This window comes from Talpa europaea (genome assembly GCF_964194135.1).
Source record: "Talpa europaea genome assembly, chromosome: 12".
NCBI classification, from domain to species: Eukaryota; Metazoa; Chordata; class Mammalia; order Eulipotyphla; family Talpidae; genus Talpa; species Talpa europaea.
The window spans coordinates 86,287,274-86,424,239 of NC_140079.1; the positions used below are offsets into that span (position 1 = coordinate 86,287,274).

General features: G+C 51.5%; 13 protein-coding genes across 23 annotated transcripts in view; 6 read left to right on the forward strand and 7 right to left on the reverse strand.

Moving 5' to 3' along the window:
- Positions 1-5,432, forward strand: part of TMEM219 (transmembrane protein 219) — a gene marked incomplete at its 5' end in the record, with an annotated part of 7,262 nt that extends 1,830 nt beyond the window's left edge. Inside the window, 2 exons of one of the 2 annotated variants that reach the window (XM_084250897.1) lie at positions 3,719-3,948; positions 5,287-5,432. In XM_084250897.1, coding sequence (XP_084107023.1) covers positions 3,719-3,948; positions 5,287-5,424 — 368 coding nt within the window. In that variant the 3' untranslated portion in view covers positions 5,425-5,432. The remainder of the gene's footprint in view (positions 1-3,718; positions 3,949-5,286) is intronic. The other variant, XM_084250898.1, reaches the window with a different exon arrangement.
- Positions 5,433-11,311: 5,879 nt separating this feature from the next.
- On the forward strand, positions 11,312-25,375 carry TAOK2 (TAO kinase 2; the record flags this gene model as incomplete). 5 transcript variants are annotated; one of them, XM_084251173.1, is made up of 18 exons in its annotated part: positions 11,312-11,443; positions 11,609-11,680; positions 11,769-11,870; positions 12,370-12,415; positions 12,535-12,631; positions 12,777-12,890; positions 12,996-13,087; positions 15,162-15,255; positions 15,356-15,437; positions 16,534-16,701; positions 16,831-17,109; positions 17,296-17,460; positions 19,066-19,431; positions 19,517-19,720; positions 20,061-20,300; positions 23,443-23,655; positions 24,585-24,767; positions 24,854-25,375. In XM_084251173.1, the coding sequence occupies 18 exons, from the start codon at positions 11,312-11,314 to the stop codon at positions 25,373-25,375; spliced, it is 3,171 nt and encodes a 1,056-aa protein (XP_084107299.1). The 5 variants fall into 5 exon arrangements, with proteins under 5 accessions (XP_084107299.1, XP_084107300.1, XP_084107298.1 ...); XM_084251174.1 differs by having other exon boundaries at positions 16,849-17,109; XM_084251172.1 differs by lacking the exons at positions 23,443-23,655; positions 24,585-24,767; positions 24,854-25,375 and adding an exon at positions 20,643-21,779 and having other exon boundaries at positions 16,849-17,109.
- A 1,645-nt stretch (positions 25,376-27,020) lies between these two features.
- Positions 27,021-29,410, reverse strand: HIRIP3 (HIRA interacting protein 3; the record flags this gene model as incomplete). Its single annotated transcript, XM_084251327.1, has 7 exons — positions 27,021-27,184; positions 27,269-27,367; positions 27,451-27,619; positions 27,716-28,710; positions 28,943-29,054; positions 29,153-29,273; positions 29,346-29,410. The coding sequence occupies 7 exons, from the start codon at positions 29,408-29,410 to the stop codon at positions 27,021-27,023; spliced, it is 1,725 nt and encodes a 574-aa protein (XP_084107453.1).
- A 715-nt stretch (positions 29,411-30,125) lies between these two features.
- On the forward strand, positions 30,126-38,804 carry INO80E (INO80 complex subunit E; the record flags this gene model as incomplete). Of its 2 annotated transcripts, XM_084248907.1 has the most annotated exons (7): positions 30,126-30,206; positions 30,362-30,432; positions 30,624-30,676; positions 33,641-33,719; positions 33,816-33,927; positions 34,310-34,426; positions 37,973-38,804. In XM_084248907.1, 7 exons carry the CDS (start codon positions 30,126-30,128, stop codon positions 38,192-38,194), a joined length of 735 nt encoding a protein of 244 aa, XP_084105033.1. In that variant the 3' UTR covers positions 38,195-38,804. The 2 variants fall into 2 exon arrangements, with proteins under 2 accessions (XP_084105033.1, XP_084105034.1); XM_084248908.1 differs by lacking the exon at positions 34,310-34,426.
- A 156-nt stretch (positions 38,805-38,960) lies between these two features.
- DOC2A (double C2 domain alpha) lies at positions 38,961-42,638 on the reverse strand (the record flags this gene model as incomplete). Its single annotated transcript, XM_084249145.1, has 10 exons — positions 38,961-39,106; positions 39,198-39,294; positions 39,384-39,465; positions 39,585-39,748; positions 39,825-39,884; positions 39,966-40,092; positions 41,477-41,586; positions 41,677-41,751; positions 41,936-42,015; positions 42,374-42,638. The coding sequence occupies 10 exons, from the start codon at positions 42,636-42,638 to the stop codon at positions 38,961-38,963; spliced, it is 1,206 nt and encodes a 401-aa protein (XP_084105271.1).
- Positions 42,639-50,518: 7,880 nt separating this feature from the next.
- On the reverse strand, positions 50,519-58,865 carry TLCD3B (TLC domain containing 3B; the record flags this gene model as incomplete). 2 transcript variants are annotated; one of them, XM_084250648.1, is made up of 5 exons in its annotated part: positions 50,519-50,806; positions 51,034-51,129; positions 51,542-51,776; positions 54,693-54,776; positions 58,741-58,865. In XM_084250648.1, the coding sequence occupies 5 exons, from the start codon at positions 58,863-58,865 to the stop codon at positions 50,519-50,521; spliced, it is 828 nt and encodes a 275-aa protein (XP_084106774.1). The 2 variants fall into 2 exon arrangements, with proteins under 2 accessions (XP_084106774.1, XP_084106773.1); XM_084250647.1 differs by lacking the exon at positions 58,741-58,865 and adding an exon at positions 55,634-55,758.
- Positions 58,866-68,722: 9,857 nt separating this feature from the next.
- On the forward strand, positions 68,723-73,790 carry LOC311181770 (uncharacterized protein; the record flags this gene model as incomplete). Its single annotated transcript, XM_084250205.1, has 4 exons — positions 68,723-68,728; positions 69,506-69,649; positions 69,881-70,036; positions 73,677-73,790. 4 exons carry the CDS (start codon positions 68,723-68,725, stop codon positions 73,788-73,790), a joined length of 420 nt encoding a protein of 139 aa, XP_084106331.1.
- Positions 73,791-76,927: 3,137 nt separating this feature from the next.
- On the forward strand, positions 76,928-79,750 carry ALDOA (aldolase, fructose-bisphosphate A; the record flags this gene model as incomplete). The annotated part of the gene is made up of 8 exons (XM_084249619.1): positions 76,928-77,039; positions 77,130-77,341; positions 77,804-77,858; positions 77,995-78,155; positions 78,504-78,587; positions 78,699-78,873; positions 79,178-79,377; positions 79,464-79,750. The coding sequence occupies 8 exons, from the start codon at positions 76,928-76,930 to the stop codon at positions 79,557-79,559; spliced, it is 1,095 nt and encodes a 364-aa protein (XP_084105745.1). The 3' UTR covers positions 79,560-79,750.
- Positions 79,751-81,995: 2,245 nt separating this feature from the next.
- Positions 81,996-89,405, forward strand: PPP4C (protein phosphatase 4 catalytic subunit; the record flags this gene model as incomplete). 2 transcript variants are annotated; one of them, XM_084250374.1, is made up of 8 exons in its annotated part: positions 81,996-82,093; positions 86,100-86,151; positions 86,669-86,719; positions 86,927-87,028; positions 87,616-87,789; positions 87,882-88,008; positions 88,786-88,975; positions 89,062-89,405. In XM_084250374.1, the coding sequence occupies 8 exons, from the start codon at positions 81,996-81,998 to the stop codon at positions 89,189-89,191; spliced, it is 924 nt and encodes a 307-aa protein (XP_084106500.1). In that variant the 3' UTR covers positions 89,192-89,405. The 2 variants fall into 2 exon arrangements, with proteins under 2 accessions (XP_084106500.1, XP_084106501.1); XM_084250375.1 differs by lacking the exon at positions 86,927-87,028.
- A 926-nt stretch (positions 89,406-90,331) lies between these two features.
- TBX6 (T-box transcription factor 6) lies at positions 90,332-93,958 on the reverse strand (the record flags this gene model as incomplete). The annotated part of the gene is made up of 8 exons (XM_084250900.1): positions 93,826-93,958; positions 93,509-93,743; positions 92,387-92,654; positions 92,159-92,305; positions 92,006-92,076; positions 90,889-90,962; positions 90,630-90,813; positions 90,332-90,545 (listed from the first exon to the last, which is right to left on the reverse strand). The coding sequence occupies exons 1-8, from the start codon at positions 93,941-93,943 to the stop codon at positions 90,332-90,334; spliced, it is 1,311 nt and encodes a 436-aa protein (XP_084107026.1). The 5' UTR covers positions 93,944-93,958.
- A 1,944-nt stretch (positions 93,959-95,902) lies between these two features.
- On the reverse strand, positions 95,903-98,005 carry YPEL3 (yippee like 3; the record flags this gene model as incomplete). Of its 2 annotated transcripts, XM_084251328.1 has the most annotated exons (4): positions 95,903-95,992; positions 97,313-97,421; positions 97,634-97,677; positions 97,778-98,005. In XM_084251328.1, 4 exons carry the CDS (start codon positions 98,003-98,005, stop codon positions 95,903-95,905), a joined length of 471 nt encoding a protein of 156 aa, XP_084107454.1. The 2 variants fall into 2 exon arrangements, with proteins under 2 accessions (XP_084107454.1, XP_084107455.1); XM_084251329.1 differs by lacking the exon at positions 97,634-97,677 and having other exon boundaries at positions 97,778-97,851.
- Positions 98,006-100,012: 2,007 nt separating this feature from the next.
- GDPD3 (glycerophosphodiester phosphodiesterase domain containing 3) lies at positions 100,013-105,421 on the reverse strand (the record flags this gene model as incomplete). Its single annotated transcript, XM_084248909.1, has 10 exons — positions 100,013-100,209; positions 101,747-101,798; positions 101,919-101,978; positions 103,269-103,402; positions 103,740-103,829; positions 103,906-104,024; positions 104,483-104,528; positions 104,609-104,744; positions 104,962-105,004; positions 105,283-105,421. 10 exons carry the CDS (start codon positions 105,419-105,421, stop codon positions 100,072-100,074), a joined length of 957 nt encoding a protein of 318 aa, XP_084105035.1. The 3' UTR covers positions 100,013-100,071.
- Positions 105,422-107,492: 2,071 nt separating this feature from the next.
- Positions 107,493-112,544, reverse strand: MAPK3 (mitogen-activated protein kinase 3; the record flags this gene model as incomplete). Of its 2 annotated transcripts, XM_084249366.1 has the most annotated exons (8): positions 107,493-107,642; positions 107,739-107,848; positions 108,014-108,145; positions 108,512-108,626; positions 108,895-109,011; positions 109,183-109,372; positions 111,175-111,357; positions 112,375-112,544. In XM_084249366.1, the coding sequence occupies 8 exons, from the start codon at positions 112,542-112,544 to the stop codon at positions 107,520-107,522; spliced, it is 1,140 nt and encodes a 379-aa protein (XP_084105492.1). In that variant the 3' UTR covers positions 107,493-107,519. The 2 variants fall into 2 exon arrangements, with proteins under 2 accessions (XP_084105492.1, XP_084105493.1); XM_084249367.1 differs by lacking the exon at positions 108,014-108,145.
- Positions 112,545-136,966: the final 24,422 nt, after the last annotated feature.

Genomic DNA, 136,966 nt, shown 5'->3' on the forward strand with positions numbered 1-136,966 from the left:
CCAGTTTCTATACATCCTCACCAACATTTGCTAGATGTTTTTCTGATTACAGCAATCGTAGTCAGTGTGAAGTACTATCTCACTGTGGTTCTGATGGCTAGTGAGTATTTTGTGTGTGTGTGTGTACTTATTGTCCATTGTATATCTTCTTTGAAGAAATATAAATGCAGAGTCTTTACCCATTTTTAAAATTGGGTAATTTGCCTTTTAATTATTGAGTTGTGAGGGTTGTTTATATTTTCTCAGTAAAATTCTCTTATCTAATGTATGATTTGCAAGTATTTCCTCCTATTCTCTGGGCTGTCTTTTCACTTTGTTGATGGTGTTCTTTGAATTACAAAATTTTTAGTTTGGGTGAAGTCCATTTTATCTGCTTTTTCTTCTGTTACTTGTGCTTTTAGTATCATATCTATGAAGACTTTCCTAAACCAATGTTGGTAAGATTTTTTCCTCTATTTGCCCCTAGGAATTTTATAGTTTTAGCTCTTATGTTTAGTTCTATAATCCATTTTGAGTTAGTTTTTCTGTATGGTGTATCAGGTCCAACTTTATTCTTTTGCAGGTGGCTATTCATTTGCCTCAGCACATTTTGTTGAAAAACTTGCTTTTTCCCCGTTGAATAATTCTGACATCCTTATTGAAGTTCAATTGACAATTAGATGTATGGATTTATTTACAAACTGTCAGTTCTAGTCCATTAATCTATATGTCTAATCTTACGCCAGTACCACATTGTTTTGATTACTATAACTTGTAGTAAGTTCAGAAATCAGAAAATGTGAATCCTCCAGCTTTGTTCCTCTTTTTAAAAAATATTTTAGCTATTCTAGAACTTTTGAATTTCCATATGAAATTTAGGATTAGCTCATCCATTTCTGCTTCTGCAAAGACGCCCTATTCTTCTTACAATGGTTACAGAGAAATAACATCAAAATAAAATCACTTATGATTGCATCATCTAAACAGTAATTTTTGAAAGCCTCCTAGGTATCAAGCATGGGGAATACAGAGATCTGCAAAACATGGGCAGTCGTAGCCTAAAAATGCTTGCAATCTAGCAAAGCTGCACATGTGAACAGAAGTAAATGCTTTTCAGCATGTTAAGTAGAACATGTTTAGAGTGGCCCTACTCAGAAGTCTGTTGAACAGAGTTGATAAAGACAGGAATTTCCAAGGATACAGTACTTAAATTGAGTGTTGAGGGGAGGAGACAGAAGGAGTGCTTGAACTGAGTGCTTGAACTGAGACAGAAGGAGGAGCATATGCAAAGGAATGCAGAGGAGAACCATGACAGCATTCATGGGTCCACTGGTGCAAGGTAAGGAGTGGCAAATGAGTGACAGATGCCTCTGAAGAAGCAGATAGAATCCCATGGAGAACCTATGTGCCAAGCCAACGACTTGGGCAAACTCAAAAGATTTTCATCGGGAAAGTAGTAGGATTTTTGTTGTTGCTCTTTTCAAAAGATGACACTATGTCAGCTGACTGCCTGGAAGGAATGTATCCAGTGGCAGGAAGACTTCTTAAGAGTTGGGTAATAAAGAGATGAGATAAAACTGAGCTAAGACAGTGATGTGAAAGGAGGTGACTGATTTGAGAGAGACATTAGAAGTGTGGGATTGACAGTGCTTGGTGGTTGATTCAATATGGGGAACCTAGAAGAAATGGGAAAACTTCGCACAAAATTTAAGGTGTATATTTCTCTATTGTAATTATGAAGTGTATTTTGGTTTGTCATTCTCTTTTTTTTTTTTTTTTTTTTTAATAGAGGCATGCTTTATTTATTTGTTTGCTGGTTTGTTTGTTTGTTTTGTTTATACAAGCACTGGGTACAGTCAGAAGTGCGGGAGGGTGAGAGAATTCACCAGAGCCAGAGCGGGGAGCAGAGCAGGCAGAAGGACCGAAGTACACTGCTGAGGGGAGCAGCGGGCGGCAGGAGAGGTCTGCGCGCCATGTGGGACCCTCCTCTGGTGGCCGGGGAGCAGCCGGGGATCGAACCGGCGCTGCAGAGGCCGCGGGCAGTTTCGCAACCCAGCGCTCAACTGCTGCGCCACCGGGGAGGCCCTGTCATTCTCTTTTTTTACTTAGACCATTATGTTTTTCCATATTAGTGTGTGGTCTGAACATTTTTATTTGGATATAATGGATGTAAATCAATCCATTAAGTGATGAGACATCACTTACTAGTGCTTTCTGTTGTAAACATCTCTATCGTGTCCTATTTTTTGGTATATTTAATAAAATCACAGTGAACAGCTGCAAATACTTTGCATTTTTCTTTTGAATCCTTTCCTTAGAATTAATTTCTGCAAGTGGTATTACTGAGTCAAAGGGTATGGACATTTTTTTCAATATACATACAAAGGTAAAAAATCCTCCTTCCCTTCCAGTTTGGTGGGCATCCTCTCATTTCCCATTTGACACATACAGTCAAATTGTCTTCTAAAAACTGTCACCAGTTGAGATACCTATTTTCCCACCTCTTCCAAAACTCTTGCTATTATCAGACTTTTAAATTTTTACCAATTTAATAGACAAAGGAATTACCTGATAGTTTTAATTTACTTTGTCTTTATTGCAGGTGAGGGGGAACATCTTCTTATAGGTTTATTGACCATACTCATGTCTCCTGTGAATTTTCTGTTCTGATCCTTTGCTCGTTTCTCTTATTTATCTTCTTGATTTTAGAAGATCTTAATACATTGTGGATCGAAAACCTTTTTGACTATTAACTATATTATGGGTATTTTCAACCAATCTGTGACTTTTTTTTTAACTTACCCTTCATTGTATAAAAGTCTTTAATTTTTTTTAAGATTTATTTTATTTATTTATGCACACAAGAGCTGGGGTGTGGGCCAGGACGGGGGGCCAGCCTACCCAGGATTCACCAGAGACAGAGTGGGGAACAGAACAGGCAGATTGTCTGAAATACATTGCTGAGGGGAGCAGTAAGCGAGATAGGAGAGGTCTGCTGCGCCATGTGGGTTAGATCCCTGGCCAGGGATCGAACTCATGCTTCATACCGACAGCTTCATACTGCTGATACTTAACCCCTTGCATCACCAGGGAGGTCCTGAAACCTTTAATTCTTTTGAGGCTAAGATGATTGCTTTTGTCCTTTAAATAAGCCTTTAGGTTACGTGTCTTTTTTAGGAAGGCATTCTCCACTTTAAAATTGAAAAATATTCTTTATTTTCTCTGATTTTTTGTTCTGTGTCATTTTAGTTTGTTTGTGTAGTTCTTTAATACATCGCGATTTTATTTTATAGTTGGGATAGGAGTCTGACTTTTTTTCCCTGAATGGAAATTGTCGCACAGCCACTGACTGAATATGCTCTCTATTTCCCAGTAATTTGAAATGAAGTGTGAACTTTTAAATTGATCTTGGTATCTAGTGAAAACTGTTATCTTAAAAAGGATGATCTAGTTCATAGAAACTGACATCAGCAATGTGTACCTACCTTAGTTTTACTGCAACCTTTTGAGTATTGGTATGATTGTTTTATTGATTGTAAGCCAATTTAACTTTGTTTATATTAATTCATAGCTATTTTGTTTCTCAATGAAAATGATGTTATATAGAGCATTTTATTGAGTAAAATCAATGACAAAACACTTGGCACTGTAGGAAGCCTTAGGAATGAACTGAAGTTTGAAATGATGACTCCCACCTCCCACCCACTTTATTTTCTTCCATCTCTTCTCCCTCTCATAGGGTCTTATGCTAAAGAGGTGGTCCTCATTACAGCCAGAGTGACCTCAGAAAGGACTCCAGGAACCTGCCTATATTTTAGTGCTGCTCCAGGAATCCTGCCCTCCAGCCAGCCACCCATTTCCTGTTCAGAGGAGGGAGCAGGAAATGCCACCTTGAGCCCTAGGATGACTACAGAGTGTGTCCCGGTCTGGAGCCACGAAGGCCTTGTGCTCACCAAGCTTCTCACCTCGGTAAAAGCTTCATGTCATCATGTTTTCATAGACTACCATCCTGAATGCTGGGTCTTGAGGGCTTCTAGAAGCAATTTCACCTAGTAGAAAAAGCACAGGCTTTATAATCCTGCCTGGGATGCTCTATGACCTTGAGCAAGCATCTGAGCTTCTCTGAATCTCAATTTCCTCATCTGTAAATTGGAAAACATGATACGATCTCCTAATTCAACAAACAAGAGTAAATGAGAACGCATGTAAAGTGCCCAGTACAATGCTTGGTACATAATGGAGATTTGATAAATGACAGCTATTACTATTAATTGTTGTCTTTAAATACAATAAAACATGATCTCTACCTCACAGGAATTGAGAAGCTGTAATAAGAGCCAGAATGAGCTAATTGCTATCATAGAGATGTGAGCAGAGTGTTAAACAAATACAAAATAAGGAGCAATTAACCCTAACTTGAACATTTATGGAGAGTGCTTCACAGAGAAGGTGGCATTTAAGAAAGGGAATTGTGTACAGTCGTTTATATAGTACAAAGTGCTTTCAGGTTCATTATCTCATTTGATCTTAAAATAGTCTTTTTGATGTAGCTATTATCCCATTTTACAGATGAGGAAACAGACTTAAAGAGAGGGAGTGAATTGCCCAAGGCCACACAACTGGTTAAGTGGCAGAGGCAGCACTGCAGCCTACCCAGGCTTAGTCTGTCCTGTCAGTATGGTCCCTGGTGGATGAGAAAGAAATGGGCAAAATGCAGCAGAGGGGATTCAGAGAGGAGAGATGGCTTAGAGATTGAAGTGTTCAACCTTCCAGTGTGTTCCATGATGAGGGCTTAGGAGTCACCTAGGTGAAGAGGTCAGAGAGCTGCATGGGCCCAATCACAAGGCACCAGGATGACATGTTAAGATGCTGCAACTTGACACTGAAGGCCATGTGGGCACTGGTACTGGGTGGAGGAGACTGGCTAAATGGAAGAGGGAGACAGGAGGCTGCTGCAGATTCTTGCTTCACATTTAAAAAGACCTTAGTGAGGAGCATGACCTGGGAACTTGGACTCAGAGAAGATCCTGGTTTCCAGACCTGGCCCTGCTTAGATAATGGGGACTTTCCCTCTCAATGGGGATACAATGCAATGACTGGACAAGAAAGCACTGGAGACATTGAGACAAATGTTAACTTGTATGGAAATAACCTCTTTCTTTCGGTTGGTCCATGAAGGAGAACCTTCTCCCTCATAGAGGTTCCTCTCTATAGTCCTTGGGCTATGGGGAATGTGTCTTCCCAAGAGAAGATTCTCTCTTATCCCTCCCTACATCATTTCTACTCCTTCCCTGTACCCGTCCCTAGGAGGAGCTGGCTCTGTGTGGCTCCAGGCTGCTGGTCTTGGGCTCCTTCCTGCTTCTCTTTTGTGGCCTTCTCTGCTGTCTCACTGCTGTGTGCTTCCACCCACGCCGAGAATCCCATTGGTCTAGAACCCGACTCTGAGGGCACTTGCTGAGTTTCCATATTGTTCTCAGGTAAGGTTTTTTGCCCCAGCACTGTGGGAGTAGGGGCTGGGGTGGCAATTGTAACTGAGGTAGAGTCATTTCTAAACAGTGTGGCTTGATTTTACTTTTTGTATAGGTGGAATATTTTAAAAAGATTGGACTCATACGTATTATTTTGTGGCTGACTTATTTCAGTTAACATTTTGATTTTAAGAGTTATCCATAGCCGTAGTTTACATCTAAGCTTTTGGGCCACAGTGGTGAGTTAAGAGGGTTAAAATTTGATAGTACATCTTGGATGTGAATCATGTGTCTTGATTTTGTACTGAAATTAGTAAAATATATCTTGAGCAGCTCAAAAGAATGTAATTGACGGTACCTACTTTCTAAGCATGTACTATGTGTCTTGGCACCTCATTATGTGCACCTTCTCTTTTCCATTAACCATCACTGCACTTAGAAAAAGTTGGTTCTAACAGGATTGTTGGAGGGACACAGCCTCATAAAGGTAGTAGTAGGTAGGGAACATATTGGCTAATTAGTTTGTGTGTCAACTCATTAGGGGAAAAATTTTCTTTAAATGTGTCACCCTCTCAGCTGGGCCTCAATAATTGGATCCACATATTGTCCATCCAGCTCTTAAACTGCTTTCAGCCTCAGCTGTGTGCCCTATGACAAATTGGAAGAAGTTGGAGAAGCCCAGGGCCAGGGGATGGGCTCTGGCCAGAGGAACTGGATAGTCAAGATCACCTTTGCTCAGGGCTAGATTGACTGCTCCAGTCACCTGCTTGGTCAGTCTTTCTTAGATCTAAGTAGACTAGGAAGGGAAGACTTTCAGGTCTTCAGCATATCCTGGGGTCCAGAGGTCATGCTCACAGGGATGGGTGCCTGTACCTAGCTCTAGTTCTCACTTCCTGGGCTGCTTCCTCAATTTCTACAGCCATGCCAGAGCTCCCACCAGGGTTCTTTGACCTGCCTTGATTTTTAAAATTTTCTCTCTCCAGGTGTGAATCAACTTGTTGGACCTTGGTTCTGCATTGGAAGAGATGTTACAAAAAATGGAAAGCTGTAATGTGGGGGGAAATAAAAGGCTTTTTTGTCCACTGTTTCCCAGGGTGTTATTGGGGGTTGGATTGAGATAGGAATTTCAGGGTTGACAGGTTTAGGATGTGTGGGGGAAATTTTCCTTGTTGACTCTAGTTTGGGATACAGGTTGGCTAAGGGCATAGGTTACTTCAACTCTTGTGACTGTTTTGAAAAACCCGCTTTTGGTCTCAGCTCTGTCACTTTGTTTTGTTTTCTTCTTTGAAATAAAATTGATAATTATAGCTAATTGGGAAAGGTGGCTGTGGCCATGGGAATGCTTTGACATAAATGCATTGTGACCTTGGTCAGGTCATACAACTCTCCAGAGCCCCTCGGTTTCCTGAAGGGATTTGACAGGTTGACTTTTCCCAGCAAAGATTCCTCGAGCGTGGGAGCCATGTCTGGGCTGGAAGGCGACTCATCAGTGCAGACCATTTTCCCGCCTTTTCCGCGCGGAGCAACAGCCTTCCCTTACCCCTCCCAACCTCTAGCCTGCACGCAGGCGCAGATCACGGCTGCTCTTCTCCTTCCACCCGCGCCCCCTCAAAGCTTCCCCTAGCAACAAGCTCGGGCTCGGGCCAAGGCGGGGCGAGCGCATGCGCCGCAGTCCTCTCAACCACCAGTTGTCGGACAGCGCGCTGGCTCCTCCCGCTCCAAGCCTAGCCCTTCTCCGGGTCTCCTCCCACCTAGGGTCCGCGTGGCGCGGCGCGCGCGCACTCTGGCTCGGCGGTTGCCCATCTTCCCGGTCCCGGCAGCGGGAGAGGGGCGGGGCTGCTTCCCTTCGGCCCCGCCCCCTTTGGCCAGCTTCCTTACCGCGCCTGCGCGCTCCCGCCCGGTCTCCATCTTGGAATTGGGAGGAAGAGGGAGAGGGAGACCGGGACGAGACCAGGGCTGTGGTGCGGAGAGGCTGAGACTGAGAAGAGGAGAGGGAGAGAGGGCGCGGGACCACCTTTCACTACAGTCTTTCAGCTGCCCTCAGGAGAGAGAAGGGGAGAGGGAGGAGGCCGGGGCGGGAGTGGGGGCTGTCACCCTCGGACCCCGGCGTGAAGGAGCCGTGCGGCCGGACGTCCTCGGGGTGGGCCCCCTGTTGGTGGCCGGAGACCTGGGACTCAGGCCTTTGGTCCCAAATTTCCGGGGTTGGCCCCTCGCTTCTCAAATATCCGGGTATCAGCCCCTCGGGTCCCAGATATCCGGGACTCGGGTCCCAGCCTCCCTAAACCTGGGGTTCTGTTTCATAGGATTTCAAAATCTGGGGTTCGGGCCCCTGCGTGCACCAGTATCTGGGGTTCATTCCCCACGCGTTCAAATACCAGATTCAGCCTCTCCCCGTTCAGATATCCGGGGTTCACGCCCCGCAAACAAATCCGGGATTCAGCAAGTGTCGCCCTCGAGGAGGTGGAGGACTGGACCGCGAGGTCAGATCAGGTTGTCACCCCCTCCTCTCCAGGGGAGGTTTCCCGGGCCCGCCCCTCAGGAAGGGCGAAAGCCGCAGAAGAGGTGGCAAGGGGGAACGTCTCCTTGCCCCTCTCCCTGCTTGGCAGAACCGCTGGAGGACCCGAGGAGGAGGCGCTGGGGCACCATAGTGACCCCTACCAGGTGAGACACGGGGTGCAGGGGCGCGGGAACCTGTGTCTAGCATTGAAAAGAAAGGGTGCTCCTTTCTGAGGAGCTGAGCCTGGATAGACCCTATTGCTCAGGATGGGGAAGTCCAGCTGGGCCAGTGGTCAGCCTCTGGCTATCCTTGCCATCCCTTTCATTATGTCTGAATGTTGATGGGGGACTTTAGGTGACAGGGTGTCTGATGTCATGAGAGGGGGTCACACCCTAGGATCAGACGGGATTGTGTCCTCTGGTCTCCCCTGTTCACTTTGCCTCTGACAGCTACTTCTTCACGGTTATACCCCTTTTCCTTGATTGCTCTCGGGTGTTGATTCCCATGCCTCTGATCCGCACGATGGGTCTGCTTATCTGCTTTTTAGGCATGGTGTGATCAGGTTTCTTGTCCTTTCAGGGAAGTGTGTGTGTGCATTTGTGTTTGGGGATGCCTGACAGTATTTTCCCCCAGCTGTAGTTACCTTCCAGCCTCTTGCTGTGATGGTATAAATGATCTCATACATTTGTCAAAAGATCTATCATTTACAAATGCATTACATCCATTCTCTTATGTGACCTCTCCCCTCCCCCCCCTTCACCCTGTGGGGCCTTTTCTGTTGCTGTCTTCCCATCTTACAGTTGAGAATATTGAGACTTAGAGAGGTTGCCCAAGGTCACACAGTGGCAGAATCAGGGTTTGAACTCAAGTTGTCAGGTTTTGCCCTGGCTATATACCTGTCTCTTATTATCTCTTGTGTGTCTGGGCTTGACCAGAGAGGTACAGAGAACAAGTGGGGGAGTGAGATTTAAGAATGGGGCGAAGAAGAGCTTTTTTAGGAAGCTGTACTCAGAAGCTTTTCCTGATGAGAGACTCTGGCTTCTGCCTTATGGATTTTTCTCTCCACCATGACCTTCATCTTTACCCTGATCCCAGCCTTTTGCCTGGGTTCCTGAGAGACTCTCTTTTCAGCCATAGTGGTGTCTCTCAATAGTTAAAGCGAAGCTGTGGGGATAGGGTAATCACCAAAGTATTAAGCTTATGCTGAGTGTCTGCATAGTGTTCCTAAGTATGAGATGATGTTAAAAATCTCTCAACAGCCCCATGCTATAATCCATTTTACCCAAAAGAAGACTAAGGAACTTACTCAAAGCCCTGTTGCTGTATCGTGCAGATGAGATGTTCTGGTATTGTGGCTTTGGGACAGACAGTATTGAGTTTCCTCATCTGCAGAATGGAGATAATATTGTCTGTTTTAGAAGAGGGTAATGATTTAGCACAGACCTTGGTGATCACTCATACATCTTAGTTGAGAAAGAGGCCCCTTGTAATGTTTTATTTACATGTGGCCTAGGGTCCTGGGTTGGCATTCTTGGCTGAGTGCTGATAAAGGGGTTAAGATTCCTTTGGCAAGTTGTGAGCACCTGCCTTTGTGTGTGGGTGTGTGGTGGGAGTGAGGGGTGCTTGGCAGGAGAAAGGGGGCCTTTGAACAGCCTGGGAGCTGCTGAGGTTGGTACTCAAGGCAATCAATCAATCTCCCTGGCTATTCTGAGCCCTCTACACCCTGGGGGCCCACAGAAGAGTCAGGCTCACTCCATGCCCTCCAACTTCCAGTTGGGCTGAGGAGACAAAATTAACAACACAACAGGAAACAATGTCCCACAGAATATAATTACATGCTAAATTGTTAGGTGCTTTTAAGGAGTAGAACTCTGCTCTGAGAATCTTGCTCTGCTGAAGGTGCCTTTGTGCCTAAACTCCAACAAATGCTTAGCCAAGAGCCAGGCTTGAAAACCCCTCAAGGGGGTCTTGACTCCTATGTACTGCAGGAACTATCTCTGGGTAATTGGGTATTCTAGGCGCTCTCCCCAAGGGCTGGTATAGTCAGGGAAGACTTCCTGCAGGAGAGGACTGAGCTATGAGTAAGTTGCTATGAGCATAATGAACACACAGGCCTGACTGGAGAGAAGGTCCTGTTCTCAGACTTTAGAGAAGTTCTTCCTTTCTATGCCCTGGTAATAGATATGGTGATCCTATCCTGCCCTGCTTATTGCATATTGCTGTTGTGAAAGCATAGTAATGGAGGACCAATTTTGGGCAAGTCACTTAACCTTTCTGAGCCTGTAAAATTGGGGTAATAGTAATATTTATTTCATAAGGTTGTGAGGATTGAATGAGAAATAATATGCAGTGCATATGCAGTCAATGTTATTTGTACACTGTCAGTGTCCTATATACCTCTGTGCTCTTTGTAGCTGGATTTGACAAGGGAGCCCAGATCACAGAGAGGCCCCCAGAGCCAGACACCATTATGTCCCTGTCTTTCCCATTCTAGATCTCCCTATCACAATGTCGCTGGACACTTTTGAGAGCAAGTCTCCTGGCTGCTCTGGGTCAGTACCCACTTCTAACAATGGCCGGATTTCCACTGCCTCCGGCCTGGCCATTTCCTGCTCTCTTCCAGGGTGTGAGAGGTAGAGGGAGGAGGAGGCCTCAATACCAAGGGGTACAGGAAGATGCTGGGAAATGTTTGGAGTATAGAACTTCTGGGACAGAACACTGGCTGAGAGACAGAATCTTTTATTCCTAAGGGGAGAACTAGAGATTGTAGGGAAATGGAACTTCTGAAGGGTCTGATGGCGGTGGTGAGGATACTTAGCTCCCAGTCTTTCTAGCAGCTTTAGGGACTCCAGGGACCCTGCCCCTGTGCTCAAGTTGCCAGAGCAACTTTTTGGTTTTGGGTTTTTTGTTTTTTTTTTAGCTTTGATGTCCTTACTCTCCTCTTTTTTTTTAAAGATTTATTTATTTATACAAGTAGTAGGCACAGTCAGAAGCGCGGGAGGGTGAGAGAATTCACCAGAGCCAGAGCGGGAGCAGAACAGGCAGACTGATGAAACACACTGCTAAGGAGAGCAGCGGGCGCGGCAGGAGAGGTCTGTGCACCATGTGGGACCCTTGCTGGTGGCCAGGGATCGAACCGGCACTGCAGAGGCTGTGAGCAGCCTCGCAGCCTAGCACTCAGCCGCTGTGCCACCAGGGGAGGCCCTCCTCTTGCTCCTCTTTAACAGTGCCTCATTAATGATCTAGGGGAGGAAAAGGCAGAACTTGAGGGACCCCATTCCTTTCTTAAAGGGCCCCATCCTTGCTCTGAGGATTCCATCTCCATTCTCTAGGGCAGGCCCCTTTCTCAGGGCCCCCAGGGGCCACCATGCCAGCTGGGGGCCGGGCCGGGAGCCTGAAGGACCCCGATGTGGCTGAGCTCTTCTTCAAGGATGACCCCGAAAAGCTCTTCTCTGATCTCCGAGAAATTGGCCATGGCAGCTTTGGAGCCGTGTACTTTGTGAGTTGGGGCTTAAGAGGGTGAAGGAGGGATGGGGCCTGTATCTTTGTCCCCATGAAACTCCAAACAGCCCCTGTATCCCACTCGTGTTTCCTGCCTTCTACAAGTCTCCTGCTGCCCAGTTCTCGCTGGGAACCATCACTACTTTCTGGTCTGGTCCTCTAGGCCCGGGATGTCCGTAATAGTGAGGTTGTGGCCATCAAGAAGATGTCCTACAGTGGGAAGCAGTCAAATGAGGTAGGTCAGCCTTGACATGACTAGGTGGGGCAGTAAGTGACCCTAGTCTCAAAATGCAGCTTTAATAAACCTCTCCTGATCTCCTCAGAAATGGCAGGACATCATTAAAGAGGTGCGGTTCCTACAGAAGCTCCGACATCCCAATACCATTCAGTACCGGGGCTGTTACCTGAGGGAGCATACGGCTTGGGTGAGCTGGCCCCCTGACTCTGGGCTCATCTTTTTCCCAACTTTGGCCCATCCTTATACTGGTCTATTCTCTTAGGTAGACCCTGTTCAGGTTGTCGCCATGAGAATCTTGGGAAGGAGAAAGTCTCCTGATCACTTTAGTCCTCAGACAAAACCATAAACAGCAGTGTCCCTCCAGAGGGAGAGGCTGGTTTGAAAAATGACACAGACTAGCAGCAGTTGGAAAGAAACATCTGGGCTGGAAAAGATGGAGATTGAATGGGGCTTTGAAGGGATGCAGATGGGCGTAATGGTGATATCTTGGGTTTTTTCTAGGGGAGACCCTCACACTGGGGATAGTCCTTACCATTCCCTCATTTTCTCAGTTGTCCTTCTTCCCTGTCATTCCCCTGGGGGGCATTGCCTGAGTGGAGGATAGGCAAGGAAGCACTCTCTTTTGGAGATCTACCTAAGGGAGATGGGCCAGATCTGCTGATCTCTGACCCTTGACCCTTCCTTAGCTGGTGATGGAGTATTGCCTGGGCTCAGCTTCTGATCTTCTAGAAGGTAAGTGACTCTTTGACTAATAAGTGGGAAAAGAAAAAAGAGTAGGGAAGGGTTAGGGGAGCTTGTTTCAGTCCCACCCTTAGGCTTCCTCCCTTTGATGTTTTTCCCTTATTCCACAGTACACAAGAAGCCCCTGCAGGAAGTGGAGATCGCAGCTGTGACCCACGGGGCCCTTCAGGGCTTGGCTTATCTGCACTCCCACAACATGATTCATAGGTACAGCAGCACTGATGATGGCTGGGAGTGGGTGCTCTCTACACTGCTCCTTATTCTGCTGGGTTATGGTCTTAGAAACTTGGTACTAAAGCCCCTGTCAAGCCTTTCTGAGCCATGTATCTTATTCCTATGCTTTGCCTCACAGGGATGTGAAGGCTGGAAACATCCTACTATCAGAGCCAGGCTTGGTGAAGCTGGGTGACTTTGGCTCTGCATCCATCATGGCACCTGCCAACTCCTTTGTGGGCACCCCATACTGGTGAGTGGGAGTGGTGATGAGGAAAAGTGCTCCCAAGATGATGGGAGCAAGAGTTGTCAGGGTCTGGGCAGGTGATTAGCTTCTTTTTCCAAACCATTCTCCCAGGATGGCTCCAGAGGTGATTCTGGCAATGGATGAGGGGCAGTACGATGGTAAAGTGGATGTCTGGTCCTTGGGGATAACCTGCATTGAGCTAGGTAAGGAGTTCTCTCTGCTTCCTCATCTACTTTTCTCTACTCTTTTTGTTGTTATTGCTGTACCATCCTATTCTCAGACCTGTAAGCTGTTACCTATTTTCACTCTATCCTTAATCCCCAATATAGGCAGCTGTCAAATCCTGCCAGTTCTGAGACCACAAGATTTCATACCATCTATTTCTTACCTGTTCTCTATACTAGTTCCACATCTTTTTTGCGTGCCCAATTTGTACCATACACACTACTAGTAGATCCTAGGGTTACAGAGGTGAGTGAAACTTTTGTAAACCTCATGAAATTTACATCCAAGTTGGAGAAATAGCTTTCTTTCAATGTGATGACAGCTGAATGGAGAAGTTACAGGAGCAGCACAACCACAAAACAAGGAACTTGATCTAGTTTAAGGACTATCCAGAGGGTTTCCCTGTAGCAGAGATGTGTCTAAACTAAACCACATGACAAATAATATTTAAAATAGTTAGCTGTTTGAAGACTGTGGGGAAGAGCATTCCAGACAGACACCTGGAATCCTGAGGTAAGAGCAGGCATGGGGAGCTGAGTCTAGCTTCAGTTGTTTGGAATATAGCATGTGAGTGGTGAGGCCAAAGAGATAGCTCAAGTGAACTCATGAGGCCTTGAAATCATGTCAGGGTTCTAATCACTGCCAGCCTACACTGTTCAAACAACTATCTAGTGAGGGCAGTGTTTCTAAAGTTCCCAGCGTGGTACCAGACACAAAATAGTTGCCCCAGATGGTGATGCCTTTGGTTATTCTTACCACCTTCTTGCAGGGATCTTTTCTACTCCCAATCTCTTCATTCCAGTCTCTCTCATGTCAGAGAGATCTGTTTCAGCTCAGTGCTGCTGTTTCACTCTTGTCATCTGAGCTATCACTGCTTACCCATTGCCTTCTAGACCTTAAATCACCCCCGTTATTCCTTCACCAAGCTAAAGATACTACTTGCTAAAGGCTGGCTCTCCCCGTCATGAGCTCCACCCCTGAATGTGCCACCAAATTTTCCATTTTCCTCCCCTGGTTTGTATTGTGTCCTGCCCCAGTTCAGACATTTAAGCATACCCTTTTCCTCCATCTCTGTGTGTCTGCATTTACTCTTCCCCACAGCTAGGCAGGAAATGGAAATATGTCAAGCAAGCCAGGTATAAGAAAAAAATCTAGATCTATCCATTTTTTCCCCCTAATTTTTTGTAGAGACATGGATACAGAAAATATCTCCCTACTATTAAAAAAAATCTATCCTCATTATAAATGGCAACTGATGCTCTGAGTCTGTGTCAGAGAAGCAAAGTGTATGATGGAGAAAACTTGCAAACTGGAGATTGCTATTCCCATGTGAAGAGGGCAGCTGTTGCCTCACTGCAGTTGATTGTTACACAGGAGAGGAGGTGCTGTTTCACCAGATCCTGTTTTTTATTTAATAGGACTAGAAATTCAGAGTAATTTGGTCTAAAGTTACTGTTTAAACCAAAAACATAAATGACATAAATCATTTGACTGGGCCACAAGGGCCTTCTGGTTTGTAACTTAAGACCTAGCTCCAATATCCCTGTTTTCAAAAACCTTCCCTTGTATCTGTACAGAGGTATCATCTTGAAGGTCCACCAACACATCAAGTTTCCCAGCTTTTCTTGTCTCCCTTTTGTGCCAGTTAACAGTATGAACTTGATATTACTTTGTTCAGTGCTATTTAATCTTCCCTGTTAGAGTAAAATTCCTTGAGGAAAAAGCCTGTCTCTTGTCTTTCCTTAACTTCTCTGTAACACTTCGGAAAGTTTTTGCTCTCATTTGGCACTTAATCTATATTAGTTGGAGCAATACCTGAATGTACTTTCTTCTGCTGCCTTCTTTGGTGCTTTTGCATTCATTATTTTCTTTGATTTCTGTTCTACCCATGTGCAAGGGAGAGCATGGATGTTTTCTTGAGGGAATTTGTTGAGATTATGGGACTTGCTCAGAGTCATGCAGCACAGAGGTCAGGGAGCTGGGCTGTGAACTTTTGATTTCCATTCAACTTTTCTCTGCCCACCTGCCACCTCTCACCTTCTTCCCCTATAGCGGAACGGAAACCACCGCTGTTTAACATGAATGCGATGAGTGCCTTATACCACATTGCACAGAATGAGTCCCCCGTGCTACAGTCAGGACACTGGTGAGGACTGGTATACCTGGGCCCAGTGGTTACATCATAGGTTAAAGTTAACCTGACTCATGTCTTCCTCACCCGTTCTTCACTCTCCTGTGACTTCTAGGTCTGAGTACTTCCGGAATTTTGTTGACTCCTGTCTTCAGAAAATCCCTCAAGATAGACCAACCTCAGAGGTTCTATTGAAGGTGAGGGCTCACTGGCCTGGCATTCTCCTAGAACTGTAGCTTATTGAGTCACAAGAAACCCTTTAGTGAAATTAGTAGTTCCCAGTTCTTCCTCCATCAAGAACTTCCTTTATGAATTCCCACTTTCATCCCCAGTGCCCAGTGGACTCTGTTTCGCAAGACTGTGTCTTACCAGGCTACCTTTATTTATTAAGTAATAATTTGTTTCCCATCTTTTATTAATCAAAGATGTATATAGTTGCCAGCCACAGCTTCTGGTCAGCGTGAGATAACCAGGGTTACCACACTGATCTGATGTAATTCAAGCTAAAAGCCTGTGTGGCCTTATCATGGGTAAATGTATAATTTCCCTTAGGGTTTTTTTTTTTTTTTAAGATTTATTTATTTATGCATACAAGAACTGGGGCACAGGCCAGATGTGCGGGCGGGTGAGAGGATTCACCAGAGACAGAGTGGGGAACAGAACAGGCAGATTGACTGAAATACACTGCTGAGGGGAGCAGCGGGCAAGACAGGAGAGGTCTGCTGCACCATGTGGGTATCTTTCCGCCTGGCCGGTATTGAACCTGTGCTGCAGGGGCTGCGGACAGCTTCACAGCGCTGCACTCAACTGCCTGAGCTACCAGGGGAGACCCTCCCTTAGGTGTTTTTTGATTTATCAAAAGTAGAGGGACCCCATTCCCTTCCTAAATACATGGGGACCTAGGGAGCCCTGGTTCGGAACTGACTCAGATTATCTTGTGTGACCTATTTTATAATTACGGGATATTTTATGAGGCCCAGAGAGACTTTGTGACATGTCCAGGGTCACACAGCACTTTGATAGAGGACCTGGACTAGAATCCAGATCTCCTGACTCTTCCTGCTTCTCAACCATGCCTGAAGGAACAAGAAAACATGTGGGGAGTAGAGATTGTATGGTGAAAATTATTGTGGGAATGGGGGTTGGAATGAGACCAGCAACAATCCATGGTGGACATGGGCATGGACTCAGGGATGTTGCTGAGCCTGGAGGAAATGCTGAGACCTGTGGATTATTGGGATGCAGTGGGTTCTTGGCAGCAGGCCTCACTGTTTCACTGTTCTCTTTTCCTAGCACCGCTTTGTGCTCCGGGAACGGCCACCCACCGTCATCATGGACCTAATCCAGAGGACCAAAGATGCTGTGCGTGAGCTGGACAACCTGCAATACCGCAAAATGAAGAAGATACTGTTCCAAGAGGCACCCAATGGACCTGGTGCTGATGCTCCAGAGGAAGAGGAGGTGACCCAGCTTGCCCTGCCGCCCTGCTTTACCATTATGTTGTGCTCTCCTGCCTCCTCCTAACACCCTCTATCTCCTTGTACTACCTTCATGTACACACCCTTGTCCTTCCCCTTCCCTGCCCAACAGCCTACGCCCTGTCCGCAGGAGACGGAACCCTACATGCACCGGGCTGGGACCCTGACCAGCCTAGAGAGTAGCCACTCAGTACCCAGCATGTCCATCAGCGCTTCCAGCCAGAGCAGCTCAGTCAACAGCCTAGCAGATGCCTCAGACAATGAGGAGGAAGAGGAGGAAGAAGAGGAGGAGGAGGAGGAAGAGGAGGGCCCTGAAGCCCGAGAGATGGCCATGATGCAGGAGGGAGAGCACACAGTCACCTCCCACAGCTCCATCATCCACCGGCTGCCGGTACGCAGCTCGCCCTGGGTAGCCGTGACAGTGGCAAGGCTAAGCTCCAGCTCCTGCTCAGGAATCATCTGGGTTCTCTCTCAAATGTGACCTCTCTTTCTAAGTCTCGCTGGATCTCCTGGAAATTCCCTTTGGGCCCAAAGGCCTCTGGGCCTTGGGCATCCCATCCACCTTTCTTTCCTCTAGGGCTCTGACAATCTGTACGATGATCCCTACCAGCCAGAGATGACCCCAGGCCCTATCCAGCCACCTGCAGCCCCAGCTCCCTCCTCTACCACCTCTTCTTCAGCCCGCCGCCGGGCCTACTGCCGCAACCGGGACCACTTTGCTACCATCCGTACTGCTTCCCTGGTAGGTGCAGCCAGCCTCCTTTGGCCTGCATGCTCCCAAATTGTGTCTTTAAGTTCAGAAAAGATTTTTCTCCCTGTGGCCTCAGATTCTACCCTCACTTTCTGTTGCTGTCTCTGACCTTCTCCTTACCTTGACCTTCCCCCCTCCCACTTCCCAAAAGAGTGTTCTGGTCACATTGCCCAGCGTGAGCCTCCCCAGGCTCCTGGCCCGTCAAGTGTGTCATATCCCTATGGTGCTGCTCAGTGGCATTGTGACAGGTTTGCTGGACCCTGTGAACCTGGAGAGCAGGGAGAGTGTTTAGGTGTCTGCTTCCACTGGTGACTGGCTCTTAGACCCACATCGATGCCTGTGTTTAATCCTCCTATCTCCTCTGGGAGGGAGAGAATGTGATCCCATTTGAGAGATGGGGCAGCTGTGATTCAAGCTACTTGCCCAAGCGCCTGTGGTCATTTAGAAATTCTGCAAATAAGATCTTGGTCCTTTTCTAAAATCAGGTCATGGCAAAATTTTACTTAGTTTACAGGAAAAAGTTGTTAGACTTTTCACAAGACAGATTTTCCACCTATACTTCTTTTTTTTTTTTTTAAAGAATTATTTATACAAGCACTGGGTACAGTCAGAAGCGTGGGAGGGTGAGATAATTCACCAGAGCCAGAGCAGGGAGCAGAGCAGGCAGACTCAAGAAACACTGCTGAGGAGAGCAGCGGGCACAGCAGGAGAGGTCTGCGCGTGGGACCCTTGCTGGTGGCTGGGGTTCTAACCGGCGCTGCAGAGGCTGCGGGCAGCTTCGCAGCCCACTGCTGTACCACTGCGCCACCAGGGGAGGCCCTTCCACCTATACTTCTAATAAGTCTCTATATTTCTGCTTAGCTCTCAGCACCAGCAGTTCCATTGGAGGCCTTTTATTGGTTTAGCCTGTTCTTGTGGCCGGTTGCTCTGCTGGCACAACTCTGTAGATCCTATCATGTTTGGTACTTTGTGGTGCTGTGCAGAGAGGTATGTGACTCCCAGGAGCTTGATAACCACGTGGACTTGTTTGGGGTTCACAGATAAAGCCTCTTGACAGTCGGTCTGAGTTCAAATCATGGATAAGGACATGCAGGTCCAGTTTTCTTATTTTAACATCTAATGACCTTGTCCCAGGTCCATACTTGGGCTATAGTGAGTCTTCAGTATTTGCTGAAAGGGAAAGAAGCCAACACTTCCTGGTTCTGAGAATATTCTGTGTATTGAACTTAATCTCCCCAGCCCCCTAAGATGAAATGTTTCATGCATAAGGAAACTTAGCTGTGTTGACTTGTTTGAGGTTACATAGTAAGTGACAGAACTGGGACTTGGATCCAGTTCTGTCTCATTCCTCTACTCTTTTGAATTAACCTGAGCTGTTCACACTTTTATACCGTACTTGTACCTTTTATCTCATTCCGTCAAGCCAGCCTGTAAAGTTAGTGACAGTCTCCACTATCTAGCTGAGGAAGGACCCAAATGAGATTTAAACCCATGAGTCTAAAACCCATGTGTCTCCCTGTGCAGCACCAAGACTCTTTGTGTTAATGAAAGGGGGGGCCAAGGCTGAACCCCATTTCTCATCCTGTCCTGCCTCAGGTCAGCCGTCAGATCCAGGAGCATGAACAAGACTCAGCCCTGCGGGAGCAGCTGAGCGGCTATAAGCGGATGCGACGGCAGCACCAGAAACAGCTGCTGGCCTTGGAGTCAAGGCTGAGGGGTGAGCGTGAGGAGCACAGTGCACGACTGCAGCGGGAACTTGAGGCACAGCGGGCTGGCTTTGGGGCTGAGGCAGAAAAACTGTCACGACGGCACCAGGCCATCGGTGAGAAGGAGGCTCGAGCTGCCCAGGCCGAGGAGCGTAAGTTTCAGCAGCACATCCTTGGGCAGCAGAAGAAGGAGCTGGCTGCTTTGCTGGAGGCACAGAAGCGAACCTACAAACTTCGGAAGGAGCAGCTAAAGGAGGTAGGACAGGGTTATAGCTGTGGACGGGGCCAGAGTTGGCGAGTCAGCTCCTGACTTCCCTCCTCTCCCCACTATCCTTGCCCAGGAGCTCCAGGAGAACCCCAGTACCCCCAAGCGGGAGAAGGCTGAGTGGCTTTTGCGGCAGAAGGAGCAGCTACAGCAGTGCCAGGCAGAGGAAGAGGCAGGGCTACTGCGGCGGCAGCGCCAATACTTTGAACTGCAGTGTCGCCAGTACAAGCGCAAGATGCTGCTGGCTCGACATAGTCTGGACCAGGACCTGCTGCGAGAGGTCAGCCACCTTCCCCACCCACTTCCCTGATCCCAGAGACCCATCCTGTTCCATTTGCCTCACTTGTTGTCTTTCCCTCTACCCTCATTTGTGTTATGCCCTGGCTTCTCTTCAGCACCCCTTTTGCTTTTCATCCCCATCAGACCTCACTAGGTGGAGTTCCCCTTATACTTCAGTCCCCAAGCCAGCCAGGAGTTTGACTCCCTTACATCCCCCATCTACACCCTTCATCTCCCCACCGCCCTCAGTGCCCTCTGCCAGGAGTCCTGGGTCTCTTGCTTTCTTGACACCAACAAGGCTTCCTGACTGGGCTCTGGGCCCTACTTCCCTTCTACCTCAGGACTTGAACAAGAAACAGACACAGAAGGACTTGGAGTGTGCATTGCTGCTGCGGCAGCATGAAGCCACACGGGAGCTGGAACTACGGCAGCTCCAGGCTGTACAGCGCACACGGGCTGAGCTCACCCGCCTGCAGCACCAGACGGAGCTGGGCAATCAGCTGGAGTACAACAAGCGCCGTGAGCAAGAGTTACGACAGAAGCATGCAGCCCAGGTTCGCCAGCAGCCCAAGAGCCTCAAAGTACGTTCAAGCCAGCGTCCCCCGGGCCTCCTGCTCCCCGTTCCCGGGGTTCTGGGACCACCCAGCACAGGCATCCCTAGAGAAGAGCAGCCCTGCTCATCTGGCCAGGAGGCAATCCTGGACCAAAGAATTCTGGGAGAGGAGGAGGAAGCAGTTCCAGAGAGAAGGATTCTGGGAAAGGAAGGGGCTGCTTTGGAGCCCGAGGAGCATAGGATATTGGAGGAAGAATCAGGAACCCCTAGGCCCAGTCCACAAAATCAAAGGAGTTTGACTGATGAGGAAGTTTGGGGTCTACCTGCAGAGGTGCTAGAGGAGCTTAGCATCCCATCCCTGGCACCCCAAGAAAGAAGCATCATGGGCCATGAGGCAAATGGGGATTGGAGGTTGTGGGGGAAAGAGGATGGGAGCTTCCTGGATGAGGAGTTTGAGCTTGACTGGATGCAGGGCCCAACACTCACCCCAGTCCCTGAGGAAGAGGAGGAAGAGGAAGAAGGGGCTCCAGCTAGGAGCCCGAGGGATCCTGGCGATGGTTGTCCCTCACCAGACATCCCACCTGAACCCCCTCCAACACATTTGAGACCTGGCCCTACTAGCCAGTTACCTGGACTCCTGTCCCATGGACTCCTGGCTGGCCTCTCCTTTGCAGTAGGGTCTTCCTCTGGCCTCCTACCCCTGCTACTTATGCTGCTGCTCCCACTGCTGGCAGCCCGGGGTGGAGGTGGTCTGCAGGCAGCCCTGCTGGCCCTTGAGGTAGGGCTGGTAGGCCTTGGAGCCTCCTACCTACTTCTTTGTACAGCTCTGCACCTGCCCCCCAATTTGTTCCTACTCTTGGCCCAGGTTACTGCACTGGGAATTGTTTTGGGTCTTAGTTGGCGCCAAGGTCTTATGGGTGTGCCTCTGGGCCTTGGGGCCGCCTGGCTCCTAACTTGGCCAGGCCTGGCTCTGTCTTTGGCAGCTGTGGCAGCTGGTGGCGAATGGGTGAGACAGCAGGGCCCCCGGATGCGTCGGGGTCTCTCTCGACTCTGGTTGCGGACTCTGCTGTGCTTGTCACCCATGGCTTTTCGGGCCCTACAGAGTTGTGGAGCTGTGGGGGACCGGGGCCTGTTTGCGCTCTACCCCAAGACCAACAAGAATGGCTTCCGTAGCCGTCTTCCTGTGCCTGGGCCCCGGAGGAATAGTCCCCGCACTGCCAAACACCCACTAGCCTTACTGGCAAGGTTTTGGGCCCTGTGCAAGGGCTGGAATTGGCGTCTGGCCCGGGCCAGCCAGGGGTTAGCCTCCCACTTGCCTCCCTGGGCTATTCACACACTGGCCAGCTGGGGCCTGCTTCGTGGTGAGCGGCCCAGCCGTATCCCCAGGCTGCTGCCACGCAGTCAGCGCCGGCTAGGGCCCTCTGCCTCGCGCCAGCCCCCACTAGGGACTCTTGCTGGGCGGAGATCCCGAACTCGCCAGTCTCGGGCCCTGCCTCCCTGGAGGTGACCACTACCTCTAGCCCTTCCTCAGTCCAAATCTAGAGCATTGAGCACTTTATCTCCCACCACTCAGTGAAGTTTCTCCAGTTCCGGTCCTCTCCTCCCTTTCGCTCCTCCTTCCTCAGTATGCTTCCCACCTCACTCCCAGACCACCGGACCTCTAGACAGGCAGCCTCCGCTACCCTGGAGCCAGAAGTTACACTGTGTGTTCTGACGCTCCCCCACTCTAAGTTATTGCTGTTTTCCCGCTGTGTGTGTGCTCATCCTCACCCTCATCAACTCAGGCCAGGGGCCAGGGGGTGGTGGTGGGTGGGAAGAGTCATGTTTTTTTTTTCTCTCTTTGATTTTGTTTTTCTGTCTCCCTTCCAACCTGTCCCCTCTCCCCCACCAAAAAAGAAAAAGATAAACACAAATAAAATATCTGAGCGGAACTGTACCTTTGGCCCAGGCTGCCTCTGTCTGCTTTGTCCTGCCGCCTAGCCTCCCCGGTATGCCCCCAATCTGGTCCCTTGGCCCCCAGTTCCATGACCTCTTCACCCCCATCTACGTTATCTCAACCCCTTTCACTCCTCAGCCTTATCCTGTCTGCCTTCATAGCTTCGTTGCACCATGACCACAGCAGCTCAGGGGTCTCGACCCCTTTTGAGCTTCTACAGAACCTCTTGGTCCCACGGTGGGTTCCTTTCAGAGAGTATTTAGGTTCCAGGTCCTCTGTCCTCACCACTTGCCTTTTCTCCCAGCCCATCCCTATGTGGTTCCCTTTTGTCTGGGAGCTGAATTTCTCTCCTGGCATCAGGCATAACCCTCGGGTTGGGGGCTGGGACTATAAACCCTTCACAATAGGAAGTGGTGAATTGGGGGGGCCGTGCAGAGATTGTGGGAGACGTGGAAATGGGATTGGTTGTGAACTTGGGGTTGGGAACTGAGTGTGTCAAAGGGGCCGACTGGAATGTGGAGATTGGTCAGGGTGGCAGCTGCTGGCCCCTTGAACTTGTGAGGACCTTTCTGGCTACCTCCTCTGCCCCTTTCCCTTACATAGCCCAAGACGGGGCAATCCTTTCTTTTCCATTTCTCAGCTCAGTGCTTTTCCTCCTTCCCTCCCTCCCTTCCTGAGGTGCTAAACCTGGGACGTCCTCTCTCTTTCCTTAGCTGTGTTGCTCTTTTCCATGGGTGTGTTGTGTGACTTGGTTTTCTCACTCAATCTTGTGCATATTCTGAGTCTGCGTACATGCTTCTACCTCCAGGTCCTATCTTCGCCCTCTTTGCATGGTCGGAGCTTCTTGTGTGTACTCAGTACTCTGTAAAGATTGTTAGTTCCCTGTCCATGAGTTCTGCTGCTCTTTCTTGTGAAGTTTTCCAACCAGCTCTCCGAACGTGCTCTTGTAATCTATCATCCTTTGCATCTCTTGCCCATCAAGAACCTTCCTGATCTCTCAACACAATCCCATCTCTCCATGTCTGTCCATATACAGCTCCCCCCGCCCCCTCTGTCTAACATGTTTTCTGTTTCTCTCCCTCTCCCTGTCTGCTGCTGTGTCTTCTCTTCCTCTCTTTCCCCCCCTTTCCCCTGGTTGTTCTCCTCCTCCTCCTCTTCCTCCTCTCCCTCTTCCTCTTCCTCTTCCTCTTTCTCTCTCCCGCCCCCATCTCCCCTTGGTCCGTCCACTGCATAGTCTAAGGAGCTGCAGATCAAGAAGCAGTTCCAGGAGACGTGTAAGATCCAGACTCGGCAGTACAAGGCTCTGCGCGCACACTTGCTGGAGACCACACCCAAAGCTCAGCACAAGAGCCTCCTTAAACGGCTCAAGGAAGAACAGACGCGCAAGCTGGCGATCCTAGCCGAGCAGTATGACCAGTCCATCTCAGAGATGCTCAGCTCACAGGCGGTGAGGCCTGGGGTCCAGGGAGGGAGCATGGTGGATATTTTTCCACCTTAGTTATGGGCACTGGAAAAATGGGGGTATTCTTGAGAAACTCAGCTATTCTCCCACTGTTAGTATCCTCGGCTATAGTTTTATCCTCTCAAGTATTTTCTTAAGGTCTTGACAAAGCCAGCCTGCCTTACTTAAGAACCACCAAGGAAGAGTGGCTATTGCATTTTTCCTGGGCCTGAATTAGTTTAATGTATGATGAATAGGGAGTACATCAAAATGATTGTATCTCTTATACCGATTTACTCAGACATCTGGAGGGTTTTGAAGGTGGCTGATCTAAAATGATCACACGAAACACTGCAATGGGCCACTTGAAATACACATAATAGCAAGAAAATACAAGTGCCCATATTGGTTGCCATCCTTTCACCCAAGCCTGCCTCTCAGAGGTAGTTCCTGTTAATAATTTCTAGATTATTTTTATGTACATATATGGAAAATTATATAAAACTTTAAACAAAGATGCAATCATACCAAACATATTGTTCTCTAACTTCCTTTTTCCACGTAATATTTCTTGGACATCTTTCCATGTCAGTACACGTAGCTCTTTTTTATTTTTTAGCAGCATAGAATTTTCCACGGCATGGATGTAACGTAATTTATTTAACCCATCCCTTATTGGTGGACATTTAGGTTGTTTCCAGTATTTTGCTATTACAACGCTTCAGTGAACACCTTCGAGCACTTGTGCAAGTATACCTGGGGGATAAATGCCTGGAAGTGTAATTGCTGTGTCACAGGGTATGACGACCTTTCATTTTGATAGATGTTGAGACTGGCTGCTTCTTGAAACCTTAGGGCCCAGGCCTACCGGGGGCAGGGGAGGACTGTGGGGGCAGGGGAGGAGGTCACTAAAGCTAGTTCTTCCTATTCTCCAGCTACGACTTGATGAGACCCAGGAGGCCGAGTTCCAGGCCCTTCGGCAGCAGCTTCAACAGGAACTAGAGCTGCTCAATGCTTACCAGAGCAAGATCAAGATACGCACAGAAAGTCAGCACGAGAGAGAGCTACGGGAGCTGGAACAGAGAGTAGCTCTGAGGCGGGCACTGCTAGAACAGAGGGTAAGACAGTTCTGTCTCCAGGATGTGGTGGGGAGGGCATGTCTCCCCCTCCCTGGAATCTCTAACCTCTCTTCTGGGTGCTCCAGGTGGAAGAGGAGCTGCTGGCCCTGCAGACAGGGCGCTCCGAGCGAATCCGGAGTTTGCTTGAGCGGCAGGCCCGTGAGATTGAGGCCTTCGATGCTGAAAGCATGAGGCTGGGATTCTCCAGTATGGCTCTGGGGGGCATCCCAGCTGAGGCTGCTGCCCAGGGCTATCCTGCTCCACCCCCTGCCCCTGCCTGGCCCTCCCGTCCTGTTCCCCGTTCAGGGGCACACTGGAGCCATGGCCCTCCTCCACCAGGCATGCCCCCCCCAGCCTGGCGTCAACCCTCTTTGCTGGCACCTCCCGGCCCCCCAAACTGGCTGGGGCCCCCAGCACAGAGTGGAACACCCCGTGGTGGAGCCCTGCTGCTGCTAAGAAACAGTCCCCAGCCCCTGCGGCGTGCAGCCTCTGGAGGCAGTGGCAGTGACAACGTGGGCCCACCTGCTGCCGCGGTGCCCGGGCCTCTGAGCCGCAGCACCAGTGTTGCTTCCCACATCCTTAATGGCTCCTCCCACTTCTATTCCTGAAGTGCAAGGTGGATAAGCAGATGAATGGGGTAGGGGCAAGGGTGGGTGGAGCCTGATCCTGGAGGGCAGTAAGCTGTGGCTCACCCATGGGTGGGGGGACAGGATGTTGACTCCAGCTCCCCTCAAACTTCCTCATCTCATGAGCTTCTTGGGCTGGCCAGTGGCCCAGGACCGGCTTGGGCATAGGTGCCTCAAGGCTGATCAGGAGCCCTTGCCTCCCACCATGGTGCCAGGTCTCTCTCCATCATGGCCTTGGAAAAGGAGGGAGATGTGCGTGTCAAATATTCATCTAGTCCCCCGGGGGAGGGCAAGGGCGGGTCTAGATATATTATATTCAGAGAACTATACTATCCCCTGCAATGGGGTCATGGATTGGGGATGCCAACCCCCCTAGACCTGGGTGGTGGCAGAACAGGTCTGGGGCCTGGAGTGGGGAGAATGGGAGGAAAGGCCTTCCTAAGAAAGAAGGATCAGGATGGGGTCTTGGGGTCAGGATGCCTGGGTCTCTCCATTCCCCCATTGCTGTTGACGTCCTGTGCCGTCTTGTCCTTTATCTTTTTTTTTTAATTGAGATCAGAGCTGGCGTAGGGGAACAGGGAAGGACCTTGGAAGGGACTGCTCCTGGGCTTGGGGGCAGTCATGGGAGCCCCTCCCAGCTACGGGGCTGGCACAGAGCCCCATGGCAAGCTTTTAATAAACTGTTGGTTATTCTAACAGACCCTGGGACTCACCTTTTCTGTCTTAAGGTGTGCATTAAGGACTACAGTGGCAGGTGGTAGTTAACCTGTTTTTTTAAAGAGAATTTATTGGGCTGTGTAACTGAACATTTCAGTGATTTTAATGATTTCAGGCATGCCTGGATCCAGCCTCAGAGACCCACCAGTCTCTTCACCTTGTGCTTCCCTTTGTTTGGACTTATAGTGCTTTCAGAAGGTTCCCCTCACACACAGACCCCTGGCTGCCCAAGTGCACCAACCACCTCAGCAGGAATTCCAGCAAAGCCTTGAAGTGACCTTACTGGCTTTCTCTGTAGCCAGAGACCCTGATTTGCCAGCTCTAGGTCCTATACCCATCCCTTTAAGGCTGAAAAAGTCTGGCTGTTTGCAGAAGGGGCAAGGACACATACATAAACACCAGCTATTCCTAAGTCATTTCATTTTGTGCTTCTCATTCTTCAGGCCAGTTACTTCTTCCAACTAGGTGTTAGGTTTTCAGACATAGCTAAAAGTATGGTGAACAGAGAGGCCCACTGCTCAGGCTGAAGGAAAGATAGGAGCCATATTCTCTGATCTTATGGTGGCAGACTAGATGGCAGGCTCTGAAAGCTGGGATTTCTTTGGAGAACTTTGGGAGAAATGAAAGGAACCAGACCAGGGGTGGCAGTGGCTTTTCTGCAGTTTCCAGGCCCAAAGTACAAGAGGTGAGAGTGGGGGACCAGTTTTGAAGAGGTGATTCAAACACTACTTTATTAAGTCTTGGAAAATAACTTCCTGGAAACACCTTGAACTGGAAATGTGAAGTAGGATCCCAACAACTTGCGTTCCGGGGGGCTGCAAGTCTCTGAAGAAGTCCACTCTGCTTTGTGCAGGCACAGGGTGGGGGTGGGGGTGCTATGAACACTTTCTACAAGTGCAAAGTGGGCAACTCAGTTACTCTCGCCGTCACTGCTGATGATGCCCCGCATGTGTGACCAATCTGGGGGTGGGGGGCGGTTTCGCTCTTCGTCTGAGTCCAAGGTCCGGCGGTATAGCTCCCCTGGGGGACCTGCTTCTCCTGAAGGGTTCCAAGCTGTGCGTCTGCGTGGTCGACCTATGGGGAAGAAGTGAGGGGTTAATTGGCTAAGAAAGTCCAAGCCCCATCTGCTCCTGAGGAATTGACAGGAAAGCGCCTCACCTGAACAGTTGATGATATTAGTAATGTCCAAGGAGGCGACCTCCGCTGCCTCCTCCCGTTTCTCCTTCAGAGCCCGACATTTCTCTAAGGAAGGGTTACCTGGGACAGAAAAAGCTCCTGATCCTCTCTTCCCCAGCAGCCAAGGCCCTCCCCCACAGCCCCTAGGACATACCCAGCCTCACCCTTCATGCCCAGGGCTTCCAGCTCGGCCCGGAGGACACTCAGACGCTCCTTGTGGGAGCGGCAGGAGCCCAGCAGCTTCTTGTAGTTGCGATGGGCGCCACAGGCCCGAATGTATCGCTTGAGCCTCATTACAGCTGGGTGGTCCTCACCACTGCGATTAGAGCCAGCCTGGCAAGGAGACAGCAACAGAAGGCCAAACCTCCTGGGCTTGAGTCAGTCTTGCTTTTCCCTAATAGTGGCCTCCCACCCTGTTGTCACCCTTACCTTACCACCTTTGGGTTCTGGACTGTCATCTGAGGAGGAGGAGGAGGAGGAGCTTCGTGCCCTGCCTTTCTTGGAACTCTTCTTGGAAGAGCGGTGGTTCTTCTCTCCTTTGGGTCTTCCCTCTGACTCGCTGTCACTCACCTCCCTCTCTGAGTCACTCTCCTCACCATTGAGCCTGCCCACTTGGGTTGTCTTTCCAGTGCCTTTAGCATTTGTTTCTACTGTTCTACAGCTGTCTTCATCCTCCTCGCTGCTTCCACTGTGCTTTCTCCCATCTTTCCACTGGCTCCTGACCTTCCTCTTTCTCTGCACTGAGGGTTTTTCATCACCCCTGCTGTTATCCTCACTGCTGACTGCTACTTTTTCCTTCTGTTCCTCTCTGTCTCCCCAGTCTCCTAGCAGGTTCACTGCCCTGCTTTTCTGTTTACAGCTCCTCTCCTCCCGAGCTGGCCTCTTCCCTCCATTACTCTGGGCTCTGGGATTCCAATCCTTCTCTTCCTCACTGTCTTCTTCCTTCTCGGCTAGGGTCTCTTCTTCTTCACTCTCCTTTTTACTTTCCTTGTGGCTTTTAGCTTCTCGCTTTCTCTCTGCCTTCTTTCCCATCTGGACAGGTTCCTCCTCCTCACTGTCCTCACTTTCCTTCCTGGCCTGCTTCATCCTGACTGAGGTATTGCCTGATGCTTGCTTGTTATTTGTCACAGTTTTCTTCCTAGTCCTGCCTTTAGGCGCCTTTTCCTCCTCCTCTTCCTCACTGTTCTCTTCCTTCCAGACCTTACTTGTTTTGGCAGGGCCATCCTCCTCCTCACTGCTCTCCACTTCTTTCTCCAATCTGGCATTTGTCATCAGGCTCTTCTGTTCTTCCTCATCACTGCTCTCAACTGTTTTCTTTGAGGCTCTTCTTGGATTCTCCTTGGCCACACCGACTTCTGCTGCTGCCATCTTTTTCTTTGCTGGGGGGCTGAAGCACTCTGGACTAGAGGCTGCAGAGCTGTGTTCTAGATTATGAAGAGAAGAGGTTAAGCCAGTTTCCTCCTGTCCCTTCTTCCTTTGTAACAAGTTGCCTGTTTTGACAGGTGAATGGAGGAAGAGCATCAGGAAACACAGCTATCGGTTCACCTGTTCCTGGCTTCTGATTCAGTGGCCTCGGCCCTTCATCTGATACCTTGAGTCATAATTCATGCACACTAAAAACTTCCTGAATGAACCAACCATGCAGAAGCCACTAACCTGACTCCGAATTGGAGCGGAACCTTTTTCTCTCTGGGTCACTGCAGGGGGTGGGAGGCCTCTTCACCTTGGCAAGGTCTAGCTTCTCTTCCCTGGCGCTAGCTTCATCCCCCTGTGTGAGCATCAAGAGAGCCAAAGGGGTACCCAGGTGGCGTTCGCCCCGCCTCCCGGGCAAGCCCCGCCTCCCGGGGCCCAGGCTCCGGCCCACACCTGCATCTTCAGAAGCTCCTCCTCCACTAGGCGCTTCAGCGCCTGCTTCTCCGCGGGTTCCAGGCGGTCGCGGCCCGCGTGAGCCAAGAACCGCCGCCGCACGATGGAGTGTGTGAGCGTGCTGCGGAGACACGGTGTCAAAACGGAGTCCCCAGCCCGCCCCTGCCCGTTCCAACCCCAACTCCCAGTGCACCTGAGGTCCGGGCGGCCTCGGAAGAGGCTACGGGTGAACTCCTGCATCTCCTTCTCCCGCGCCATTTTGCCCCCCCCCCCCCCCCACGAAATCGGCGGCTCCCGCCTTTTTTTCTTCTCGGCCTCCGTCCGCGTGTGTGACGGGAGTTTGCGCACGCGCGGTGTGGTGGCGCCGGGAGGCGAGCGACCGTTGGGTCTCGGTCGCTGGCCTTATTGGGTCGAGAACTTTGACAGACAAAATTTGCTTTTCTCGGGCAGTTGGAGGTCTCGCGGCTTTTTCCTTTTCTTAACGAATCGTTTTTAAGTTTCTCGTTAGAAACCGACTCGGTGCCGGCAACCTCTGAGTGAACGTAGGCAGCTCGCGACGCTCTCTCCGTCCGTGGCCACGGGCACTGGCTATGCCGCTGTTATTTGGGAAAGCAGTGGAACAGGCATCCTCGTCTGGAGACTAGGAATCCCTGAGGGAAAATCTTGTGGCTTTCAAATCGCTAAGCACTCTTAGTGAAGGACGTCCTCCCGCGTCCTCCATCTTTATGACGTCATCGCGTCGCTGCGACGCCATCTTCAAAGCAGCCCCTGAAAGCAACGCTTGTTACCCGGTCTTCCCCAAGAGGCCGTGCTTGTGGGTACGAGCCCCGGGCGAGGGGTACGCCGGGAGTTGTAGTCCTAGCGTGCACAGTCTTGCCGAGTCTCCGGAAGTGGAGGCTTGAGAGGCCGGGCTCAGCCGGCTTAGGGTAGCGGGACTCCGGCTAGTGCTGGGGTGCTGCCCCCAGGGCCGGTCATGAATGGGCCGGCGGACGGCGAAGTGGACTACAAGAAGAAATACCGGAACCTGAAGCGAAAGCTCAAGTTCCTCATCTACGTGAGTGTGGGCTGGAGAGGTGGGGGGGGGGCAAGGCCTGGTGCTGGTAGAACCTCAGTTTACCCACTTGCGAAGGAAGTCAGGTGATGTGACCTCGGGTTCTGGGCCGCTTTACGAACGGCCGTTGGCTCAGCGCCCACATGCCTGTGATGCAGGAACACGAGTGCTTCCAGGAGGAACTGAGGAAGGCGCAGAGGAAATTGCTGAAGGTGTCCCGGGACAAGAGGTGAGACATGTTAGGCGGGAGAGTGGTAGGGCTCCTGTATTTATACCCGGACCCCATCTTGGAATGGGCCACAAATGCATGGTGCTTGCCTTGGCGCTGTTTTAAGGATCAGCCTGTCCGCGGGAAGGATGGGATCCCTGAAGAACATTGCTGGTGGGAATAAAAGCTGTTTTCCCTGCCTTTCTCCCCAGTTTTCTCCTAGACCGACTTCTTCAGTACGAGAACGTGGATGAAGACTCTTCTGGTGAGCAAGGTCATGAAAAATTGGTGGAGGATATGACTTCTGGCACTTCAGCAAGCTTCCTGGCTGTGGAGATTGATGGGACCTTCAGTGGTTTTTAAGCCTAGTTGCTTGCCCTCCACCTCTACCATTTTTTCAAGTATTTATTGAGCATCTATCTATATCTACTGTTTCAAGCATTGTGCTTTGCACCAGAGAGACATGGTAACCAAAATGGACAAAGCCTTTTGGAGTGTTGTATTCTAGTTGGCAGTATTAGGTATACAAAGAAACTAGATAGCAATAAGGACTAGAGAGAAATAAAACTTGGGTTTGGTGGTAGTGATTGGAGTAAAGCAGAGGTAGATAAATCTTCCCCGTAGAGTTCCAACCAATAAATGTTTTAGGCTTTGCAAGACAATCTTTATTCTAACCCCATATCTCTGCTATTGTAGTACAAAAGCAGCCATAGGTGCTAGATCAATAAATGAGCTTGGCTACGTTTCAATAAAACTTGATTCATGGACACTGAAATTACAATTTCATATAATTTTCACATGTAGTGAAGTATTTTTCTTTTAATTTTGTCCCCAAAACTTAAAACATAAAAGCCAGTCTCAGTTTGCAGGCTAAGCAAAAGTGGGCAGCAGGCAAAGTCTCAGTAGAATCCTTAAGAAAGGTGTATTTCAGAAAGTAATGTTTGAGCTGGGACCTAGATGAGAAGAAACCAATCTTGTGCAGGTTCCAGTGAGAGGGAGACAGGGTATAACACATGCAGGTGCTTTGAGGTAAAAAGGCTTTTTTGAAGAGCAGAAAGTCTGAAACACATTGGGCAGTGTTTTCAAACCGTCTCTTTGGTATCGTCTACCACCAATAATGTATCTTAACATCACAACTGGTTTCAGCATACCTACTTATAAAACAAAAGTTGAAGCAATATTAAGATCACTGTATATTACTTTTTCTGATACTGTTTTAGGCTGTTACTTTTTCTTTTTTTCGTTTTTGTTTTTTGTGTGTGTGTGTGTGTGGGAACCTCGCTGGTGGCCAGGGAACGAACCGGTGCTGCAGAGGCTGCGGGCAGCCTCGCAGTCCAGCGCTCAACTGCTGCGCCACCAGGGGAGGCCCTGTTACTTTTTCTTTTTTTTTTTTTTTTATTTTTTTATTTTTTATTTTTTATTTTTTTTTTTAATAGAGGCATGCTTATTTATTTATTTATTTGTTTGTTTGTTTGTTTTTGTTTATACATGCACTGGGTACAGTCAAAAGCGCGGGAGGGTGAGAGAATGAGCCAGAGCAGGGAGCAGAGCAGGCAGAAGGACCGAAGTACACTGCTGAGGGGAGCAGCGGGCGGTAGGAGAGGTCTGCGCGCCATGTGGGACCCTCCTCTGGTGGCCGGGGAGCAGCCGGGGATCGAACCGGCGCCGCAGACGCTGCGGGCAGCTTCGCAACCCAGCGCTCAACCGCTGCGCCACCGGGGAGGCCCTACTTTTTCTTTTAATGCTGGTAACAAACCAATGAATTCATGACCGACTAATGTGGGTTGAGGCCCACAGTTTGGAAAAACCCTAAGATGGGCATTTGTCCCTATTCTGGGGTGGGGCCCCATGAACGGTCACCTCTCTCCATGGTACCTTTAAACATTGGTTTAGAGCTGGGGGTCAGCGGGCAGCAGCCAACGAGGCTGCTTGTTTTTATAGTGTTTTATTGGAACATGCACCACCCAGTCATACACGTTACAGGAGGATAGTAGGTGAGGTCAAAGAAGTAGGTAGGAGCCCGCTCATGTAGACATGGCAACAATCAACTCTTATTCTAGCCTCTCAGTGCTTGCCTGCCCCTTCCCTAAGGTCTTCAGTGAACTTACTGTTTGAGGGGACTTTAGCATGCGAGGCATGAAATAATCATGTGCGTAGAGTCGGCTAAATCTGAGGAGCAAGAGCCAGAGAGTTGAACCATCACTCATCCCCGGAGAAGCCTACGGTCTAGCCAGGGAGACATCTCACCTATGTCTTAACACAGCATGAGAAGAGCCATGATGAGAGAGGAGAGAGTTCTAAGAGCCAGCTGGGTGTGAGGGATTCTGGAAGATTTCTCAAGAGGTGCCATTTGAGCTATGTACTAAGGGAGCTCTCTGAGGAGGGAAACTGGGAGTGGTGTGTCATGAGTAGTGGTTGGTTGTTAAGTAAATGATGGGCCTTCTAAGTAAAGGGGAAGATTTGGGAAATTAAATTCGTCGTTAAGGAAATAGATTGGCATTTTCCTATAGAGGACAGTTTGCTTGGGAGACCAGAAAAGTAACTTGAAGCCAGACAAAGAAACTTTGTAATGCTGTTGGGCAGTGGGGGGCATCATGAGGAAAGAGGTGACCATGTTTACATTTTAAGATATTGTGTGGTTGGAATGGACAGCGGGTGGCAGGTGGTTTTGCCGAGGTGGTGGCCTGACCTTGCAGCAGTTGGGATGGAGTGGATGGAGGTAGATAATAGAGGTGGGGGAGGTTCTAGGGGTGGAGGAAGAGGACCCTAGGAGGGGAGTAGAGCCAAGACAGGAGCTGAAGGCAGTTTAGAGGTGACTAAGTAGAGGATGGCATAAGATGGTCAAGGAGTCGCAGACCTAGGCTCAAGTTCTCAAGCCCCAAATCCTGTTTTCTGAGCCTCAGTGACTTCTGAAAAGTAGAAATGAGTTGTCCTACTTCCTCCTTGAATGGTTATGTAGACCAGATGGTAAATGTGAAGTGCCCATTTAGAGCCTGGCACATAGTAAATTCTTGACAGATGTGTTATCATAGAGGAGCCCAGACAGAAAGTAGGTTGTAAATGATGTTTTAAGAAGGTGGGAAAACTAGGGGCTCCCCAAAATAGGACATGAACCAACCTGTGGAGTCAGATTCCCCTGAAACCCGTCCATAGAACTGAGATTACACCCTTCTGAGGTAGACGGGAACCCCTCATCTCCCACACACTGACCAGCCCTCCCCCCTCACAGACTCAGATGCCACTGCATCCTCAGATAACAGCGAGACAGAAGGGACACCCAAGTTGTCGGACACGCCAGCCCCCAAGAGGTGAGAAGAAGCCATCATTCTTCTTGGGAGGGGCGGGGGTGGGAGGCACCTAGGCTTCCTAGCTGCCTCTGACTCCCTCCCCTGTCCTTTCTCCAGGAAGAGAAGCCCTCCACTGGGGGGTGTCCCCTCCCCCTCCAGCCTCTCCCTGCCTCCTTCAACAGGGTTTCCCCTTCAGGCCTCTGGGGCCCCCTCCCCATACCTGAGCTCGGTGAGTTGGGGTCAAGGGTGGTAAGTGGTAACTAAGATGCCTGGGAATAAAGAGGGCATCATTTGGGCAGAGGAGCCAGGCCTCAGGATGAAGCTGGCCCAGCTGTGGGGACATATGTCTGGGTGTGCCCAGCGAGTGTCCCTTGGAGGGGTGTGAGTCGGGGCTGCCCATTTCTCTTGGTGTAGGAATGGGGGCGTACATGACTGAGGAGAGCAGACCCCAGGACACAGTCCTGCTGCTGCCCCCTCCCCTTCTGTTCTCAGGAGCCGCACTCATCGCCATCTCTTGTTTTTCCATTCTTCTCCTGTTTGCGTTTCTTCCCTTCACCACTTCCCCCCCCATCCACTCCATTCCCATCTCCATCCCCCACTCCCACCTGCAGCTGGCTTCCCCCCCCTACCCCCCATTCCCTTCTGACTACCTGGCCCTGCAGCTGCCCGAGCCCAGCCCCATGAGGCCCAAGCGGGAGAAACGACCCCGCCTGCCCCGGAAACTCAAGGTACCCTTGTCTGGGGATGTTAGGGAGGGGCCAGAATGGCAGGAGGACAGCTCACTGAGGGAGGCACAGAATGGGCTGGGGGCCCAGCCCAGGGGTGGATCAGAGAAGTGCCCACTCGCAGGCACTTGAGACAAATCAGGGGCAAACCAGCCTTGAGGGACTCACAGTGAAGATGCCTGGGGTCCTGCCCTCACACCGCTGCGTGGGGCCGGGGCCAGGCTTGTTATTAGCATAGGTCCTGGGTATCCTGTGCTGCTAGGCAGAGCTGCATCTAGACTTTAGTCAAGGCTGTACCCACTGAGAGCCATGCTACTTCAAGGGGCCTCGCTCCTCTGTGCCCATCTAGGTCTAGATTCTAGGTCTATAAATGAGTGATCGAACCAATGTAATCGATTGTTTCTGGAGCACCTGCAGTGTACCAGACGCCGTCCCTATCTTTTGGTAAGATAGGCAGAATGAAGACGAGAGAAATAGGATCAAGGCAGAAAAATGGAGTCAAAGAGATTGGAAAGCACCAGAGCAGACGGGAACTGATGGTTTTGCTTGTGTGTTGTGGGTGTAACTTGGTCTGAGACTCAGGAGAGGTGAGAACAAACCATGTGGCTTTCTGGGAAAGTGTGTGCGTCAGGGGATAGTTTGCAAAGACCCTGAGGAGGGAACATGTCTGCATTGTTGAAGGACAGGAAGGAGGCCAGTGTGAGGGAGGAAAGTGATGGGAGAGCAGGTTAGAGAATCCCATGATGGTATCCAGCCTTTTAAGTATTGTGGCGACTCTGGCTTATGCTCTGGAATGGGAACCTCCAGGGGAGATGGGCACAGTGCCAATCTAATTTTCATGTTACAGAATTGCTGGCAGTGCTGTGTGGTGAATAGATGGGGGGTTGGGAAGGGAAGTCGGTGAAAGTGCTACCTGCAGTAAACCCAGGTAGCAATAGAGAAGGTGAAAGAGGCTGAAAGAGAGGAGGACCAAACACCAGAGTGGACTGAGAGAAGGAAGTCAAGAATGACTCGGCTTTGGGGCCTGGACCAATGCAGGAGTGAAGTACCCTTTTTCTGAGATGGGGAGGGAAGATGAAGAGTTTGGTTTCGAACATGTTGAGATGCTGCTGGAAATCCCTGTGAGATAACCAGCTGGGACTGGGACTTAGGGGGCACATATTTGGAAGACATCAGCATGGAGGTGGGTGTGATTATCAGCAGGAGAACATGGGTGAGGTCTGGAAAAGATGAGGAAACAGAGAAGGCACAGTGCCCTACCAGCTCAGAAATCAAAGTGGAATTGAACCAGGCTGGGCAGCTCTCAAGTTGCATGTACTACAAACACAAGACTCTGGAGCAGGCAGTAAATGGGGGAGGCCATGTTTGTGGTGGTTAGGAGTTCAAATCCCAGCTCTGCCACTTCCTCGGTGTGACCTTGACCCTTGAGCCTAAAAAAGGGGATGCTATTACAGCCCTTTGCTCTACTGAGTAGGGTTTTTGCTCCTGACCTGCAGGGCAGCGTGGTGGAAGAGAACAGGGGTGGGGTCGGGTGCAGAAGGGTAGAGGTGTGGCGTGGAACATGGCCAAGGCTTTCTGGTTGATACTGGATCCTGAGCTAGAGAGCTATCAGGAAACTTAAGTTCTCAACATAACAGGAGAGAAAATGTTCAAAGAGGGCCCTCATAATTGTTGTGTATGAGGGAGGGAGTAAATCAGAGAAGGCCCCAAAGAAGAGGTAACATTTGTGCCCAGCATACATGAGATTTGGACCGTCCAGGCTGAGGCAGCAGCAGAAAGGACAGAGACACAGACATGGCAGAAGGATCATTTAGGCTGGAGCATGAGTGATAAGAAAGCATTGGGTATTGGAGAGGGGTGGGACTGTAGAAGGCCTGAGTGCCCAGTCAGAATGTTGCTGTAAAGAAGGTTGGCGTCACTGAAATTCTTGCGTGACTTGGGCTGAGGAGACAGGTAGCAAGTCAGGGGAAGTGGGGCGGTTCAGAGCCCGGTTTGAATCCTAGCTTCTTCACGTGCTCATGTGACCTCAGGCATGTTGTTACCTTCTCTGAGACTCAGCTTTCATTGTCCAGCAGGGTCACTAGTGAGGATTAAATGAGTTACAGGACAGAAAATAGTCTGGTCCCAAGAAAGCCACAGATAAGCATTGCCTGCTCTTGGTCACACTGAGGAGGCCATTGGGTAGGTCCAGGCAGGGAGCCAGGGTGGGGACAGAGAGGTGGTAGCCAGAGGAGGGGACAGCCCTCATGCAGCTGTCTGTTTCAGTCATACACATGCATCTGCTCCCATGTGCACACCTGGGTGGCTGGTACTGGGTGCAAGGGTGCTGTTGAGATGTTGAGAGCTGGGCTCCTGCTTGTCATTAGTCCTGACACCCTGAGGTGAAAACCCACCTGGTCCCCCAGGCACAACGGAGAGGGTGGGGGCTCCTTAAGAAGCAGAAAGATCATGAGGGTTTAATGCCTTAAGCAATCTGCTACAAAGGCAACCTGTGGGCCTTTACTGCCACCCCCATGGCCACATTGGATACTGCCCACTGGGACCTGGCAGGTTGGTTCTCAAAAACCCCCATTTCCAAGTCACAGTTTCCTCCTCTGCCTGATGACTGTGGATGGTCAGAGATCATTAATGTAAATTGCCTGGCACATGGTAGGCATTTGGCTTGTGCCCACTGACAGAGTAGGAGGCCTGCAGAGCCCTCCATGGGGACCTGGCAGGGGTGAGGCTGGAGGGTTGGGCAGGACAGAGGCCTCCAAAGACAAAGCAGCACTCTTGACAAAGAGAAAAGGACACTCTAGGTGTCCTGAGGGACCCGCCTACTCTCAAGCACCCCAACTCCCTGTCCCAGAACAGTGAGGAGCCTGAGGCCCTTGAGTGGAGCAATGACACATGTAGGTTTGTTTTAGCAAGCTCACTGTGGCTGCAGTGTGGAGGAGGAGCTGCATCTGGCAGAGGCTGAAGGCAGGGAGTCCAGTGAGGAGGCTGGTTTCGTAGCCCAGGTGAGCTGAGAGGAGGGCCTGCTCGAGGCCATTGGCCGCGGGGATCCCGAAGAGGGGCCATCCAAGATAAAAGAGGTAGAAGCCTCAACAGTGGGGGTAAAAACCTGGAAAACCCTCCACTGGCCCAGGAGGAGGGAGAGGAGGCCAGCGGTGGCAGGTGGTGTCTGAGGTCCCCAGAGGCAGGCAGGCAGGCAGTCCAGGTTGACTCTGACTCTGGCACCAATTGCTATTAGGGGGGCAGCCAAGGTGCCTCCTTGGCGAGGGCAGGGCCTGGTCTTTCCCTTCTGGTTTCCTGTAAGACACCCCACCCCACCCTCATCCCCACCTCCATCACCACCCCTCACCCCCAGATACTGGAGACTTTAAAGGGGCTGAGGTGGGGCAGGCCCCCAGGTGCCAGCGCATGCTGGCCTGGCCTCGCCCCCTATCCTTTGAATGAGCCTGGGTCCCCCTCCCGCCCCCAGCACTGCTTGGAGGTACAGTGCCCACCTCCAGAGAGTCCCAGCGCCTCCCTGACGAGCCTTCCCTGTGTTTCTTCCCCCCACTGCAGATGGCGGTGGGACCCCCCGACTGCCCTGTGGGAGGGCCGCTGGCCTTCCCCAGCCGGGGTTCGGGGGCTGGGGTAGGCGCAGCCCTAGCCCCCCTGCCCCCTCCCAAGCTGCCGCCACCCACGATCCTGAGCTCCGTCCCTCGGCAGATGTTCAGCGATGCGGGCAGCGGGGACGATGCCCTGGATGGGGATGATGACCTGGTGATCGACATCCCGGAGTGACCGCCCTTCCGCCCATGCTCCCGCCCAGCACCCTCTGCCAGCACACACGAGCCCCTGGCTTCCGCAGAGACGTTTATTGACACTCAGTTGCCATGCTGCGGCCACTGACACAATCAGAAAAGGCGTAAACATGCATGAATGTCCCCCAGGAAACGGGCCTGGGCCTCTCACCAGGGGACGGGGGCCCTGCCCTCACATCCCGGCCCCTTCCAGGGAGCAGTTACTTCGTGAGTGACCGGGAGCATCTGCCGCCTCCCAGAGCGGCGGCGACCCTGCGGTGGCCCCCCTTGAGTAGGGCAGCTGTACAGGGCTAGGTTTTTTTTTTTTCAGTCAAGATTCTGTATTAAAGGAGTGGCTCTTTTTTGCTTTTTGTCCTTTTGTGGAAACACTCTCCTCCAAACCCCCCCTAATCCATCCTCCTCCCTGCTGGGGAGGGGAGACGGGCAGCCTGGAGAGGCAGGAGAGAGGAGCAGCGGCTGGGGCCTGGGGTGGGGACACTGCAGGACCCCTGCAGGTGTACACAGGGCGGGTGATTTGCATATTTTGCGTGTAGTAGCAAGTCAGGCAGGAGGAAGTTTGCATATGTGAATATAGATCTCCACGGTCCCTCACAAGAAGACAGACCCACGGTCACAGAGACTCTCACAAAATAAGACAGGTAGTGCAGGGCGGGGCATCCACCCCGTGTAAACGTGCAACACACTCGTGCGAAGGTTGGGTACTGGACCCGGCCCTGAGGGGCCTGTGCTGGGCAGCCATCGGCTGCTCAGGCTGAGGAAAGCGCCCCGGCTGCAGGGGGCAGCTCATTGGTCAAGGTGTGCCAGCGCTCCAGGGCTGTGTCCAGCTGCTGCAGACACTCATTCCAGTGCTTCCGGGCCTCTCCCTGGGCGCCTGGCCCCAGAGACACGCCACCTGAGGAGAATGTAGAAGCCAGCAAAATGAGGGCCCACCTCACAGCAGGCCTGCCCGCCCTCGGGGACCACCCAACAGGCTGCTGCCTCACCAATGAAGTCATTGGATTTGCCTATGTCATAGTCCCAGACTGTGACTTCCAGAGTCTTCGTGGCTAGGGCAGAGAGCTCCATCTCGTAGAAGAACTCCTGCAATAGGGTAAGCCACGCCTTCCATGAGGTGCTGCCTTTCCTTCTCTCCCCTCAGTGTACCTCAAATTTTGGTCCCTCTCCTTTACCTCATTAAATTCTGGGTTCAGAGTCTTCTTCTTCACACATGTTTTATGCTTGGATTTTTTATCCACGTCTGGCCTCAGGTACCTGTCAAGGAAAGGGTGGGGAGTGCTATGGTCAGAGTCAGGCCAGGCCCAGGGGATGAAGAAGGGGGTCAAGCTCCCTGTGGAGGGGAAGGTGGGCCTTGGGACAGGACAAGGGCTCACGTCTTGACGTAGGGATCGGAGTAGCCGTTGACGTCCATGGCAGCCAGGTGAGCACAGCGCAAGATGCCCACCAGGAGCCCCCGGCGCTGAGAGCTGTAGCTGAGGCTCAGCAGGATGCGCCCACGCTCTTCAAGCAGCCCCGGCCCCTGCTCCACCTGTTCTAGCTACAGGGCAGACACACGGGTCAGCCCTCATCCCCACCACCTCCCGCCCAGATGTGGTCCTTGTGAGCTACCTCACCTCCTTCAGGTAACAGGAGATGCCCCTCAGTGCCGCCGACATGGAAGAGGGTGAAGCCAGCTGAGAGGGCAAAGAGAAGGTTCTAGAAATCTGACCTCTCTGGTGCCCCCCTCACCCTGGTGTCCCGAGCCCCACACTGACCGGGACCTGGCGCTCCAGGCAGATGTTAAAATGCTTCTTCTGTGAAGGCTTGAGGCGGCGGAGGGGTACGCGGATCTCCCCGATAAACTCATTGTGGCTTAGCTTGTCCTCGTCACAGACAGAGATCCTGGCAGGGAACTGCAGGGTCAGGGCCTCCTGGGATACCTGAGCTCCGCTCCAGGGTGGGAAAAAGGTCCTCCGACGGAGCTCTGAGCACCTGAGGCTGGTCTGCCCTAAGCTGCATCTATAAATTGGGCTGTCGCCTGGGGGCTGTGTGGTGAGCACCAGGCCTGGAGCTGGAGGAGGATGCTTTGACTTGCCCCATTCCTCTGTCCCCACCCCTTCCCATCTACCTGGTCTGTCCCTGGTCCTTCAGCTACTACAGGGGACCCTTACAAGTATTGGGGACCACCACATCCCGCATAGCTCTGTTCAAGGCCTGGAGAAACAGGGTCTCACTGAATATGCACAGCTGGGTATGGGTCACCGGTTCAGGTTGTATGAGCTGGACGGGCCTTGGGCCTTGGGCAGGGAGCACAGGGTTGAGAAATGATGGCTTTTACTTTATCTCCTTTGGTTCTCTGTGCTTCCTTCTGTTGTCATTCCCGAGTCCTGTGTCATGTGTCACACAGGGGTGTTCAAATCCTAGGTCAGACATGTACTAGCTACCCGTGTGACCTTGGGCAAGGTCACCTGACTTCCCTAAGCTTCAGTCTCCATCTGCAGAATCTACCCATGTGTCAAGAGTACCCACCTCCAAAGCTACTAGGAGGATCAAGTCAAAGAAATGTGCAAATGAGTACTCAAGTTATTTAGTTCTCATTCTCTCACATCTGAGGGATGTGGGGCCTGTCTTTCTGGCTTCAGCCTCTGTCCTCCCATCCAGCCCACCCCACATCCAACATCAAGACGATCTGCCTAAAACAACCCTGACCACGCCCCTACCCTGATGCGAACCTGCTATGGCTCCCTGTTACCTATGAACAAGTGAAAAGGTCTTTCACAAGCCTTTACTTCCTCCAGGGACTGCTGCCCACAAAGCTCCGCCTCCTGGGATAAAGAGCAGGTAACCTGTCCCTGAAGGACAGAAAGGATCCCTCCTTGGAGATGGGGGAGGGGACAGAATGGGCAGACCTCTGCTGCCAAGGTCTGCATCAGGGGCTCTAAGGAGTCTCAGTGACCAGGGAAAGCTTTCAGGAGGCACAGCCTCAATGAGTGGGATTTGGGCAAAAGCAGGGACTGTGTTCCAGGTGGAAGAGACACAACAAAGGTCAGGAGTAATGTACCTGTCTGGTTTGAAGAGAGCAATCCTGTGCAGAGCAGGGAGATGTGTGGGGTAGGGAAACATTTTGGCTGTTGCCAAAGGGAATGGGGAGCCACTGATTGTTCTTGAGCATTTCAGAAGGGCTGAGTGGGCGGGAGATCAACCAACCAAAGAAGGGTGCAATGATAGCTGTCCAGGAGGAGAGGCCAAGCTGGAATCCTTGGTACAGGGAGGATGGAGCCCTCACCTGAGCACCTTGTGAGTGATGTCGTCATCCGTAATTCCACTGTATGTCAGGTCCTCGTTCCACACGGGATTCAGCGTGTTCCTCTGAGTCTTAGTTTTCAGCTTATTGGCCTGAAGTGTAGAGACAAAGATTGGGGGGATTTAGGACAGACATTCCACCCCCCCAAACTGGGTCAAGCTCGGGAGGGAGGAGGCTAGTACCTTGCAGGCTCCAGGCAGCAAGTGCAGCTTGACATAGGGGTCGGCCAGGCCATTGAAATCCATGGGCTTGAGGCCCTGGGGAGGAGGGGTGGAGGGAGGGCTGGGTCCTTGAAGTTGGAGAGCCAAGAAGAGAGGTGCTGGAGTGGGGGGGGGGGCATGGGGCCTGGCCTGGGGAAGGGAGGGTGAATGGAAACCCACCCCTCTCACCCCTAGCGTGGGAGGCAAACCGGGCCAAGGCTGGGAGGCAGGGCGTGCCCACCTTGGCCCTGAGGATACTACAGTGCAGCGTGCAGGAGGCCTGGTCGTAGAGAAGATCAAACTCCAGCGTGCCCAGGGCGGCTGGTGAGGAGGAGAAAGATGGCATGAGTTGGTGTGTTAAGCCAGGTGTGGATGAGACTGGCGGGCAGGCTGGCTGTGTGTCGGCTGTGGAAGTGAGTTGCGTGTCTGTGTCTGTCAGCCGGCGAGCCTTGCGCGTCTGGGTCCCTGGCTGGGCCGCTACTGGGGCTGTGTGGGTGGCTGAGTGTCTCAGCAGAAATATTGAATATTGAGCCTTGCTGAAGCTGTAATCTCTATACTGACTGCAGCTGTGGCGGCAGTGCCGTCACCTTCCGCACACATACACCCCAGGGCCCCACCCGCTCCCCCCCAGCCTGGGGGGCCCATGAGAACCCTGGGTCCCTCAAGCCCCCCAACTCACTGGTATCATCCGAGTCATAGCTGTCCACCTCAGCGCCCTCCTCAGGCGTGTTGGCCCCAAGGAGGGCTGCAGGGGGAGCCAGGGCCAGTGGTGCCAGACTAGCAGGGGCCTCCCCGAAGCCCCCACCGCCCCCTTCAGGCCCTGGTCCCCGGCGGGGGAAGTAGTCCGAGATCTGGCGGATGGGCCGGATGGGCCCAGGGCACACGTTGATGGCCATGTGCTCCTGGATGTTGATGGTCATGCGGTCGCTCCTGCGGCCCCTCATGCAGGACCCCTGGCTGGGGGAGGCAGGTGTGAGTGTGAGCCCGACTGACTTCGCAAACCTGCTGTTTGCTGGCCCAGGGCCAGGTGGCAACCTCCTCGGCTGTGGGGCCCCGCTGTGAGGGTTACCTTCCTGGGCAGTGAGGGAATGGGCAGCCTGTGCCAGCTGAGGGGCAGGTGGGAGGCCTGGGCCCCCCAGACCCTAAGCCTTGCTCCTGGGGGTGGGGATGCCAGCCCACTTCCCCCAGAAAGGTCCTGGCTCCACCTCAATCTTGCCCGCTCACCTCTAGATGGCCCCTTTGTCATCTTCCCAGCCCCTGCCCTTCCTTCTGCGCCGCCTTCTGCCCTGGGCCCTGCCTGCCCCCAAGCGGCCCGCAGGCCCCCTCCTCTGTCTCTCTGAGGCTCTGTCCATTCTTTTGCACCAGGCACTTGTCTGATCGGGTGTCACCCACCCCTCTGGGCTTCACTTCCCACTATCCCTTCATTCAACCCCCAGGGTCTATCTGTCTTCCTGTCTGGTCCCCGCTCTGCAGCCCAAGGTGGGGACACCTCCTGAGACTGGCTCTCCAGTGGAAACAGAAATTGCAGCCTCCGGAGAGCCAAACACCCCCGGAGGCACCCACAGGCTCACACGCACACTCACCCTCACCCTCACGCCCCCGGCGGCCCAGCCCCCTGCACCTGTCTCTGTGCCTCCAACAGGTGCCAAGCAAGAGGGGGACAGCGGGCGCAGGCTGGGCGGTGGCGGCCGGCGATCCCCAGGGCGGCCGGCGAACCGAGCGCGGAGTCCGGCTGTGCGAGCCGAGAGGGAGGGGGAGCAGGAGAAAGTGCGGGGAGGAGGGGGTGAGCGAGGTGGAGGCGAAGAGGCAGCCGGCGCTGGCGGCGGGGGGCGGGGAGGGGCGGCCGGAGGCTGGGGAGGGGGCGGGACTCTCCCGCCGGCGCCCGCCCGGCCACACTTAGGAGCGCACCCGAGCGCACACACACTCGCGGGCACGCGGGCCGGCACACGCATCTTGCACGAGCACTCCCGCGCACACGCCTGTGCCCACGTGCGCACGCTCACACACATGCACCAACCCAGACGCGCTGGCACACTCACCCCGGAGAAGTTCGCAGACACACACGCGCACGCCCGGGCTCCCTGCGCCACCGGGAACCGCCCGGGAGAACTGCCCGGTGTTCCCCAACTCCTCCCGGGAGCCCCGGGCCCCCGGCCCTGCCCCAGCGCGCAGCCCACGCTCTCGCCCGCCTTCCTCCCGGGGTCTCCAGGGCCCGACCACCGGCCTGTTGCCATGGCGACGCGGGCTCGCATCCCCCCGCACCCCCCCTCGCACAGCCTCACGCCCCTCCCCCGCAGAGGGCGTCCGGCCTCCCCTCCCCTTCCCCGGAGGGGCGGGGCCTGGGGCGGAGCCTAGAGATCCGCAGTGAGCGAGGGGCGGGCCGGGGAGGGGGTCTGAGCCGCCCTCGGCCGCCGGCCTGGGGCCTCCGGGGCCTGACCCCGGCCGGAGAACCTCAGAGACGCGGGAGCGGGGAGAGGTCCGAGGCCGTGACTTCCCCACGCCGCCTCCCTTTGGCCTTTCAGGCCGCTCTGCTTGTGAGCCAAACCAGCCCCCGAGGGATGGGGTGCCCTTCTCAGGGATGGCATCTCGTTGGGAACCCTCCTCCCTCCCTGAACCCCTCCACCTCCACGTCTGTCCCTCAGGTGGGGAGGAGACTGCATGCGGCGGTTGTTCTTCGGTCTGCTGTTTCTCAACTTCAGCCTCTGCTTCTTGTTCTCCTTTACCCCAAACTTGCCATCCCCCCCCCCAAAAAAGAGTCCTCACAGTGGCCTTCAAAGCCCTTCACAGCCCGCCTCCCCAATACTGATTTTTTAGAACACCCCTGATTTCTAAGACTTCTGGATCCTTTCTCACACCGCAAATCTGCCTGGAAGACCTTCCCTTCTTTCCAAGGTCATCCTGCCTCCTCCTAGGCGCCTGCCTCTGTGCTGTCTCAGGCTCTGCTCTGCTCTGCCCTGCGGATCACTTGTCTGTCTCTGCCACCACCAGGGAGTGAGTGCCATGGTGAGTGAGGCTGCCCCAAGCTGGGCCAGCACTAATTAATGTGACTTAAAAGTAAGAGATCACACAACAATGAAAAGACTTAACACTGCTGAACAGTACACTGGAAAATGGTTGGCATAAATATTGTTATGTGAATTTTACCACATTTTTTTTTAAAGTATGGGAAATGCAAAGGCCAGCTACACCCAGACACCACATGTCACCTGCCAATTGGTAAAATTCGAAGCATCTATTACCACAAGGTGTTGCTGAGCCTGTGGGTAAATGCCCCCCCCCAGCCCAGTTTGATAGGCGATACCAGTATGACCCATACACAACCCTTGACCCAAAAATTCCACTGGCCCTTGAGCAAAGTAGAGAAGGTCAAGATCTGTTGACTGCAGCTTTGTAATTGCAAACACCTGAAAACCATCAGGATTATCTATGAAGAAGGAACAGGTTCAGCTGTGACATCATTTCATGCAATGAAGTTGTATGCAGCTATGAAAAAGGAAGTCGCCTGGATGGACATCATCTTCACAATCTCCTGTTAACTCAAAAAGCAAGGTGCGGAACAGCAGGTACAGAATGTTACCATTGGGGTGGAGGAGAGAATTTATACATGCTTGTTGATTTGTGCATAGATTATTCTGGAAGGCTGCACAAGAAAGTGATAATTATGGTGACCTCTGAGGAGATTGTTGTCAGGTAGGGTAGGGCAGGAATAGAAAAGACTGATTACTCAAGGTTTATCCTTTTTTTACTTTGGGATTTTGAACCACGTTCCTATATTACCTACTCATTACTCCATTTCAGTAGAGCAGCCATTAGGTTTCCTTCAGAGCTCTCTAGGAGGATGAGAGGAGCGGGGTTAAGGGTGATGCTGTCCAGAGTTGGTGGACTTGGCCAGAGGATAGCCTTGACCTCAATGCCACAGGAGGCAGACCTGGGGTAAGAGAGGGGGTGCTGGGCAAGGAATCCCCAGATTCCTGCTTCCTGCAGTGCTGTCTCCTCATGGAGCACAGCGTGCATCCACAGGAGCCTCTGGAAAGCCTGGGTGAAGGCGGGTGAGGGTGAGGTTGCAGTTCCAACCAGTTGCAGGGGAAATGGCAGGCAGTGCTGAGCCCTGGTGGAAAAGCTTTTCATCCTTGAGTTAAGTCCTATTTGTTGAACATCTACTATATAATGTGGGGATTCGACCATGGCAAGATCACCAGTCTCTGCTTCATGGCCTTGTAGGGGAGCAAGACAATACACAGCCGTGTAAATGCAGTGAGGTTGCTGTGGTGATGGGAAGGTCACAGGAGGTGGGAGATCGGGTTTACTCTTCAGGGGAAGTAGTTTCAACATAGACCTAGAAGAGGAGGAATGAGCGGGTCAAGTGCAGGGACAAGAGTATCCTAAGCTGAGGATGTGCAGAGGCGGAGTAGTGGGAAGAGCCAAGGTAGGTGGGTGGGCAGGGCTGGGTCAGAGGCCTGCAGCTCAGGGGAAGAAGGGCAGAATTCACCGAGAAGTCATTGAAGAAGCCATTGGGAGGTTTGAAGGAGTGAGTGGGTTCCCATCCTCTGCTTTGTTCTGGCTGGGGGAGCGTGACCTGCCCACAGGCCATTGCAGTTAGCCACGTGAGACACAGGGTGAACTCGAATGAGGGGGCAGCGCTGGAGTTGGGGGGAAGTGGATGGATTTGAGAATTATATTGGAAATCGGGCCAGCAGGTCTTGACTATGGGTTTGTCGGGCAGAAGGGCGGTCTGGGATGATTCCTAGGTGTTTGCATCTAAGGAAAGGTGAGACCATGTCCCAAGATGGGAAGAACGAGAAGATTTGGGATAGAAGACCCAAGAGCTCCAGTTGGGATCTGTTGGGTTTGAGATGTTTTTGATCTTATGGAGACATGAAGCAGGAAGTTGGATAGTGGAGTCTGGAGCTCAGAGGAGAGGGCTGGGCTGGAAATATACATTTGTGAGTCACTGGCATATAGATGGTATTTAAAGCTATGAGTCTGGATGAGATCACCTTGGGAGAGTATAGATAGAAAAGAGAAGGTCCAAGGCATAGCTGGTTGGAGAAGGAGCCCCCAAACCTGACTCCCTGCAGGTGCACTTTACTGAGACACACACAGAAGCAGCAGAGGGGTAACAGTTAGATTTGGCAAGGGAACAAGTCACTGGTAGGTTTGGCAAAAGAGGCTTCAGTGGAGGGTGGAGATGAAGTCAGGTCCAAAGGCGGGTTTGAAAAATATGTGGAAGGAGAGGGGGCGGAGGCAGCCGGTGTAGACTGTCCCTTAGGAGCTGTCCAGCTCTGCTCTGATGATGTGCAGTCTGAGTTTTCTCCCCAGCGATCCCTGAGGCAGAAACCGTGCCCTGGCGATTTCTAAGCCGTAAATGGAGCCCAACACCTAGCAAGAGCTCAATACATTTATTTAATGGGCTGATGAAGTAGTGAATGGATCATTCATTGTTTGAATTAAAAGGACTTTTTCTGGTAGACAGTGCAGCTGTATTCATTTGAGGCGATTGAGGAAACCACAAAATCAACTCCACAAGCTAAAGGCTCTGGACTCCTTCTTCCTGCTAAACTCAGGGAGCAGCTGCAGACGGGCCTGGGGTGAGATCCCTGGCCCAGAGCCAAGAGCCAGGTTGAGTCTCTGCTGACCCCCATATGCCCTGTCATCTTGGGTAAGTCTCTCTCCTTAGAGGAGATAAGGGAACCAGAAGGAGGCCCCATTGGTAGTAGTTGGCCTCTTTTTCCCCACTTTTTCCCTCCCTAGACTTTTTCTGGATTAGGAAGTAGAAGCTGACCTGGCCAGTGCCTCCCCAGGTGGCTGTGAGAAATGGTGGGTTGTCCTTAAGGGCAAGAAAGCTGAGGGGTGGGTCCAGGGAGGAGCGTCCCAGGACAGAGGCGCTCACCCAGCACAAACACACGCCATGGCCCTGGGCCTGTCAGAGGCTGCTGACAGAGGAGCCTCTGAGTGTGGAACACATCTACGACAGACAGACCCACATCTGTGACAGATAGACCTACCTGTCGGGGAGAGGGAGCTCACTCTTGGAAGCTGAGGGGGACCCCAGAGTTTAGAGTGGCTGTGGGTAGGTGACAAGAGAAAGCGGGGGCTGGTAAGAGAGAGGTAGGATGGCCTTTGGGGGAGCCCACCCAGAGAGGCGAGCCCCGAAGGCTCTGTGCATGACGGAGAGACCGCCATGAGATGGCACCCCCAAGCCTGCCATTCCCCCAGCAGGTTCCTGCAGCACCCGGTGCAACCTGTGGGAAGAAGCCAAAGACAGGCCCCGAGTCCAGGATGCTGTGCCTCCGGGGAGGAAGAGCACAGGGAGAGCGGGCAGACTTGGGCACTGCTGCCACCTATTGGACGAAGTTTGTTATTTCTCCTGGCTCCTAAGCCCAGCATCATCCTCCTCTGAGCACTGAGTGGCCAGGTTAGGGGCATGGAGGAGATTCCTTTGCCCCTGAATTTGGGGACACAAGGCAGGCAAGGGAAGCCTCGGGGAAGATAACACACACCGTGAGAAGTGTGTGCTGCCCATATCACTTGGCTCCCTGGCCTTGGTTCCCTCTTCCGAAGGTAGAGGTAGGACCACTCTCAGGGTTGTGATGGTTAAAGGATGTGCCAGGTGCTCTGTCCCAGGGCGGAGGAGCTCACCCCACACAAACACATTTTCTCTTGGTAAATGATAAGTACCTGGCACATCAATGCGTGCCCCATAAATGCGACTTTGGTTGATCTGAAGGTTACTAGAGGTGTGCGGCCCTGCCCCCCCCCCCCAGCTCCAGGCTTTCAGCAGACTGTCCGGAGCCCTCCAATTTATAAATTCTGGGCTGCCATGGTTCCTGTGCCATCATCAGCATCACCCCTAGGAATGAAGGTTCTGTGGGTCCCAACCTCTCCCCTTCTGATTTGGGACTAGGGGGGTAGGGTCTCAAGCTCCTAATACTTTCTTTCCCATCCACTTAGTGTGATCAGAATGAATGGTTCTAGGTGATGACATCACAGAGCCCCCCTACTCCTGTCACAGGAGTGAGGATCATGAGGCTGTGGCAGTGGGCACAGGTGTGGGTGTGGCTTGTTGGGCCAGGGGTCCTAGAAACAGGTGGGAAGCTGTCCTGCACAGTGGGAGGGAGGAAGGTTGGGGGAGGGGTCCATGCCCCCTTGGGGCCTGGGAGGCCAGACTTTCTCTTTGTTCTCAAAGCTCCTCTCCCATCCTCCCTGTCCGACATAGTACCTGGTGGAGAACTCTGCTGATCCCTGTGCGGAAGTTCCTGGATCAAAATCAAGTCCCTACATAACCATGTTAAGGCTGTGTGGCCTGGCAGTGACCTGAGCCTACCTCATCTTCTGGGGGTGGGGGGGGGTTTTGGACAAGGGTCTGCTGAGCTCCTGTCAAAAACTTTGTTCTGGGTCCCCAGCATCCAGTGTCAAGACCTTGGCGTCAGGAGAAAAATCTCCACTCTTCATAGACAGACGTGACTTTTTTGATTACCCAGACTCAGACCAAGCCAGACTCCTGGCTGTGGCCAAATTCATTGGAGAAAGCCCGGTCATCTTTGGGACCTCAGGTATGAACCAGCTTGAGAAGGGCCTCACCCGTGCCAGGGCCTGGAGGAGAGCTGCCCCTGCCCCTTCCACTGGAGATGATCCAGGGTCATCTACCCCTTCTTGTCTAGCAGGTTCCAGCTCTGGAGCCTTCTATTACATAACGGTGGGCTTCCTGGTAGTGACCTTCCTTTTCCTCCTTTTCCAGTTCTGCAAACACATGTAAGGCCTACCCCCCACCCCCAGCCCCTCACAGTCCTTGGGAGGCAGCATGTGACCTCCTACCTCTGACATCCATACCCCACAGGAGCTTCCAGAAAGGAGCCTGAAGAGCTGAACCAGGTGCTGGACTTGGCCCTGAATGCCGAAACCTACCCTCCTCTCCAGGATGAATAAAGTCCTGGTTTCCTTCTCCTTGACTCCCTGGCAGTCGGTGCAGGTGCCCTCAGTGCTTCTACCCCAAGCGGGACCCTCCCCAGCCCCAAAGAAGCAGGAGAGGAGAGGGCCTCGGTGGCGTTCACGCAGATCGTCTTTATTAGCGGTCTGTAAAGCACCTCCCAGGGTCCCCCGACCCCAGATTGGAGGAAGCCTTGAGGTCTGTAGCACCAGGGACATGCCAGGGCCCGAGGGCAAGATATGCAGCCTGATGGGGAAGGGACAGGGTGCCCCCTCGCCTGCCCTGGGGGGTTGCTCAGCACTGGGAAGGCTGGGGGGTAGCAGCCATCTCCCTCCCCACACCCCAACAAACTAGTTTGAATTTGGGCAAATAAATAAAATAAATAAGATTCTTCAGGCTGGCCTCCCCTGGAGAGGAGCTGTGGGGGCGACAAGCCCCAAGCAAGATCCAGGGGTTGAATTAGGGTGTCTTCTCCTCCCAGGTGACGGGAGCTAAGAGGAGTTTGCAGCAGGGGGGCTGGGATGGCCTTGGCAGCAGGATCTCCCACCCATTATTTCTCTCCTAGACCTCTTGCGTCCCGGTGGTCTCCCCAACAGCCCTCAAGCCCTAGACGGATGGAAGTGGTGCCCCTTCCTCTGTCCTTCGCTTCTTCCGGGCCCCAGGGTTGGTGATCCAGAAGGGGGTTTGCCAAAGGGTTCACTGCCCTCAGCTCAGGCACTGTGGGGAGAAGTCTCCTTCTCTCGGCTTCCATGTCACCTGGTCCCTGCCCCCACCCCCTTCGGAGTTCGTCAGTCCTGGGCTGTCAGGGTCAGAGACCCCTGACTCCCGACCCCCACCCAGCGGTCCCAGAGCCCTGTCCCCACAGGGGGTGTGGGTGGGGGTCCCCTGACCCCACCCTCAGTCCTGGGTCTGACAGGGAGAGGGCGGCGGGGAGCCCCGGGGCCGGAAGAGGCGGCAGGCCCCGCGGCAGATGAGGAAGAACCAGTACAGCTGGGGAGCGAGCAGGAGCGCGGCGCCCAGGTTGACGTGGGCCGGGATGGCGAGCGGCACGGCGAGCAGAGGCAGGCCGGCGTGGCGCCCGTAGGCCCAGTACAGGTAGGGGAAGAGCAGCACCCGGCAGCAGAGGAAGCTGAGCAGCATCAGGGCTCCGTTCACCTTGTGCAGCAGCGTGTGCTGCCGCTTGTACTGCGGGAGGGGCGGGCCCAGGTCAGGGGCGGGCCCAGGTCAGGGGCGGGCAGGGGCTGGCTCCGCCCACGCCCCCGGCGCCCCGGGGCCGCCCCTTCTCCTGCCCGTAGCCCCTCCCAGGCCCGACGCAGCCATTCCTTTACAGAACCCGAAAAGTCTCTGCTGGACCCTTCCCGCGCCCCACTCCCCCTCACCCCCCAGACATGTCCCCTCAGGTATTCGCTCACCTGGATGAGGATCTTGCCAAGGCAGACGAAGGGAGTGCTGACCTCCGCCATCAGCAAACAGCCTAGAAAGAAATCTCCCTTGCCCTGACGCCACACCTGAGGAGAGGAAGGAAGCGGCTTGGCCTCACCCGATGCCCCAGCAGACCCTGCCCTCCCGCTAGCCTGTCACTGTTGGAGATGCTTAACTCTGCACAAAAGCAAAACTGGGAGCACACCGCGGTGTAGCCCTCCAACAATCCTGCAAGTAAGACTGTAAACCTGACATTGAATTGAGGAACCCAGAGGCTCAGAGACGGGCAGTGACAGGCCGGAGGCTCAGTGCGGCCTGACCCAGCCCAGGCCAGCTGACCCCAGACCCTCTTGCTGTCGGGGGGGGTGGGCTGGGCTAGTGCTTAGAAAACCCTCCAGGGGGACCCTCCATCCTGGACCCACCCTGCTGCTGGGACATGGACCCAGGGCTTCCTAGGCTCAGGATATGGGGGCGCAGGCTCTCGGCACCCCAACTCACCACCGACAGCGGGAAACACACAAGCACCATGACGGCATGGTGGAGCACCATGAGGAACTCCTTGTGCAGGTAGCCGCGCACGACAGCCCAAGTGCTGCCCGGGGCTCTGGCCCCCCCTTCGTCCCCTCCATGCCCCTTGACCTGGTGCTTGTGCCAGTGACAGAGGAACATGGCGTAGATGTCGTAGATGAAGTAGGGCACTGCAAATTGCGTGTAGGCAGAGGAAAGCCAGTGTCTGTTGAGCAGAGAGAGAGAGGAATCAAGGAGGAAAGGAGATGGATAGAGCATCTGCCAGGTGCCAGGCTGAGTCAGGTCTCAAGTGATATTCACAACAACCCTGAGCCGGAAGTGGACTCTCAAGTTACATGATGGAACTCAAGGGCAGAGGGCCAGAAATTTGCCCAAGTGCACACAGTCACCTCGCTGGTAAGCAGGAGTGCTGGGATTCAACACACACTGCCTGATTTCAGAACACTCCCATGTTCAGATTCACTCATTCCTTCACTCATTCGTTCCTATTTCCTTTCTCTCTGCCTGCTCTGTGGTGGGTGAAAAAGGAACAAGAGACCAAAAGACAGCCGCAACCCAGAGGGAAGAGATGGAGTGATCAGAGCAACTCAGTGAAGATGTGCGCACCCGCTGGGGTTAGGATGAAGGCAGCAAAAGAGGCGAGAATGATGGCGAAAGGTCTCATTGACTAATGGTGACTTACTCCATGCAGGCGCTAGTCTCATATTCTAAATCTTTTTTTGTTTGTTTGTTTGTTTGTTTGTTTTGTTTATACATGCATTGGGTACAGTCAGAAGCGCGGGAGGGTGAGAGAATTCACCAGAGCCAGAGCGGGGAGCAGAAGAGGCAGAAGAACCGAAGTACACTGCTGAGGGGAGCAGCGGGCGGCAGGAGAGGTCTGCGCGCCATGTGGGACCCTCCTCCGGTGGCCGGGGAGCAGCCGGGAATCGAACTGGCACTGCAGAGGCTGCGGGCAGCTTCGCAACCCAGCGCTCAACCGCAGCGCCACCAGGGAGGCCCACATATTCTAAATCTTTTACACACATGAATATATTTACTGCCCACAAAAACTTTTATAAAAAGTAGATATGGTTATCACTCCCATTTTACACATGAGGAAGCTGAGCAGTCGGGTAATCTGGCCAAGGAATAAACAGAAGTCCGCCTTCATAGCCATTCCCCTCAGCCTGACTGTCCCTAGAAAATTCAAGACAAGTGTCCCAGAAGGGCCCACTGATGAGCTATTGGTGCTGTCAGTGCTGCTTGTTCTGCCTGAGTGTAGACCAACCGCGTGTTGTCTCAGGTACAGCCAAGCACTAAGGAGAAAACGCTGAGCAAAAGGAGCAAAGAGTAGAGAAAGTTCTATGCACTTGGAGAGTATACAGAAATGAAAAGTGCACGAATAGGCAACATTGCATTTTTTTTTTTTCTCGAGTCAGCACATTGAGCACGTTCTCTTAAATTCTACAGCCTTGCAACAGACAGGTCTGACGTTGGGTGGGAGGTCAAAGAAGCAGGCCCAGAGGGAAGGAACTCACCCAATTAGGTGGAGGCATGAAAGCAAAGTGACCAGAGTGACACAGAAAAAGAACTAAGACCAAATATGAGGAGCAACGGAAGTGGCATGAGACCTGGGGAGGGACAGGCAGGTGGGGAGTCGGGGTGATATGAAGAAGAAGGCAGGCTCTAGGGGAGAGCTGATCTGGGCCTGGAAAGGCAGCGCAGGGGGCAGGGATGATTTGGGGAACTAGAACCTGAGACTTGTGCTGGAGCATGTGACCAGGAGGGGGAAGAGGGAAAGGAAAGGGGAGCAGCAAGCTCAGGTTAGAAATGAAGGGCAGGAAAATAAGCAGAGTTCAAGTGCAAAGGGTCCAACGGGCCCAAGAGAAGCTAGAGCAGGGTGTGGCCAGAAAGCCAGCCCCAGCGGACCTGTAGCACTGTAGGACCCCGGTTTTGTGGGGAGAACAAGATGGGCAGGACCTGCACTGCAACGTGAAGGGTTAAACCCTGCCCACCTTAGCAATTAAGTGCTCAGAGTAGGAACAGCTGTTACCCCAGGATTAATCCTGATCTTCCCCACCCACCTGAGGATTAAAGGGGAAGGAACAAGAACTGACCAGGGAGGAGGCAGTGAAAGAGTTGGAGGTGACCTCAGTAAGAAGACAAGAGGAGGAAACTAGTGGGGGGGCGCGGGGGAAGGGGCCAGAGAGGGCAGGAAGCAGCCAAGTCACTGTCCCCAGGGTCTGAAGAGTTCAGCACCCACGGTGGGTGTGAGCCGGAACTGCTCTAGGCGCCTGACACACACCACTCACCATTCCATCAGTCCTCACAGCAGCACTTTCAGGCAGGGAGGGGCCCTACTCCACAGATAAGTGAACTTATCTGCAGGGGAAAAGGGGGAGCCTCTAGATCAGGATCCTCCAGACAATATCCTGGGGCTCGGTGGCCACCAGAGAAAAGAGAACAGGGTCAGAAGTGTGGGACGTCATCAACACCCTCACAGGCAACCCACGGGCCACCTAGAGTGGGCTCGTCAGCACCACGGACAGGGCCTCAGTCCTCGGCTGCCCCACCTCTCAGGCCTAGGCTTTTTTGGCAAGCACCAGGCACTGCAGCGGCTGCCAGTGCCAAATTTTGGCCTCTTCACCCTCCCCTCCCCCCACTACCTAGCTGCTGGTGGCCTTGTTTGTGTCATCTCTCTCCTCTCTAGTGCACAAGCTGGGGCTGGACCCCTGGATTCTGCGGGGGAGAAGGAATGAGCCTGGCACAAGGAGGAGGCACCCAGTTGGGTGCTGGTTGGAAAAGGGACCTGAAGGGTGTAAGGGAGGGAGGAGGTAGTGGAGGAGGAGGAGAGGAAACAACATTCAGAACCTACTACGATAGCAGAGGTCAGGAAGCCCAGGAGTTGCTTTGAGAATTCTTTTTGATCCCCATTCCCCCTCCTGGCTCTGACCTTTAAGGACAGGACATGGATAAATTTATCCCTGGGTGTTGAGTTGCAGCTACTGCAGTTAACTTGCTCGAGCCCAAGTTAAAAGCTAGGGGACCACTGAAGGAATCCCCTAGCAGACCTAACATACTCGGGGGTCACACATGCACACGGGCTGTGGCGTCTGGGCAAAGGCACTCTCTTGACACTTACTGGTCATCAATGATGTGCTTGCAGGAGGTGGAGACGATGTAGCCAGCTGTGGAGGCCATGACGGCTTGGACTGAGGACACTAGCCTGGGGAGACAGAGGGAGGAGTGGTGGCAGCCAGAGCTCTACCTCTTCACTAGTCCAGTCACTGTGCTCTGGACTCGCTCACTTCTTGGGCCACTCCCTGCCCATCTTTCCAGGGCTCACTCGCCCCGCCAGCTGGGCTCCCAGACTTGCCCAGCTGCTACTCAGTCCCCCCATTCCTAAACTGCCTCTGTCCTTCCCTCAGTGTGGATACTGGGCCACGAGATCTAAGGAGGACACCAGGGAGGTCATCCTGAGGTGAGTGATGCGAGAGCCCAGCTGATAACAGGGCCTCTCCCTAGGGCGGGCTTGGGAGGGGGCAGCCCTGGGTGGCTAGCGGAGCCCTGGGCCTCTTCCTGCACCCCTCAGCCACCCAGTCATCATGCTGGTCATCAACTGAGCCCTCAGTCACCCCAAGTCCCCCTAGCCACTTTCCCATTTGCTCCTTGACTGCCACCATGCTCCCCTCCCCAGCTGTCCCAGGGTTTACTAGTGCTCCCTTCCCTCCTCTGGCCCTGTCCTCCCAACACATGCCTGAATAATACGCAGCTCTGGCCCCTGGTCCTGTCCCCTCCTATCTTAGAGAAATGTTTTAGTCACATGCTGGCCTGTTTGGGAGGGTGGGAGGGTGAATGAGGAAAGGCGAGGCAAGCGGCTGATACTAGTAGACCAGATGGCTGGGTTTGGACGCGGTCTCCCGGGACAGCGAGTCAAGAGGGAAGCGGGGAGGGAAAGCCCACCCACCGCTTCAGGAGACCCCAGGCCCCAGCAGGCCCAAGGTCCAGGGAAGGGCTGGGGTCCCTTCCATCCTCAGAAAGCCTGGGAAGGGGAGAGGGCTGAGGGGAAGGGGTGCAGTTTACCTGGCTGAGACAATGACCGCGTCGGCCTCCTCCCAGCGCAGCTGGGGCAGCCGCTGGAGCGTGTTCTTGGAGAGGAGGAAGAGTCCGGGGAACACCACCCCCCCAGCCACCATTGGGGTCAGCATGGTGGCTCAGGCCTCGGGCAGGGACTGGGAGGCCGAGCTGAAGGGAGTGAGAGGTGGAGCAGGGACTCCCGGGCAGGGAAGGGGAGAGAAGGAGAGAAAGGGGCACAAAGGGGACGGGGCGGGACAGACGGGGCAAGGGAGTCAGGCCGGAGGAGGGAGAGAAGGAGTTAGCTGAGGCCGGGGAGATGGGGAGAGGGAGGATCTGAGAAAGGGAGCCGGAGAAAGCAGCCCGAGGGATGGGAGAGCGCTGAGGAGGGGAGGACTGGGTGAGAGGACGGAGGGAGAAGAGGGTACGGGAGGAGCAGGATGCAGTGGGGGAGGGGAGGAGGCCAGGCAGGTGGGGAGGGGAGGCCTACGTGGAGAAGCTGGGAGGGCCCGAGAAGGCGGGGTGGGGGCTGGGGGGTGGGACTGTGGTGCCAGCCCTGGAAGGGAGGGAGAGAGGGAGGGAGGGAGGGACAGGAGACAGAGGAGCGGCCAGGCGAGTGGTCATTAGTCAGCACTGCTCTCCCGCCTCCACCGCCGCCTCTCGCCGCCGCCACAGTCCCCGCCGGCCGGCTCGGAGGCTGCTCGGGGCATTATAGCGAGTTCGTGCCCAACCCCCTGCCCCCTCAGTGGGGAGGGGGAGGGGGAGGGAATCACCAGCTTGGGGAGGGTGGGGGAGGGGTGGGGAAATGATGGCACCGACCAGACACCAAGAAACCGGACCTGCAGCAGCGTCTCCCCACGCAGCTCTGAGCCACAGCAGCGGCTGCGACAGAGATGGGGGGAGCAGAGAAAGAGGGAGGGGGAGGCCCTTAAAGAGACAGCAGCTGCGGCGCCGGGGGGGCTGCTGGGGACAAGGGCCAGGGGAGGGGCAGGTCTCCTCTCAGGGAGGAAGCTTGTCAGGGCACCCGGATTAGCTGGGAGGGGGCTCTGGGCTCTCAGATGGGTCAGGCGACCCACGTTCCCACTAGCACTCTGCAAATGTCTGTCATTCCCTCTCTTGCAGCACCTCCCTAGAGCCCCAGGGTGCCCTGGTGGGGTCCCAACTTGGGCATGCCCATTCCAGCAGAGAAGATTCCCTGGAATGAGAAATCAGTGCGCCTCACTGTCACTAAAGAGTCAGTTTAAGGATGGGAATAAAAACCTGCCCTTCACACTCAGAGACCCCTGTGTGTCTCACTCCCACGGGAGGGAGGGAAACTAGCAACGTGTGACTCTAGGTCCTGACTTCCCAGCAAGACTGTCCAGTGTCCTGATCTGGCTATTGGAACAGCACTGAGGTAAGGCTCTGCCCCTTCTCACAGGTCACGACATGGTCTGAGGCATTAAGTGACACTGCCCAAGGTCACATAGTTAAGGAGTGGCAGGAACTCTCCTACCAGATGTCAGAGTGACTCCAGGGTTTAGAAGGGGAAGGGGGAGCAAACGCTGCCTCAGAAAATCCACCTCGAGCTGGAGGAAGCCCCCTGCTGCCTGGCTTCTCCTGGCCACCACCTTTTGGGGCAGGTGTTCTCAGGCTCCTGGCAGCCCTTCCTCTGCAACTTCACAGAACAGCTGAGATTGGGAGTGGTAGAAGACCGGGGCATTCGCTGGTGGAAGCCCTTCATGCAGCTGTAAGGAAACTGAAGCTCAATGGTCTTTGGCCAGGGTCAAGCTGCAGGTCAGAGGCCCAGCTGCAACCAGGTGGCCCAGTGGCTTGGCTTCTCACTCCTTCCTGCTGTCTCCCTGTAATTCAGCTTTCTTGTTCTGAAACCAGCTGACCTGTGAATTTTGCATGACATGGTGCCTGCTATCCAAACCATACTTTGGCCTCCAGGCCTGCCCTAAGGTATACCTCAATAGCCAACACTACAATTGCCTTTGCTTCCCAGAGTCCATTCCAGGTCCCCAAGAAAGGCAAGAGGGCTGGGATTTGCAGTTTTGGGCTGCCCTCTAGTGGCTGTGTGAGTCAGTCCCTGCAAGGTCTCTGACCTCTGGCAGGAGTTAAGACTAAAATTTTAGAGACAACAGTGAACCTCAGGACTTCACTGAAGAGGAAAAGGGCCCAGCTTCCTAAGTATTTGATATATCCTGGACACAGGATGAGGTGATATATTCATTCTTACTTAACCTTCCCAACAAAAGTTCCTTGTTTTATGGATAAAGTGAGGCATAGTGATTTAAAAAAACTTGCCCAAGATAACATGGCGATGAGAATTTCCAATCCGTGTTTGCATAACTTTAAAGCCAAAGCAAAGTCAGGAAAAAGTAATGAGCTTCAGAGAGAATGGGGGACGGTAGGCTGCCTCCACTGCTGTTGGAGGGCCACAAACCTGGCCCAGGAGTCTGGTTGGATTTTGTTGGATGTGTATTAAAGCAGGCAGAGATGGCATTTTATCTTCCAGGAACTCACCTAGATACCCGTCTTCTGCCTGCTCCCTCTCCTGCCTAAGGTTTGGTGACTGCTCAGGTGTATATATTAAGCTTTGTTAAAAAGGTCAGAAATTTGCAGTACAAAGGGCCCTGCCAGCCTATAAACATGTTTTGTTTGCCCAGTGTGGATTTGCCAGTATAGTATTTTATTTGAAGTCATTTGTCAGTGTTTGAAAATCAGGGGATTTCACATAAAAGTTCTACTTTTAAGAGAAGATCACAGTTGGCTGTGGTGAGCAGGTGCTGCCTCCACTAGAGGAGATAAGGCTACTTGCAGGAGTTTACAGATAAAGCAAATTCACCTGACTCTCAATAACATCTCCAGGAAGAAAGGAAGGTGGGTATTCTTAATTAAGCCCATTCATAAAAGGGGGAACCAAAGTTCTGACAGGTTAAGTGATTTGCAGAATCCACAGGACACCCATAGCCAGTGTCTTTTCACTCTTAACCTGTTCCCCCCCACACACACACACATACACACACACATACACAGACACTCTGCTTCTGTTCTCACCAACAACTCCTTAGAGTAGGAAATAGCTCCACCAGCCCTGGCCCCAGAAGGATGCCCTCACCCTGTCCTCTTACTTGGATGCCACCAAAACAGCCTGTGGCTTCTCCATCCGCACGTTGGAATGGTGCTGCAGACTCCAGCACAGGAGAGTGAAGCTCAAGGGGAAGAAGATGCAGCCAAGTACAAAGAGCAAGGCCATGCCTGTCTGGGGTGGAGGTGAGAAAAGATGGCCATGAGAATATCTCAGCACAGTGTCCCTCAGGCTCAGAGACCCCCTTCACCCTAACAACTCAATGGTCCTTAGCATCTGTCCATCTATAACCATCTGAAGGCACCAGTATCTTTGGGATCCTAATTGCACTTTAAATTTCCCTCATCCAGGGCAATTGGACACCCTAATTTTTTATCAGCCCAATTTCATCAGTTTCTTTCATTTTCTCCTGTTACTCCTGAAGCTGACCTACCTCCCGGTCATGGCAGTTCACTCCTGCTCTCTCGCCTTCAACCCTCATGCTGTGCCTGCTCTTTCCTGACACCACCCGGTCCCATACTCTGCCCCTGCCTCACAGACTTGTGTCTCCTCTCCCTTTCCGTAGGTCCTCACATTTCATGCTAGGCCTCACCTCTGAGGGGCAAGGTGGAAGCTAGAGAGAGAGGCTGATGATTCCCATCAGCTCTCAGAACTGGGAAAAAGAAAGGGGCTGTATGTTCGAATTGTGTAAATATTGGAAAGTTTAAAATATTTCTTTAAAAAGACAAAAATCCTATCTTCTTATTAAAAAGGAAAAAAACAGGAGAAACCCTGAAAAAATACATATTTACATATATACTATTTTTGCCTGGAAAATCTTCCCCTCCCCTCCATTCCAGGGAGGGGAGGGGTGGGGAAGATCCGGGAGGGATGTAGGGAGTGGGAGCCGGCCATCCTGCTCCCCTTAAGCAGCTTTGAGGGGCCCCTCAGGATACAGGGCAGACGTCAAACTGCAAGGGCACGAGGAGGCTGAGGCAGCTCTGCTCAGACAGTTAGGGCGGGAATATCGCCCTCCATTGGTGGCCCGGTGGGCGGTTTAGAAGACGCGTCTCCCCATTGGCCCCTCTTTTGACCAAGTGCCCTATCATTGGCTCCTGGTGGAGAGGCGGGCTCTGGTGGGGTTCAGGGGTGGAGCCTTCTAGCCAGCATGGCCAATTAGAATTCGTTGATGCTTCGATTGACAGTTAGGTTACATGGGCGGGGCTCAAAGAGCAGCAAGAGGTGGGACCAGAAAATAAGAATAGTCAAGGTATTTGTTGCTTTGAGCGTGATAGTATCGGATAATAGTTAAGGCAGCAATTTGTAGAGTGGGACCAACTGAGCTTTAAATTCAGACTGTAGGTAATAAATGAAACATACTGTATGGTTCCATTTGAAGTTCAAAACAGGCAAGATATCTTTGTTGAAAAATCCTAACAGCATTTAACTCACTCCTGGCAGCTATTGACTGGGAGGGGACCCCAGGAACGTCGGGGGTGCTGGGAACGCCCTTCTGTTGGTCGGTCACAGTATATACAAACGTAAGCATTCTCAGGACATATGCTTAAAATGTATGCACTTTATGTAAAATAAGGTGGAGCTTTTAAAATGTGAAACAAATGTAGGTTCATTCACTCCCTGGACCATGACGGGCCAAGCTCTGTGGGTTCAAATCTGTATCTCTCATTAAATGCTACTTATATAGCATTTTCTATGGACACAAGGGGTTAATATCATATCCATTTTACAAATAAGAAAAGGGAGGCATACAGATGTTTAGTACCTTGTCCCAGGTTACATAATTGGGAAGGGAATGAGATAAGATTTTATTTTACTTTAATTTTTTAAAAGATTTATTTATTTATACAAGAACCGGGGTACAGGCCAGATGTGTGGGAGGGTGAGAGGACTCACCAGAGACAGAACGGGGAACAGAACAGGCAGACTGACGAAATACACTGCTGAGGGGAGCAGCGGGCAAGACAGAAGAGGTCTGCCACACCATGTGGGACCCTCGCCGGCCGGCTGGGATCAAACCAGCGCTGCAGAAGCTGCGGACAGCTTCACAGCACCGAACTCTACCACCTGCGCCACCGAGGAGGCCCAAGATTTTATTTTAAATCATAGTCTAAACATATAGAAAACTCATAAACTCATTTTCCTAAGCAAACTGAAAGGTTAAAACAAACAGAACCAAAACATCATTGAACATCATTAAATATAGACACTTCAGTCAATTTTCAGAGCTTGTATTAACAGTTTTGCTTCTTCAACCACTTTCCTTCTGCAGAGACCTCTGAAAAATAAATGTTAAACCAAGAGCATGATAAAGTTGTTGAAGATGAGGTTTCTTTTATTTTTAAAAAAGTTTTAAAAAGATTTATTTATTTATACAAGAACTGGGTACAGTCGGAAGCGCGGGAGGGTGAGAGAATTCACCAGAGCCAGAGCCGGGAGCAGAACAGGCAGAAGGACCAAAGTACACTGCTGAGGGGAGCAGCGGGCAGCAGGAGAGGTCTGCGCGCCATGTGGGACCCTCCTCAGGTGGCCAGGGAGCAGCTGGGGATCGAAAGGACGGGTGCTGCAGAGGCTGCGGGCAGCTTAGCAACCCAGCACTCAACCACTGCACTACCTGGGAGGCCCTGAAGATGAGGTTTCTAGTGGCCCAACCAGTTTCCATTCTCACCCACTTCCTTATTGTCTTGGGGACTGAAATGTGCCTATTTAAAACCTTATTTTCCAGCTTCCCTTGCAGCTAGAGGGCTGGCCAATATGGTGCAAGCAGAGTTATTTGTGGAGTTATGGGGAAAGTTCCTTTTCAAAAAGGAGACAATACAGTACCCCAAAAAGAAGTAATATGGATACTGAAGTGAGACTTGAGACCAGGCAACATGTCTGTAGTCTACCCTGTTACCTTCCCTGATCCTGAGTAGTCTCATTTGGAGCATTAAATAGAACACAGTAAACTTCTTCACATAGGAATAAGCCTGTTAGCTACTACTGAAATACTAATATACTTTCTCTCACTTAAGCATCACTTCAGCCTGATGGAATCATTCCCTTTTACTGCTGAGAAAACCGAGACTCAGAGAAGTTCAGTGATGTGTCCCTGGCTACTTAGTAAATGGCAGAGCTAGTGCTGGGGTAAACTGCTGCCTTCCATGTTGGGAGGACTGGAGAGGAAAAGGGGGTGGGGGACAGAGGCAGGAGTGAGGGCGAGCAGCAACCAGGGGTGCTGTCCCCATGGCTTACCCCAGAGTGAGGATGGAGTGAGGATGGGGAGAGTCCTGAGCCATGAGCTAGAAAAGGCGAGGCCAGAGTTGAACTGGAATCGGAACTCTCTCCTGCATTTCTTTCCTTTGTATTGGGTTTCTTCCTCAATCCAATGCCACATGGGCTAGTCTGTCAGAGAAAGGATGAGGAGAAAAAAAGAAAAACAGTGGTTTGGAAAAACAGGTTTCAGCTTTTTCTATAATGATCCACATGAGCTACCTTTTACTTCGTCACTCAGCACAAACTGAACCCAAAGGTTGTTAATACTTACTGATATTTCTCCTGTGTCTTGTGCATTTTCTGTCTCCTTTTTTCCTCCCAAAATGCTGGTCGTGACGCATGAAGCTGATTTCACAAGCCACCGTGGGTAGCCACCGAGTTGGAAAAACCTTCCTTTAGAGCAGTGTTTCTCAATTCTTTCAGTATTGCTCCCCTAGGGAGACTTTTTATAGATTTTTTTTGTTTCCTAATCACCACCCCTCATGAAATTTTAGTAACACGGATAGACTGTGTATCTGTGCTTTATATATTAAAAAGAATAAAAAAGAATAAGAATTTCCTGCCCCCAAGATCCAATTTTTGTCCCCATGGGGGTGATATTACCCTGTTGAGAATGCACTGGAGACATCATACCCACTCTTTTTCTGAGCCTCCTCAATACACACATTCGAACACTCAATGAGGTATAGTAACTCATTCTGCAGGTGAATAATCCCAAGCTAAGAGGTTCTATAAATTATCAAAAATTGAAATGGCTGGTTAGTGAATTGGGAATCCAAAAATGGACCAAAATCCTAGCTCAGTCTCTTAGTTATCTATTTCAAGATTTGTTCCCTCGTGGAAAATGGTGGGATTCGTCTAAAAAAGTGTCCCCTAAACCTTGGGATTTTTTTTCTTTCCTATTGACGTAATAATAGCAAACATTTATAGAGCAAACATTTATTTACTGGATGTCAGCCCCCAATCTATGCCCTTTGCAAAAACTAACTAATGTAATCCCCACCAAAAAACCTAAGACGGAGATGCCATTAATTCTTTTTCTTTGCAGATGAGAGAATTGAGGCACAGAGAGGTTGTGTAACTCGTCCAGGGTCACATAGGTAGAAAATGGCATAGCTGGGGTTTGTTTGTTTGTTTTTTATTTTATTTTATTTTATTTTATTTTACTTATTTTTTTAAAGATTTATTTATTTATGCATACAAGAGTGGGGGTATAGGTCAGAAGTCCGGGGAGGGGGTAAGGGGGGAGGGGGGTTGAGAGGATTCACCAGAGACAGAGCAGAGAACTAAACAGGCAGATCAATGGAAGTACACTGCTGAGGGGAGCAGCGGGAGAGTCAGGAGAGGTCTGCTGCCATGTGGGTTGCTCTCTGGGTGGCCAGGGATCGAACTCGTGCTGCAGAGGCTGCAGACTGCCTCACAGGCTGTGTCTTAACCCCTTGAGCCACCAGGGAGGCCCCTCTTTGTTTTTTATTTTATTTATTTATTTTTAAAGATTTATTTATTTATTTATACATACATACAAGCACTGGGTATAGTCAGAAGCGTGGGAGGGTGAGAGAATTCACCAGAGCCAGAGCGGGGAGCAGAGCAGGCAGAAGGACCGAAGTACACTGCTGAGGGGAGCAGCGGGCAGCAGGAGAGGTCTGCGCGCCATGCGGGACCCTCCTCCGGTGGCCGGGGAGCAGCCGGGGATTGAACCGGCGTTGCAGAGGCTGTGGGCAGCTTCGCAACCCAGCGCTCAACCGCTGCGCCACCGGGGAGGCCCTTTTGTTTGTTTTTTAAATTTCTTTCTTTTTATACAAGCACTGGATACAGTCAGAAGCACGGGAGGGTGAGAGAATTTACCAGAGCCAGAGGGGAGAGCAGAGCAGGCAGACTGACAAAGTACACTGCTGAGGGGCGCAGCGGCAGGGGAGGTCTGCATGACATGTGGGACCCTCGCCTGGTGACTGGGGATTGAGCTGGCGCTGCAGAGGCTGCGGGCAGCTTCGCAACCCAGCGCTCAACCGCTGCGTTATGGGGGAGGCCCTGTTTGTTTTTTAAAGAGTTATTTTTATTTGTTTATGCATACAAGAGCTGGGGTGTAGGCCAGAAGTGGGGGGGGGAGGGTGGGGGGGGCGCAGTCGGTGAGAAGATTCACCAGAGTGCAGAGCAGAACAGGCAGATCGACTGAAATACACTGCTGAGGGGAGCAGCTAGTGAGACAGGAGAGGTCTGCTGTGCCATATGTGGGTCAGCTCCCTGGCCAGGGGGAGACAACAAACTCAGGCCTTAACTATGATGGTGCTGAGACTTAACCCCTAGGCCACCAGGGAGGCCTTAACTATGTACTTTAAAAGAATGTTTTATCACTACTGAAAATAGAAAGCCAGTGTCAGCTCTTATAACAAATACACAAGATGAGAAAAACCTCATTCTAACAATCTGGCTAGATACTATCCCTTACTCTGAATTCTGAGCTGGAGGCCTGCTCTCTCTTTGTTAAAAGATAAGCATGGATAGAGAGGTGTTAAAGGGCTTCTGGCAGCAAAATGAGACTTTCTCCTGGAACAATCAGAACTGTGGAAAGGGAATTGGAGAGAGAATGGCTTTCCTAGTGCGCAGGCGCTTTCTTGAAGGACTGAGGGCAGGTACTGCCTGAACGAAAGGCGAGATGGGATGCTGTTCACCCAGCCTTCCGGTGCTCTGGGAGGGTCTGAACTTCCCAGCAAAAGGGAGGCAGACCAGTGGGTGCTGGTGTCGGGGTGCAGCCTGCTGTACAGGGGAAAGTGTGGGGTGAACTACCCAAGTGTCCAGCCAGTCTCCCAAGCTGACGCCACTTTCCCTGGCTCCACAAGTGAGGCCCCCCTACACACACACCCATGCAGTCTTACAGACCTGTCACACAGTTCAATGTGGGCTCGGTCTTTCTGGTTTCCTGCTACTTCAGGGTCCTCTGTTCCAATGCTGTGCTCATCCTCTTTACCCAGCTGTACTGCTTCTGGGCCTTTCGGGGTGATATCATCGAAGGCTGTGAATAAACAATAAGCACCCAGAAGTGGCCTGTTTCCCACATGATACCCAGGGAAGGGTCCAATTCCCCCTACCTGAGCCCTGGGGAGAGTCCTGGCCAGCCTGCCAGAGCATTTATTATTTAGTGCTTTTATTGTACTGTCCCAAGTTAGGTACTGTTCCAAACAGGTCCAGGCCCACCCTTTATCTGGATGGTAGAAAAAGCTGAGGGGTCTAACAGATGAGCTAGAGTCAGAAAACTAAGTGTCCAGACCATGTGTTCTATAGATGAGCTGTGTGATCTTGGTCAAGTGTCAAAACCTCTCTGAGCCTCAGTAACACACACACACAGTCTCACTGGCTGGGCTCATATCCTGGTTCTGTCACTCACTAGCCAGCAGAACTTGTGCACGTGATTTCACTCCCCTGAGTTCTGGGCTTCTCTTCTGTAAAGTGGGGGCAGTAGGCATCCTCCTACCCAGGGTGCTGGGATGATTGAAGGAGGGCGGAGAACACACTTCCGACGTGGTGTTTTATAAAGTCATCCTGGCAGCTCGGGTCCCAGGCCGCCCTCCTGTGTCTGTGCAGGCATCTCTTCTGAGGAACCATTTCCTTTCCAAAGTGGCAGCTGCAGCTCTCTGCCCACCTGCATCTGTGAAGGTGCCTCCCCGCCTCCCCTTTCTCCTTTTCCTAATAAGCCTGTCCTTTACAAATGTAATCAATAAACTATCATTGTGATCATCACAGAGAGTTGTTCTTTTTTAATGGATGCTTGTTCTGTGCCAGGCACTCTACGTAATACATCCTGTGAGCATCACAACCACACCTGCCCGGCTCTTAGGTAACACGATGTTCCACATGAGGAAGACTGAGGTTCTGTGAGGTCAGCTGACTGGCTCAAGGTCACACAGACACACAGTGGCAGAAGTAGAATTCAAACCCAGATGTGATTCTAAAGTTCTCTTTCAGTCAGGTCATCCTTTGTCATCTCTAAAATGGAAATACGGGTTTCTGCCACTCAGGCCTACTGTTAGGATTAAATAAGATAAAGTCTGCGAAGACTCTGTCTTAATGTTTGTTCTAGCTCAGCTCAGCTTTGCTTCTATTTCCCCAGGGTAATTACCTAAGCATAGGCCTTTCATTTTCATAACAAGGAGGCTGGTGAGCCTCTTCCCAGTCTCTGGGAGGCCTTACTGTCTGATGTCCATAGGAGGGGACTGAAAGTATTAGATCAAAATCAGAACTGCCAAGTTCTTTTCCCACGCCCAAGCCCAGGCCTGCTGAGGCGTCTCATCTTCTCGGCTCTCTCTGCATCTCAAGTCTCCCACCCAGCCCATGATGACTGGGGAGTACATAATCTTTTTCTCTCTCCCCGGGGTAGAACAAAATTACATGTGATGATATCTGACCACTTCAGCTTTGAACTTTCGATAGAGGGAGACTCTGTGTGACTATCCAGCTATGGTAAAGCCATTTACTCTCCCCCTCCCACAGAGGGTGTGCTGTGGGTAGCAGTGGGGTCCTGGCAAAGTGGGGTGCATACATCACCCCTCCTATTGGCTTACCTTGCAGCAAGCAGGCCTGGTACTCTGTCCACCCTCCTGCATAATGAATGAGCCCAGGGTAGGAACAGAACACCATTAGCAGCGAGTCTGACCACTGTCCAGAGGCCTTGCCAAGGCTGACGTCTCTGTTGGCCAAAGCTGAAAAGAGGGATGGAGGGTATGTCACTTGAGGCCTGCCCTGGGCCTGAGGTGGGGACTGGCCTCACATTGGGCCTCTGGGTTCTGCAAAGAAGGTAGGAACAGACAAGAAGACAGACCCCAAAAAGGCAATCTGACCCTGTCTTACAATCAATGACCCCTGTTGTCTGGGCTTGGTGCCCTCTCAGAGAGGGCTGGGGGCAGCAGAGGAAGTGGCTGAGTGTGTTTGAGGGTGGAAGGGGAGATTTGAGACCCAGGACACAGACCCTGGCAAGTTCTGTGACTGCCTCATGGTGTAGACAACCTCCGGGGGCAGCAGCTGGGGTGAGGCACATGGGAGTGGAGAACAGGGACGAAAGCAGGCGTGTACATCGCTGCTTTCAGGAGAAAATGCCAGGAAGCAGCTGACTGCAGCTGACTGCAGCTGACGTCTGCAAACTCTTGGGGTGAGTATGCTTATATGAGTGTGCCATGTGTGGACAAGCGTGTGTGTGTAGAACTTACTGAGGTCAAGAATGAAGATGAGAATGAATACTCGTTGGAGGCCCCCAGACCAGACCAAGTGCTAGGACTTGGGATATGGAGGTGAATCCAATGCAGGAAACTGCAGTAATGATCGGGGAACAAGGCACTGAACTGGAGAATTCAAACATCTTGTCATTAGTGCTAGAACCTTAGGTTTACAGTACAGGATGTCCAAAGCAGCCACCTCTGCCTGAGGCTGGCAGGAAGTTTTCCCAGAGGCAAAACTGAGCAGAGAGGCTGGAGGGATGAGGAAGGAGTAGTGGGGGAGGGGAGAGACAAAGGGGAGTTGTTCTAGGCAGAGGGAATAGCATCTGCAGAGGTGTGGAGCTGTGAAGCCCTACGTGCAGGCTCAGGAGCATTGAACAGACCTTGTGGTGGAAACTGGAAAGAACCGATGAGGCACTAAACTATTGGCTTACTTGTCTGTTCCCCTCCCCCAGGGGCAGGTAAGCAACCAGGGCAGGACCTTTGTCTGCCTCATTGTCTGTTAGAGAACGGTAATCTGGAGCCCAACCCAGAGCCCTGGGCACTGGTTGGGCACTTGCTGGGATAGGTTGTGGAATGAATAAACAGAAGGGAGGCAGGTCTCAGAGTGGATGGCCTTGCCTGTCGGTTGGAGCATTTGGGTTTTATCCTGGAGTCTGCGGGGAGCCTTTGGAAGTTTAAAAATAGAAGGGGAACAGATCTGACCTGGCTGGGAGGAAATCACTTTGACAGCAATAATGACGGCTGAAGAGACCAGATGGTGAAGACAAATTAGGGCAATGTCAGTAAAAATGACGTGAGACCAGGTTGAAAAAATATTGAGTCTAATTCCATATAATTAACAAGTAGCTTTGATTTTTACACTATCCCTAGGGCAGGCGTTCCCTGTTTTACAGAGGAGGAAATGGACTCAGAGAGGCTCAGTGGTTTGGCTACAGTCACACAGCGAGTTGGTGGCGCAGCCCGGGGGTTCGGTCTTCCCTTGGGGTGCCGCAGCACCCGGCGTATGACGGGGATCCGACCCGGGCGGGCGGCGGCGGGAATCCGCTATTTCGGCCCAGCAGCTGCGGGAAGGCGCCGCGCAGCGCGGCCGGGAAGAGCAGGCGGCGCCGGCGGCCCGGGCGGGAAAGCTGGGCGGGAAGGAGTGTGGGCCTCGGCGGCCGCCGTAGCAGCGGCGCTCCGATCTCCACGGCAACAGCGGGAAGCAGCGGGAGGCTTCTGGGCTGTGCCGTCGCCACCGCCGATTGGACCCTGAGCGGCGCGCAATCCGCGAACTGCCCGCGGCCCGGAGGGTTCAGGTGATAGGGGTGGGGGGGTGGGGAAGCCGGGGGTGGGGGCAGCGGAGGTGTGTGGCCTCGGCCCGGCTGCAGCCTGCGAGGGAGGCGCCGCCCGAATCCCCACACCCCCACTCCCCATTGTCCGAACCCGGAGCCGTCCTTGGGCCTCAGTTTCCCCAAATGGAAAATGGGAGAAGAGTGGGAACCCGTCCAGTGGCCTCCCCTCAGCAGCTGAGACCCAGGACTCTCTCCTCTGCAGCTCCTGGACTGGCCGGCGCTGCCCTGCCGCATGGATGTGAGTCCTGGGCCCTTCCTCTTCAGGAGCCGCCCCCTCTACGCCTTAAGCTCCCCCTGATCTTGCCTGCCTTCGAGCTCAGACTGGAGAGGGGTGTCTTTACACAACGTAGACCCTTCCAGCTCAGGACAAGAACTGTGAGAAAGAGAGCCAGGAATGGGCTTCTCACGGGAGGGAACTTTCCTGGCAAGACGAAGAGTCTGCCAAGTAATCAAGGAGAAAAGACAGAGAGAGAGCATGGGCAGAGACCCGGGGGTGAGGGCAAGTACTGGGGCATTTGAGGGGAACAGGATCGGGGAAAGAGAGGTAAGCAGGACTAGACTGGGACCTTTGTCACTGAAAGAAGGTTTGAACTGAGCCAGTGATGGAGCCACTAATGGCTCCATCAGTTAGTGGCTCACTAATTGAGCCACTAATGGATACATAAGAACAAGCTGGTGTGAAAAGGGGTAAAATTCCTGGTTGGAAGACAGAGCCAGTAATGGGAACTGAGGGATGGTAAAGTAGTGGCAGTGGAGTGAGACAGTAGCCCTGTTTGGAGAGGCATTCTGAAAGAAAGAGCAGTAAGTCTTGGAAAAGTCTAGAAAGACCAGCAAGTCCTTGGTGATGCTGAAATGGGGATGCCAAGGGGAAAAGGTAGGTTTGGGGGACAAGGCAGTCTAGTCCCATAGCCTCTCCACTATCTGGTGGCTGTTCCTCCCTTTTCCCAGCCACCTCTGTGTCCCTCCTAGTATTTCCATGTCCCTGCTTGTCACCCTTCCTCCTGTTCTTGTCCAGGCCTCCTCTAGCCCGTGGAATCCAACCCCAGCTCCTGTCAGCAGTCCTTCCCTGCTGCTCCCCATCCCCGCCATCGTCTTCATCGCTGTGGGCGTCTATTTGTTGCTGCTGGGCCTAGTGCTGCTGATTAGGCACTGCCTGCTGGTGAGGGGCCTGATGGGGGGTGAAGGGTGGGCTCTGGGGAGAAGAAATCTGGGCATTGTGTCTCCTCATCTGCAGCCTCTTAACTGAGACCAGACCTTTGCTCTATACTCCCATAGCCATCCCTTTCATGGAACCAGGCAGCCCCTCCTCTCCTGCCCCTCTCCCAAAACCTGAGTCTTGACTGTCCCTCTGTGCCACCTGGTCCAGATCTTGAGTCCTGCCATCTCTTAGGCCCAAGGCTGTTGCACAGACTGCAGCTCCCCCTGCAGGAAGCAGGGTGCCTCCAGGCCCCAGGACTATTGCTGGACCTGCGCAGAAGCCTGTGACTTCCCTTTGCCAAGCCCAGCACGCTGCCTGGATGCCTGCTGTCCCCAGCCTTCAGATGCTGTGAGTTCTTGCCCCTTACCCTTGGCCTCCAGGGACCTGAGCTAGGTGCTGTCTCTGTGTTCATCTTTCTTGTTCACCAACATTTGTTACTGAGTCTGCTCTAGACCAGACATGGTTCCAGGTACTGGGCCAGGGGGAGACAGCCAAAAACAAAACAAACATCTCAGTTAAGTTCTGGTGATAAAAGCTACTTGGAGAGGACCTCCCCTGGTGGCGCAGCGGTTGAGCGCTGGGTTGCGAGGCTGCCCGCAGCCTCTGCAGCACCGGTTGGATCCACGGCCACCAGCGAGGGTCCCACCAAAAAAAAAAAAGCTACTTGGAGAAAAAAGCAGGTGACAGCTGGAGAAAGGTAATGTGTGTGACATGGGGGGGGGGCACATAACCTCTTCTGCAAATGGTAGTTACATGAAAAAACAGAGCCCCTCAGGGGCCACTTTCTGTCATTGAGTGACTACTGTTCCAGGAACCTGCCACCCCCACCCAACATCCTAAGAACTGGGTACTTTAACATATACATAAATATCTTCTGAATGCAAAACCATTGCTTATCTAGTGTTCATATGGAGATACATACAAAGTACATGTCTCTTTATCAACCAGCTGTAACCCACGCTGTACTAATACACAGTACTCTTTCACTACTGTATTTTACTCTTCCATGGCAAAAATGGGGTCCTATAACATATACTGTTTCATCACAACTGTTATTTGCCCCTTATAACTTGCCATCACACCTTGGCCACCTACCTATTCATGCCTGAACAGGTAGGTAACTATTTTCCACCTCCTTTTGCAGGGGAATAAATTGGCTCATTTTGCCCTTGAGCTGTCTTTTCACAAAGTGCATTAAAAGTCTCTGTTCTTCAGTATTTTTATAGTGACAATAACAACCACAAATATCATAAAACTCTTGCCTAAACTTCACAGTTGTAGAAATAGAGGCCTGCAGAGCTTATAAGTCAGAGTGACTTGCCTAAAGCTTGGGCAAGGATACAAGCCCAGGCTTCTCTGCCAGGGAGGCCTGCCTGCCCTCTTCCTCCACAGGCACGCTGTGACGATCAAAGTCATTCATTCATTTCTCCACTGACCAAAATTTTATGGAATTACTGTCGAGGCACACTGTTCTGGGTCCAGGGACTCAGCGGAAGTAAGACAGACATGGCTTTATATCCCCCCAGGCTTACGCTCTGGTGAAGGACAGAGAGAAGTGGGAGGCAGTTATAGTAGAGTGTGGGCAATGATGTGATATGGTGCAGTGGCTGGTTCTCAGCCCTGGGTATGATCAGAAGGTGTCAGGCTTAAATGGAAACCAGGCATCCAGGCCCCACACTTAGTAGGTCTGGGGTGGGACTGGAGTTTGCAAATTTTTTTTTTTTTTAAAGATTTATTTATGCATACAAGAACTGGGGTATAGGCCAGAGGTGTGGGGGGTGAGAGGATTCACCAGAGACAGAGTAGGGAACAGAACAGGCAGACTGACTGAAATACACTGCTGAGGGGAGCAGCAGGCAAGTCAGGAGAGGTCTGCTGCGCCATGTGGTTATCTCCCTGGCCGGGGATCGAACTCATGCTGCAGTGGCTGTGGATAGCTTCATAGGTTGTGTCTTTTTAACCCCTTGCACCACCAGGGAGTTCCTGGAGTTTGTGAATTTTTAATGAGTTTTCTGACACCCAGCAGAGTTAAAAACTACTACTCAGGCAAAGTAGAGCTATGAGGGTGAGATGCTCTGCTGTTGCATGCTCACTGTGTTTCAGGCATTGTGCTTTGTTCTTTTCCAAATGACTCCATTTTGTAGATATTATGATTGTTTCAGAGATGAGGAAATCAAAACTCAAAACATGCATCTGCCAAACTGGGCCTGAGTGCTCACCAGTCAAGATCACAAAATCAAAGTGAGAGAAATCACAGGGAAAGACTGCAGAGCCTAGAGAATTGTAAGGGTTAACATTCTGCAGAGTCCTTGTTTAAGGTACTTAAACAGCAGATTCCTTCCAGAAGCCACTTGGCAGCCTGTGAGAGTCAAGATATCCATTAGCAGTTAATGATGAGATTGAAACCCTTCCCGTAGAAAGAGCCAAGAAAAGCTTTTAATCTTCCCTGAGGTGAAGGCAGCAGGGCCTCGCTTAGCCACCAGTTCTGCACACAGAATGATGGTGGGGGTCCTCCACAAATCCACAGAGCCAACTTCATCCCCAGATTGTATGCTCCATCAATGCCCCATCCACACCCTCACCAAAGACAGGGAAACCACTTTGCTTTCTCCCTTCCATCGGGCTTCTAGCCTCCCTGATTCAGCACCAGCCTGATTCAGAACCCTCTTCCTGCAGTCATGGATCCTCACCCCTCACTGGAGCCCCAGTGATATTTGATCTCAGCAGTCATCCGAAACCACACCCCAAAACCTCAGCTGTTCAAAAGGTCATTTCCCTATTCCTGGCTTGGCCCAGTGTCTGAACTGTGCAACTGTGGCTGTCACTAGCTCTGCCCCAAGGAGCCAATCTTCTGTCACACATCCTGGGTGTGTTCAGTCCAGCCACTTGGCCAGGTTCCAGTCCATGCCTGAAGCAGTCACAGATCATTCTAGTCCTCAGGCAGGAGAGGAGTGGGTTGGAGTGGGTCCGTTCTCCCTCTCTCCAAGGACAGGCTGTACCTATTCCCCAAGAAACAAACCTTCTGTTTCTGTTTGGGGCTGAGAAGCCCTCATTCTTCATTGCCTAAAGAGGGGGAAATGATATGCTTTAATTCATCCATTCATTCAACATCCATTACTGAGTCCCTGTGCTAGCTCAATGGAGATATGAAATGAACTGTCCCTGACCTTGCAGGCCCAGAGAGAGGTTGGTATTCCTGGCCCTGAGTGGTAGTGGGTAAGGACTGGAAACAGGTACGCCCAGGTCCATCCAGTGGCATTTCTGTGTTGTATTCCTTTGAATAATCACTCCCCTCACTGAGCCTCCATCTCCTCTTTTGTAAAGAGGTCCCCTACTGCAGGTTCTGATCATTACAAGAAGTATAATGTTTAAACCATTTTTTTTCTAATTGAAATATGCAGGTTACTATCGTCTTTCTTTTTTCCCCTTCAAATTACTGTTTGCAAAGAACACCTAGAAAGCTTTTTTGTCATTTATGAATGTGGGTCTGTGCCTGGCACGGAGTAGGTGCTCAGAAATGAACAATGAATGAGATCCTGCAGTTTGGTCTCATGCCAAGGAAGAAATCCCAAAACCAACGAATTTTTTTCATTGTAGACAGGAACTGTTGCATGCTTTCCCCATCTACTGATTTTCAGTTGCCTGGGGCCACAAGGTTGTAGTAGAACCATCTTTGAGCTGAACACTAGGGCCCTTGAATTCAAACGTGGACCAGGGCCAGTTGCTCTCTGGGTCTCAGTCTCCCCACCTATAAGATGATAAGAATGAAAGAAACCCCTGAGTAATTTTTTGCAGCTCCTGAACTTGGTTATTTGGAACATCACCTCCTTGCTGATTTCTCAACAGCACAGAGAATTGCGGGCCCCTCTGTTCCACTGGGCAAGAAGGACTCCTCGGGACTCTGTTCTCTTCTCCCCTGAGAGGGAAACAGCTTTGGGCTCTGGCCCCCCTTCTTCCTGCTCACTCAGTCCTTTCTCCTCTCCCTCAGGGCTGGGCCCCTCGCTGCCCTCGCTGCTGCCCACTCTGCGACTGTGCCTGCACGTGCCAACTTCCTGATTGCCAGAGCCTCAACTGTCTCTGCTTTGAGATCAAGCTCCGATGAGGAATCACTGCTGCCCTTTGGGGAGTGGTCAGCCCCCAGGGCACACAAGTCCTCTCCCCTGAGGGGCCTCAGGACACCTTTATCCAGGCTACTGGAGCCACAAATGGCATGCCCACCTCACAAGCGTGGGAACCAGCAGTGGAGAACCTGGCTCCCTGCAGAGTAACACTCAGAGAGTGCTTGGCCAGCCGGACCACAGCCCCTTCAAAGGGCAGAAGAAAGAGGGGCAAGTGTGCTGGCAGATGCTCTGTCTTCCTCTCCCTCCCCGAGCAAACTTTATATTTGAAGCTGAGGGCGGGGGACTCTGTTCACCACAAACAGCGCTGAGGGAGAAATGTGGGCCTTGAGTATCAAGATACAGGGATGCCCCAGCCATACCCCATCCATGGACTCTTCTATTTTGGTGGTGTGAGTGTAGTACCTGCATCTGCTCTTCCTCTAAAGAAATGGGCTCTAGAGAATCGCAATGGCCACCATGGGGCGCAGAGTCAAGGGTGGGGGATCAGCAGAGGGCCACATGATCTGAGTCCATTTACCCCGCCCCCTCCCCACAGATCCCTGTCCAAAGATTTGTTTCTTTTGACAATCGTTTGAAGACCTCAGTCTGGATTTCCAAGGAAGAAAGTGCCTCTATATTACCGGTGAGTGGGCAGGGGCCCTCCCCCAGCCCTCAAAAAGGGCGGCTCCCTCCCCCTTCCCTTGGGGCCCCAAGCTGGCATGAATGTCAGGGGCTTCAGGTTTCCCTAAATATAGGTCCCAGCCAAAGGATCCATGGCAAAGAAAGGGCAGGGGTCACCGGAGAAGGTTGGGTACATCGGTCGGGGGAGGGCAGGAGCTGCCTTATAACCCAGCCCGGGTGTGGCCCGGCTCACTCGCTGCTGACCAGGCTCTGCTGACCAGGCTCTGCCGGCTCCTACAGTCTCCTCGCAGGTGGGTGCCAGCAGGGCAGAGCAGGGGTGGGTTAGGAGTGGAGACCAGTCCGGTAGAGTGGGATGATTCGGAATGTATCTGGGAGGCTGAGCTGAATTTAACTTTGGAAAGGAAGTCAGATCTGAGGGCGACGTGTGGCAGAGTCCCCGGGTCCCCGGCCTAGTGTCCCGGAGACTTGCAGCCAGTGGGGGCCGCGCAGCGTGGAGCAGGCCCGGGGCGGAGAAGGCGCGCGCAGCGCAGGCCGGGCCCCCTCGGCCCGCAGCCGCCCGCGGGCGCGCCCCTCGCCATCCAGCCGCCGCCCTTCCCCGGCCTCCCTCACGCCCCGACCGGCCCCGCGCGCCGCCGGCTCAGCCGAGGGCGAGGCCGCCCGACCTCTGGGTTCTGTTACTCAGTGACGCAGGCGGAAGCCGGGCCTGCCCGGGCGGCGGAGGGGCCGCGCCCGGGAGGGAAGCTCGGCCCGGCTCTGCTGGCCGCTTTTCCTCCGCAGCCTCCCATCCCGATCTTCTCCCGAGAGAGAAATCGGCTGAGTCACGGCGCCCCGGGCGGCGCGGGGGAGGGGCTGGGCGGCCCGGCGACCCGCGGGATGTGGCCCGAGTCACGTCCGACGAGGCCGGGGGCGGGGGTGGAGCGCCGGCCGCGCGGGCCCCGCCCAGGCCCCGCCCAGGCCCCGCCTCCGGGCTTAGCCTTCCGGGGGCGGCCTGCCGCCTGCCATTGGACGCGCCGTCCCGCAAAGGAAAAATACCCCGCGGAGGGGGGGGCGGGGCCTTGATAAGGCCCGCCCCGCGCACCGCCCCCTCCGGAGCCGAGGAGGTGGCGTTCCTCTTGGAACGCGCCGCAGAACCGGGGTCCTGGTGACGACTGCCGCGTTCGCTCCCGCAGTCCACTCGCCAGCTCGCCGCCCAACACCGCTGCGCCCCGCAAACCCGCCCCCCTCCTGTGCCAGGTGAGCGCCCCTCGCTGCGTGCGAAGCTCTGGGACCGTAGAGAAGGCTCCTGGGCAGTGGGGGGGTCGGGCGGCGGCGCAGAGCCTTGCACCCCGTTCCAGCATCTCCCCCTGACCACCATCGTCACACACACACCTGCCTCCAGCCCAGACTCCCCAGTCCTTTCCGGCTTGAGCACCCTCGGTTTGCTGCGCAGTACACTGGCGGCTTCGCAGCCTGAGTCATGGCGGGGGAGGAAATAGAATGAGATGGAGGGCCATTCCCTCTTTCTTGCTGGCACCGCTGGTGGAAAGGATCACGACCTTGCATCCGCAGAGATACTAGGAGGCAGCGAGGCTGTGGGCAGGCTCCTACACTGTCTCTGAAGTTTCTGAAAACGGGTGATTGTTCCCTGCCCTGGTGGCAGGTGCCCCTGCTGAGAGGCACCCCCTTGGCAGTGCCTGATGCCCCATTAACATTTTACCTCTTTCCTTATCGGGTGACCTTGATTCGAGGCCTGGAACAGCTGCAGTCCAGTGAGCAGACAAGAGCATTTTTCGGGGAAGGGGTGGGGCGCTTGCCTCCTCCCCATTCCTACCTTGTTATGAGCAGTGAGAATGGCAAACCTCACCTCTTCCCTCCACCTTGGGTTGGGCTTCCTCTGCTGTCCTTTCCTGGGCTTCTGATTACCTACCACCCCCCTTTCTCCTGACACCTCCCTCCACCCTGGGGGAGAAGCCTGACCTTGAGATGTCCTTGAGGCTCTGAGGCCTGGGCCAGCCCTGGGATCTTGGGTGGATTGGAAGGAATCATCCCTATGACACAAGATCTGGGTTCTAATCTCAGATCTGGTCCTTTCAAATGAGGGGATTGGGCCCTCTGCCTTACGCGCAACCTCTAAATCCTAAAATATTCTGGTTCGGTTTTGCTTCTAGGCAAAGTGACCCCATGGCAAGGAGCAAGCCAGAAGGGTCCAGCTTCTACACGACCCACCTGTCCATGGCTCTGGCTTATTCCTTTACTCCAGATGTTAGTACACAGCCCCACCCCCAGCTGGGCAACACCCAGCAACAAGCAAAGTTAGGAAAGGTACAAGAGACAGGCTAGTATAGGGAAGTCGGTGTAGGGGACAGGAAGTGCCCCAAGACCTGCCGGGTGTGGGGCAGGGGAGGTAGGGAACCTCTGACCTCACCTCCAGGCAAGAGGCCCTGCTGTTTGGGAGACCACAGGAAGGCCCAGCTAACCACTCTCATCTGTGTCCTCTGCCCAGGACCTGACCGGCACCATGCCCTACCAATACCCAGCACTGACCCCGGAGCAGAAGAAGGAGCTGTCTGAAATAGCTCTTCGCATCGTGGCCCGGGGCAAGGGCATCCTGGCTGCAGATGAGTCCACGGGTGCGGCCAGGACCTGGGGAGGAGGGCCCAGGGTGGGGGCGACAGTCTGAGTGTCAGCTAGCCCCTTACGCCCATGTGTTGCTCTGTTAGGGAGCATTGCCAAGCGGCTGCAGTCCATTGGCACTGAGAACACTGAGGAGAACCGGCGCTTCTATCGCCAGCTGCTGCTGACTGCCGACGAGCGTGTGAACCCCTGCATTGGGGGCGTCATCCTCTTCCATGAGACACTCTACCAGAAAGCGGATGATGGGCGTCCCTTCCCCCAAGTTATCAAATCCAAAGGCGGTGTCGTGGGCATCAAGGTGACGGGGCTGAGCCTTTGGACGTGAGATTTGGGATGGGTGGGCGGAAGAAAACAGTAACTGACTGGGGATGAACACTGGGTTGGAAGCCTAGAAACTTAGGTTGTCTGCCGCTGTCATCTCGGAAGCATGTGTAAGAAAAACTAGAAATTTATGGGACTTGCTTGGCATTTTTAATCTCTGCTGTTTTAAGAACAAGATATTACCCTGATTGTAAAGATTACAAACCAGAAGTTCAAGGCAGTAAAGTGTTTTGCTCAGAGTTGTGGCGGGAGCCCATGATCTGTCAAGTCACATCCATGTGTGTCCTCCAGTAAGATCAGATGCTATAATTAAGCACAAGCATTTGCAAACCATGAGATGCTGCTTGACAGATTAAGATGGGGCAGACTGAGACGACAGAGGACAAAGGACACCAGAGGTCATTCCCTCTGTCTTAAGATGTACTCCCCAACCCCACAGGTAGACAAGGGTGTGGTACCCCTGGCAGGAACAAATGGAGAGACTACCACCCAAGGTGAGAACTGCTGGCAAACTCCCCTTCCTTACTGATCCAATTTACCCTCATCAGCTACCCCTCTGGGTACCCAGGGTGAGAGGGAGTGACCTTCCCCCTTCTTAGCCATGATCTAACAATTCTGTCCCCTCTCCAGGGCTGGATGGGCTGTCTGAGCGCTGTGCCCAGTACAAGAAGGATGGAGCTGACTTTGCCAAGTGGCGCTGTGTGCTGAAGATTGGGGAACACACCCCCTCAGCTCTTGCCATCATGGAAAACGCCAACGTTCTGGCCCGTTATGCCAGCATCTGCCAGCAGGTTGGCCTGCAGTCCCCAACAAGCCACTCCCCACCTCATTTGGTTCCAGAGTGTCAGCTAGCTTGCTACCCATCTGCCAGGATACCCACCTCCCCCAAGACAACTGTTGCGGATCCTCACCAGGCCTCAGGCCTGGCCCTGTGGAGGACACTCAAGGGCTGTTGGAGCAGAGAGACAGATAGGGAATCTGGGTGGTTCTCAGGAGCAGCCTCTCTCCTACAAACTGCCGAGGGCTTGGAAGCCATAAGTCTGTCATCATGGAGATAAGATCTTGGCTAATGGTTGTGGAGGGCTGTAGGTGGGGTCTTGTTAGGAGGCCTGATGGCTAACCTATTCCTTGCCCCACAGAATGGCATCGTGCCAATTGTGGAGCCTGAGATCCTCCCCGATGGGGACCATGACTTGAAGCGCTGTCAGTATGTAACTGAGAAGGTAGGTTGCCTGCCTGGGCACTGCGGTGGGCTAGGCAGCTGGGCCTAGGGCTTTGGGTGTCCCCTTTCATCCTCCTCTATCCTGCCCCATCATGGCCTTGCCCTGCTCTAGGTGCTGGCTGCTGTCTACAAGGCTCTGAGTGACCACCACATCTACCTGGAAGGCACCTTGCTGAAGCCCAATATGGTGACCCCAGGCCATGCCTGCACCCAGAAATTTTCTCATGAGGAGATTGCCATGGCAACTGTCACTGCACTGCGCCGCACAGTGCCCCCTGCTGTCCCTGGTGAGATCATACCCTCATCTTGACCTCTGGGAGGTTGTTTTTTTTGTTTTTTTTTTTTTCATTTTCCATTTTATTTATTTATTTAATTATAAATTTTATTTTTATATTCCCCATACAATTGTGACCCCCTTATTTTGACCCCAATCCCTCCCCTTCCCGCCCCCCACCCTCTGGGAGGTTGTTGAACAGCACCCACAGTCCTCCTGTCCATTGGTCTGATTTCCAGGTCAGCTTATAGGGGTTCCTACAGTCCCCTGGGCCTCTGACTACAACTCCACCCCTCATTTCACCTCTTGTTCCACAGGGATCACTTTCCTGTCTGGAGGCCAGAGTGAGGAGGAGGCATCCATCAACCTGAACGCCATCAACAAGTGCCCCCTGCTGAAGCCGTGGGCCCTGACCTTCTCCTATGGTCGAGCCCTGCAGGCCTCTGCTCTGAAGGCCTGGGGTGGCAAGAAGGAGAACCTGAAGGCTGCTCAGGAGGAGTATGTCAAGCGAGCCCTGGTAAGCCTGGACCAGGAGACGGGCGGGATGTGGGGGTGGACAGTATTCTGAGAAGAAACCTCACTCGGGCTCCTCTCCCCTCTCAGGCCAACAGCCTCGCCTGCCAAGGAAAGTACACTCCAAGCGGCCAGTCGGGGGCTGCAGCCAGCGAGTCCCTCTTCGTCTCTAACCATGCCTACTGAGCGGTAGTGTTCTAAGGCCACCCCCTCAACACTCCAGGCCCTGCTTCCTCGCACACTCTTGAAGAAGGGGCATCATCCAGGGCTCCAGGCTGCTCTTTCCTATTCTTGCCTCCCTCGTGACACTGGTGTGTGGTGTTGTCTGTGTATGCTAGCTCCATCGCCCTTTCCAACCCACTGCCAATAAACAACTATTTAAGGGGGCGTCTACTGTACATGTCTGTAGTGTTTGGTGCAGGGGAGGGCCAGGGAAAGTGGGAGGGCCTAGAAGAAAGAGGCTTTGTATTGGGTTTTTCCTTCATAAGCAGAAAGATGGTGAAGGGGAGATGTTTAGGACCTTCCTGCTTTGTTTTATACTTGCAGGGCTCAAGAGGAGAGCCTGTGAATTTTCTTCCAGTTACCAAGTCCTTACCCCCTTTACCAGCAGCATCTGATAAGGCAGCCACGAACGAATACCCAGACTGCCCAGTGCTATGAGTCAGGCAACATAATGAGTGTTTTGTGAGCAGGTGCTGTTATTCCAAGTTTATGCTTACGGCTGTGTTGCCCTAGATAGCACTGTTTCTTGGTGGAAACAAGGTTATTAGGGCATATCTCCTTCATTGGCACTGTTGAGCTGGTCTATCATATTAATGGCAGATGGGAATAGAACTCACTTCTTGATCTTCTTTGGGCTATAGAACCCCTTGAAGTACCTGGAATCTTCAATACACCCCCTAACACATGCACACACACAGAACTGTAAGGCTCAGGTTCTAGGTTAAAAACTTAAATTCTGTAGCTGCTGCAGTCCATGAAGCCAGAATGAGGGCCCTATACTTTCTCCCATGCAGTGCGTTGTATCCTTTCCTAGTTAACCAAGCTGAGTGGTAGCAATAACAATACCAGGTCTTTTCAGTTATCAGAGATCCTAGTGGTAATAAGGGAACAGTAAGTCCTGCCACATCCCAGGTTTCTCCCATGGACCCTTTCCTGTATGAACCCCTTTGAAAGAAGGAAAATCTAGAGTTTTCTGATCTCTCAGCATGTCATGTCACCCTGTAATGATCCTCCAGAACTGACTTTAGGCACTTCTAGAAGTTTAAAAATCCAGTCCTTTGCTTCCCTGCACATTTGCATTTATTGCCTATATCCAAAACCTAGTGCCCTTTCAAACTTTGGCCTCACTTCTATGCCTAATCTCAACTCTCTGTGAAGCAAAAACCTAAGGTACAGCAAATAAAAACGGAAGGTCAACAGAGGATAAAGCGAAAAGGACATTCCAAAAAGGAAGGAGAAGGTGCAAAGGAAACCATGAAGTTTCCTTAAAGATCAGTTGCTTCCTCTGCCTGAAGCAAAAGAGAAAAAGCGTGGACTTCAAATGCCACTTTGGGGACTTTGAGATTTACAATGACAAGAGTGGGTTCCAGTAAGCGAATGCGACAGGAGCAAGGAACTGAGGACACAACTTTCCTGGGTTCAGATTCCAACTGTGATTCAAACCCAAGAATCTTAGCTATGTAATCATGAACTGCCTCTGAGCCAGTTTCCTTCGCTTTAAAAAAAGTAATAAAACTGGACAACAGGCGGCAACTGGAGGCTGTCAAGGAATCAGGGAGGTCCTGTAGACAGGTATACACAGGCTTGCTCTGAGCGACTCCTTTCTGCCTCGAATCAGGTCCTCCGTGCAGTGAGTCTCTGGGGCCATGGAACGCGATCTGGAGTGGGCTCCTTTAGCCACTGGACAAATACGTATGCTTACTTGTTCCAGGCACAGGGGTTATAATGGGGGAGGCTGGCTAAAACAGGTAAACAAAAATGTGTCACCAACTTACAAGGCGAAGCCCGGCTCCGCTTCAGTTTCCCTAAGCGAGACGGGAGGGGCCTGGATGGGTCTCTACAGGCCTCACTGTACCCTGGGCTTTTGGCTTCCGCCCGCACGGAGCCGATATCCGGTTCCTTGGGCTTATTTCCATTCTTCGGCTTGAGAGGCGGGGTCGAGGGCGCGGCAGGGAGGGGGCGGTGTGTATGACGCCACTTCCGGCGCGCGGCGGAACTGCTCTCCGTTTGCTTCCGCGGCGGGGCCGGAAGTAGAAGCGGCGGCGGCGGCCCAAAGAGGAGTGAAGGAGGAAGGCAAGGAGCCAGAGCGCCGGAACCGGAGTCGCAGCGGCGGTAATAGCCTGAGACCCCTCTAGGCCACCGTCCCTAGCGCGGGGCCGCGGGGTTCGACGGGAGTTAACTAGGGGCGGCCAGGGCCGTGGGACGCTGGGGGTCCCGGGGCCGATGTGAGGGGGAGGTGGGAGGTGGGGGGTGGGGGGGTCAGCTCCAGAATCTAGTTGCCCCCCCCCTCCCCGACGCCCCCTGATCCACGGGCTCGTCTTCGCCGTTCCCAGGAGACCCCTGTGCGGAGCGGAGGGGGCGGCTGCCCCGGCTCTGACCCGCGCTGGGGGTGGGTGGGCCATGGCGGAGATCAGTGACCTGGACCGGCAGATCGAGCAGCTGCGGCGCTGCGAGCTCATCAAGGAGAGCGAAGTCAAGGCCCTGTGCGCGAAGGCCAGGTGAGCCCAGCGACCACTGGGAAGGGAAGCCCAGCTTCTGCCCACGGGCTCCGACCCGGAGCAAACCAGCAGAGAAATCTGGGCTTGGCTCATCCTGTAAGCTTTCGCAGAGGAGCAGAGTAGGGTCACTTTTGTCGGGAACAGCCAGCCTGTTGGGGAAAGACAGACCTGGATAAAAACACTTAACGTATTAGAGGGTGTGTTTCAGTGGAGCAGGAGAGTTAGAGAAAGTACTTGGAAAGCTCAGGGAAGCAGCCCTGTCTGTGGGGGGAATCACAGAAGACTCATTGGAGAAATTGGATTTTGAATAAGCCCTGAAGAAAGAATAAGATGATAAAAAGAAGTGTCAGCAGGAACAAAAAACGTTGAGGCAAGAAAGCTAAAGACTGAGTCACAAAATTTTCCTAGTTCTAACAACAACCCTTAAAGGTGGGTGTATTGTCCCCGTTTTGCAGGTGAAGACTCTCATGGTCAGAGTCATCAGCAAGTAAGGAATGGAACCTGAAGCCAGTTTTGTATGTCCTTTTCCTTTTTGGGCCATCATGTAAGAATGTAGAGTCAGTGTAGGAGCCCAAGAAATGGTAGCAAATAAGCCGGAGCAGAATTAAGCACAATATGAAGGGAGATCCAACTTAGAGTTCCATGGAAAGTAGCATGATGTAGTGGTTAGGGTCCCAAGCTTTGGAATGTGATGACTAGGTTGGAATTTGAGCTCTGCCGCTTACTCTGTTGGTGATCTTGAACTCTCTGGAACTCGATTTCTTCGTCTGTAAAGTGAGAATAATAGTATTTAGTGAGATGGTTGTGAAGAGTGATTTGGCGCTGAGGATGAGCTACCATAGTGTTTTGGTAGAACGTTGAGGCATCTGTAGGTGTTGTTGAAGGAAGAGGGCAGTGCTGCTACAGATTGAAGGCATCAGGGAAGGTTTATAAGGTGGCCTTGAAAGGTGAAGATGATGTGGATAGCTGACGGGCAGGGCAAGTGAGGAAGGGAATTCCAAGCAGGATGAGAGTAAGAGTGGAGCCCGTGGGATGTATGAGCAACAGCAAGGACACCAATCACCTGCCTTCCCTGAGGAACTGTTTGACTGTGGCATTGTGGGAAGAGAGCCAGTGGGTTACCCTGTGTTTATTGAAAACAGGCAGTGATTAGTCTGTCTTTGTACTGGTAGGCAACTTAAATCCATCTCTTCCACTTAGTAATCCCGTGGGGTTGGAATTACTTGCTCCATTTTACACAACAGGAAGCCATGACTCCTAGAGGCCTAGAGACCCTGACTGAGTTCTCCCAGAGAGAAAGTGGCCAAATGGGTTCTGAACTTATGGCCATTAGGCACTTTGCTTGGCTTTGACTCCTACAGGCTGGGCCTGCAGAGCTTTGGTAGACAGGCAAGACCCTCTTTTATCTATTTATTTATTTATTTTATAAGGTTTTTTTTTTTTTTTTTTTTAGAGGCATGTTTTATTTATTTATTTGTTTGTTTTTATATAAGCACTGGGTACAGTCAGAAGCACGGGAGGGTGAGAGAATTCACCAGAGCCAGAGCGGGGAGCAGAGCAGGCAGAAGGACTGAAGTACACTGCTGAGGGGAGCAGTGGGCGGCAGGAGAGGTCCACACGCCATGCAGGACCCTCCTCCGGTGTCCGGGGAGCAGCCGGGGATCGAACCGGCGCTGCAGAGGCCACGGGCAGCTTCGCAACCCAGCGCTCAACCGTTGCGCCACTGGGGAGGCCCCAAGACCCCCTTTTAAATGCTTATCTGTGACTCTTGTGTTTTGCCAACTTAAGAAAATTTCGCTTACTAGACAACTCCCAAGATTTTTTTTTAAGTCATCCCTGCTACCTCACTCTCAATTGGCATTTTTTAGGAATGTAAAGCAATGCTGCCTGACCCTGCTCATTTCCCCCTGAAGTCTTCCCTCACCGGACTTGGATCAGTGTGGTGGTGATAGCTAATGCTTGGACAGCTTGGTGGACTTTTCAGAACAGAAATTGTGTTTAGTTTCCATTGCCTTCTGCAGTGGCCCTATGAAGTAGGCGGGACAGAAGTGAGTTTCCATAGAAGAGGAAACTGAACCTCAAAGAAGAGAATGTCTTGCCCAAGGTCTTCCAGTTTAGTTGAAGGGAGACTGGTTTTATATCCAGGACTTGACTAAACTCTTTGCTGAGGGGCAGCCAGGCAGAGACATTTAGACTGTGTGAGAGGCAGCAGGAAGCTGCTCAGTGGAAACTAACATGGAGCTAGGAGTTACTTGATTGAAGCCTTACTTTTATTGACCCAGGTCCAGTCTGAGGGGGGGACCCACTCTAACACCTGGCTGTGGCCTCCTGGATATTCTCCAGGGGTCCAGGTCAAGGCTTGAGTATCCACAGCTTCAGCTTGTTCATAGGGTATGCAGACTCAAACCCTTCAGAAGCCTGAAATGTGTGACTTGAACTTGCTTCTACTAAAAATATTGGCATGTTTGAAGAGCAGAAGATTTTGAATCAGGTCATCTCTGGGATGCATCCCAGCTTTCTCACCTATGAACAGTATCGCCCTAGTTATGTCACTTTATCTCTGAGTCTATTAAATTATGAGGCTAAGGTGAGGGTCTGCAGATCTAGGGACCGGTACTTTGGTAGGATTACTAAAGGTCGCGTTGGTTGTGGAAATAAAGGTGAGCAGGCACAAGCCCTGAGCAGGTTGCTGGCATGCTGCAAGTGACAGTGGGGCTGGAAGGTGGGCCTTGTTCCAGGCAACCCTGGGCCCCTGCTGACTTTTGACCTGAATTTGGTGGAAGGGGCTGGCATAGATGATCAGGAAATTGGGCTTCTGAGTTCCGATTCAGCCACTCTCCAGCTTTGTGATCCTGCCCCTGGTTTGTTGAAAAGGTCACTTTAAACCATTAATGTGGAGGGCGTTCAGCAAGAGACACAGTAGAGGCTGAGCGAGTCCCGTTGCTCTCTGGCCTCTCATGCCATCGCCAGTGCCTCTTTCCATTCCAGGATAGCCGAGGCACAGCTCCCTCATGCCACTTTTGTCATGAGGAGCACCCTGAGAGCCTGCACAAAGCCACCTGTTCCCTGAGCTGGGGGAGTGCCTAGTCTAATGCCGAGAGAATGACAGTGATAACCAGGTAAGGGTCTGGCTCTCCCACATCAGAATAGCTCAGTGGAAGAGCCAGCCCCTGGACCCAGGTTGCCTTCGTTCAAGTCCACCGGTGTGACCACAGCTGCTGGCTTTCTTTGAGCAGCAGGAGCTGTCATGGGGCCTGCCTTGGAGGCGGTGGTGTGATTGCTCACATCTTCCACGCATAGCTCTTGCCTGGCGCATGGTGTGAACTGGGATGGTCATCGCTGCAGTTGTCATCAAGGCCAGATTTGTAGTGTATGGTCCTACTGAAGTGGAGTGTCCGTAACTGACAATGGTTTTAGCTCATGCTCACAGAGTAGGAATAGACTGCAATGCAGGGAGAAAAGGAAAGAACAAAGTTCTCTCCTCTTTTTCTAATTAAATAAGGAAAAGGTAGTAACAGTATCAGCTTGAAGGTGCACCTGGGGTGACTGGCCCCTGCACCCACCTCACCGCACCCCTGTGCCTTTGGACAGCCTGGAGAATTTTTGTGATGGACAGAGACTAAGAACTCCGCCAAGGGCATAGTCTCGCCATGCTCCAGGCTGAGCAGAGAACTCTGTAGAGAGGAGTGTTTTCTGGGAGTGAGTGCTGAAGTGAGAAGGGAGAGCAGGGAGAGTCAGGGCTGGAACGTCACAGCTTTCTTGGCAAGAGTGAATGCTGGAATAAGAGCTAGAGCTTTGACCTGCTGGCAGCCAGGAGCCATGAAGGATGTTGAGCAGTGGAAGTTGTGGTCAGCCGCTCCCGGGGAACTTGCGCAACTCACTCCTGCCCCCTAGAGGTTTAAGGACTGCTTTGCATCCTCCCCTCCCCCTGAAAAAGGTCAGGAATTGGGCTGGGCTGGGCTGGCCTGGTGGGGCTGTGGTGATCCTGGTCTTCTCCTGTCCCCAGAGAGATCTTGGTAGAAGAGAGCAATGTGCAGAGGGTGGACTCACCAGTCACAGTGAGTAGCCTTTGTCCCATCAGAGCTGCATTTGGTCTTTTGGGCACAGGGGCCGTCCCTTTAGGCTCACAGTCTCCCTCGTCCCTGGGGATCCAGAAAATCCCATGTCACTGTCCCCTCCTCCATCTTCAAGGGAGCCTTGTTATAAGAAGTGGATGTTTGGGGGAGGGTCTTTTGATTTGTTGGATGGGTACTTTGGTGAGGGCAGAAGGCCTATTAGTAACTTTACTCAGGGGAGTGGGGAAAGGTGGGGGCTGGGTCCTCCAGGAGCTGCAGGCCTAGCTGGGGAGACCTGGCTCTAGCTCTTGCCCAGAGAACAGTTGGCACTCAGTGTGGGATGAGGGAGGGAAGGGATTGCACGCCAGGCGAACATGGGTGGGAGTATAGACCTTCGGCCCTTGGAAGCAGAGGCTGATCCACGAGTAAAGCTCTGCTAAAGCAGTGGGTGTAGGAAGGATTGCTCCTGGGCACAGAGGTTTTCGGACTGTGACTTCCCACTTACCTTCTCACTTCCCAGGTATGCGGCGACATCCACGGACAATTCTATGACCTCAAGGAGCTGTTCAGAGTAAGTGGGGGAAAGCACTCGGGAGATGATCTGGGGGCGTGGCTGCAGGACCCTCTGAGAGTGGGAATTTTGAATCCAGTGAGTGAACGGGGGCAAGAGAGTGCTGGTTAGGTTAGCTCGCTGTGAAGAAAGGGCCCCAGCTTGACTGGAAAGTGAGCCACCACAGCGATTAGGGGACGGGGTACACAGAACCTCTTCTCCCTCCAGGTGGGTGGTGATGTTCCTGAGACCAACTACCTCTTCATGGGGGATTTTGTGGATCGTGGTTTCTACAGTGTTGAAACGTTCCTCCTGCTGCTGGCACTGAAGGTGGGAGCCCCTGGCTTCTGGAGCTCAAACCTGGGTCATCCTGGGCCTGACCTGTCTGCATCCTTTCCGCCCTTACCTCCTGTTCCATCACACCTACCCCTCGAGCTGTGCTGCTGGTGCTACGTAGATTCTGTGTGTGAAGGTGGTCACTGACGCTTTCCTTGGCTTGGGGTATCTGATTGGGCTCCTGGAGGAGGAGGCTAAGAGTGGTGGCATCATGGGGGAGGGAATAGAGGCTGCCTGAGTTCAGAAAGTAGCAAGGAGTTGTGTTTAACTGAACGCAGTAGCCATCAGTGGGAGAGCGGTTATAAGGGGCCAGCTGACGGCACCTTGACCGCCATGCTGTGGGCTTGGCCTGTATTGGTAGGTGAAAGAGGAGCCATTTCAGTTGATGGGGGAGGGGGTCAGCTCTGCAGCTTCTGGAGTAGGAACTGGGGGCCTGTGAAGTAGATGCATGTGATTCCAGGAAATGACGGCCTGAGTCTGGACTGGGGCAGTGGGGATGAGGGTGGAGTGGGCTGCAGGTGTGAGCGATAGGTTGGGGGACAGAACCTAGACCCCAGCCCTGGCTTGCTGGCTGCCTCCAGGTTCGCTATCCTGACCGCATCACCCTGATTCGGGGCAACCACGAGAGCCGCCAGATCACCCAGGTCTATGGCTTCTATGACGAGTGCCTGCGCAAGTATGGCTCCGTGACCGTGTGGCGCTATTGCACTGAGATCTTTGACTACCTCAGCCTGTCGGCCATCATCGATGGCAAGGTAGGCCAGCCACAGGGCTTCACAGGGCTTGAGGGAGAATGGGGGAAAGGTTCTGGGCCTGACTCCCTGCTCTTTCCTGCTCTCCCCTGTAGATCTTCTGCGTGCACGGGGGCCTCTCTCCCTCCATACAGACCCTGGACCAGATTCGGACAATTGACCGAAAGCAAGAGGTGCCTCATGATGGGCCCATGTGCGACCTGCTCTGGTCGGACCCTGAAGGTAAGTGCGTCAGGCAGGCAGGCGGACTCTGCCCTTAGTTGGTGACAGGCCGAGGGGTGGTTTTAAGAAGCTCCTTGAAGGGACAGAAAGCCAGATGAGTTTGGGGAAAGGCAGAGTAGGCAGGTCTTCACTGGCATCTGTATTTGACTTGCCCACAGCTGGCACCATCAGGAGGAGGGGCAGTGTGGATAGCAGGGTGCTCTGAGCCCAGAGACCTGTATATCATGTCTCAGAGGCTTCTTTAGGGAAACATGAAGAGATTTAGAATTTATCAGTAGCTTCTGCTGAGGTCAAGTTCCCAGAATGGGAGCCCCTGGGAGGACCTGGACCCCTTTGTTAGAAGTTCCTCAGCCAAGATAGAACAGGGCTAAGGTGGAAAGCTGAGTATCCCCAGTACCAGTCCAGGACTTTGCTCCCTCACTGCCCTGCCCGCCTACCCTACTCGCCTGCCAGGTTAGGGGACAGCCCTTCACACTGCCCTGCTGGCGCGGCCATCACCCACGCCTCCTTTCACTTGTGTGTGCCTGTCTGGACAGGAAAGCACATGACTCTGGTTAGGTAGTGGTTCCAACTACCTGGAACTTCTTTCTGCTTTGGAGCTTATTTGATCCAGCATTTGCTGTCTTATTCCTTAGAATCATCCAGAATACATTCAGCCTCTGGGCTTTGTTCCCTCCGGCTGTTTAGGGAAGGGGTCTAGGCATTCGCCTTCAAAAGACAGTGGCTAGTCAGAGAAGCCGTGACACTCTTGCCCATCCCTACCTTCGTTTGCCTCAGACACAACAGGCTGGGGTGTAAGCCCTCGGGGGGCTGGCTACCTGTTTGGTAGTGACGTGGTGGCCCAGTTCAATGCAGCCAACGACATTGATATGATCTGCCGCGCCCACCAACTGGTGATGGAAGGTTACAAGTGGCACTTCAATGAGACTGTGCTCACTGTGTGGTCAGCACCCAACTACTGTTACCGGTGAGCAGCCTGGACCAGGAGGTCAAGATGGGGGTGGGAGTCAAGGAAGGCCCATTCCTATAACACTGCTACCTTCTGGCTTCCAGCTGTGGGAATGTGGCAGCCATCTTGGAGTTGGATGAGCATCTCCAGAAAGATTTCATCATCTTCGAGGCTGCTCCCCAGGAGACACGGGGCATCCCCTCCAAGAAGCCCGTGGCCGACTACTTCCTGTGACCCTTCGGCCCCTGCCCCGCTCCAGCCCCACTGGCCCTCGGACCACTGTGACTCTGCCCTCTGCTCCAGATAGAGGCTGGGCAGTGGGGTAGGGAGTGCCACTGACTCTGCTCTCTCCCACCCCAGAGAGGGCACTTCGAGGGTGAGGACTTTGAAGAGGCTTGGAGCCTCCGCTCCACGCTCCTCTACTTTCTCCCCACTTGAACCATGACGTTTCCAATAATTTTTTTGCTTCTGTTTTTCTTTTTGTTTGTTTTTAGATAAAAATTTTGAGGAAAAAAGAAAAAAAATTCTAATAAAAGAAGAAAAATGTCAGACTGGATTGGGGATTTGGGTTTGTATCCCACGGATTGGGGACGAACATCGATGCTGGCCTGGCACATTCAGGGCATGGGCGTGGCTGCGGTAGATATAGGGTCTTAACTGTCCCAGAGCCTGGTTTCCATTCAGTGACTCTGACTGCTCCCCAGAGGCTTCCTGAGTGCTAGGTTCAGAGCTGGCTTCGCAAGGCAGCCTTATTTTTCAAAACAGAGAGTTGGTCAGGACATTCAGGCTGGCCTGTTTTCCTGGAGAGAAAACAGGCCTGCAGCAGATTGATCTACATGCACGAGGCCAAGAACTGGAAGCTGGCAAGTCTAGATCCCGGCCTGAATCTCCCCACAAAACCTTTGCTCACCCAGCCCTGCCCAGGGCTAAACGCCATAGTCCAGTGTTGCCAGAGCACAGATGTCTTTGGAGTTTTATTAACAAAAATACTCTGGTCCTGAGAACAGACTGGTGTGGCTTGCACTGGGGCCAGGGGGTAGAACTTGGAGAGCCCACGGGTGAAGCCGGGAGGTGGGAGTGCTGGTCCTTGGCCCCATTTGGCCAGGCAGAGCCTCCCTCCATTCACACAGAGGTGAGAGCCGGGAAGGGGAAGCTGGCCCCAGCTGGACTCCCAGCAGCTTAGTCAGAGCTTTGAAGCCAGAGGGGGGTGGGAGTAAAATCAAAGTGTGAAGTAGGGGTGGGGGGAGGCCCAAGGCAGCCATTTGGTGTGGGGGGATGGGGCCAGTGGAAATGAGGGGGCAACGGGCCTGGGGGAAGGGAACTGGCCCATGTGATGGAAGACAGGGAGGAGGACAGAGGGGCCCAGCAATAGGGTCAGTACATTGGTTTGGAGCCCACATCCAGGTAACCCCCAGGCCCAGGATAGGGTAGAGAGAAAGGGCCCCCTTGGAGGAAGTGTGAGGCAAAGGGTCCTGGGGGTGCAGCTGCTGGGTATCCTGAGCCCCCTGGCCCGGGCTGAAGCTCCAGAAATGCAGCTGAGTAGGGGGCTGGTCGCCCAGAGTCTAGAGTCTCAGAGAAGCTGGGGTTCCTGAAGTGGAAAGATGTGTCAGGACAGGGTCGGGGGTGGGGGAACCCTCATCCCAGAACAACCCCAGGCCCTTGTCCCACTCACCTAGTGGGCAGGTGACTGGGGGCCCCATGAAAAGCTGCAGGATGCAGAAGGTAGGCTTCAGCACTGGGGCCTCCACATGGAGGAGCTGCGGCAGGAGCAGCTTCCTGGGGCGCTGGGGCCTGCTCTGGATCTGACTCACGAATGTCCCCACCCAGCGTGGAGTCACAGGGACCACCTGGTGCATCTGGGGAGACAGAGGGACAGGTTGGGCCAAGGAAGATTAGCATCAGATGTGGTCCATCATGACTGGGACACTCACCTCCACTCCCATAGGCCTCTCTGGCTACTGGCTCTGGGGCCCGCAGTTTCCTCTTCACACGGGCGTCTCGCTCCCTGGGGAATAGTGATGATGGTGATGGTGATGATGATGGCAATAATAGCACTTCCCAGGTGCCAGGCATTTCACCCTCCCAGGGATTCTTATCAGGTAGGTGCCACTATACCCATTTTACAGATGAAAGAACTTAAGACCAAGAATTCAATGACTTAAAAAGTGGCAGGGCTGGGATTTATTCCTGACTTAAAACTTTTCAATGGTTTCCTATTGCATTTAGAATCAGTGGAAACTCCTCTCCAAGCTTCAAGACCAGGGCATGGTCCAATCCCAGTTCAACCCATCTGTTCCCTCTGCCCCACCCGGGAGTCTTCTTTGGTCCCCTTTTCACCTGCTTAACTCATCCTTCTTGTTAGTTCAAGCACAACTTGAACTGCACACGGCCCTGCCTGATAACAGTCAACAGCTATTTCGTGTTGGTGGGCGTGATCTGTCTCTTCCATCTGACTGTGCGCTCCCTGAGCTGGCAAGGGCTAGCTCTGAGGGGGCTGCACTAGCAGAAGCCAAAGTCCTCACCCAATACTTGTCAATAAAATCTGGCTCCCGTCACCTCTGACTTGCTTCTCCAGCCATGCCACAGGCTGCTCCCACCTCAGGGCCCTTGCACCTGCTCCTCCCTGGCGCGCTCTTCACCAGCTCGCTGTCTCGCTCTACCACACTTGAGGTTTGTTCTCAAATGGTCGCTTCTCAGTGAGACCTTTCCAGGTCTCATCTAATAAAGACCTCACTACAGTCCTTCCTACCTTCCTTTTCTCTTTAGACCTGAGCCCTAAATATATTTAATTCTCTGGTTAACTTGTCTCCTCTGCCCATTAGACTTAATCAGTTCCATGAAGGCAGGGTTTGTTTTGCTTACTGATGTCTCTGCAGTGCCTAAGCCTGTACTGGCCCAACACAGATGCTAAATATTTGTCAAAAGAGTCAATAAATTATTATATTTACCACTGTGTCCCCAGCATCTAACACAGTGCCGGGCACACAGAGGGTGATCACCAATCGCCACTATGTTGCGTCAAGGAGTGAATGAACGAGCAATGCCCACCTCTTACAGTTTCTGCCATTCTCCCGGAAGCCCTTGGCAAAGGGGTTGGCTGCAATCTTCAGTTGTGTGATCTGGGGGGCACACATCCAGGGTCAAGGCTCCTGCAGCCTGGCAAGGCACCAGCCCCTTTACCCCGTAAGCAGGGTTACTCACCCGTGGGTTCTGGTAGGCTGTCACGGAGATGAATGTGGTCTCAGGGAAGCGGAAGGAGGCAACTCCCCCCCAGTGTTGGCTGCAAAGCTGAGCAGCGCGCACCAGGTGTATGCGGGGCTGATACTTGTGCATGGAGTGCAAGATGAGCTGGGAGGGAAGAAACACCAGTAACTCCCTACCCTGGACCCCACCCCACCCCCCAGCCTGGGGTCCCAGCCTGGGCCTCACATGGCCGTGGGGGTCCAGTGTGCTATTGGTGAGCTTGACACGATGGAAAGACACAGGCTGCCGCATCCAGTGAGCACCAGTGGCAGGAGAGTCAGGGTGAATGTAGACCCGGTCAGGTAGGCGGGGCTCTGCCTTGCCACTGGGCTCCCAGCGCCGGCCCTGCCAGCGGTAGCGAGCCCCGTCCACCGGAACCACGTCCAGAAGAAACAGGTATCGGGCCTCGGGGTCTAGCCCAGTGACTGACACTCGGCAAGCGGGGAACATGCGCCTGGATAGGGGAGGGAAGGGGAGAGGCCTGGAGCTACCCACAGGCCAGGGTGGGCACTGCACTCGCACCCGACCAGGGGTCATAGCCAGCACTCACCCGTTCTGGCAGAGAAACGTGGAGGGAGGTGGAATGAAAACTCAGAGAACAGGGCCTTAGAGCTGGAAGCTTGTCTCATTCCATTTTACAGATGGGAAACAACGCAGACAGATGATTTGCCCAGTCATACAGCAGACTAGGGGCAGAGCAGGGACTCGACACCTAGCCCCTCAAACTCCAGCTCAGAACCAGTGGTCGCCTCACCTGAGTCCTGGCATCAGAATCTACAGCTGCCAGCTGGACAAACTTAACTTTAGTAAGAAAAAAAACTGCCCTACCTTGCCCAAGACAGAGAACTTTCCATGTGAGGGCTTTGGCTCCTGGCCTCAATAGAGACCCCACACAGACCATTTCCCTGCTTCTTGGACCTAGTCACATATTACCCCTGATCCTGGCCAGATTTCCCTGATGTTGGTCACTCACTGGCCCTTGGCCCTAGTCATAGCCTGAACCCTGACTCCAGCCACAGACTGATCTCTGATCTAGGCCACCTACTAATCTGTCACCCAGTCAGACTTCCAGACCACGGCCTAGACTGATCTATGACCCTTGCTCAGGTTGTCTTTAAACCAGCAACAGACTCCACAAACTGAGTCCTGACCTGTACCACAGAATGACCCCTCATCTAGTCATACTCTAAACTTAGACCGTTACCCCTTCAGAGCCCCAAACGTAAACCCATCACCAAGAACTCTTCCTTTCTCCAGAGACCCCCAGCAGGAACACTGGCTTCTCTGGCCCTGGCCCAGCCCCCTCACCTCCCAGCTTTGGTGATGATCATCTCCGTTCCCACAGAGTTGAACTCTTTCCACAGCTCCCGGTTCTCCAGGCTCAGGCTGACTCCAGGGAGAGAGTGAAGGGTCTCTGGGGGTGTGGGGGGTGGCTCAGTGCCCAGGGCAGGGGGCAGTGGAGGCAGAGGTGGGGGAGCAGTCAGGGTGCGGGGAGCAGCGTCAATCCCAGAAAGGAAGCAATCCAGTTTGGGAGTGTCCAGATCTGGAGATGGGGGAGAATGAGGGGCCAGTTGAAGGACACAGCCACCCCCAACCCCTATACCAGAGCTAGTCTCAAAGCTCACCCGGGTAGCGATAGCTCTCTGCCAGGGCAGGCGGGAAGCTGGAATCTGCCCCTGGCTGGTGGGGCCCAAGGCGGTAGCCAGTCCCCAGGGAGGGGTATAACTCTCGCGGATGGTACATGGATTACTTCTGTCTGGCCTCAGGTCACACTGCCTAGTTTCCCGGTGCTGAGAAATGCCCCCTTTATAGCTCACAGCTCAGCCCCTTCCAGACCCAGGATCACAGCCCCTCCCCTCATTGGGGCCCTGGAGTTGGGCTGGGGTGGAGACCCCTGGGGCCTGGAAGGGGTCCAAGAGGGGGCCGGATACTTGGGTACCCTCCCTTTCCCCCCTCCCCCCCAGGCTTCATTAACCCCGACCCCCTGCCCCCTCATTACATAATTAACTCCTCGGCCTGATTGATCCCCGGGGCTCGACAGGGACGCAGTTTGGCGCTTCCGGCCAGCTGGTCCCCTGTTCCCACGGGGAGAGCTACTGAGGGGCGGGGCCTGGATCCTGGGATGGAGCCTGGGGTCCTGGCACAGACCTTGGCGCCCCAGACTTTTCGGACAGGTGCCCCTGCCCCTTCACTTGGAGGACGGGACGTGGCTGGACTAAACATGACTGGAGGGCAAGAGCAGGGAGGGCTATAGGGCACTGGGACCTCGAGGAATCCAAGGAGTCCGCGACCGGGGCGTGAACCCTGGAGTCCTTCGTGGTGCCCGATAGGAAAAAACTCTATCTTCGGCCAGTCTCAAAAGTTTATAAGCACCCACGGCTAGACGGCGGACGCCCGAGTTTCCCAGAGGGTCCCACGGGGGGGGGGGAAATCCCGGGGAACTACACTTCCCAGCAGGCCCAGCGCCGAGCTTGGCGCGAAGGAAGCTGACAGACGCCGCAGGGGCCGCGCTACGACCGCTGGAAGTTGTAGTCGGAACAGGAGGGGCGCGGAAGCCGCGACGCCACGGCTTCCCTCGAGAGCGGCCCCTAGGCGGCGGCAAAACGCTAAGGCTGAGAAGATGCAGATCAACCCAGGTCAAGGCCTGGGAGCCAGAGGGGCCTCGGCAGTCTCCACGGGCAGTGAGACCTGTTCTGGATCCCAGAGAAGGTGGCTGAAGCCAGGTCCAGGGGCGAAGGCGTCCAGCTTTGACCTCCACGCCCAACACCGGGGTCGGAATGTTATAGAGCAACCCTGATATTAAACGGGTTCCTGGCTGTGGGTCCTCACCCGCGCGCTTTAAAAGGGACTTATGAATACTCTACTACAGACACACGCAAAAGGGTTAATAAAAGGTTTATTTACAAGAGAAAAAGAAATAAGGAAAATGTACAACTCAGGGAGAAAATAGGGAAATAAAGTCTTTAATGCGTCCTACCCGATCCGATGACCTGGAAACCCAAAGTCACTCTCAGAGCTGACCGGACGCTCTGAGCTGGCCGAGAGCCCAAAAATGGAGAGCCCCCAAAGCCCACGTGTCTGCCTTTTGTATCCACCTGGCTGCTTAACCCCACCCTCAGGTCCCAGCCACCTTCCCTTTGGTGGTGATGGGATTTGGAGTTCCCAGTGTCTTTGGCTTTGACCTGGGGTGGGGGTGGAGTCCACAAAGCCTATATGGAAATAGCTTTGGGACATCCTTTTCCCCCTAACAGGAAGAGGTGGGAATCTGCATGAGTGGCCCCTTCCCAGAGTCCACGTGAGCCTGGAGCGGTCTCCACTCCATTGTTTTATTATGTACAAACGCTACAGAACATGGGGAGCAGACACGCGTAGGGTAAGAGGGGACCAGTGGCAGAAGTTCATAGGGCAGACGGTGCACTGGGACCAAGAGAGCAGTACACAGGCCATATCTATAGGGCAGGCGGGGCAGGAAGGGGTTAAAAATGAGATCCAAGCCAGCCAGATCGCAGGGAGTTGTGGGGGTGTCGTCCGCCTTCTGATCTCCCCCCAAGGTCACAGTGCATGCAATAAAATATATGTACAGGAGCTGGATCCTTCCTCTGCAGGGGCCCTGAGGGTCCAGAGCTCCCTTTGGCGGAGGGAAGCCAGTGGCGCCCCCTGGCGGCCAGGCCGGGCTGGAGCCACATGTGTCAGGAGCAGGGGTCAGTCCCAGCCGTTGTCTTTGATCATGTGGTTGAGTTCAATGATGTACTTCCCCTCTTTGTACTTCTGGCTGCTCTCGAAGGCCTGTTCCTGAGAGGAGGGGAAAGGCCATCATTTGCAGGCAAGGGCCTTATCAAAAGACATAGAGGAGTAGGTTGGGGAGTGGAAATGATTGGCCCCATTTTATAAATGAAGAAACTGTTACCCAGAGAACCAAGCCACCTGCCCACAGGCGAAGAGTGGAAGCAGCAAGGCCCGGCTTCTCACCAACAGGGGACAGACAGAACTCTGAATCACAGGTACTATTTAAGTACTAAAGTTGGCTCCAACAGAGCAGATATTTCTAAAAGATTCAGGATTACAATCTGGTAGCCCAAGGGCCACATGCATTCTGTTTGGCCAGCAGAGAGTTTAATAACCAGAACTTTAAGATACTACACAGTACAGGCAGGTCACGCTCACTCCAGTTTGCCACAGACTGGCTCCCTCCACAGATCCATGCTGCTCCTTTGCAGATCCACAGTATCTGCTGGCACTTGAGTTTTTGACCTCTGGATTTACAGAGGTTCAGAGAGGCCAAACCACCTGTCCAGGGACACAAAGCAAATCTGTGGCAGGGCCAGGGGTGAATGCAGATCAGGGCTGCCTGTCTGTCTCTGCCTGAGGCACCACAGCTGCAAGCAATGCCTGAGGAATCCTGTCCTTTACAGTTTTCCAAGAGCATCTCCCTTTGCTGCATCTAATCTGATCCCCTAACAATCTCCCGTGTCAGGTGGTGGCTTTAGCCTCCACTGCCAGATAAGAAAATGAGACTCAGGGTTGTGAAACCAGACCCTGAACAGCAACAGGGGCAATGAGAGCAATGGTTTAGGAGGCCCAAGGATACCAACTCTGTGCTGCTGTGGGGTCTTGGGCAACTTCTCTGACCTCTGAATGATAATATCTGGGGTTGAGAAAAAAGAAAACAAACTAGGATTCTAGTTCTTATTCTTTACTTGCCAGTTGTGTGACCTTAGGCAAGTTACCTAACACCCTGGGCCTTCCTTTCTTCCTCTGTAATGTGGAGATAATAATAGACTCTACCTATGGGATTGCTGTAATGATTGAATGAGATAATATATGCACACACCAGTGCATGGCACGTCAGCTTTTAATAAATGGCAACTGGTGATCTCTTTATTGCTAAAATGGGAATGCCTGTGCCCAAGAGGGGAAGAAGGGGCTAAGAGAAAAATTCTAACAGCCCTTGCAGGATATGAAAAGAGAACACGGTCAGGGGTGAAGAGACAGTTTGACTTGTGCAAGCGGGGCCTAAACACCCTGAAAGATTACCAGATGACTGCTTGTGAGGAGGTGATGTCAAGGAGGTCAGGTCAAAGGCTAGCCTGGGGTCAGAAGTCACCGACTCACATATTTCCAGCCCAATGTGGTCTTGCAGTTCTCGCAATGGATGTCAGCGACAGCATGGAGGCCTGTCAGCAGTACCCTCTCCTCGGCTGGCCCGCAGCCCACGTTCACCCTGCAGGGACATGGGGGCATCTCAGGGAGGGTCCTGCCATCACAAAACTCCCTCTCTAATTTGTATTTAACTGTGTTTGTCCACAGTACCCAAAAGGAGGAGGACCACAGCTTCCTGCCAGAACCAGGGGGACTTGAAATATCAGCATGATGTCATGGGTCCCAAGTTACAGCAGAGGTCAGGGAAAGAAAGAAGGGAGGCAGAATACTCACACAGAGTTGAAGAGGTAGGCACGCCCCTGACTGCCCTGGAAGGACTAAAGGGTGAGAGGGAGAGAAGAGGGGGTCAGGGCTACTGGTGGGGAGCAGCCAGAAAATTCCTCCAGCCTCCCAGTCCAACTGTGACCTGGTTATTACCTTGGAGATGAGGTCGTCGTGGTTGGCCAGGTGAGCACGGCAGTGGGCACAGCTATACCTCCGATGACAGTCATCCAAGTAGGCCTGAAATGTCTTGGGCTTTGAAATCCGCACCATGGCGGGGGCCGGGGGCAGTGGCCCCACGCGGGGAGCGGCCCACGGGGAGCAGAGGGAGCCCAGTGCCTGCCAGGAAGGGAGGGGGGCTGTTAGGACCGGGGCCACACACATGCAGGCACGCCCAGGGCCACGGGGACTCTCTCTGTCACACTTGGCTGCTGTCTTTGCTCCCCAGAGCCAGCAGCCTCTCCAGGGGCCAGGGCTGTCTCAGTTTTGACTCACTGAGGAGGCCTCAAGTTGCATCAACGGGGAAACTGAGGCTAGGAGGAGCCCAAGGTGATTCACCCACCTGCTTTGGGCCTCTCCCCTGCTGACATGGCAACTGAAGCTGGATGAAGGGGCTCTAGAGTGGAAGAACTGTCAGTTCTCAGTTTAGGGAGGACCATAGAGCGGTTAGGAACTGGATGGTCCTTAGGATCTCATCTGAGGCGGTGGGGTGGCTTCACCTGAGGTACAGGGAGATCACCTGGGGAGGGGGTCCCTCACCTGCAGAAGGCAGGAGGCCTCACTGAAGGTGTAGAGTCACCTAGGAGGGGAGGGGCTCTTACCTGGGAGCGCTGAGGCCTTGTCTATGCCGAGGGGGTCTTACCTGCATCGCAGAGTCTTACCTGAGACCCCGGGGCTCACCTGGGGCTCGGGGTGGGGGGCGGGCGCCGGGGGAAGGGGGCAGTCCTCGCTGCCGGGGCGGGGGCGCGAGGCGGCACGCAGCCCTGACGATGCGGGCCTCACCTCGCCTGGGCGCGCGGGGGCCCGGTCCGCCGGGGTGGCCTGGCCTGGGAGTGGGGGGCGCTCCTGGTGGGCGCCGTCCCCCCCGGCGCGGGTTCGCAGCCGCCGCGACTTGTTTACACCGAGACCAGCTGCTGCCGCCGCTGCGGCGGGAGGGGGAGGGGGCCGGCCGCGGGTCTCGGCGGCCGCCGTGGCCAATCGGCGTGCAGCATGCAAATGAGGGGGCGCGTCACTCCGGGCCAGCGCCGGCCGGGGCCGCCCTTCCCCCTGCTCGCCGCTCCGGCCGGCCCGGAAATGCGGCTGCGGCCGGCGGCCCTGCCCGCTCTGCGCGCGCCCGCGCCCCGGAGCCGCCGTGGCCCCCCGCGGCCCTTGGCGGGGCCAGGAGCTGAGGTATCGGACCTGGCATGGGGTTAGGAGGGGGACGGCGTCTGGACCCACTCGCACGAAAAGTGATAGTCACAGTTGTCTGCGTTTAACCACTGCCACGGCGCCGCTCGGTGCCGCAGCGACCCTGCGCGGCTGCTTCTATTGTTCCCACTTGCCCCGGGAGCTCAGGTCTAAAGATCGGCAGCTCTCCCGGTTATCTAGCTGGTAAGAGGCAAAGCTGGGATTCTCACTGGGATGAGCTGCCACGCCTTTCCCTGGCAAATGCAAGCGCTAAAGACATCCATCCGGGTTAGACCCCTGGGAGTCAGAACTTAGAAAAAAGGCAGTTGCTGCTGCTGAGCCTCTCCCCCCTTTGGCGCCCCTTTCCGGCCACCCTGGGCTAGATGTCTCCCGTGGGCTTCCCCCTTTACCTTTCTCACCTCTCAACTCCATTGAAAATGTTTGCACATGGGTCTGCCACACCACACAGGTCTTATTCCCTGCTGTGGGCCCAGTACCCAGTCTGGTCTAGTCAATAAACATTTGCGAAATAGGACAAGGTACTGGACTGGACAGGTTTGAAGAACTTAGGGAGCTTTTGGAGTAGGGGACCTAGGAGTAGAAGGTTGGAATGGCTGGCAGCAGATGGGCACGGTGAATTCAGCCGCCTCAGCCATGCCCACCCTCTGCAGCCAGGTGAGGAGGCCCACAGAGGCAAGACTCTTGCTGTGTTCCCAGAGAATGCTTAGTGGCCTCTGGAGAATAGAACCATTATCTGTAGCTCTGAAGGGGGCAGGGTCCCTTGTTCCTGGGAGGGACATTCCTGAGAGTGGAGGCCAGGCTGGCACAGGGTGTGGCATTACTTGGGTCTGGAATGTGGTAGAACCAGTGGGTCAGGCTGGTTAGGGCTCCAAGACTCTGGTCCTAATATGCCATCTTTGCTGTTTTCTAGGATCTGCCCCCCACCCCATCCCTGCACCTCTGCCTGCAGCACAAAGACATGATTGAAAAGAAAGCACAAAGACATGATTGAAAAGAAAGCATTTATTAGGGAAGAGAAACAGAAAAAAGTGAGGGTCCCTGGCTTAGAAGGCAGGGGCAGCTGTTCTTTGGTTGTCCAGGTAGTGCCTCAGGGCTGTGGGGTAATCAGTCATCACCCCAGAGGCCCCCAGGTTGAAGGCCACTTCAAAATCCGACTCATCATTAAGGCACCAAAATATCACCTGAGAGAGTAAAGGCCAGAATTGTAGTCTCCAAATAAGGTTACCTAGAACTCCCCAGATGGTGGGGGCGCTTCTCCTCTGTGGAACCCTCCAGCAGTGGTATGCTGGAGTGGATTGTTAATTTTTTAGGGATTTTGAAAACTGGTTATTAAGCACAGCCATAATTACATATTAAATTATATAAACTTACGTTTAAATTATATCAGCTTATGTAATAAGTTATATATAATCTATAATGGGTTATTATATAGCCCATCTCTTCCCTATTCTGCATTCAGTGACTTCATGTTGGTTTGAAATTGGTTATGGTGAGTATATACCAGTATATACAGGGGAAATTATCTAATGCTTAAATGGAGGCTTCCCCACACCCCACCCAGAGAGACATTGTGGAAGGTTTACCAGCAAGCCAATGCCTCCCAGCCTGCCCCCATCTGCTGCTGCCTCCTGAGTCCTCCCCTGTGGGCAATGAAGTAGGGGGGAGATGGTATTTGCAGCTTGGACCAGTCACTTGGTCCAATTTGACCCGTGAGAGTGAAGGTCCGGCCTCCCAGAGCTGTGGAGAAGCCCCTCTGAGTGGGAGGACCAATCTGAAAGAGCTACATCATCCCCTTGCCTCACTCACTCCCACAGCCAATCAGTGGCTGAGTCCCCGCCTGCCTGTGAGTTAACTCTTCCATCCATCCTCACTGCTGCCACCAAGCCCGTCCTGGCATCGTGAGCCTCCTACTGAGACTGCTTCCCCACTGGCCCCCACCATTGTTTCACATGCTGGTCCAGGTGATCCTCCCTTAACCCTCCACATCAGGGCTCTCAGGCCCCTCAAAAGCTTCTCTTCTTGTTGAGCTGAAGTCCAGGCTGGCTCCTCTCTGAGCTTTGCAGTCTGCCTCAGCCTCTGCCGCCTTCTCCAGTCCCTTTGGGCAGCTTCCTCCACACTGCAGCCCACTGGGCTGCTCTGGGTTCCTCTGATGGCCTTCTCACATGCTGAGCCTCCTGCCTGAGACGCTCTCCATTTCCCCTCCTGAAGCCAGCTCCCCACTTCTCCCAGGGGCTTTCTCTCCCCCCCCCCCCCCAGACCACAATGCTTTGTTTGCTTTTTGTCCATGTGCAATGGCCTGCTTCAATTCCTTCCTCTGCCTCTGATGCTAAGCTCCCAGCCCAGGTACTTCTCAATAAAGGTTTGCTAATTAAATGACACAGTCAAAGCTGATGCTCAGGGAAGGCACGAGGGATGGGCTGCGCCAGGTTTCATCCTTGTTTCTTAACTTTCCTTTCCCCAGCTCCCCTCATCAGGATCAGGATCATAAATACATCATTATAATCATAAAGGCTAGCATTTATCAAGCCCTTACTAACTACCAGTTATACATACAGAAGAGTTAAATATACCATTATCCCCATTTTACAGATGAAGAAGTCAAGACTCAGAAGAGACCTGCCCAAGGGGCCCAGCTTCAGTAGCAGAACAGTGGTTGGAATATGCTAGGCCTACGCTGTGACCCATCCACTTGCTGAGGGATTGGTGGTCAAGTCTCACCTGTACCCCTCGCTGCTTCAGGTGTTGGATCAGACTTTTCCTCATCATGAGCCTGGGGCAAGGTAGGGAATGACAAAAACCATGATGAGTGGGAACAGAGGAGAAAGGCAGTGACAGGTCTCTGTTGGACACCCCCCCCATCTCCCCCTCCCAGCCTTTTTGCCCACCTTACCGTTTGCAAACCACAGCAGCCAGCTGGTTCAGCCCAGGGAAGGAGAATGGAAAGTAAGTCCTGCAGAGAGGTGATATGGTGGTCAGCCCCTTGGGTCTGTCTCTATCACAGGGGTGAGGTGCTAGTGAACCCTCCTGCCAGCCAGTATAACCACACTCCCTTTAGAAGAACCTTTGCAGCTGACCAAAGGAGCCATCACCCATTGTTCAGTGAGATCTACTCCCACATCTCTGGCTCCAAGCTTTAAGGTTGTGCCTCTCCCCTCACCATTTTACAGAAGAAACAGTCTTGGAAAAAGGAAGTGACTGGCCTGAGGTAGATCACCTAGCAAACCCATAGTGAGTCCAAGACCAGAATCCAGCTTGATTCCCAAGCTGGACACACAATCTGGAGGCCCTCCTGGTTGGGTTGGACCATTTTCTTGAGACCAGACACAGCTGAGTCATAGTTAGTTGTCCCTAATTGTCCTACTCCAGAATTACCTTAGAGGCCCTGTACAATGTCCTAGGGCAAGTTTTGGGAGCAAACTTGGGCCCTGTATATCCAGCTCTGTGACCCTGGACAAATAGAACCTCTAATTCTTTGGGTACTAGGGAGTCATGATTCCTATACCTCCTGGGGGTGCTAGAAGGTAAAACTCAACCTGAAGGCTGCAGAAACACTTTGCAAACCCTGTATAAACCCGATGTACACAAAGTTCTGTGCTATAATGATCTCTTTGTAGGAAGGGATTGTGGGGGCTGGCTGGGAGCTTCCCTCAGGACAATAGAGAGGAACAAAAAGCACAGGGTGGGCAGAGATTCTCAGAAAGCAAAGGGAGAAATCAGGCCTGAGAGCTGACAAAGTATCCAAATTCCTAACACTTCACCCAGCTGTTACTTTGTTAATCCATGTCTCCCAGCAGGAAAATACTTGCCTTTCTTTTTGAGACTAAGAGTGAAGCTATATATTTAATTAATATGTCTCCCCAGCCAGACTGTAAGCTTGGGGGAGGGTCTCATACCCACCCACACTGGCTTTATTCAGTAGTGTAACTGCACTTGGACCAGAGGAGGCATTCAATAAGTATTTGTTGGATAAGTGGATAAATAAGTAAACCCTTAAAACTCTACAGCGACACACATTTGCATATAATTTCAGGGACTTGGTGGTCCCCTAGGAGTCATGAATGCTTAATGAGAACCAGTTTTCCAAGGACCCCAGGGAGTTGGGGAGACTGGGTCTCATGCTCCACAGGGGACCCTGCCCAATGGGGTTTGAGGTGTGTGTGGGAGTGTTTTTCTCAGGACAGAAAGTAGCTGAAGGCCTAAGGGTACCCTTAGGGTACCCTCCCTGCCCTGGCATGGGTACCTGTTGATGATGGTGGGCAGGAAGCAGAGGAGGAACTTCTCCGGGATGGGGATGAAGGGTAGCAGCCCCAGGTAATAGAGCAGCAGCATCTGGATTCCTCGGTTTATTGTGAAGGAGGACGGCATCTCGGGATTCTGGGGAGCGGCAAGGGAATGTGAGAATGGGGATCAGTCTGCTCCTGGGGAAGCAGAGAGGCGGCCTGGGCTGCAGGGGAAAGTTTTGGATATTCAGGAAGCCCCACTACCTGCAGGATCAAAGCCACACCTTGGCCTAACTTGTACCCTCCTCCTTCCCACTCTCACATCTCTGCTCACACGCTTTCCCCACCACCCCTCTTCTCCAGATCCTACTCCAGGGAGTCCCTGCTCAGGGCCAGGTCCTCCAAAACCCTCCCAAGCCCCTCCAGCCTAGCCCCCTCAGGTTGGGCTCCAGCTCCTGGAAGGAGGGGAGCAGGCAGGCAAAGGGACTCACAGCGGCCTTGCACTTCTGCATGATGGAGCTTTTCTCTGAGGCCCAGATGGTGATTTCATTGCGATTGAAGTACCTCACCAGGGCTGCTATCTGGGAGGGGAGGAGGGGGTGAAGGGGAGGGTCAGGCCTCCCCCCAGCCCCAGCCTAACCCCCTCTGCAGTACCACCTTGTGAATGAGCTCTTCATTGTCCCCTTTGACCTCCAAGGCCATGGGCAGCCGAGGAAACCTCTGGAACACCTCCTCCAAGCTCACCATGCGCCGGTCGGACCCACGTGCGAAGCGGCCTGGGGCACGTTGTGGGAAGAGGGATCACAGAAGGATTTTCGGGGTTGGAGACTTGGGGAGAGGTCAAGTCTCAGAAAAGAGAGGGCAGGGGCCTCCCTGGTGGCGCAGGGGTTAAAGTGTCAGCTGATAAGCTATCGCCAGCCACTGCCACATGAGTTCCATCCCCTGCCAGGGAGATACCCACATGGCAGGGCAGACCTCTCCTGTCTCGCCCACTGCTCCCCTCAGCAGTGTATTTCAGTAGAGCTGCCTGTTCTGCTCCCTACTCTGTCTCTGGTGAATCCTCTAACCCCCCAACTGGGCACCTCTGGCCTACACCCCACTTCCTGTATGCATAATAAAAAAAAAAAATGTTTAGCCAAAAAAATGAGAAGGCAAGAGGCTGAGGCTATGACCCAACCCAGGCTGGCATGGGAGGGGATTACAGCTGTCTGCTACTCACAGGTCATGATCTCACCTGGTGAGAAATAAACCTCCAGCTCCTCCTTGTAGAGAGGCAGCTCCTGGGGAGAGCAGGGAGCAAGTCACCAGGATGCAGTAGAGGTGTGTGACTTGGGGGAACAGGGGCTGGGACAAGGCCCACCTCAAAGTTCAGGCTGCCCACATCCCTATGCAGGCCCGACTGGCGGGACAGGTTCTCATCGTGTGACACCACCACCACGCCGTCCCTGGTCAGCTGACAGTCGAGCTCCAGGAGGTCTGCCCCCTGGACCATGGAGCTACAGGGGCAGAGGTCAGTGGGGAGCAGGGGACCGACCAGGTCATAGGGTGGTAGGGTAGGTTTAGTGGAGGGGTGGAGAGGTAGGAAGTGAGGCTGTGCACTGCACATCTCTAGGGGGCTCCAGTCCCCAGACACAGAAGGGATTACCCCCCTTGGCATCAGGCAGCACAGCTGGCACCATGTTCCCTGGCAACTCGCTGGGCAGGTGCACTCACTTCTCCATGGCCTCCATGGTGCTCTCCAGTCGCTCTCCGGATCCTGTGTAGGGCAGCTAGGGTGCGTCCCTCGGTCCTGGCCTCCCTCCTTCTCCTCCCACCCCCACCTCATCCCCAGTCAGTCTGGGGTAAACTGGCCTCTTCCCCATCCCACATCCTGCTTGGCCACCTCGCCCTCCTCTGGACCTTGGTCTCCGCCCCCTTTCTAACACCCCACCCCTTGGACCTACCCCTCTATTGTCCATGCTGGCACCTGTATTGCTATCCTTACTCCACCCTCAATAGCTGCCACCTGCCCCCCTCCTACCCAGCCCAGCTCACCTCCCCGGTGGGCCCCCAGGCGGGGATGGAAGACTGAAACCCAAGGTGTGTGCAGCAGGCGAGGCCGGCGCAGGAAGAAGATGGAGAGCATGGCATAGCTGCCCAGGGCAGGCAGGGCATAGTACAGCAGAGGGCTCATGGCCAAGCTGCCTTGCTGGGCTCCGGCGGCAGTGAGCTCAGCCATCCTGGACGGACTGTGCTGCTCTGCTGACTGCCGGCCTATGTAGGCTGGCTCCACCACTGGCCGCCACCACACCCCTGGGACCTGCTAAGCCTGCTGCTGGCACGGGGCCAGGCTGCAGTGCTCAGCTGGAGATGGAGTGGAGGCAGGAGTACAGGGGCCAGGCAACTCTTGCCCTCATCCCAGAACTCCTCACAGATCCAGCAGCCCTCTCTTGGGCCACAAGGGGAGACAGGTTCCCCTGCAGTGGGGCACTGCACCTTTCTCCCTTCCCATGGGTGTCTTTGGCCAGGTATACAACACACTTGCTGTTTCCAGAGGATCTGGGATTATGTAGGGTACTATGGGTATTATGAGTCATCCTCGAATCACCCCAGCCATTTGGACAGAGTCACCAGAGCCTGGAGAGGACAGCGACCAAGGGGAAACCTGACCCCATTCTTCCCAGGAGTCCGGGAAGTCTCTTACACTCCATTGTCAACCCGGGTTGGAACCTTGGAATCGAAGGTTACCAGGACTGGGTAAAGCCACAACTGGGCAGCAGCTGGGCTGGAGAAGTCATCAGAGTGGCAATGACTAGGGTCAGGGTGTCGGCGAACAGACAGAGCCAAGGCCGTCCATATACACATCTATATTTATATATTAGATACAGGCACAGGGGTGGATAGGGGCACTAGGGTCTCCATGTGCCCCCACCTCCACTTCTGTTCACACACACACAGAAGCAGCAGGGGGCGTTAAATGTGGCAGCTTTGGGGGGAAAGGGGTTTAGGCCGGGGCCCTGCTCCTCAGGGATACTAGCCCTTGAGACTTAGGATTGTTCCTTCAGGGGAAATGGGATGGGGCTTTAATGAGGTGAGTGGGGCAGGGCTTGCCCTGAGTCCTACTCAGTGTCCCCTGTCCTCCACCCCAACCCCTTGGTATGTCCTGGGGTAGCCAGAGCCTGTCCATTCCAGAACTACCAGAGACTGGGACAGCTGGGGTAGACAAAGGCAGAGCAGCAGAATGAAATTTGCTTTGGGGCCACCTGAGCCCCTCTCAGGTCCTGGTGGGGATGAGGGGAGCATTGGGGGGGATCCACGGCCTGCCTGAAGCAGGCAGCCGGGGCAAAGCAAAGGAAGGTGGCCAGGCCAGCCCTCTGCCTCAACCTGGGCTGCCGGGGTCCGGGCTGGGCACAGTTTCCATTTTCTTAACAGTCCAGCAGGAAAGGGGCAGGCAGGAGGTAGGGCCTAAACAAAAAAGGCAGGCGGGAAAGGAACGATTAGCACTCATGAGAAGACCTGCTAGGGCCCTGGCCTCTACTTCTCTCATTTCATTCCCCACAAGTGAGTGGAATGTGGCTCAGTTTCCTTATCAACGAGGCTAATATTAATACCTCTCTCAGGGTACTGTGATAAGGATCAAATGAAGTAACCCACAGCAACCTTTCAGAACAGTGCTTCTTGCTCTCTGTTTGCTCTCATTATTAGAATTGTTTCCAGGAAACTGAGGCACAGAGATAAGGGCGCAGTATCATGCAGCTCCTGTTGTCAGAGCTGGGGAGTGAGCCCAGGTATGTCAGCCTTCCGTTTATTAGACCACAACTGCCAGCGACAGGAGACTGGAGGAGGAAAGGTGAGCTGTGTAGGGGGTTAGGTCCAGCAAGGTCCCCCACAGGTGTGTGAACTGCTGTCCTGGGCACTAGGTGTGACAAAATTTGGCATCTGAAACAGGCTGGGTACTACTATTCCTTCTGAAACAATTACTGCCCCACCTGCCTCTCTGCTTATATTGTTGTGAGTCAAAAACTGAGGGGGGCCCCCAGCGACCTCTGAGGGCCGGGAATGGCTACAGGGCTGGAAGATGCAGTAGGCTGACAGGTGGGAGACTGGGGTTGGGGGAAACAATGAGGGACATGAAGAACTAGTGGACCAGGTTTGTGGCCTGGCAGGCTCTGGCCCTTTTGTTGCCACCATACACAGGCATCATGGATGCACGACTGTATGAGATCCTGCTGGATATCCTGAGTGGTGGGGAGCACTCACCAGGCCCCAGGGAACAGAGGCATCCGCCCAGATCAGGGGGCCTCCAGTGCCCCAGGCTGGAAGGGGGCTGTTTCCTGGAAGATGAGCTCCTTCAGCTTCTCCTTGGGTTGATCATCCAGCTCCATGTCAAAGGTGAAGGGTTCCTCCGCCACCGGCTGAGATGGCAAAGAAGCAGGCTCAGGATAGGTACTGAGGGATGCCTACCCATCCAAGTACTCATTCCCTCGCCCAGCTTCTGGTGGCTGGCCCACCTCATCCGTTGGGTCATAGTACTGCTCCAGGTAGGGGTGAGCCAGTGCTTCTTCCACTGTGATCCGTTTGTTGGGGTTAAAGGTTAACATCCGATCCAGCAGGTCAAGGGCTAAGGAAGGGCAGGAGTCAGAGGTCAAAGGGAAGGCTAGAAGAGCTCCCAGAAGCCTGGCTTTGTTTCTCCATGCCTAGGGGCCTGTCTACTCAGGCACCTGCTGAGCCACATTTCCTCCTCTGCAACCAGTTTTTATCCCACACCAGCCCCCATGTCTCTCACCTTTGGAGTCTGACTTGGGAAAAAGTTTGGCCCAGGCCACCTTAGTCTTGGAGGGCAGAGACTGTAGGTAGTTTCGGGCCTTCATGTTGATGATACAATTCAGGTCCTCCTGGGATGGGGAGCCTAGGATACCTGTGGGTAAGGCAAGTGATTTGGTGAGGGAATCTCCTCTCCCTCTGGGAACTGAAAGAGCCAAGAACAAGAGCCCCACCAACCTGTTCCAGCACCTAACTGTTATCTCCCAGCCAACACAATAGATGCAAAGAGTCTGGATTCAGGCAGCCTTAGGTTCAAATCCTGGCTCTAGCACTTCCTAAGTGTGGGCTGTTTTTTAATTTATTGAATGGGAATAGTAACCTATACCTCCCTGAATACTGCTGTAGGGTTTCCACACATGGTGGGACCCTTGTCCTGATTCCCAGAATCTCAGACGCTGACTCTAATCTCACTGCAGATAAGCTAATCTCCCATCCATTTTTCTGGTCAGGCCCCCCTCACCCAGAATGTGGTTGAGCTGGTCCAGGTAGTGCTTGCCAGGGAAGATGGGCCGGTTGGAGAGCATCTCAGCCAGAATGCAGCCCACAGACCAGATGTCGATGGACTTGGTATAGCCCTGAAGAGAAGACAGTCATGGGCTCCTGGGGCAGCCTCGACAGGGCCCTGTTGTCTGGGTTGAGCCACCACCCCCAACCAAGATTCACCACACCAGCCAGGGAGGCAAGGGTGAAGGCCCAGAAAAGCCAGTGCTCAGCTTATTTCTAGAGCCAGAGTGACAGGCCTGGGGGTAGATTTCCTGTCTCATGGGGATCAATGCCTAGCTCAGAGGCGACTCTGGGGTTTTCTGGGATCTGATCCCTTCTCTTCAGGGATAGCCCCCCTACCTTGGAGTTAAGCATGATCTCTGGGGCCCGGTACCAGCGTGTGGCCACATATTCTGTCAGGAAGCCGGTGTGGTCATGCTCAGGATCAGCAATCCGGGCCAGGCCAAAATCACAGATCTGGAATCCAACCCAGGCTGCTAAGTTTGGTGCTCAAGGTCTCCAAGGCCCAAGCAACAATGCCTCTTCCCCTTTGCTTGTGATGCTGTCCTACCCAGGCCCCAAGGGAAAACCAGGCAGGGAGTGAACAAAAAACTAGGAAAGTGATAAAGGAGGATCCAAACCTCTGACCTTAAGGTCGCAGGTGGTGTTGATGAGCAGGTTGGAGGGCTTTAAATCCCGGTGCAGCACGTTGGCCGAGTGAATGTACTTGAGGCCCCGTAGGATCTGGTAGAGGAAGTAGCAGATGTGGTCATTGCTCAGCTGCTGGCTTTTGAGCAACTTGTACAGGTCTGTCTCCATCAGGTCCTGCACAATGTAGCTGAGTATGGCACCGTAGACCCCCCAGGTGGGGGTAGTAGGAGGCACTTGGTTAAGAAGAAAAGACTGGGGACTAGGCTTCATACGCCCTCCAGCTGGCTTCCCTGGGACTCAACAGATCTGCCAATCCATACCATGAGCTGGGCAAGATCTGTAACAGTTAGACTTGAGGTTTCTGCTGCATCTCAGCTGGTGACCCTGAGCAAAGCTATGGCCACTCAGTCTCTGCACTGGGAAAGTGGGAGTAATAAATAAACTATCGGAGGCAGAACTTGAACATTAAGAGCAGCAGTTCCGGAGTTAATTTGCTTATATTGGAAATTCCTGCTTCACTACTCATTGGTTTTATGATCTCTACCTGTCTCTGCCTCTATTTCTCATCTGTAAAGTTGAGGAAAGAATTGTTCTTTAGAAAGTGGTTGTGAAGATTAGAAGTGGTGATCCATGTAAAGTAGCCAGCCCCGTGCCTGGCATGTCATGAGGGTCAGCAACCATGAACTACTACTGCTATTATAAATGCCTGAGCCACATGACTGCTGAGAGGGTTAAATGAAATAATGTATGAACACCATCTGGCATGCAATAAATGTTTGCTTAAAAATAAATGCCTGCCTTATGGGAATGGTTCGTGTAAGACAAATGAGGAAAAACTCCCAACAGCATGCTCCTACTCAAGGAATGCTTGGCTATATCTCAGAAGATTGAGGAATAAATGTCCTTTTATATATTAATATAAAACAAAAATTTATTTACAAAGTAAATAAATAGATGTCAGATGGCTTGACTCTGAAAGTCTAAGTCAGGACTGTCTTTTGAAATCAGTCTCAAATGGGCCTTCTGAGAACATCTGGACCAACCCTGCTGCTTTATAGATGAGGCGGCTCAGCAAAATGCAGTGACTTGCTTAAGGTCACACAGCAAGCTGGGAGTGAGCATGAAGGTTTCCTGCCCACAGAGTATGGTGGGGGCTGCAGACACTGCAGGATCTTACGTGGAGGGCTAGGACTGACTAGTGGTGGGTGGGGTGGAGAAGAGGTACTGGGTGTTACAAGCTGCTAACAGAGCCAGGCAGGAAGTGGACAACAAACTAGGAAAGTGATAAGGCGGGAAGGCAACAACGGCAAGGCAGTCGCACCCTGGGCAAGGTGCAAGTCCACAGGTGACAAGGGTGGGGCCCTGAGGGGGATGTCTAGAGAAAGGAGATAGATTTGAATCTTGGGGAGAGGCGCACTCAGCAACAAAAGTACTTGATTTTTAGACTTTCTAGGCTTCAGTTTCCTCATCTTTGAAATGGAACTGATGAGAACAGTTCACAGGGCAGTTGGGAGGTTGAATAAGAAATGTTAAAGCATTTGGCCTGCAATGCACCTGGCTCATGGTAGGCAAAAAGGAGCAGTTTTCGTCCTTTCTGCCTCCCTTTCAGTCTGAGGACCCAGAGAGGAGAAAGAATCATGGTTTGTTAAACAAGAACGGACTGTGGGCTGAGGCTGGTCACGTCACAGAATTGCAGATGTCAGAAGACAAAGCTCCCATAGAGACCAACTTGCCCAACCCCCACCCCACTGAGGTACAGTGTAGAGAACAGACTTGCCCAAGGCCACACTGCCTGGATACAGCAGGCCAGGATTCCTCTGAGGTCTCCCAGTCCTCTTACACTCTGGTCACCTTTCTGTGGGAAAGTTTCTTTTACTGGGTTTGTTATGGAGAAGGGTAAGAAAGAAGGAAAAAGAAAGCAAGCCAATGTCCTCCCAGCCCAGCTCTGAGGCTGTGCCTGGCCAGCCACCTGGCCCAGGTGAAGGATACACATCCCTCATGGCTTCCAGGGTGGGTGCCCGCAAAATGTCTCGGATGCCAATGACGTTCTCATGGCGGAAGCGCAGCAAGATCTGGATCTCCCTCAGAGTGCGCTGGCAGTAGGTCTGATGCTCAAAGGGGCTGATTTTCTTGATGGCCACTCGAGTCTTGCGCACGTGGTCGTAAGCTGAGCTGAGAAGGCCAGAGAGATGATGTTGGTGTGGCCTTACAAAAGGGGAGTCTAGGCCTAGCGGCCCCACCCAAGCCTTGGCAGAGAGGGGAGGGAGCAGGAGAGCACTCTGGCCAAGTCATAAACAATGCTGGTTCCTTCCTGCTGTGAAGGCCTGGGATCTCCAGGGAGAAAGCTGGGGACCAGCCAGGCGGCCCTTCAGTGACTTCACAAACAGAGGAAGAGACTGGCAGCTCACTGACTTCCCCTCTCCTCAACCCTTTCCATTCTATTTACTCTGACCCCTCATCCTCTGCTAACTAGGATGGCTCCCTTAGCCCAAGACAGGTCCAGGGGTGGGAGATAAACGGAGCAGGCACAGTGTAGCAAACACAGGGAGATGGAGGGTGTCAGTGGAGGGACTGGAGACAGGCAGAGGCAGGGGCAGGTGTGAGGGCCAGGTACCTGGGCAGCAGAAGCGTTCCCAGAGTAAAGGCCCAGAGCCCACAGTGGGGCTGGGAGAAGGCACAGACCCTTCCTGAAAGTTGTAGGGAGGCCCTCCTGGACCCCTCTGGCCCTAGGCCCAAAGTCCTGCCCCACCCTGAGCTCTGCTCTTCTCTCCTAAACTCCCTGGCAGGCCTCCCTGGGGGACCCCAAGTCGTCCTGTCCTCCAAGGAGGGTCCTTCACCCCCTCTTGCCTAAGGATAGTGCCTCCCCAGGAATATTTATTCCCTTTGCCCCACCCCCTGTGTGTAAGGTTCCCAAGGTCCCCGCAGCTCCCCCACGTAAGCGCAGATGCCCCTCCCTCCCTCCCTCAGGAACGGTCAGTCGCGAGCCCGCCGGCGAGCCCCTCTCCCGGACAGGGCGCAGCGCCCCCTCCCCCAGGCAGCACCGGGCCCTCTCCCCGGACGCTCCCAGCCTCCCGGAGCCCCCGTCTCCTCGGGCCCCGAGGCGCCACGGCCCGGCGAGCGCCCCGCGGCCCAGCCCCCGCGCCCGCGCCCCCTCCCCCGGGACGCCCCCTCCCCGGAACGCCCCCTCACCTGACCATGCCGTACGCGCCCTCGCCGATGTACTGCAGCTGCGTGTAGCGCGGGCCCACGTCGAACGGCTGCCCCTTCACTACCTCCACTTCCCCCGGGACCCCCCGGGCGACCCCATCGGCTCCCCGGGACTCCCCGCCCCCGCCCCCCTGAGCCGCCGCCGCCGCCATCTCCACTCCTCCCCTCCCGCCCGCCCGCCTCCCCCCAGCGGCCCCGCCCGAGGCCCCGCCCCTTCCCGCCCGCCCGGTCACCCGCGGAGTCGCGCGCGCCAGGCCCCGCCCCCGCGCCGCCCCCGCGCCCGTCACGTGACGCCCCGCGCGCCCGCTTTCCCGCCGCCGGAGCCGGGCCTGGCCGCGCCCGCCCCGCGCGGGGCCACCTGCAGGCCCGCGGGGCTGTCGTGACGTGGCCCAGCCCCTCCCAGCGCGGGCCGCCGGTGCACCGGCCGGTGACCTGACCCAGAGCCGCCCGGGGCTCCGGGGTGTGGACCGGGACAGCCGCCCCGGGCAGCAGCAGAACTTGGCGGGAAGCCTCCCCAGCCCCCTGGAGCGGGGCCAGCCCCGCGCTGGTCAGGACCGCGTCCGTGTTTGACGGGGGTCACGGGATGGCTTCCTCGTGCTTGTGGCCTGCCTTTCACAGACGTGGGGACTGAAGCTTGAGCAGGGCAGGTGACGAGGAGTCGCTCATCTGAGAGCGGGAGAAGCCAGGGGGCCAGACTCCCAACTTTTGGACAGAATCTTGTGGGTGAGGGCCAGGGCCTGGCCTCTGCCATCACCCGCGCATTGCCCTTACCGTGGACCGATAACCCCCGCCTACCTGTGCTTGGGAAGATAGGGAAAGGCCAGTAAGTTGAATGCAAAGTCGACTGGGTTCAGGCCGCTCAACGGATAATGTTTTTGTTATGGTTGGATTTTGCAAAACTGGAATCCTGTCAAGATGATCATCTCTTGACTTTGTAGTTTACTCTATAAAGCTAAGGGACCACTTCACTTTCTTCCTTATGACAATCCCACGATCTAGGTATCGACTTGATTTTTTAGCTGAATGGGCAGGGGCTATTTCTGCCTGTTCATTACTGTGGTTCCCTCCTCCCCACTCTGAGACAGGCAAACATTTTTGAGTGAATGAATCAAGTTTTAAAGATGAGGAGTCTTGAGAGTTGGGGAGTCTAACATGGCTAAGGTCACTGTAATGACAGAACTGAGACTCAACCACCTACCTTCTGACACAGAAGCAAGGCTCTTGCTAAAATTTGTCATAATCATAGAGTGTTAAAACTGAGGAAAGGGCCCTCTGAGACCATCCAGCCCATCCCCTGCACTTCACAGTGAAGGTGTGCGCTGGGAGCTTCACAAAAACACACCTCCTAGGCTTCAGTAAGTAATCACGTTGTTTTCTTCTCTCCAAGAAGCTGGGAGTAGGTTCTTATATGCATTACAGATCAAGAGACAAAATGGAATGGTAATTATGATTCAGAAATTGCTCATAATTAGATCTACAGCCAAGCACTCTAATTCAGATTAATGAGACTGTGTTGCTGATTCCCAACAGCCCACAAGTCAGAGAAGGTTCAAGAGGTGCTAATTAGATCAATGGTTATTTTAGTTATTGGATAAGTTACTGAATGGCACTGTGTGCAAAGCTCTGAGCTAGGCACTGTGGTTGACAATCACTATATGGTGTGAAATAGTTGCTAAGAGCCAGAGCTCTCTGGAGCCCAGGTTAGAACCCCATTTTTGCCACTTATTTGCTGTGTTACCTAGGGAAGTTACCCACTGGCCTCTCTACTTGTGGAATTTCTGATCTGTTGAAGAGAAAAGTGCACATACTTAAGTCAATTTAATATGAGATAGATGGATGTAATAGATGGTGTGTGAGCTCAGTGGTGGGTCTGAGCTCACTCTGGATAAGCGAGGAGGGAATAATGGAGGAGGTGGCTGTATGTCATTGAAAAAGAAGTAGGGTTTTAGAAGCTCGGGGTAGAAGAAAGGCATCAAGAAGAAGGAGCAGCAGGAGCCAAGGCATAGAGGAAGGAGCATGAGTTGTCCAGTGTGGCTGCAGTACACAGGGTCAGGGAGTTCAGGCTGGAGGTTGGTTGGGACCAGATTGAGGAAGGCCTTGGATTCTGGCGTGGAGTTTGGATGCTACTCCCTAAGCAGTAAAAGTCTTTGAGGGACTTTTGCCAGATCATTTTGCAACTGCGGGAGAATGTAGTGACTCAGAGAAAACGCCATAGAGTTCAGCTTGGAGCCAAGTTTCCTGAGTGGGAGTGAGTTTCCTGGCTTACGAAAGGCTGGTGCATCCAGAGGAGTGCCTGCCACCTCAGGCTGTTCCTGAGTCTCATTTAAAGGCATGGGACTGAGATTCCCCTCTAGTGGCTGAGGTTGGTACTTACTTCCTGGAAGATTGGACTGGGATTTCTAGTTTATTTCATGGATTCATTTTCAGCCAACACTGAACCTTTATTCTGCGCCAGACACTTTTATGTACATTACCTCCCAGCACCCCTCTAGCAGTCTTCTGAAGTAGGTACTATGAACATTTCACAGAAAAAGTGCTAAAGCTTATTGAACTATGGTTTGGAGCTGGCTCTAGGCGTGATTCTTTCAGGTATTTCACTATCTCCCAGCTTACTGCATTGTTAGAATTTTTCTTATGTCTGCTATTTGGCTTAACTCTGTCTTCTGGATCTCCCCGGACTAAGTTTTAAATCAGTTCTTATCTGTGATGTCAAGGTTATAAGAGGAACTGGTAATTAGCCTAGGGAACACAAATGGGTGATGTTTGAAGAGCACAAATGAACAGGCCAGTGTTGGTGAACTTGATCAACAAGCCTGCACAAACCCGTAAGGCAGTGGATGGGCAGGAATAGGAATCAGAACACTTTTCACCATTTATTAAGATTTAGTTTTTATTTTTATTTTTTAAAGATTTATTTATTTATGCATACAAGAACCAGGGTACAGGCCTGAAGTGCGGGGGGTGAGAGGACTCACCAGAGACAGAGTGGGGAACAGAAAAGGCAGACTGGCTGAAATACACTGCTGAGGGGAGCAGCGGGCGAGTCAGGAGAGGTCTGCTGTGCCTGGCTGGGGAATCAAACTCATGCTGCAGTGGCTGTGGGTAGCTTCATAGGTTGTGTCTTAACCCCTTGCACCACCAGGGAGGCCCACTGACCATTCTTAAAAACCAAAAAACCTCTTACAGTTTTCTTGAGACTCTTCCTTCGTTTGTTAGAGAATAGCTGTGCCCAAGTCTCTCTTTTCTGGTATAAACGTTGTTCAGCAGCTGATCCCTTTTCTGAAGTCTCTATGGTCTGCTCTGCATGCTCCTCCATTCCCGCGACCCCCAACCTCTCTCTTCATCATCCTTCTTTCTCCACACTATCTTCCTTAGTTACATTATCATGTTACTGTGGTGTCAGTTTTTCTCTTGACATAAATTTCTATCCTTAACTATCACCATTCTCCCTAGTTCCAGTTCCAAGATGTCAGTGTTTGTTGGACAGCTTCCTCTGGCGGCTTGCCCACAGAGAAGGTCCTGCATGTCTAGTGGAACTTGTCATTTTTCCGCCCCACAGCCTTTTCCAGACTCTATTTGCTTTGGTCCAGCACCACTCTTTGAATTGAACCCTGTTATTTTCTCACTTTTCCATTTCCGTCTATATCTGCAGAGAGACTGCCATTTTATTTTATTTTATTTTTTAAAGATTTATTTATTTATGCATGCAAGAGCTGGGGGACAGGCCAGAGGTGCGGGGGCGGGGAGTGAGAAGATTCACCAAGGACAGAGTGGGGAACAGAACAGGCAGATTGACCCAACTACACTGCTGAAGGGAGCAGCAGGCGAGTCAGGAGAGGTCTGCTGCGCCATGTGGGTTGCTCCCTGGCCAGCCAGGGATCAAACTTGTGCTGCAGAGGCTGCAGACAGCTTCATAGGTTGCGTCTTAACCCCTTGAGCCACCAGGGAGGCACCTATCTGTCATTTTATTATCATAGTCTTTCCCCAAGCTGTCCCCTCTGCCATCAATCAAACCCTCATTTCACATTTTTTTAATTACTTTTAAATAATTTAAGAACTTAGAAAAAGTTGCAAAAATAGTTCAAAGAATTTCTGTGTACCCTTCATCAACACTGCCTATATGTTAACATTTTAAATAAAGAGTATAATTATGAAAATCAAACCATTACCATTAATAGAGTTTATCTGGAGAGTTTTTTTCAGATTTTGCTAATTGTCCCACTAGTCTTCATTTTCTAGTTCAGCATTCAATTGGGACCACATCTTGCATTTACTTGTTATGACTCCTTAATTTCCTTTCATCTGGGAAGTTCCTTAGTCTGGGTCTGGCTAGTGTTTCCTTGTGATTCTTTCACTTTGCCTTTAGTGTTGTGTTGTACTAGCACTATTGTAATAAACTAGTCTCTTTTCCTTCAACCTTCTTCCTCCTCAGCAGGGATCTTTCAGTAACAAATAGGCAAAGGCCCAGCGCAAACTTTTATTTTATTTTTTTAATTATAAATTTTATTTTTATATTCCCCATACAATTGCGACCCCCTTATTTTGACCCCAATCCCTCCCCTCCCCGCCTCCCACCCCCCATAGAGTGTCTCTGGTTCATAGTTGTTTGTTGATTTTGATTTTCACTTTCTTATAGTTATTCTTTTTCCTGGTCCCTTATTTAAGTTTTCTAGATTCCTGCTAGGAGTGAGACCATCCGGTATTTTTCTTTTTCTTTCTGGCTCATTTCCCTGAGCATGATCCCTTCCAGCGCCATCCATGTTGCTGCAAATTGCATGTGTTTATCTTTTTTGAATGCTGAGTAATATTCCATGGTATATATGTACCACATCTTCTTGATCCAGTCATCTATTTTTGGGCATTTGAGTTGTTTCCAAAGCTTAGCTATTGTAAACAGTGCTGCTATAAACATAGGGGTGCAGGTGTTCTTTGGAATTGATGTTTCTGTGTCCTTTGGGTAAATACCTAGCAGTGGAATTGCTGGATCATATGGAAGCTCTATGTTTAGTAGGTCCAGAAATCTCCACACAGCTCTCCATAGTGGTTGGACCAGTTTGCACACCCACCAACAGTGCAGGAGAGTTCCTTTTTCTCCACACCCTCGCCAACATTTGTTGTTGCTAGTTTTTTTAATATGTGCCATTCTCACTGGTGTGAGATGGTATCTCATGGTAGTTTTGATTTGCATTTCCCTGATTACAAGTGATGTTGAACATTTTTTCATATGCCTGTTGGCCATTCAGTGCAAACTTTTAAATAAGAAAGGGAAGTTATTGGTTTACTTACTGAAAAGTGTAAAATATTAACAAGGATGTAAAACAATGGTATTCATTAATAATAAAAAAAACTTACCGGGAAGTTCAGAGATAGATGTTAAGGCACAGTTGACTCACGGGACTTCAACAGTGGCATGAGGACTGGCTCTGTCTCTGTGCTCTCCTTTCTTTTGAATGGGTTCCATTCTCAGGTGGTTCCTTTTGGAGGCAAGATCTCTGCTTCGTGTCTAATTTTTTCTAGTAACTCCACCAGGGGAACAACCCTCTCATTCTCCTTGCCACCTCCCACCTAAAACCCCAGATTTGATTCACATTGATTATTGGTCCTGTTGGAGCCTGTGCAAATCCCTGAACCAATCAATCAATATGGAATCGAGGGTTTAGTGGTTTCTACTTGCATGATATAAACTGGGCTGGGGGAGAGATGCTTTTCCAAGGAAAGTTGGGTTGCTAACCCTTGAAAATGTAGAGCAGGCAAAACAGCAGTGTCCATCACAGTATTCCTGCTTAGAAATTTTATCGCTTCCCACTATCGATGAAATGATAGTGGCCAGTGCTGGGGACCTACTTACTTGGATCGAAACTTTTCAGACTCATTTTTTAGACGCACCTTTTGTTCTCGGCAAACTGAATTTCTTAATTTCATACCATACGCATGTCTGCTTCTGGACCTTTGCTCTTGCTATTTCTGTAATTTAGGGTGTTCCCTGTGTGGGATGAGTTATTCAATAAAAGAAATCATTTTTCATCTCCAGGATTAGCTCAAATATCACCCTTTTATGAGGTGGTTCCTGCTATCCTCCAGCTGGCAGTGCTATATCTGTACCTCTTATGTCTCAGAGCAAATGTCAGGTTTGTTTTGTATTCATTTATGTACTTCTCTTGCCCTCTCTAATAGATTGTAAAATTTCTTGAAGGCCATGCTGGTGTCTTTACATTTAAACCAGTGTCACATAGAGTTTTGCACTCAATATTTGCTGAATGAGTGCACTGAATTTTTATGACATGGTCTCCACACCCTTTATCGAGTGGGTTGTGCTTTTCTGGGTGGGCTCAGGGTTGGCTGTGTTCCTGTTAAAATGTAGCATCCAGAATAGAATACCATTTCTTCCTGTAGTTTAACCAGTGGAAGTATAGTAGGAGCGTTCATCCCTTGTATCAGCCCCATGTTTTATTTACTTCCACACAGAGCCTTTCCCTGAACACCTAGCCTGAAATATATGCTGGGGCCTCCCTGGTGGCACAGGCGGTTGAGCACAGTGCTGTAAAGCTGTCCGCAGCCTTTGCAGCGCGGGTTCGATCCCAGACTGCCGGGGGAGATAGCCACATGGCGCAGCAGATGGAACCCATCATCCGCTGCTCCCCTTAGCAGTGTATTTCAGTCAGTCTGCCTGTTCTGTTCCCTGCTTTGTCTCTGGTGACTCCTCTCACCTTCCCGCTCATCTGGCCTGTACCTTGGCTCTTGAATGCATGAATAAATAAATCTTAAAAAAATATATAAGCTGTTCATAGGCCTCCCTTATGGTGGTGTTTTCTTTCAGGAAACTTATCACAATCGGTCATTATAGATTCATTTGTGAGGTGATGATAAAGGTGGGGCTGCAATATGCCTTCTTTTTCTGTGTCTGTGAATTTGCTTCTCAGAGGTGTAGAGAAGTCATGTATACTCCTATCAACTGCAGAAGTTTAGATTATATTATTTCACAAACATTTTTGGTCTGCCGAGGTGTCAGGTAGGCAATAGCTAAATTGGAGGGGGAACGCAAGTACTTCCCAACTGCTAGATATGAAGGGTGGTGTATACATGATGTCATTTGATTTTCACACTAACCTAGTGTCAGGCAAATGTGCTAACCACTACACTATGGAAACCACACTAACCTGTGAAATAGATGTCATTCTGTTTCACACACTGGGGAGCTAGAATAGGAAAGTTGGTGACTTGCTTCAGATCACATGTTTCATAAGTGTCATTCCTAGCTATTGTGAAAAGTGCTGCAGTAAACATGCTAAGTATATAGTTTGAGTTGATGGTTTCACATTTAGTATAGATTCCCAGGAATGGGATTCTGAGCCTTCTGGTATTTCCGGTTTTAGTCTTTTCAGGTAAATGAAGATCATGTTCCAAAATGGCTGTACTAGTCCCTCCAACAGTGTAATAGAGTCCTCTTTCTCTGCATCTTCTCTAGCACTTGTTGGAGGTCTTTTTAATATGTGCTATTCTCATGGTGTGAGATAAAATCTCACTGTGGTTCTGACCTGCATCTCCCTCACTAGAAGCAATGATGAAGACCTTTCCACGTGTCTGTTGGCCTTCTGGGTATCCTCTTTGGTGAATTGTCTGGTCATATCTGCTGAACAATTATTAATTGGGCTGTTTGTTTTTTTTAATTACAGAATTGTGTAACTTGGATTACCTTTGGTCATCCTGACTATATTGTTTACTAGTATGTATTAGTTTTTGTTGTTAAGGCAGGTCTGCTACCAACAAATTCAATAAATTTGAGAGTATGTGTGTGTGTGTGTGTGTGTGTGTGTGTGTGTGTGTGTGTGTAGAAGAGCTGGGGTGTAGGCCAGAGGTGTGGGGGATGAGAGGATTCACCAGAGACAGAGTAGAAAACAGAAGAGGAGGATTTACTGAAATACACTGCTGAGGTGAACAGTGGCTGGGACAGGAGAGGTCTGCTGCACCATATGTAGGTCAGCTCCCTGGTTGGGGATTGAACTCATGTCACAGTGGCTGATGATAGCTTGATAACGCTGAGAATTTAACCCTTGTTCCACCAGGGAGGCCCTCTCACCTTCAATTTTGAAAGGTAGTTTTGCTGGATATGAAGTCTCTTGGCTTATGGGCCTCCTGTGTGGCACAAGGGGTTAGGTCTCAGCACTGTGAAACTATCTGAAGCCACTGCAGCGTGAGTTCGATTCCAGCCCAGGGATCTGACCCACATGGCTCAGCAGACCTCTCCTACTGCTCCCCTCAGCAGTGTATTTCAGTGGATCTGCCTATTCTGCTTCCCACTCTGTCTCTGGTGAATCCTCTCACCACCCCCTCCTCCCCCACCTCCCCCACCTCTGGCTTACACCCCAGCTCCTGTATGCGTAAATAAATCTTTAAAAAAATTCTTGGTTGACAGTTTTTTAATCTCACTGCAGTTGATCCTTGTTATTTTACAAATTCTGTATTCATGAACTTGCTTACTCACTAAAGTGTATCCATAACCCCAACATGAGTATTCATGGTGTTTTCATGTTTATGTGTAGACATTTGTAAAGCAGAAATATTTAGATCTGCTTGTTCCCAACTAAGGTTCAACAATGTGATGTTCTGCTTTGTTGTTTCAGCTCTTATATGGTAAACAGTATCCCTGTCCTGGTTTTTGTTTTGTGTGTGTGTGTATGTGTGTGTGTACATGCACGTGCATGCGCGCCCGCGCCATGGATTTACATTTTGTGCTTTTGCTATTTAAAATGGCACCCAAACATAGTTCAGAAATGCTCTCTAGTGTTCCTAAGTGTAAGAAGACCTTTTTCCTTAAGGAGAAGATACATGTGCTAGATAAGCTTCATTCAGACATGAGTTACAGTGCCACTGGCTATGAGTTCAAGGTTAATAAATAATACATATTAAGCAAGATGTCTTTAAACATACATAAAATAAGGTTATATATTGATTGCTTAACAAAAATGTTGTGACCAGAGACTGGCAGCAATTTAACCGTTTTCCTCCTAGGGCCAGTGTTTGCAGGACTAGACTATGACGACCACGAGCAGTGAAACTCAACTGTGCTGTGAATATGTCATCCCATTGCCTTCTGACCTCCATTGTTTTGGATAAGAAAACAGCCGTTGATCTTACTATAGCCCACTTGCATGTGGTCAATCTTTTTTCTCTTGTAGCTTCCAAGATTTTCTCATTGTCTTTCAGTACTTTTACTATGATGTGTCTGGGTACAGACCTCTTTGATTTATCCTACTTGGAGTTCATTGAGCTTCTTGAATGTATAAATTAATTTTTTCCAATTAATTTGGGAATTCTTTAGCCAAGTTTTCTTCAAGCATTTGTTGTTGTTCCTTTCTCATCTCTCTGGTGCCTGTTGCTCATATTTTGGGGTGTTTAAAAGTGTTCCACATTTCTCTGAGGCTCTGTTCTTTTGATGTCATAACACACCCACACCCACACACACCCACACCTCTCTTTCTCCCTCTCTCTCACTCTCCTCTCTCTCTCTCTTTCTCTCTCTCTCACACACACACACATCTACCTACTACAAGTTTGGTGGTTCTTTCTTCTGGCAATTCAACAATTCTGTTGAGTTTCCTATTGAATCTTTCCTCTTGGTTAATTCACTTTCCAGTTTCTAGTTGGTTGCTTTTATTTTTTTTTTATTTTTTTTTTAAAGATTTATTTATTTATTTATACAAGCACTGGGTACAGTCAGAAGCGCAGGAGGGTGAGAGAATTCACCAGAGCCAGAGCGGGGAGCAGAGCAGGCAGAAGGACCGAGGTACACTGCTGAGGGGAGCAGCGGGCGGCAGGAGAGGTCTGCGCACCATGTGGGACCCGCCTCTGGTGGCCGGGGAGCAGCCGGGAATCGAACTGGCGCTGCAGAGGCTGCGGGCAGCTTCGCAACCCAGCGCTCAACCGCTGCGCCACCGGGGAGGCCCACTAGTTGGTTGCTTTTAAAAATAATTTCTCTTTAATGATATTCTCTATTTAGTGAGACATTGTCACTATACCCCCACCTTATTTCTTTGTTTTTTTTCTTTGCATATATTTATAATGAGAGCACTGAAGTCTTTGTTAAATCTGACATCTGGTTCCTCTCACAAGCAGTTTCTACATTTTTGCTTATGCATGGGCACATTTTCCTGTTTCTTTGCATGTCTCATAATTTTTGTTAAAAGCTAGACATTTTAGAAAATATATTGTAGAAACTCTGGATTCTGATTTCCCTTCTTCCTTCTGAGGATTGTTATATGGTTGTTTATCTATATATTTTGTGACTTGAGGAGGCTATTTTAGTTAAGTCTATTTCCCTCTGTGTGCAATCTTTTGGTGTGGCTTTGGAGGACACAGCCTTGGGTATGTGCATAGTCATCTTGGGATGGCTGGTTGTAGCAAGTTCTCTTAGACTGTTTCTTTCCCTGATTTGTTAACTTCTCTGCTTCAATTGCTATTACCCAGGACCTGTTAGGCTCCACTAATGATTGACTGATTGCTCTCTTGTATTTGACAATGCCCTGGGGCATACTTTGCTTAGCACTCTGATCCAATTAAATTTGGGCAGGAGTGGGTTCATGGTAGTTAAGAGTCCTACAAACACTGCCTAACACTCATATTTAAAGTTTTTTCTGACACCAGAGGGGCCCTTCATCGCCATCTCTTTCTCTGGTTCTTTCTGGTGAAATAAGTGGTCTATGGTTTAGCCTGGTAGTTTTTAAGAGGAGTTATATTTTGGGGGTTATTGTTATTTTATTTTTTCAGAGTACTTTTCGGTTGAACTTTCCCACAGTTTCAAATAGTCATTTCCTTTGGAGAGTCCTTGAGTCTCTTCTTGACTGCCTCTCCCCTGCGCAAAATCTCTGAACCACTAATCTAGGTTGTGGGTGGAACAGAAGCTTCTGGTTACAGTGATTTACCTTTTCCAGCATGGGATCTTTGTTTATTTTTTTGTTTTTGTTTTTGTATTTTTTTTTTTATAGAGGCATGTTATTTTATTTTATTTTATTTATTTGTTTGTTCATTTTGTTTATACATGCACTGGGTACAGTCAGAAGCACGGGAGGGTGAGAGAATTCACCAGAGCCAGAGCGGGGAGCAAAGCAGGCAGAAGGACCAAAGTACACTGCTGAGGGGAGCAGCGGGCGGCAGGAGAGGTCTGCGCGCCATGTGGGACCCTCCTCCGGTGGCCGGGGAGCAGCCGGGGATCGAACCAGCGCTGCAGAGGCTGCAGGCAGCCTCGCAACCCAGCGCTCAACCGCTGCGCCACCGGGGAGGCCCTGTTTTTGTATTTTAATGAGCAAGCTGGGATGAGGAAAATTGGGGACAAGTATTCTTAGATTGTAACACCTGGGATAGAACCTCCATCCTGTGAATAGGGGTTGGGTGGAAAAGGGAGTCCCCAATCTCTTAGCTACACGCACCAGAAATTTAGCTTCTCCAACTTGGAGTTAAAGGGAAAGAGAAATACTGACTCCCTACCCCTCCTGGTGAGATATGGTAAGGCTTAGTTGGGAGTTGAGGGGAGAGAGAGCCTTCTCTTCTGGGCCACACCAACAGATACTTTCAAACTGTGCTGGGAGGGAGGAAGGAGAAGGTAGAGAATTGGTTGTGACTCAAATGTCACAGAGGCTCCCTATTATTACCAAGTTTCATGTATTTTTTTAGTTTCTTAATTGACTATGTACATTAGGACAATTTCCAGAGACTTTAGGTATTTTTATTTTTAAATAATTGTCACCAGCTTTATTTGTTTTCCTGATGCGTGGGTATGTGTAACTTCTCACACTGCCATCTCAGAGCTTTGATCTTCCCCAACTTTTCCTTTTTAAGATTTTTGGTTAGGGGGCCTCCCTGGTGCCGCAAGGAGTTAAGCACCACACTAGGAAGCAATCCACAACCTCTGCAGCACCAGTTCGATCCCCGGCCAGCCAGGGAGCAACCCACATGGTGAGGCAGACCTCTCCTGGCTCGTCTACTGCTCCCCTCAGGAGTGTACTTCAGTATATCTGCCTGTTCTGTTCTCCATTCTGTCTCTGGTGAATCCTCTCACCCCCTGTGTCTCGGCCTGTACCCCAGCTCTTGTATGCATTAGTAAATACATCTTTAAAAAAAAAGATTTCTGGTTAATTAATTGCTTGCCCTAATAGCCGTCCTTTACCTAAGGCAGCTACAAAGTTAGGGCACTTGCTTGTTAGTGCTTTTAGCAAATGACCCATGGAGAGACTTTCTCTCATTGCCCAAAGCCCTGAATGAAGTCAAATTCAGATAGCTTTGTAAGTGGGGTTCTTCCAAGAAAAACAACAATTATGACAGTATGTTTGGGGATGAGACTCAGAAAGCACTTCAGCTCCATTCTTTTCCCTCTGGTGGGTTCCATTTTGCACCTGGCAATTTTGGCAACGTGGACTGTTATTTTTCTTTTTAAAGATTTACCTTTGGGTCTCCCTGGTGGCACAGGTGGTTGAGCACCACATTGTGAAACTGTCCACAGCCTCTGCAGTGTGGGTTTGATCCCGGCTGGCCGATGAGAATCCCACATGACGAAGCAAACCTTTCCTGTCTCACCCACTGCTCCCCTCAGCAGTGTATTTCATCAGTCTGCCTGTGTGTTCCCCACTGTCTCTGGTGAATCCTCTCACCTCCCATGCATCTGGCCTGTACCCCAGTTCTTGTATAAAAATAAATAAAATCTTAAAAAAAAAAAAGATTTACCTTTATTTATGCATAGAAGAACTGGGGTATAGGCCAGAGGTGCGGGGCGGGTGAAGGGGGGGAGGGGGTATGTGAGAGGATTCACCAGAGACAGAGTGGGGAGCAGAACAGGCAGACTGACTGAAATACACTACTGAGGGGAGCAGCAGGCGAGCCAGAAGAGGTCTGCTGCGCTATGTGGGTTAGTTCCCAGGTGGGGGGGGGAGGGGCGGGATGAATTCAGGCCTTAGCGGTGATAGTGCTGAGACTTAACACCTACGCCACCAGGGAGACCCCTGGACTGTTGTTTTTCAAAGCTGTAACAGAACTGTAGAGTTGGGAACAGGATGATGGTGAAGTAAAATGTCTTAAACTTCACTGTTCTTACCAAGATTCAGCCATCTTTTTTTTTTTTTTTTTTTTTTTAAGATTTATTTATACAAGCACTGGGTACAGTCAGAAGCGCGGGAGGGTGAGAGAATTCACCAGAGCCAGAGCGGGGAGCAGAGCAGGCAGAAGGACCGAAGTACACTGCTGAGGGGAGCAGCGAGCGGCAGGAGAGATCTGCGCGCCATGTGGGACCCTTGCGTGGTGGCCGGGGATCGAACTGACGCTGCAGAGGCTGCGGGCAGCTTCGCAACCCAGCGCTCAACCGCTGCGCCACCAGGGGAGGCCCTCAGCCATCTATTTTGAATAAACATTTTCTGAGTTGCTACAAACCTGTGGTTACATTACAGTTTTTAAAAAGTGGATCCTGACAACTTTTGGGGGGGGTTCATTGCTTTTTTGTATGAGTGAATTTTTATAGGTCCTTCCTTCCTCGGCCATTTTTGCTGGCATCACCAAAATCAACACTTAATTAATATTAACATTCAAATTTCTGTAGACCCATCAAATTGCTGTACTTGTGCTTAGTCTCCTTATATGATTTGCAAGGATGTCCTAAAAGACTGTTTCTTCCTTGAAGGCAAGGCAGAATTCAAGTAGTCGTCATCTAACAGTGTTGTAATCCTATTTTGACACAGTGGAAAAGGGAAATGAGATTTATTTAGTATGAGTAGTTCTCACCACTCCTGGAGCTTGGGCCTCGCACATTATCTGAAGACTATAGACTCAAGAACCTTGCCACAGCAACTAATGCCAAAGGCACTGGTGAACAATTTCATAAATTACTTCTTAAAATTCATTGACAGGGCCTCCCCGATGGCACAGTGGTTGAGCACTGGGCTGCGAAGCTGCTCGCGGCCTCTTCAGCGCCAGTTCGATCCCAGGCTGCTCCCCGGCCACCGGAGGCGGGTCCCACATGGCGTGCAGACCTCTCCTGCCGCCCGCTGCTCCCCTCAGCAGTGTACTTCGGTCCTTCTGCCTGCTTTGCTCCCCGCTCTGGCTCTGGTGAATTCTCTCACTCTCCTGTGCTTCTGACTGTACCCAGTGCTTACATAAATAAATAAATAAATCTTTGAAAAAAATAAAATAAAATTCATTGACAGAACAATATTTGTCTATTCCCAGACCTTCTTCTGTTTTCCAGAATTTCTCACAGTTCATCTATAATGGATCCAATACCAGACCTACAGTTTCTTTCAGCATCTTGGGGGATGGAATGCATCTAAATGTAGAATCTTGAACATTTAAATCAAGTTAGTGTTCTCCAATTTAGTCTTCACATCTTTGGGGTGTCAATTTTGTCCTAATTTCTAAAATCTTATGCCACTTTAATCTTGAGCCTCAATGTCTTTATAGAAGACAAACCAAATGTAAGTTGTGAGGTTCCGTTTTTCCTTGGTCATCTGTTGATATTACACCATCACCCCAAGCTGTGGGCCCATTTCTTCCTTCTTCTTCTTACTCCAAATATAGCTATGCAAGCCCTTCTTGTTGTCTGTGGCATGTTTCACAACCTCAGTTCACTCTGCATTACAGCCATCCTCACCCTGTTCTTACAGCGCTATGTAAGTCTTCTGCCTGTATCCTTGGCAAGATGGCTCCGCTTCAGTCCTTTATCGTAGGATTTCCTGTGCAGCAGCTTTAGTGTCTTTCAGGGCCCCTCCCATTTGCTTCTTTTTTTTTTTTTTTTTAAAAGGAGTCACTTTTTTTTTTAAGATTTACTTATTTATTTATACAAGCACTGGGCACAGTCAGAAGCGCGGGAGGGTGAGAGAACTCACCAGAGCCAGAGCGGGGAGCAGAGCAGGCAGAAGGACCGAAGTACACCGCTGAGGGGAGCAGTGGGCGGCAGGAGAGGTCTGCGCGCCATGTGGGACCCTCCTCCGGTGGCCGGGGAGCAGCCGGGGATCGAACCAGCGCTGCAGAGGCTGCAGGCAGCCTCGCAACCCAGCGCTCAACCGCTGCGCCACCAGGGAGGCCCCCATTTGCTTCTTCAGAAGGGTGAAAAAGGGATGAAAGAGTGACTAATTTGGTTTTTTTTTTTTTTTTTGCTATTTCTGAAATGATCGTTAAAATTATATATATTTGCTTAGTATTGGATTGGAACATACATAAAAAATGTTTTGTATATGCAATGAGATAATCTAGCATCCAATGATTAATTTATGCCTAATCAGTTTGGCATTCAGTGACTAATTTGGCATTGTTATAAGCATTGTCTTGTTCATCTTGAGTCCATTAATATACAATTACCTACTGCTTTTATTCTTAGTTTTTGTTCCCTTTATCTACTAGTATGTAGCAAACCATCCCAATATTTAGTGGCATGAAACAACTTTTTTTTTTTTTCAGTGCTCATTGGTTCTGTGGGTCAGGAATTTGGAAAGGCATCGCCTGAAAACCTATGCTGGGATGCATGATGTCTGAGCCTTAGCTGGAGGTGATTCTAACAGCTGGGGCTATGATGTCTGCTTCCAAGCCTGTTGCCTTCTTCCTACTAGCATGATGGTGCCAGGGCAGCTAGATTTCTTGCTTTCTTGCTTGCTTTTCTCTCTCTCTTTCTTTCTTTCTCTCTCTCTCTCTCTCTCTCTCTCTCTCTCTCTCTCTTTCTTTTTTTCCTTCCTTGCCTGCCTTCCCCCCGCCCCGCTCTCTTTCTTTCTTTCTCTTTCTTCCTGGTGATAGTTTCTTTCTTTATTTTTTAAAAAGATTTGTTCATTTATGCATACAAGAACTAGGTACAGGCCAGAGGTACAGGGGGTGAGAGGATTCACCAGAGACAGAGTGGGGAGCAGAACAGGCAGACTGACTGAAATACCCTGCTGAGGGGAGCAGTGAGCAAGACAGGGGAGGTCTGCTGCACCTTGTGGGTCAGCTCCCTGGCCAGCTGGGGACCCAACTCGTGCAATGCTATAGTGGCTGCAGATATCTTCATAGTGCTGCAACTTAACCCCTTGCACCACCAGGGAGGCCCCCCCTTTTTTAAATAATCGTTTCTTTAATTATCATTTATTTTGCATAGAAGAACTGGGGTGTAGGCCAGAAGTCCAGGGTGTGAGAGGATTCACTATAGACAGAGTGGGGAGCAGAACAGGTAGAAATACACTGCTAAGGGCAGCAGCGGGTGAGACAGGAGAGATCTGCTGCACCATTTGTGGGTTAGCTCCCCGGCTGGGATCAAACTCAGGCCATAGCGGTGATAGTGCTGAGACTTAAGCCCTAGGCCACCAGAGAAGTACCAGGGCAATTAGATTTTTTTTTTTTTATAGAGGCATGCTTTATTTATTTGTTTGCTGGTTTGTTTGTTTGTTTTGTTTATACATGCACTGGGTACAGTCAGAAGCGCGGGAGGGTGAGAGAATTCACCAGAGCCAGAGCGGGGAGCAGAGCAGGCAGAAGGACCGAAGTACACTGCTGAGGGGAGCAGCGGGCGGCAGGAGAGGTCTGCACGCCATGTGGGACCCTCCTCTGGTGGCCGGGGAGCAGCCGGGGATCGAACCGGCGCCGCAGAGGCCGCGCGCAGCTTCGCAACCCAGCGCTCAACCTCTGCGCCACCGGGGAGGCCCGCAATTAGATTTTTACCTAGGAGTTCCAAACTCTAGGAATCAGTGAGCCAGGTGAAAACTACATGACTTTTAATGACTCATCCTTGGAAGTCAAGTCATTTCCCTCACACTGTATTTATTGAAACAGTCACAGCCAGCTCAGGTTAAGGGGAGGGGACACAGACCCACCTCTTCTTGGGAGGCCTGTCAAAGAATTTATGATTCAGAAGAACTGTTCAGCCAACCCACAGGCTTGTTAAGTGCAATAAAGTACTCATTATTTGAAGCCAATAAAGAAGAATTTATGACCATATTTTACAACTACCTTAGTTTTACTAATAATTATTTATAAAGGTAAAAGTATGCATCCCTCACTAGAAGTTAGCCAGTGACCAGAAATATTTATTTTCAACCAATTTCTTCTTCAGATCATTTAAAACTTATCTTTACATAGATAAGTTTCCTATAAAAATATTGAAATATGGAAGTGGGTAGATTGGTCTCATCCTATTTAGTATTACTTATTTTTCAGAGTTACATATACACATGTTTAGTAATTCTATGAGGCTTATGAAAAACTGGGGTTTCCCCATCACTCATTTCTTATTCCCCAGAGGCAACTACATTCAACCTGTTTAGCTAATTCTTTTGTATTATTTATATGTGAACAGTATCTTCATGTTGCTACTTCTTGATTTTTAGGCATTATCGGTTATCATTCTGGAAGCTGAGACTTTAACTCTTTGTTTTCACACACTTCCTGTCATCATTTCCACCCATGTTACTGTATCACATTCAGTTTTGGTTACATGGATATTTAGGGCTTACCTGGCTCTAACTATGTAAATGCTATGTAGTTACTAGGATTGCTTTCCTTTCCTATACTTTTTATCACCTCCCACCCCTCACTGAGTTATTTATTGAGATATAGTTGACAAGTAACATAACTGTCAGGTGTACACATAATGCTGTTGCATATATTGTTGCATATATTGCAAAATGATCACCATAAGTTGAGTTAACATTCATCATCACAGTTGCAATTTTTTTTCTTGTGATGAGAAAATTTAACATTGAGTCTTTCAGTAACTTTCACATACACCATGCAGTATTATTAACCGTAGCCACCAGGCTTTGCTTGACATCCCCAGGATTCATTCATTTTATCTGAAAGTTTGTATCTGTTGATCCCCTTCACCCATTTTGCCTACCCTTTGGCTCTGGCAACCACCAATCTGTCCTCTATCTATGAGCTCATTTCAGAGTCCATATAAAAGTGAGATTGTGTGGTATTTGACTTTCTCACACTTATTTCACTTCATAATGCCTTTAGGGATCACCTATATTTCACAAATGGTAAGATTTTCTGTTTTTATGATTGAATAGTATTCTTATTAAATGTTATACATAATTATATAATATGTAATGAAGTGTTTGGATACATATATGTACATATACATGACATCTTATTCTTTCATTCATTGGCATACACTGATGTATACCAATGTATTCTTTCATTCATTGGTATTCATTGATGTCGTGGCTGTCATAAATAATGCTGCAGGGAACATGGGGGTGCAGATGTATTTTCAAGTTAGTGTTTTCCCTTTTCTTCAGATAAATACCCAGATGTAAGATTGCTGGGCTTTTCATTTTTGAGCAAGCTTCAATCATACCATCTTCCATAGTGGCTGTAGTGATTGACATTCCCAGCAGCAGTGCACAGAGTTCCCTTTTCTCCACATCCTCACCAACACTTGTTATATCTTGTCATAACAAGACATAATTGCCAGTTGACAATGGCATTGGTAATGGCAATTCTAGCAGGTGTGAGGTAATAGATCATTGTGGTTTTGATTTGCATTTCTCTGGTAATTTGTGGTATTGAATGCCTTTTCATGTTCTTTTTGGCCACCTGTATGTCTTTTTTTTTTTTAAAGATTTATTTATTTTTATACAAGAGCTGGGGTAAAGGCCAGAGGCGCAGGAGGGTGAGAGGATTCACCAGAGACAGAGCAGGGAGCAGAACAGGCAGACAACTGAAATACACTGCTGAGGGGAGCAGCGGGCGTGACAGGAGAGGTCTGCGTGCCAAGTGGGATTCTCCCCGGCTGGCCGGGATCAAACTGGCACTGCAGAGGCTGTGGACAGCTTCACAGCGCTGCACTCAACCCACTGAGCCACCGGGGAGGCCCTCTGTCCCATTTTTGAATTGTTTGTTTTCTGCTACTCAGTTGTTTGAGTTTGGTTTTATTTTCCTTCTTAAAGATACCTGTCTGTAATCTTCTGACCTGCTTCTCCAGGCCTGCTGCGGCACTGTCTCCTTGAGAGCGCCTTCCCTCCTGCTGGGGACATCCTTCATGTCTTTCTTGAGTTGGATCTCCAGTTCCCCGCATTCCCGTCTTTCCCTTTCCTGTCTGACCCCTTGTGTGGGTGGGTACATACTCTAGTACCTGCTCGAAAATACTACTTGAAAAGTAAGGGTACATTTTATTTTACTTTGTCTCAAAAATGTCTTTATTTTTAATAAATTAGGTCAGATGGAGAAAGACACAAACACCTTCTGCTTTCACTCATACATGGTATATAGAGAAAAACCAACAAGCAGATGAACTAAATAAAACAAAAGTCACCTTTTTTTAAAGATTTATTTTTATTTATTTATGCATACAAGAACTAGGGTATAGGCCAGGGAGAGGTGCAGGGGGTGAGAGGATTCACCAGAGACAGAGTGGGGAGCAGAACAAGCAAATCTACTGAAATACACTGCTGAGGGGGGCAGCGGGTGAGACAGGCAGGGTCTTCTGTGCCATGTGGGTCAGCTTCCTGACCTGATCGAATAACGCTGATTGATAACGCTGAAAATTTAACCCCAGGGAGGCCCCAACAAAGGTAAACTATTAGACTAAAAGATCCCCAGATGGAAAGGGGGAAGGAGTGTGGGTAAACTGGGTAAAAGAGGTCAGGGGTATGAGGAAGGGTAGAATTGGACTTGTGGTGATATATACACATGTTGATTTTCAGTGATGCACCCCTGGATCTTGCATAGTGTGACAGTGCAGTGTTACTTCAATGTAAAAATGTCTTTATTTTACTTTCACACTTAACCAAAAGCTTGGGTGGAGGGCTCAAGACTGGAAATTTTTTGTCCTCACTGTTTTGAATGTACAGCATCAAGAAATTCAATTACAGGGCCTCCCTGGTGGCGCAGGCAGTTGAGCACCGCACTGTGAAGCTGTCCGCAACCTCTGCAGCACGGATTTGATCCCGGATGGGGAGAAACCCAAATGGTGCAGCAGACCTCTCCTGTCTTGCCCATTGCTCCCTTCAGCAGTGTATTTCGTCAGTCTGCCTGTTCTGTTCCCCACTCTGTCTCTGATGAATCCTCTCACCCTCCCGCACATCTGGCCTGTACCCGGTTCTTGTATAAACAAGTAAATCTTTTTTTTTTACAAAAAGAAATTCAATTCCATTCTGGTCCATGACTGTTATAAAACTGATTGTATCTCTGTAAGCAGGTGAGGCTCGTGTTCTAAAATTCTTCAGAGCTGTTTCTGTTTGCTGTGTTGGGCCCCATCAATTGGGAAATTCATTCCCTAGTGTTTTTTCTTCTTTTTTAAACTATAGAAATGTGTATTTAAAAAAAACTGGCATGTAGGTCAAGAAATAAATGATTGTCACCCAGCCCTTGGAGGCCTAACAACCATGGTGACTGGTGTGATAACCATCTTCTTGTCTTTCTTTTTCCTCCCATGCTTAAGTCTCTAAGCCACCCCGTTTAGTCCTGCCTGTTTGGGACTTCATTAAAATGAACTACACATAACATTTACCCCTCAATCATTTCTTTTTTTTTTTATTTTTTTTTCCCCTCAATCATTTCTAAGTGTATAGTTGAGTGTTAAGTTCATTCACATTACCGTGCTACCATCTCCAGAATTCTTTCCACCTTCCCACACTGAAAGCCTGTTTCCATTGAACAATATATCTTCACCCCAGGTCCCCTCTGCCCCTGCAATCACCAGTCTGTTTGCCGACTCTCTGAACTTGACTCCTCCAGCCATCTCACAGAAGTGAAATCAGACAGTCCTTGCCTCGTGATGGCCTTATTTCCCTTAATGTAGCTTCCTCAGGATCTGTCTGTGTTGTCGCCTGTGTCAGAATTTCTTTTCTTTGTAAGGATGAACAGATGCTATTATTTGTTTGTGTGTGTCACATCTTGTTTATCCATTCAGGCACTTGTCCTCTTTTATATGTTGGATTGGGCCAAATGTCTGGTGCGTCTTGGCTGTCTCTTTATACTTAAGTGTGGAACTACTGCAAAGCTGATTGAATGTTCTGCATGTGTCAGCAGGCTTATCTTGTGGCCCTCCGGTAGGTGACCCAATTGGCCATCAAGGAACTCCTGATGTCACGGTCTTCAGGTCTTGCTTCTTGGGTTGTCCAGATTCCCATCAGAAGGCTCTTCTAATCTCTTGCCTGATGGTGCTAGTTTCTGTGTCTTATGGCTTCTGCAAAGAAAATCTGTTGACTTCTCATTTTTTCTCAGTTCATTGTCAGTTCCAGATACTACTTTCTTGGTAAATCAGTTACCACGTGCATTTGTGCTACCTGGCTTTAAAAATGTTCCTATGGTGTTCTCTCCCATTCTTATTATTTGCATGGGTTTGTGGCATTAGGAGAATCTTCTGACTGCCATTCTGTTATGGCAGGAACAGAGGTGAATACATGTGTTCAGCCTACCATCTTTAATCTGAAGTGTTTCTATTTTTATTTTTTTTAAGATTTATTTATTTATGCATACAAGAACTGGGGTATAAGCCAGAGTTGTGAGGGGTGGTGAGAGGATTCACCAGAGACAAAGTGAGGAACAGAACAGGCAGATTGACTGAAATACACTGCTGAGGGGAGCAGTGGGTGAGGCAGGAGAGGTCTGCTGTGCCATGTGGGTAGCTCCCTGGCTGGGGATTGAACTCATGCTTCAGTGGCTGCAGAGAGCTTCATAGGTTGCATCTTAACCCCTTGAGCCACCAGGGAGGCCCAATGTTTCTCTTTTGAAAAGTAGGGCCTCCCCAGTGGCTCAGCGGGTTGAGCGCCGTGCTGCGAAGCTGTCTGCAGCCCCTGCAGCATGCGTTCGTTTCCCGGCTGGCCAGGGAGAAACCCGCATGGTGCGGCATACCTCTCCTCCCTCGCCCACTACTCCCCTCAGCAGTGTCTTCGGTCTATCTGCTTATTCTGTTCCCCTCTCTCTCTGGTGAATCCTCTCACCCTCCTGCACCTTTGTTCTTGTATAAATAAGAGCTGTGCCCCAGTTCTTATGTAAATAAATAAATCTTAAAAAAATAAAATGAAAGTAGATCTTTTAAAATATGTTAAGATACAGGCTCCAATTTGTGACTACATTGTCTGCCTCCTAATAAATTGTTTAGAAGTTCAGGAAAGGAAGGGATAGCTTCATGAAGAGATGAGGACCGTAGGAATGCGGACTGGTTTGGGGCAGGTAAAGGGAGTGATGAAAAACACCAAAAGGAGGAGGCAGTGAATTTGCTGGAAGGGTAGGGGCCTAGAAGAAGAGCTGTGTGGAGAGCGGAGGTGCGAGGGGCAGTACCTAAAGGAGGCTGTGGAAGCTTGGGCTGCCTGCCAGGAGGGAGTGTTTGGTCATGCTACTTATTTAGCTTCAGAGTGTTGCAGAAAACATTTACACATTTGAATGTTGATGAAGATGTTTACAAATATAGATGAAATGTGATAATTTGTACTGTTTCTTGATAAACTCTGGGTTGGTGTTAATGATGTCATTTCATTGCACCAGTCACAGAATGAGCAAAAAAGTAGTTCAGGGTGTCAGGATTGTCCCCGAGTTGAGCATCTCAAGTAGATGCCAAGGAAAAGGAAAATGTTATCAAGGGCTAAGCAATGCTGGAACCATGAATATGAAACTCATTTACCAACACATGCAGACACCTTTAACTTACATGATAGATTGAGACAGAGGAGGAAGTCTGAGCAAGCATAGTGAATTGAAGACTTGGCAATTCAGGGTTAATTTTCTCAGCAATCTGCATAACATTTTATTTTTAAGATTATGTTTATTGAGGTAATGTTGATTTACAACACTATGATTTAGGAGTATAGGTTGATGCTATAACAATTTATTTTCAAGTCAGCATACAGTTTCTCTACTTGTTCAACTTATAAACCTTTACAGGAAAAATCAACTGTACCTGAAAAAAAGCATGTGCTGACTCTGTTGAACCAACACATGATATTAGTGGTTGTGTGTCATTTTAGCATCACTCAGCATTAGTGTTACCCCTTAATCTCTGTTGTGTTTTCTCAGTTTGTCCTGGATTTTGAGGTGTTTTACAAACATTATTTACTCTGCCATGCCTCATCCGTGTTAGAAATAAATGGTTGTAATTCATACAAATGGATGACCATGGGCTGAATTTTCCCCTAGTAGATATACATTATGAAGAACAAAGATCTAACTATGCAACTTGCAGAAATGTGTCATTGACGTTAATCATCAAGAGAAAAAGTGATTGGCAAATGCCTCTTGTGTGTATTAGCTTGAGATAAGTTAGGAGACCTATAGGCTACGCTTGGCGAAGGTGCTGGTGGAAACTAGTCCTCGGACGCTGGTCGTTTCACATGTCATGGCCATGGCCATTTCGATGGTAGACGACAGCCAGTGAGTAACCAGGTGGCAAGTATGGACAAGGATAGCAGTTCCCACTGATACAGAGATAGGGAGGAAGCAAAGATAACACTTGATCCTGCCCTCAAGGGAGTTATAGTCTCAGAATGGATTCATGCACATAAATGGTTCGTTGCAATGCTTTTCAAGTGTAATTGTACACTATGTTATTATACTGTACTATAATTATGGAACTATACAGAGGGTGCTATGGCAGGAGAGTCTTCCTGGAACAGGTGACGCCTGAGCTCAGAATGCGTTTAGTCCCCAGGAAAGGAACGGAGGTGAGAGGCAGCAGGGTGCATGCAGGTGAGTCAATACCATCTGGGTAATGTCTGGGGTCGTGAAAGTCAGGGGTCGGGTCCTGGAGGACCACATGTGCTGCATTAGGAAGTTTAGACTCTTTGGTTATAGGCAGTAAAAAGTCATTAGAAGGTTTGAAGTGGGGTCAGATATCAATCAGATTGATAGCTTAAGCAATTGGATTTGTTTTCAGTTGCTGCCCTAAGCAGTTACTACAACCTTAGAGATGTAAAACAAAGGAAATTTATTATCTCACAATTTGTAGTTCTTCAGAAGTCTAGGTTAGTTCAAATGGCTTCTCTGCTCTGGGGTTCACAAGCTAAAATCAAGGTGTGAATCGCTCATTCAGGTTGTGGAGGAATCCAGGGCATTGGCATTGCAGTAGGATTGAGGTCCCTGTTTCCTTGATACTGTCAGTGGGCGGCCATCTTCAGCTCCTAGAGAGCCTCCTCCTGGGCTTGGGCTTTGCGGACCTAGCGACTGTGTGTTCAGTCTCTGACTTCTACCACATCACCACTGTGCTCTTGCTTCCATCTGGAGAGAGTTCTCTGCTTGTAAAGGTTTGTGTGATTCCGTTGGTCTCAATTGAATAATCCAGCATAATCTCCCTGTTGTAAGGTTTATAAACTTAATCACACCTGCAGCATCCTTTCATCTCTGTAAGGTAACACACGGTGCCCACAGTTTCCAGAGGTCAGGTGCGGCCATCCTGATGATATTAAGTAGCTTCTGAAGAGCAGAGTCCTCCTCTCCCGTGCAAGGTGTGCCCCCAGCACCTGGTTTTCCTTTTGTCTCCCTGGCTGGTTTTTAAAAAGAGCTTTGTTGAAGTATGATTTACATTCACCCATTTTAGTAAATTTATGGAATCGTGCCACTATTCCCACCATCTAACTTTATTATTTTTTTTTCCATAGAGGCATGTTTTCTTTCTTTGTTTGTTTGTTTGTCTATA